The 132830-nt window shown below is 40.1% G+C and overlaps 2 protein-coding genes and 1 long non-coding RNA gene across 12 annotated transcripts in view; 2 read left to right on the top strand and 1 right to left on the bottom strand.

Annotated features, from left to right (window-relative positions):
• The window catches only part of PPM1F (protein phosphatase, Mg2+/Mn2+ dependent 1F), a 45802-nt gene extending 11365 nt beyond the window's left edge, over window positions 1-34437 (top strand). For 2 of the 9 annotated variants that reach the window (XM_034791424.1, XM_034791423.1), the window contains exons 2-7: window positions 13540-13670; window positions 20173-20372; window positions 21158-21346; window positions 23059-23202; window positions 24595-24688; window positions 25991-27520. In XM_034791424.1, the coding sequence (XP_034647315.1) occupies window positions 13540-13670; window positions 20173-20372; window positions 21158-21346; window positions 23059-23202; window positions 24595-24688; window positions 25991-26388 (1156 nt within the window). In that variant the 3' untranslated portion in view covers window positions 26389-27520. Of the gene's footprint in view, window positions 1-13539; window positions 13671-20172; window positions 20373-21157; window positions 21347-23058; window positions 23203-24594; window positions 24689-25186; window positions 25426-25990; window positions 27521-29090; window positions 29242-33384 lie in introns of those variants that run through there. The other 7 variants (XR_004648285.1, XR_004648283.1, XR_004648286.1 and 4 more) reach the window with 7 other exon arrangements.
• Window positions 34438-54872: 20435 nt separating this feature from the next.
• On the bottom strand, window positions 54873-59590 carry LOC117887997. Of its 2 annotated transcripts, none has more exons than XR_004648241.1 (3): window positions 59492-59590; window positions 58584-58755; window positions 54873-55166 (listed from the first exon to the last, which is right to left on the bottom strand). It is a non-coding gene; the product is annotated as an uncharacterized LOC117887997 (long non-coding RNA). The 2 variants fall into 2 exon arrangements; XR_004648240.1 differs by lacking the exon at window positions 54873-55166 and adding an exon at window positions 55837-56670.
• Window positions 59443-106401, top strand: MAPK1 (mitogen-activated protein kinase 1). Its single transcript, XM_034790953.1, has 9 exons — window positions 59443-59750; window positions 82164-82346; window positions 84144-84333; window positions 88602-88718; window positions 90824-90938; window positions 91903-92034; window positions 96828-96937; window positions 98430-98557; window positions 102194-106401. Exons 1-8 carry the CDS (start codon window positions 59608-59610, stop codon window positions 98544-98546), a joined length of 1107 nt encoding a protein of 368 aa, XP_034646844.1. The 5' UTR covers window positions 59443-59607; the 3' UTR covers window positions 98547-98557; window positions 102194-106401.
• The last annotated feature ends 26429 nt before the right edge of the window (window positions 106402-132830 follow it).

Raw genomic sequence — 132830 nt, 5'->3', positions numbered from 1 at the left:
GGGCCTGGGAGGGGGGAGATAGTAGAGCTGGTGGGGGGCTGGCAGGGGGCTGTCCTGTCAGCTGGGCCTGGGGGTTACAGTAGAACTGAAGAGGGCTGGGGAGGCTGTGCCTGTTAGCTGCGGCTTGGAGGGCAGTAAAGCTGGGGGAAATGGGGGTTGTGCCTGTCGGCTGGGGGGCACTGGAGGGGGCTGTGCCCATTAGCTGGGGGAGGGGGACACACAGTAGAGCTGGAGAGGCTGTGCCTGCCAACCAGGAGGCAGCTGGGGAGACTGTGCCTGTGCCCCTCAGGTGGGGATGAGAGCGGGCAGTGCCCACTCTGCGGGAGGGGGAAGAAAGGAGAGTATTGTGCCCACTGGGGATGGGGGCTGTTAGTGGGGTGGAGGGTTTAAATAACGTGGGTGTATGATTGGGTGGGTTGGTGCAGGGGAGTGAGGGGCTACACCATGTCTCATTTCTTATGCCCATGCATTGGGGCACATGTGCTGTTACCGAGTAACTGGCTCTCTGCCCTATGCACTGCTGAAAGCTGAGCTATCTGTATTGTGCTGACCCTTCCAACTTTACATGGTAGAGTTGGGAGACCCCTGTGTCTAGGGTGCCTATGCAGGCTTGACAACACTCCTTAAAGTCATCTGGGGCATGAACCAGAATGATAGTCACCCCATGATAAGCAGTGAAACTGGTACAAGGTGGCAAAGATGTGCAGATGTACATTGGTGTAACTGCAGAGAGTGAAGCTCCATGCATGCAAACAGGAGTAATGGCGAGTCTAGGATAGGAAAACATTGCTATCGCTTGTTTAGTTGCACTGGTGTTCACCACACTAGGAGCTTTAGGTGGACTGGCATATGTGATTAGACTTGCTCTGAGCCAGGTTACATGACGTAATACACCAACATCCTTTTTACACTAGGATTTCTAGTGTTGCTAATGTCCGTAGAACTTAACAGATGTGCGGTATGGTAGGAAATCTTCAGAAAACATCCCTAACCTTGACAGGGCCCTTGGTATTGTTGTTGTGCTATCTACTGCTTGAATTGGACTAAGTTTAAAGAGATGTTGTCTTGAAATCTAACTAGTATTAAAAACACAAAACAAACGTAAACACAAGGTTTTTTTTAATACACATGCTCCTCCAACCCCTGCAAACTTTTGTGATTTTACAGTCTCATTTTCTTTTAAAAATGTTTCTTTCTTTCTTTTTGCTTTGTGACAGATGCACATAAATGGGGGAAACTAAAGGTCACAATCCTCTAACTGGATTTATGCGCGTGAGCCTGGGATTTCAGAGTGGGTCTTGGTGGGTGCTGTGTTCCACCTGTGTGTAGATCCAGTTGCAGGATCAAGGCCTAAATGATTAACTCAGCATGGAACACAGCTCACTATGCACAAAGGACTGTCAAATGCACAAAATTAACTGAAAAAACACAATTTTTCAGACTTACCCAAGCTGACTTCAATTGAAGTATGATACTTCTAACTAGAATAGATACAAATATTTAAACAAAGTTGACATTGTCATTTTCAGCTTCAAGACTGCAATTCTTAACAACTTGCCATTATAAACTTATGCTGCTTTAATGATCCTACATCACAATTTCAAGGGAAATATTTTTTTTCTCTTTGATCCTAATTGGTGGAGGCTCCTTCTGATAGACTCATAGATTTTTAAGGCTTGAAGGGCCTATCATGATCATCCAGTCTGACCACCTGCACGTTGCAGGACACAGAACCTCCCCCACTCACTCATGTAGTAGGCTCCATAACCTCTGGCTTTGTTGTTGCTTTATAATTTAATCAGTAAATGATGATTCTCTACCCAGCCAGAACAACCATATTATCTTATTATGTAACCCTTTGACGTCTGATTCTCTTCCCCCATTGTCTGTCTGCCTGTTTGTTATATTTTGTCTCTGGTAAGCACTTCAGAGTAGGGACCATATTTTATATGTTCTGCAAAGCACCTACCACGGTCTGTGCTTTATAAAAGGTAATAATTACAGGGGACTTGCGGAAGAATATTGTGGATTTATGTAGATTTTCACAGGTCTTCTAAATAAAAAGATGGCTTTGTGCAGTCAAAGCAGCTAGGGATTAATGAAGTGAAGAATGAGAGGAAAATTAAGATTGCTTCCATTTAGGTACACACACACACACCCCCAACATGTGTAAACTGTGTATCCAACTTTCTGGTGTAGTGTGTGTGTGTGTGTGTGTGTGTGTGTGTCGACATTTTCAAAAATGTCCAGGTAATTTAGAAGTACCAGTCCCATTGACTTTCTTAGCAACTTGTGCTCCCAAGTCACCTAGGTGACTTTGAAATTCACATCTATTTGTTCAATGACATACCCAAGGCCATAAAAGGAATCTGATTTGGGACTAAAACTCAAGAGTTCCTGGCCCCATTGCAGTGCCCTGACCTCTAGACCACACTTAGAATCATAGGGTTGGAAGGGACCTCAGGAGGTCATCTAGTCCAACCCCCTGCTCAAAGTAGGGCCAATCCCCAACTGGTCCCCTTAAGGATTGAACTCACAACCCTGGGTTTAGCAGGTCAATGCTCAAACCACTGAGCTATCCCTCACCCTTGTCTCTTTGACAAATGCAATGATTTTATTTTCAGCACTTGAGTGCATAAAAAGCATAGCTTTGAAAGGATGTAAGTTTTCTCTGCAAAAGTCAAACATTTTAACATAATTCTTTAACTATTTAAAAAAAATGCAATTACAATATATTCCTCTAATATCAGTGGCCTAAAAACTGTGATTGTCAGGCTATTATGGCTGATGTATTAGATTAATATTCTAGACCTTTCCAACACTAGAAATGCAAATTAAGTTTCTGATTAAGGTCAGAAATGAAAAGTAGTGTAGTGATCTCAAGGCAGTCCCCATTTATGAACTGGTAACAGTTGTCTTTGATCAGAGCACTGTTTAATGGAAGTGTTGTATTTTAAGTTGGATCTGAAATAAAAGGTGTGCTCTGTGATTTCTAAAGTGTTAGGAGATTAGAATGGTTCTGGATGTGCACTTTATGGATCCCACCAATGCACGGTGGTGCATGTCTTGAACAAACACCCAGCCAACTAATCACCAAGTGAACCAAGATGATATTCCTAAAAGGAACTCTATGGAGGAAAAAGGAGATCTGTGTTTTGGTCACCTGAAAAAGAACTAACTTTTAGGAACTGGGGCTTCTGCTAGTTTATAGCTGCAAATTTAGGACTGTTCTTGTGTGAATCAGTGAAAGTGGAGAGTCCATGCTGCTTTTGCAGTGCTTTCATCCTATCTGTCACTCATGCTGTTTACACAGCAAGGAGCTTACCCTGTCAGTAGCAGAATTCTTCACATACCTGCCCTCCAGCCAGTTGTGATTACACGGCCTATGTCTGAGAGTTCCTTGAGTCCCAAAACCTCATTCTAATCTCTCTCCCTCCTCCCCCCCAAACCAGGGTTATTTTTTCTTGGTCTACTGCTAGAAAAATTCAGAGGGAGAGACAAGGCAGCTGTGTAACAAAGCAGAGTAGATAAAAATGACATAGGGACCCACAACACACTTCTTCCTTGTGGAACACTCTGAAAAATCAGAAATAACTCTTTAATGAAAGATAGTCATTTCGTATTATCCCCTGCCTTTCCGTAGAAGGCAAAAAAGTGAAGCATGGAGTCTCATGCAGCATTGCTTAGGCACAGTACAGATAAATCTAAAATGCTAGATATTGAGGTCCAACTACAAAGAAAAGTTTTGCCATTCGGTTTGTGCTCTTGGAGCTGATCTAACTCTGGAACCAGAGGTGAAAAACATAACTTATTCCCAAAAGGGCTGCCATGTGGTGGAGGTGGTCGTCCAAATATTTGCATACAAGGGCAGAGAAATGATTTTTGGAAACGACAGAAGTTTGTGAACACAGGGCTCTACCAGAGGACGACTCTGGTATTCTGGCAGCATGCAGCCTCATTTTTCATAATCTAATCAAAGACCATAACTAAAATCTCTAGACTGATGGTTTCATACAGTCTCTCTCACTCCTCCTCCCCACCATATTGAGGCTTTGCACAATAAATCATAATATAGTTTTAAAGGATAAAGAATCACAATTAGATTTTCAAACTAAAAACCAGACGAACAAATGGAGAAGACCAGGAAATGGCATGGAAGGAGAAAGAAAGGAAAGGGCTCTAAAAGCCATAATTTAAGAGAGAAAAAGCTATTCGATGCATTAGGGCTTTTGTTTAAAAGTGGTGAAGGCTGTCCATAGTCAAGGATGGGAGCAAGTTACGAAACTTAAGATCATCACAGCATAGATCCAGTCACCTGTAAGATGATTGTCAGTACAGACACTTATCAGGAATAGGCTCTAATATAGCCAGACCTACCACTGTTAGACTTCAAGAAAACAGCATGGTCAGTTTAAAGCTTGGTGGTCGTTCTTTTCTTCTAGTTTGAGCTAGAATTGTACAAGAAGGCTTTGTGTAGTTTGAAATTTTGGCACTACAATATCCAACTTCTGTGGTGAAGAAGGGTCTTCTAGGTGATCAGATTGCAGTTTGGAATGAAACTCTGCCTGTGATTATTTTAATAATCTCTGCTTTGTCAGTTATTTCATTTCCATCGTAGCCAGCATTGGTGTGCAGGTCAACTCTCGATGAGTCCGAGGGCTTGTCTACGTGGCACTGGCAAAACACACCAGAAGGGTGTGATCTGTAAAGTGCTCTAAAGTTCTGCACTCTAACTGCCTTGTGTAAACTCTGCTAGTGCATTCTAAAATATCTAGATTGTATTAACATAGGAGTACATTAATATAAACTAGGTATCCTTAGAGTGCACCAGCTGGATATGCACACAAGAGTAGAGCACTTTACAGATCACACCCTTCTGGTGTGCTTTGCTGCACCACATAGACAAGCCCAAAATTCATGGACTGACAGCATCTTTGTTTCTTGAGATTGCGTCCAGTGTTGCTGTTTGGCAATCTAATGCAAGGAAAAACACTTGTTGCCTCTGGAGCGAGCCATGTTCTGACATCCACCAGTAGGAGAAGGGTTGCTGTGGCAGGGCTTTTGAGAGGAATGAGCAGGGCTGCCTGGGGGGGGGGGGGGCAAGTGGGGCAATTTGCCCTGGACCCCACAGGGGCCCCCCATGAGAATATAGTATTCTATAGTATTGCAACTTTTTTTTTATGGAAGGGGCCCCTGAAATTGCTTTGCCCCAGGCCCCCTGAATCCTCTGGGGAACCCTGGGAGTGAGTGGAAAGCTAAATGGGATTTTGCAAAGGTCTCTGAGGACCACCAGTTTTGCAATTTATGGCGAAGAAGCAGCTAGCTAGCTCAAGCCCAATCTAACTCTTGCTCTCAATACCCTCTGTTTTCTTTATAGATGGCACTATGAATAATAGTTTTTTCTAGCTCTGTAATTATGCACAGCACTTTACAGTCACGGTCAAATACTTTCCTTGTCTGAGAGATTGTGCAGTCTGAGGCATTGATCAGGTAAAGACTTGCACATGGGCTTAACTTTATACACTGTGAGTAGTGTAATTTAAGTCAACAGGATTGTTTGCATTCTGCCAAGTTAAACACATTCCTAAGCATTTGCAGAATGAGGGCTTGTGAGAGCTTAAATAATGCTCTTATATTTTTTGTAGAATTTTTTATTTGAAATATATTTCCAGGTAAAAGTCACCTGCCATGAAGACTTACAGAAAATGGGTCAATGCGTAAGGTATCCAGAAATGCTTTCCAGTAGCTTTAAAAGTTTGAATTAATCTGAAATGTTATTAATTTACCCATACTAGAAAATAAAATGAAATGTGTCCCCTCCTAATGTAGAAATGTTCCAGATTCCCTTTTCAAAGGAGCTGAAATTTATTAGAAGATGGTGGCTACTTGGTTACATACAATATAAAACACAAGCAGGTTTCCTGTTTGAAGAGACTCTACTACAATAATTGTTGTGGGACTCCTCCTAACTTCCTGTTTTGACTCTCTCCCCTACCGCCAATGCCTTTCTGGCTGTTTTTTTTTGTTTGTTTTTGTTTTAATCTTATGTTTGCCAGTACACATTCACCATCCTGTTGATGGTTTTCAATAAATGTCAAATATTTCCGTTCTCAATAAGTGTTTGTCCTCTCTCTCTTTCCTTCAGTTAGTGTTAAATTTCTTTTCCAGGCATTCTGGTTTCAGAAAAACACTTTTTAAAAGGAAAATCTAAATTATTTTAATTTTGCCTCGAGATTAATTGGGACACCGGTTCCACTATATCGCAGTAACGCTCTGATCCAGCATTCCCATTTTTCAAAGGGTGCATTATGTGCTCTTTATCTATTATTTCACCTTTTTCCCCATTGCATCCTGATTTATTTTCCCTGACAGGGAGCCAAGCATTACTCAGAGATATGCAGATTATGTTCTATGGGAAGTATCTGAGAGGAAAAAGGGTGCAATAGTGCTGCCATACATCTGGTACAGAGTACAGTTGCATTGGGAGAGAAAATAACTGGAAGTGCCTGGAATTATCTCAGAACTGGAAATAAGTCTTAGAATGGGGGAGGAAGGAAAATTGTGCTTCTGACAAGTGAAATCTTCAGTCCTTGTGCAATGTGAGCACATTTTTCAAAAGCACCTAAGTTACACTGAGACTTAGGCTAAAAAATCACTTTAGATGCTTTTGAAAATGTTATCCTATGTGTATAAATTGAAAGTCAATAAATAGTTTTCATTAGGCTTTTAAATACAAGATGGATCCTAGTCACTCTTGTGGCTTAGTCTTGATTAACTTGTGATGTATACAGATTCCTGGAATGTATTCCAGTTACATTATTTTTAAATTAATTATATTTTAAATCTATAATAAAATCTGCTGTTTTAGGCCGGGCTGATAGAGCTGCCTATTAAAGTTGCCTGACACTTCCTGTTATAAGCAACTGAAAACAGGGTCTTATAACTTTGCCAAATCTTAACCATTCAGGTTGAAATTTTCCATGCTGGGTGTCTACCTCAGGATGGATGTTTTGGAAAACTTCAGCCAAAATGGTAGAACAGTTTCCAAAAATGAGGCTAGGGAAAAATGTTTTGTCTATGTTAATTCCAGGGACCTTTACTTTGGAAAGCTCTAGCAGCCCCATACTTGGTAGGAGGGACTTGAAATTTGGCAGGAGAGTGGCTTTTGTGTTTGGGCTTCTTGCTGTCCCCATGAAAATCTGCCCACATTTGGCCTGGTTAAAGCCTTTGAAAAATTGTATATGCTCTTTAGAGGTGACTTAGATTTTAGCAGTTAAATTCCCTAAAGAGCCAATCACAGGGAGTATACTCCGATGCAGGGCAGAGCAGGACTTTTCCTGCAGTTGCAGCTCTGGGCTGCTGAGAGCCATATTGTGCCCCAGAACTGAGAGCAAAGATATACATCCAAAGAAGTGGGCTGTAGTCCACGAAAGCTTATGCTCTAATAAATTTGTTAGTCTCTAAGGTGCCACAAGTACTCCTGTTCTTTTTGCGGATACAGACTAACACGGCTGCTACTCTGGAACCAGCAAAGATACTGTCTCTTTCTTGGTTTCTCAGGGCCAAACCCCACCCCCCAATGCTGGGCCCAGGCAATGTGGAGGAGGAATCTGCCCGATCTGAATGCAAAGAGGAGAAGAGTCAGATCTATGCAGGGGTAGCAGATTGGGACAAGGAGCTTGAAGGGGAAGGGGGCTGTGGGTGGGGGAGGGGAGGAATAACTGTGGCTGGCTGGGAAAGAAAATGGACTTGGAACCAGGGAGAGAAATAGGATCACAGTAGCACTGGGAGCCAGTAGGAAAGGGAAGGCTGAGATGCACTGACTGGGCAAGGAGACTGGAGCTGAGAAGCATTTGGACAAGTGGAAGGAGGTGATGTGGGGAGAGGTGACAGATCTGATGAGGAGCCAAGGTGCAAAGAGGGAAGATTGTGATTAGGAGCTGGAAGGTTGAGAGGGGAACTTGGGATGCCTGGGCAAGGAGAGTGGGACAGGAATTCTGGAGGAATGAGGCTAGGACTTGCTATGGTAAAAATAGTATGTTAAAAGAACATTATTCGGGTTGTAAGGCAAGCACTCAACAATTAGGAAATGTGAGAATTAAGGTTGTCAGTGTTTGCTTTTGTGTAATTATGTATATAAAGAGAAAATGATCTGTCTTGTCCCTATCCTTCCCCTGAATTCTCCTTAACAGCTCCTATTCATCTCTCCGTTTTTTGGGTGATGCTGGTAACTTTGTTTTGACATGACCTCTGCTTTCAATAGTACTGTGATCCAGTAGTTTCAATAGGGAATGGATTCACGTGACTTGGATTTATATATATATATATATAATACAGTAGTGCAAAGTATGTAGAGACATTAAAAATATCTTAATGGAATGTAGTGGGCCATACCAACATTGTTTTCACAGCAAGCCTTTAGAATAAGAGTGACTCATCCAGGAGTTACAGATTGTTGGTGATATCTCATGTGAAGCATGATTTTACAAATCATTCTTTCTGTATTTGGTGGGAACAGCTGTACTCTGTAGTAGCATGATTGAAGGAAATCATGGGATTAACAGAAATGGCTGCCTCTTTCAGAAACCCCATTGTTCACACTAATCCATGGTCTTGTTGGAATCAGAAGCATCTTTTTAGAGTCCTGCACACAAGATGAAAATGACATAAATGTTAATGTGCTGTCATTTATTAACATAGCTTGCTAAACTAACCAGTACATTTGTAGGTCTACACTACAGGGCTAAGTTGACCTAAGTTACACAACTCCAGCTACGTGAATAACGTACCTGGAGTCGATGTACCTTAGATCGAATTATTGTGGTGTCTACACCGTGCTGGGCTGACGGGAGAAACTCTCCCATCAACTTACCTTATGCTTCTCGGTCTGGTGGAGGACCGGTGACGATGGGAGAGTGATTAGCGGTCAATTTAGCGGGTCTTCCCTAGACCCAAGTGTCGATGCCCCAGTAAGTGGAGACAAGCCCTAATAGTTGTTTGTGGCCAAAGAAGCAGAATTTTGCCTTAAAATTTAATTTTCAATGAAGCTTCTTAAACATTTTAGAAACCTTATTTACTTTACATACAATAGTTTAGTTATATATTATAGACTTATAGAAAGAGACCTTCTAAAAATGTTAAAATGTATGACTGGCACGCGAAACCTTAAATTAGAGTGAATAAATGAGGATTCGGCACAACACTTCTGAAAGGTTGCCAACCCCTGTTTTAGCCAGTCCTTCAGCCACCCACTGGCTAGGTTGTCAGTGGCACTGGAGACCCGATCGGCATAGCGCACCGTAACCCAGAATCCCTGAGTGATCTGCCAGCCTCAGCCTCCCAAATAGCTGGGATTACAGGAACACGCCACTGTGCCCAATATGGTAGATAGTGCTGCTAGTAAAACCCTATAAAATATAGCTCAGAACATCTAGGTTCGTTTCAGGTTTAAAAAGGACACTGCAAAGCTATTTTTCCACATCTCACTTGGCAGTGTCCTGCTCTGCTTCCTGAAAATGCTAAGGAATCTTCAGTGAATTTCCTTTTGGGGGCTGAGTGGTAATTGGCAAGAATGGAAGGATGTGATGTGATGGTTTGTAATTCTTTCCTTCACGCGGAGGGCAGAGTCTACCAGGAATGTTGCACACTTCCTGTGATTAGAGGTCTCAGTGAGACTTGTGCATTACAGCATTTCCTGTGCTTTAAAGTTCTGTCTAGGGTCCAGCCCATACTGAGCCAAGGCTTTTGAAGGTAGAACCCTGCCTAGCCTGGAACCCAAGTATTGAACACTATTCTAATGTCCACTAGAAACCTGGTTGAGCTTTTCAATTCCATTCACAAGGCACCATCGGTAAGTCTGGAAAAGATCCTTAACTGTGGCTCTTAATGGCCATTCAAATGATTTCTCTTCCTGTTTCACCCATTTTCTTTCCTGCTGTTTTCCTCATAATATTTTCTGTTTCCATCTCTGGAGATAGAACTTATATTGACACTTAATCATGGTACAAACACTTGAACCATTTCTAGGCTAAGATAAAAGGTGTGATGCTAGACTATCTTAGGTAACATGTTCTAACTAATAGCTTGTCTACATTAGATGTTTCAAACATATCTGGCTGAATGAAAGCTCAGATGGGAGTATAGGCTTTAACTTGACCAGCCTAGCACAGGTTAATGTATATGCTACTTTGTCTACACTAGACTTTTCGAACATGTTAGCACCTTTACATCATAGGCCTTGTCTACACTACTGCCTAAGTCAATGTAAGTTATGTCACTCAGAGGTGTGAGTCTCCCCTCCCCCCCACAACGTAACTTACATCAACTTAGCATGGTGTAGACACTGCTTTATGTCCTCAGGAGACACTCTCCTGGTCACGTAGCTTTCACCTCTTGTTTACATGCAGTAATTATGTTGACGGGAGAGCGTTCTCCTGTCGATGTAATGCGTCTTCACAGACATGCTAAATCAATGCAGCGGTGCCAATTTAGTGCTGTAGTGAAGACAAGCCCTTAGTCTAGACAAGGCTTAAAGCCTGACTTCCTCATGCTATACCTTGTTCTGCAATGCAGAGACTAGCTGTGTAGCTGACAGTTGCTGAAGCTAGGGCCGGTGCTACCATTAAGGCAAACTAGGCGGTTGCCTAGGGCGCCAAGATTTGGGGGAGCCAAAAAGCGGTGCCCCCAATTTTTTTTTTTTTACAGCGTTCCTGGGCTGGGCTGCCGGCGGCACGCTGACACATGCGGCTCAGACTCCCTCTTCCAGCACAGCGGCCGTTCCATGCAATTATTGTAATTGCCGGCAGGGGTGGCATGCTCGGGGAGGGGGCGTAGCAGAGGTGAGCTGGGGTGGGGAGCCCTGCGCCAGCTTCCCCTCCCCACCCTGAGGCACCCCCTTGCCCCTGCGGTAGCTCTCCGCCCCCCCTGTTTGGTGCCGCAAGCCTGGGAGAGGAGGAGAATTAGAGCGGGGGTGACGTGCTCGGGGAGGAGGCAGAGCAGAGATGAGCTGAGGTGGGGAGCTGCGGCACAGCTCCCTGGGGGGCGGGGGAGCTGCTGTGGGGGGAACTGCTGCAGGGCTGGTGGGGGGGGAGCGCCCTGGCTGAAACGTTCTTGCGCTCATGTATTTAATTCTTCTTCCTTCATCCTCCCCCCCGCAAAGATGCAGCAGCTCAAAAAGGGGGAAATAGAACATTTTCAGCTTAATACTTGCCTACTGCTGTTGCATTTCTACGTAGGTTGACTGCGTTTCTCATTTGCAAGATGGTCTTGAATCTTCGAGTTGTCCATTTCGTCAGCGCAGTCATGCTAGCATATTCCTAGTGATTTGCTTTTGTCTGTTTGGATTGGATAGGAAAACAAAGACCTTTTCAGGCTTAACCGTGCACTAAAAGAAATGGCAAAGTAGCTTCTGGTTTTCCAGTGCTTTGAAATGAAAGGAGGACTGCAAATACGCTTCTGGGTGGTTTTGGGGTACTGAAGTCACTCTCAAACTAAAATAGGACACCCCTGCTACAGAACATTGCATAAAACAAGCTTCTATATTAGCAGCCAGCTGACCTGCATGAAGATTTCTGTTTGCTGTAGCAGGAGGCACATGTGGCCATGAATACTTGACAAAGTCTGTCTTTCTTTCAGCAAGGATTTTTTAAATACAGTAAAAGCTGTTTTCTCTGGCATGTTGGGTGAATGGGGGGTTCTGGTAGTGAAAAATGCCAGTTAAATAAAAGGAAGGAAGTTTGGGTGCAGGAGGGGGCTCGGGGCGCCGGATCAAGGGAGTGCTCACCTCTGGCAGTTCCCCGCAGGAGGCAACCTGTCCCCGTAGCTCCTAGGCAGAGGTGTGGCAGGCAGCCCTGCACACTGCCCCCACCCTGAGCGCTGGCTCTGCATCTCCCACTGGCTAGGAACCCCACAGTCAATGGGAGCTGCAGGGGTGGCGCCTGCGGGCAGAGGCAGTGCGCAGAGCTGCTTGCTGCGCCTCCACCTAGGAGCAGCCAGGACAGGTCGCCGCTTGTGGGGAGCCGCCCGAGGTGAGCACCCCCGGATATGGGACCTCGCACCCCAGGTCTCCTGCGCCTCAACTCCTTTCTGGCCCCGCGCCAACCAGACTATAAACCAGATCAAGATCAGAAATGCTGGTTTATAGACATTTCCGGTTGGTGAAGTGCTGGATAAAATAGCTTTTACTGTACATTTGAGCTCTTAACATCACTAGGAACTATAAATGTTCTTTTAAGATTTGAAAACGGGGGGTTGAATCTTTATAGAGTATTTATTACGTTAAAGCCAGCCAATTTATGCAGGCCTTTCCAAACTCTTTCCAGGAAACCCCGCTCCCACCCAAACTTGTCCTTGACCTGATCCAGATGGCTTACTGCTTTACTTCTTTGGATGCAGTGTTAATATCCTGTGGATATTCAGAGACTCTCAGAGCCATGTTTGAAGTCCTGTGTTCATGAACTTCTTCGTTCCCAGTATTCTTGTTTTTATTTCCCTGCCTCTCCTCCCAGAGATCGTCAGCTGTGAATTCTTGATGCCTGCTACACAGATATATTACATATGAAAGGATAATTTTGCAGTCACACAACTTTAAAGTTGGAACAGGCTTGCCTTGAATCTGCAAATTCATTATTTAAAGCCTTATCATGAGTCTCTTGTGTGTATCATACAAAACTCTCACTGTGCATGTACTATATCTGTTCAAAGCCTAGTCCACAGTGGACACAATGGACACTTTTTTCAGTTCCTCACTGCCCTGGTTTTGTGGATCCTCAGCTCAGGAGAACCTGGGGACTGTAATGCTAGAGGCAAAACATTCCAACCTCTCTCTGACCTTATGCTGTGCTAAGATGTTACACTTTCTCTTGGCACAAAAATTCAGTCACCTTTCCCTTCACCCATCCAAAGTGTATTGGAGCTCTGGATGCTATGTGTTTGGTGGTGTGCACATACCATATACTGGGATTCTGATATGCTTTGTAATAACACAATGGATAATTATTCACTTTTCAAGGAAGAAATTCACAAAAACCCACCAAAAGAAATGAGTATTGGGGGTGGGAAGGTGAATAACTCCTATCATATCTGTTTAAAAATAAATAAATAAATAAGACATGGCACACAGTGAGAGACGCAAAGTGCCTGAGCTCAGTCCTAACAAGGCTCTGTAAGTAACAGTTCCCATCACAAAATGCAAGAGCACAAGATTTAGTCTGTGATTGAAAGAGTAAAGATGAGGCAGAATTCAAAATCACACTTCTTGCACCTGTGTTCTCAAGGGAACTGCTGTCTTTGAGTCTAAACTGAGTTTAGAGACTTATAAAGGTCTTTATTATTACCAGTATTTGTAGTATACAAAGTGTGACACTTATTTTCAGTGGTCTCTGGAGACTGTTAAAGTTACATCCCTGACCAGGAGTCACAATTATTAGTAGCTGCTGGAGCTTTCTAACTTTTTGAGCCGAGGTTGCTGACTTCAGGAAGGCCACGGTTCAGTTTAAATTTAATCCAATATATTTCTTTTTTTTCTTTTCTTCACATCAGGGATGCACCGCCTTTTCTTGCAGCATCTTTGATCCACGCTGCAATTGATGAGGTGCTACAGACTGATCTTTCTGTTTTTAAGAAGCAGAGTGTGGAAGGGGAGGAAGAAGGAGACCAGGGGAAGTTCACCTGTAAGTATAATATCCCTCTGTGGATTTCCACAGGGTGTCTGCTGGAACACTTGTAGTTTGAAATACTTCCTGGAATACCTGGTGGGATATTTTGGCAAGCCAATAGGAGCAGAGCTTTCATCACGCTGCAGAATGTGGGATGAGGGATGGCTTTGTGGTCGAGGGGCAAGCATGGAGTGTGGAGACCTGGACCAAGACTTTCAAAACTGATTAGTGATTTGGGGTGCCCAGCAAAGGGCTGTGATTTTCAGAAAATGCCAAGCTACCTACTTCTTGAAAATCAGAGTTGAGTCACATTGGAAGGAGTAACTGCGCTCTAGCTCTGTTGCTAAATGAAGAGACTTCTGTGAAGAGTTGATTCAGTCTTTCTTGAGTTGTTAACCTTTTGTAATTTTGAAGTGCATTTGTTTCTTTACATGAGTAACCTTTTCAATGATTAGCTAGTGGTAGTCCATTAATGTGCCTTTTCAACCCACACTGGAATCAGTGGGGTCTCTACTATGCAGCTACATTAAACATTGTAAGTGCAACCCATTTAAATCTTTGAGCATCTCTGCCCACACTCAGGATCGAGGTGACAGTACCTATGGTCACGCTTGAGCCTGCAAGTGTCAAAATTCCAGGCCTTTACATTTCGTGAAACAACTACCTGAAGGGGGGTTCCAAAGAGGATGGAGTTAGGCTGTCCTCAGTGGTGGCAGATGACAGAACAAGGAGCAATGGTCTCAAGTTGTACTGGGGGAGGTTTAGGTTGGATATTAGGAAAAACTGTTTCACTGGGAGGGTGGTGAAGCACTGGAATGGATTACCTAGGGAGGTGGTGGAATCTCCATCCTTAGAGGTTTTTAAGGCCCGGTTTGACAAAGCCCTGGCTGGGATGATTTAGTTGGGGTTGGTCCTGCTTTGAGAGGGGGTTGGACTAGATGACCTCCTCAGGTCTCTTCCAACCCTAATCTTCTATGATTCTGTAAGATCATCAGTACTGTAAGGACCACGTGATGATTGGTGGAGAACTGTTCTTGGACCTTCTACCTGGTGCCTCCATTTCCTCACAACCAGTTGACATTGGGGTAGGGAACAGACAGTTGCACACTGTTTGAGCACTGTGTAACAACCAGTTCCATCACATTTATTCACTAGCATTTTTAACTTTAAGCCTTACCAAACCTCCTTTTACCATTTGATTTGGAGCTAGAGTGAGGGTCGGATGCTGCAGGAATCCGAAGCTAGAAATGGAAATAATCTCTTGGGTAATCTAGTCCATCCCAGACAATGAACGTTATTTCCTGTTACACACATTCTCCAATCTGTTTTTAAAAGCCCTACAGGATGGGGCTTCCACTTCTTACCTTGCAAGACTGATCCACTGGCCATTAGATTTCATTATCCAGAAATCTTTTCCAATATTCAGCTTAAATTTTCTTTCTTAACTTCATCCCGTAATTCTTGGCTGTATCCTTTACAGCTCCCTAAATATTTTCTCTCCCTCCTTGATGTGTACAGACTTCATGTGTTTGTAGACAGTTATCACTCCCCCTCTTTATATGCAAAGAGCTGGTTTCAATCAAATTGGCCAAGACCTAAATAGCTAGTGCTAACTCTCCTCCTCCAGAGTATAGAAAAATTATGTGGTGGTAGACTTTAATAGAGAATGTGGGAAGGGAAGTGCAGGAAATATAAACAAAATTGTTTTTAAACACAGTCTTCTCAAGACATTTAGCAGGTTTTTAGTCCCACAGATTCAGGAAACATTTTTCATTCATAGGCCAACCCAGTTCGCTTTCTCAGAATTGAGCTGATAGTAAATTGGCTCCATCTCCTGGGATACTTGAAAACTGCAGGCCCTTACGGAAAGCTGAGCTACTTAGGGCTGGTCTACACTGGGGGGGGAGTCGATCTAAGATACGCAACTTCAGCTACGCGAATAGCGTAGCTGAAGTCGAAGTATCTAAGATCGAATTACCTGGGGTCCACATGGCACAGGATCGACGGCCACAGCTCCCCCGTTGACTGCGCTACCGCCGCTCACTCTGGTGGCGTTCCGGAGTGGATGGTGAGCGTGTTCGGGGATCGATATATCGCGTCTTAACGAGACGCGATATATCGATCCCAGATAAATCGATTGCTACCTGCCGATACAGCGTGTAGTGAAGATGTACCCTTAGAACTGTGATCATCTCTCAATAGCTGCAAGCATTTCTTTATGAAATTGGCTTGTTCATTCCCGCAATATCCTAGAAGACATTGTGGATGCCTCATAAGCCTTTCATAAATTTTCAGTCTCATAGGCCTAGCTTCTGCCATTCTTACTCACTTGAGTAATACCTTTCTCTGAGAGCAGTCCCATTGATTTAAATAGAACTACTTAGAATACTCGATATGAGTAAGGATGGTAAAATAGCCCAGGATGGACAAAGCACTAATAATCATAAGTATTCACTCACTGCATATAGACTGCTGCTGTTTTCTGATTCATTGGATTTAATCCTTTTGTATTCTGACTGTGCCAACAGAAGGTTGCCTAGAGGGGGACACAGTGGTGCTAACTGCCCATGCTTCCTGTTTTTTCGGGGGAGGAGGGCACAGTTGACTGCTACAGCTCCCAAAGTAGATAAAACCAGTTAGTAAGAGTTGGGACCAGCACAATTCCCAGGCAGCCTCTGCCAGCGGGGTTCCTATAGAGCCTGGCTAGAATTTAAAGCTGCCTTCACCAGTTAGAGTCCTCAGGGCAGTATGGTCATGATACTGCTGATTACCACCCTCCAGGATAATCTACTTTCCAAAGCAACTGCCACACAGGGTTAAGGAGATGCAATTTGTGCCCTAGGTACTCAAGGTGAAAGTGTGGCTCAATATTTGTATCCCCTTGATTGGATTCTAGATGTGGGTTTCTTTCTTTTGGGGATAGGGTGTGTGGAGGTTAATGTGATTTCACCAGTGTAGTGCATGTCACTGGGTGAGAACCAGAGATCTATGTCATTGTGGCCCTATGTAGTCTAGAAAAGCAAGCTTAAATGTTTTAAACAAGGGTCATTCTTATGGCACTAAAAGAAATTCCAAAAACAGAAAGGCAAACCAACAAACCTACCTTTTTGAAGATGACCTTGCAAAAATTTTGGTAGTCTGAGCAGTGTGGTGTAAGGTAGGAAATGGAGGCACAAGTCCACTCAATTTTGCCTTTATTTATAAATAAATCACTTTCTGAAAATTTATAGTTTCTGATCATATATTTGGCAGATAATAAGTAGATAAGATGGAACAGCTGGGGGCCCAAGTTACTGAGTTCCAGGGTTCTGGGTTGCTCTTAGACACTTCATGATGATCTTCTCAGTGTCTGGTCCAGCATTCTCCTACTTGGTCCCTGGTTTGCTTGTTTTTTGTTTGTTTAATATCTTTCCACATGACCTATTCATTACCTTTCTTCCAGTCAACATTGAGTATTGAGTGTTGTGTAACCTGTGCAATACACATGTGCAAGCTTCAATTAACATAACTTTTGCTGTCTACGCTATTTTTGTCATGTCTCCTTGTCACCGTACTACTGTTTTTCCTCAACATAGGGATTTTTTTTTAGCATTACATTTTATCTTCAACACAATACATTCCATGAACAAATCACCTTTGTGCTGTCAGCTATGAGTATTATTTAAGTAAGCCTACATAAGAGAGAAATTGGCAAGACAACTCATGTCAAGCAAAAGCTAAGCTATAGACTTAATATAAGTATTACCCTGGCCTGTCTAAGCTTGTTCACTACACATAATTTAGTGTTAATAGTTTGATTAATGAAATGTAACCCTTATTTTTACCATTCAGCAATTCGTCAAGTTTCAATATCATAATTCAATAAATGTATATCATCCTACATTATTTATTAACATAACCTTTACTTTTTATTTAAGTAGAAAAGTTATGAAAAACATATCGTTAATGTCATCATATTATCTTTTCCAAACACTGGTTTCCAAGTAACCTTTTACTCAAAATTTTAGCTTGTAAATCATTTAAAAAAACCTGTCCGCTAACCATGGCATGGAGTTCACAAACCACTTAAAACTTACATAAAGAATAAAAACAAGAATGGAAAAATATAAAGCAAAACCAGAACAAAAATCACAGAAAAAAGAGAAATGAGACAAGATACAAAGGGACAGAAAAAACAGGAGTTGTGGAAAGAATATGGACAGAAAGCAAAAAGGACGCAAGAAACTATGCTAGAGTATGAGGGGATGGGGGGGAAATATAGCACTCAAAACCGTCCAGCTAAGCACATACCTGAACTATGTATATGTGTGTTTTTATTATGGTTTCCCCAGGGCCGGCTCCAGGGTTTTGGCCGCCCCAAGCAGCCACCAAAAAAAAAAAAAAAAGCCGCGATCACGATCTGCGGCGGCAATTCGACGGAAGGTCCTTCGCTCCTAGTGGGAGTAAGGGACTTGCTGCCGAATAGCTGGACCTGCCGCCCCTGTCCGGAGTGGCCGCCCCAAGCATCAGCTTGCCAAACTGGTGCCTGGAGCCGGCCCTGGGTTTCCCTTGCCCTACTTTTCAGTTGCTTATTAAACCCACTTGTCTTGCCTTAACTGTAGAGCAGGAGCCATCTTTCACTCTGTTTATACAGTGCCTAGCACAAAGGGGCCTCGCTCCTCACTGATTCCCATAAGTACTATTATAATACAAATATTAAATAACTTTGTTGATTTGCTAGGATATACTTTAATCTTTTAAAAAGATAAATTTTTGCCTTGAGATGAGACTTGCCATGATAGACTAGAATACCATTGATCTTTCATGAAAATAGACTTCAAACTAATTTTAAAAACTTGGGTTAGTGACACAATATCACCATACTGTTTAAATGCCTGGTTAAGGAAACGTGCCTCACAGGCATTATGGTGTGTAATGGCATGCATATTTAGATTATATTAACCAGCATCTGTAGACCATCTAAATTGATCTTCTCAATTTAAAAATAGCTGCATATGTGGTGAGTGCATGTCTCAGAATTAAATATCTTGCCTATTTAAAATTTCTAAAAAATAAGTAAATCAAAAGTGATTATATCACAGACCAACCACTTGCCAAAATTTGGTGCATTAAAAATCAAAGTTCTTTTCATTCTCAGGGTGCAAGAAAGTATCTGAAACTGGACATCCAGTACCATGGATAAGAGAACGTGCTTGAGAAACTGGAGTTAATGCTGAGACATTCTTAGTGCTAGCAAGAGTTGCTATAATATAGAAATTGAGAAGGTAGTTTACCCAGTAAAGAATTTCAGTGCTGTAAAGTAGGAAGATCTGTGATAGTTAATTGCTTTGGCTGTATAGATGCTCTGCTCACCCTTTAAGCAAGTTGATTTAGCATTGGGTGATAGTTTTTACTTAGACAGCAAACTTAAAATTTCAGCCTACTTGAGAGACCCTGCATTGCTAAGCTAGAAATTATCACAAATATCACAGTTTATTGCTCACCAGACTGAATGCTGGGATTAATGAAATTTGAGATGAGTCCAGGAAAGGATTTGAGTGTCTGGCTAGTACTTTTTATGTTGCTCTCTACGGGTGTTGTGATTCTGCTCTGTAATGGCAAAGCAGTAATGTGGCAGAGATGGTCTTCTGTCCCTCATGCTTTTAACATCTGATAGTTCACTCTCTGTGTGAAAATGATTAAACTGTTGTCTTCTTCAAACACTTCTGCAGTCTGATTAAGCTGGGCTACTACCCAGTTGATCCCTCAAGTGATACGTTCTGTGTGTATCCATTGTTTTAGGTGACTGTAATTCAACTGCACATAACCCGGGTCTAACCCAGACTAATATTTGTGACTTGTGTCAAGACAACAGCAGCCCTGTGCACAGTCTTAGAGTTTTCTGATCTGCATCTAATTTTCTTTATAAACGGATACACTTCCACCATTATGCACAATACATTGCACTCTCAATTCCCAGTACTGAATCTTTTATGTCCAATCTACTAAACTGACTTTGATCCTCGTTGTGACCTTAAGCGGTCTATTGCCCTGGAGAACTGTCTGCCATTTGATAGCACGATGAACTTCAGAGGTAATAACTATTTAATGAACTGGGTGACTGAAAGATCCTCTTGTCCATAATACTGTACTGTTGGGTCAGAACTTTTTGCCTGTGATTCTAAGAGGGGTTTGACTCAGAAGCATATGGACCAAGCATCATAATATATACTTGTTGCTTCTTTTTTCATAGTGTCCCAATGGAGTGACTTTCGGAGGAAGTGTTCTGTGTATCCATAGGCACTCTTGTACCAGTGGATTAAAGGGAGGGATAGAACTATGGCTCCAAGTCAGAGGCTAGTACAGGCAGAATATGTTGAGAGAATGCATGTAGACCTAGGGAAGGAAACTTGTAGGAAAAGACAAGTGAGGGGTAAGTAAGAGAGAGGATATTGGGTTTGAATATCATCATTTGTTTTCCTCCTCCTTTTCCCAAACATACAACTAAGTCACCTACTGTCTGTCTCTCTGCCATCAGTGCTGGATGGAGGCTCTTTGCAGCGCTGTTTCTTTAATAAGCTGCGAGACATCTGCTGTGAATGGCAGTTGCTTCTGCCATCCCTGAAGTCACTGAAGCGCTTCCTGCTTATTTCCAGCCATGCCATCCGCAACGTCCGCCGGAAAATGGAGGACAGACATGTTTCTCTCCCAGAATTCAATCAGCTCTTCGGCTTGTCGGTAAGTCTCTGGGGCCAGGAGAGGTCAGTTCTAGCATTCAAATACCCCTTGAAACACACTTGTGTCCTAGTATCACAAAGTGATCACTTTTGGGAGGTACTACGAAGGATTTACTGACAGCAGTCCTTTTATCAGGTCTGTACTGGAGCAGAGACCTACTGGATCTGTGTATTTGGGCTAGCTATATAGCAGTTTTTTGTGACATTGATATGCTCCCACCACAAGGGGGAGAGAGGGAAAATAATTCACTTTGGAAGTGGGGGCTGTTGCTATATTTTGTGAGAGAATTGATGATGTAAAGATGAAAAATAGCATTTTGGTTGAGGATTCAGGGATGCTTACTAAAGATATAATGGAACCACACAACCTTCCAATCTGCCTTCTCAATTCCTATTCCTTTTCAAGAATCTGGTCAGTGATCAACAAGGAGCAAAGAAAAATAACACATACCCCCATGAGATGCATATTCTATCTATTTTACACATTGGTAAACTGATGCAAATTACCCAAGGTTACACACAGTTAGTGGGAAAGCTCAGAGTAAAATACAGGCATCCTAATTCCTACTCTCCAAGTCAGTTTGCTAGATCATGCCACCTTACTTTCTTTTCCCGGGGAAGATCATGGTGTTTGTGGCTCTCAGTGTATTTGCGTAGCATTGTGTTTATGTACACGCTTGTGCTCTCTCATACCTATGTGCACACATTCTTTCACTGAAATGCTTGCATAAAATCTGGCAATTAACTTTTATTTATGAACTCTTTGTATCTCCCTCCTGCCAAAAGGATGACGTTGATCGAGCATACTTTGCTGTATTTGATGGCCATGGTGGAGTGGATGCCGCCAATTATGCAGCAACTCATTTGCACATAAATGTTGCATTACACAAGGAGATTCTTAAGAACCCAACTGAGGCCTTGAAAGGCTCTTTCCAGCAAACTGATGAAATGTTCCTTTTCAAAGCTGAAAGAGAGGTGAGTGCGTAGAGTAGGTTGCCCACCCTCCAGGACTGTCCTGGAGTCTCCAGAAATTAAAGCTTGTCATGTGATGAAACCTCCAGGAATACATCCAATCAAAATTGGCAACCCTAATGTAGAGCCAGATTCCATTGTAGTTAAGCAGTTGGAGAATTGCTTGGGTGACAGTAAAAAGGAATGGTGTTATGCAGAGAATTTTGATCTCATACAGTTAGACTTTGAATTCATTCTGATTTGTTTGCCAAGTATCCTAAGTGGAAAGTATTTCATTGGTCAAATTAAAATCTCCCTTCTCATAAGAACCAGTGCCTGCAAATTCAGGGAGATGGAAACTTTGAAGTGAGGAGTTAGTGCTATTTCAGGATCCTTAACCTCAGGGAATATACAGGCAACAAAGAGTTGCTTCCCCGTGGGGGGGAGGGGGAGGGAAAGACTAGCCCCAATTGTATCTGCATAATTTAATACAGAGGCAAATAAAATCTTTGTATTTATTTTCTTAAGGCTGGTTCCACTAGCACCATCACTGACCTTTCTCTTCCTCCTTTCCCCATATTCGGGAGAGTGAAGTCGGTGCATGGCAAGATAACTGGAGGATGAGAGATTTTAAAAATGAGTTAAACGAGGTTCTTGAGTTCGAAGTATTGTAAAGGAACTAAAAGTGGTAAAGGTCAAATGAAGGACACTCTTCCATCTTTATAGCAGCAGCATTGAAACTTGACCATTCAAAGTGCAACAAGGATGGCTTTTTATAATGGACTGTAATACAGCAGTGAAGAAATGCTCACCCTGAGAATATTTTTCACTGCCGCTGGGAAGGCAGAGATAGGGTGGCTACATCTGTTTGTATGGGGAAGAAAAGGCACGTTCAGTACTGAAAAGGTTCTTGCTGCTGAAGTTAAAATCAAACTGATGCCTCTGCTTTTCAGAAAAACCCAAATAACCAAATGGTTCTGGGCCCTTTGAAGCTAACGCTGGAGTTAGCGAAGACAAGGGGAAGAGCATAACTATAGCAGTGTCAGACACTTGAATGCTAGAATAGAGTTTCTTCTAAACCTGTGTTTTCTCTTATGTCTGCACCTTTTATTCAGTGGATTGCCATTCACAAAGGTCTAAATTGCTGCATAGTTAACGACCTTTAATTAACCCTAATTAAGGTTAAGATTTTGTCATGGTTATTTTTAGTAAAAGTCACAGACCGGTCACGGGCAATAAACAAAAATTCATGGAAGCCGTGACCGGTCTGTGACTTTTGCTGCTGCGGCTCCATGGTTTCCCCTGCCACCGTGGAGGCTGGGAGCTGTGGGGCCAGTTCCCCCTCTGCCCATGGCATCTGAGAACTGCAGAGTGACCATATTTCCCAAAGAGAAAACGGGATACCCCCAGCCTCTCTCCTGAGGCGTCCCGCTCCCCACTCGAGGCTGTCACCCATCACTGGAACCCTGACGAGAGCCCCCTCAGAGGTCTGCCACCTGTCGCTGGAACCTTGCAGGGGGCTGCCTGTTGCTGGAACCCTGCCATGGCCCTGCTGGCTGCCAGCTCCAGAGTCCCGCAGCCCCTGGGGCTGAAGCGGAGAATGTCACGGAGGTCTCTGGAAGTCATGGATTCATGAAGTCATGACCTCCATGACATAAACGTAGCCTTAACCCTAATTTACAATGTTATGATGTTAAACTGCAGTTTAACTTGCACTGCTCTGTTTCCCTTTGTAGAGGCTGCGGAGTGGTACAACAGGTGTATCTGCCTTAATTGTAGGGAACAGGTTACACATAGCCTGGGTTGGAGACTCCCAGGTAATGTTGGTGCAGCAGGGAAAAGCTGTGACCCTGATGGAACCTCACAAACCTGAAAGAGAAGTAAGCCTGTTTTCTTTGGCTCTCTCCTCTGATGGCTGTAATTAATTTACTTTTGGCTCACTGAATCTCTTTAAATGAAGACCTGGCCAACTACCAGCTGACACTGAACTGCTCTCTTTGTAGACAGTTTATAAAAAAGGTCTCTAGGTAGCTTTGGAACTATTTGGAATCTCTAGATTCCCTGGAGTGTGGCACGTATGCAAGTCTATAACTAGAATGACAAACTGAGCTGATGGTATTGGTGGCTGATCTCATCCTTGCAATGGATGAGGATACGGTCTGTTAGCAGTTGTTAAATGGTCATGAGTTACAGCTTTTAAATGTAAAGTCTCTAGCAGGACTAGATGGATCCACTTCTCAGTGATTTCATCCCTTTTAAGTTGGACAGTTATGGAGCATAGTAATGATGTGTCAGTCTTGCCTTTCTCCTGTCTAGTTGTGTGTTCTCAATGCATGTTTTTCCAAAGGAAAAAAGGATTGTGCTGAAGAACAGACTTGATCTGTACTCTCAGTTGCGAATGCCCTTAAAAAAAATAAAAAGAACCTTCTGAAAACTGTAGTACTATGGAATTTTGCATACATAGCAACCATGAAAAATCTACAACTGCGAGCCTTTTATTTAACAAAAGTAACTGATTTTTTTTTAAAGTCACCATTGAGTTAGTAAATAAATGTTTTAATTTCAGACCTGGCTTACATAATAGCATCGTTCAAAAAGCAGTAATAGTCTAGTATCATAACTGGCTTAATTAATCTTACATTTCTTTTTATTACAGTAGGTCAAATATAACTAAACTGATTTATGTACAAACTGAAAAGGCAGTCGCAAGTTTTTAGGGATGGCATTGCATGAACCTTCTTCTTTATAGTATGAACAATATAAAAGTTTTTGTAGGGCTTGAGGAATATGGATTATATTAATGAAAATGAAATTTGCCTCTAAATGCACTTTTTATTTGTACATCTAAAAACCTTAGCTTTACAATTATCCTTTTCTTCCTACTTCCATTCACAATCTTAAATATTTGCACAGTGATGGGGATATTGCTAGTTTGTTCCTATAGAAATGACCTAGACAGGGATTCTTCCCTTTTGTTTCACGAACAAGCAATGGTGCAGTCATAGGGAAGATATCTTGTCGTGTCTTGTTCATGTATACTCAACTGAACATTGCAATAAGACTGTTTTTTTGGTTTTTTTTTAATAAGCACATTTTTCTCTGAACACTATTGATTCCCATTTATTTAAAAATATAAAGCTGTTTGCATCCTACTATAAGTATACAAGTTGAAGGGATTTAAGATTTTTCTCTGCAACACTGGCTAGCAGTGAATTTAGTGAGATCTGGGATATGCTCTTAGTATAAAGAGTTGATGTGCTTCTTTCTTCTAGGATGAGAGAATGCGTATAGAAGCCCTAGGTGGCTGTGTGACCTACATGGACTGCTGGAGGGTCAATGGAACCCTTGCTGTTTCCAGGGCTATTGGTAAGTAAGGCCATCTAAGTTAGTCAAAATTGAATTATCCTTAAACACATAATCTAAAAAATCCTGGGACTGAATTAAGTAGACAACCATTCATTAATAAAGAGATTATAGTGTTTGCCCAGCTTGGGCCAAAGAGTAAATTGCTTCTATTATTGTAATTGCTTGAATAATGGAGTATTAAATTGCTTGGTCAGCACAACCCTTATCAGTTTTTGAAGGAAAAAATAAAACTAGTTCAATTCCTTCTTTGAAACATCTATAATAACATATCATGTTGCAAATGAAAGCCCAACAAGCTCGCAGAGTATATTGTACATGACACTAGAGCAAATATTGGCTTCTGATCTGATAGATGTCTGAATATCTCCATATAAGGTGGGTGAGTTAATATCTTATTGGATCAACTTCTGTTAAATAAAGAGACAAGCTTTTGACCTTAGAGGTTTTTTTATTTATCCATTTTAGTATCTACAAGTTGTTCTCTTCACTGTGTTTCAGAAGTCAAATTGTAGTGTCATCCTTCAAACTGCAAATAGCTAACATAAACATTAGCAGTGGACCATTAGCATTTAAATGCTAATATTCCCAAATGCCGTGCAAAGAACTTTCTTGGACGCTTGCCACTTAAAGTGAAATGAGAAAAGACCCTAGGCAGCAGCAGTGAATGAAGAATTGTAATGGCTGAACTGAAGCAAGTTATCATACATTTATACAGTATCTTTTTTAATTGAGAAGTGGTAAGCTTGTCTCACTTGTGTTGAAATGAATGTGTACAGGTGGAACTGTTGATTTAAGTATTTGGGCACTCTGCTGCATGAAAGGGGATGTTCTTATTCCTGTTTATCGCTAATGAAAATAAACTTCCTCCCTGGCGTTCCAAGGGTTTCACAAGATACACACTTCTCTCAAAAAAAACAAAAACAAAAAAAAACCAACCCCAAAGTATCCCAGCATTTTCTGAGGGAGGAAAATTTGAGGTTTTCCTTGGTGAGCTCCTCATATCATTCTGTTCTAGAGGAGCGGTATAATGAGCCATGGTACCATCCCCAAAACACAGTAAATGTCCTTAAATCCATATGAATCCCAGGGGATCGTCAGGAGTTGAAGTCCTTCTCCATTGGCTCTGTAGCCCCCAACCATCTCTTTCCTTCATGGGGCATTGAAAGAGCTGTGCATGGATCTCGGAGATATGATCTGGCCCTAAAAGAAACCATTGCAATGCTGGGAATCATAGAAACAATTGGCTGGTGAGGAGAAAATGGCTCATATTGAAGTCATCAGATTTGTATCTTTTCTTGTTAGGTGATATATATCAGAAGCCCTATATCTCTGGAAATGCAGATGGTAATTCATTTGAGCTGACAGGTTCTGAAGATTACTTGCTCCTGGCCTGCGATGGATTCTTTGATGCCATTAGACCATATGACGTGGTGGATCTGGTCCTAGATCACTTAAAGCAAAACAAAGGAGATGGTCTCAAGGCAGCAGAGAGACTGGTGTCTGCAGCAAAGGAAAATGGATCCAGTGATAACATCACTGTCTTGGTGGTCTTCTTAAGGGATCCCCAAGACATCTTGGCAGACTGCTTGAGAGACCCTAAAAGCCTCAGTGTTGATGAGGGTGCAGAGGATTCACCCTTTAACTTTTTCAGCTCTGAGATGAACAATCAGAGCGACAGCCACACGACGACAAAATCTTAACTCACATATGTTCCACAAAATAAATTTTCTTTCCATTGAAGAAGCCTCTAGTAGGATGGGTAAAATGTCAGGAATAAGGTGACCAAAAGTCCACAAAGAAAAATGTCAGAGCTCATCTTACTATATCCATTGTCCCCTCTTCCCCTGAAACAGCTGAGCAGGCTGGAAGACTTGTGCAGCTACTTCTTCCCTGGAAATAGTTTTAAAGTGTTTGCCAGATTGCCAGTTCATGTCCCTCTTGTCCTGGAGGTGGTAAGGAACGTATAAGCTAATGGAGGAGAATACTTATTTGTATTATGCTTATTTGGGTTCTGCTTTAATTTAAAATAGTGCTTAAAACAGAAAGCTAACATGCACATAGTTAATTGTAATGTTACCTATTTTGGGGTGGGGTGGGGAAAGCCATCATCAAAGAGAAGCTTTTTACTGCACACTATCTCTATGAACAGGTTCAGTATTCTAGAGGATTAGGTGTCCAGGAGTGGGAACTTGTGTTCTTCCTTATATATCCTCAGAGACCTCTCAACTTCATCATTTGGTACCAAAGACAACATTGTGAAAGAGGGTGATGTAATATAAACCTCATCCTTTTAAAGAGCAATTTAACTTTTTGCATTTATGGGGAAAATAAAATGAAACACTTAAGGAGGGAAACTAGGAATATCCCAAACAGAAGAAGCAATTTGTAGTTAGTTACTTTCTGGCATGGTCTGGTAATCAATTTAATTGACTGATATGGAAAGACTAACTATAGAGTAAGGGTGAATTATTTCTGTGACACAAACACCCTTTATTAGCTCTTTGGTAACCTGAAAAGAGAGGACACTTGCTGACTGTGTTTGAAAGGGGTCCATAGAAATTGTGTGTGTATATGCTCTGCCAATTCAATAGGCCCTGTACTTGCCACGTCCTTTTTTATGGTTCGCTATAAACAAAGTGAAGTATTTTATTTTTTTATTTTTTATAAAGTTTTTGAGTATTTACTGAATGTTATGATTGTGGGAACTTTTTTTGCAGTGTTACTGTATTTTGTTGTGGGGGTTTTTTTATTTAAATAATTAGGATTTTTAAAATGTACACTTTTGTTGTCTGGCTTTAAAAACTGGCCACCTTCAAGTGCCTTTAACCTTTCCCATCCTTTTCTGAAACATTTGTTTTCTATCAAATTCAGGTGACAGTGTTCTAGTTATGTTTTTAAAATTTGATTTAATTAATATAAATATTTTAATGCACTTACAGCTCTTTCATTTTTTTGTGAATGACTGAGCAGGAACTATGTTCCGAGAACATCTTGTTTTTCTGTGTTGCCAAACTTTGTGTTGATTGTGAGACTCCTGATATTTAGTGTTTTCTTAAAGGCCCCAGCTAGCTGGCCTCAGGTTATTTACCTGAGAATCTTTGATTTCGTTTAAAAAAAATTTCTAACCCTCAGTTTTGTAGAGGAAAACAAACCCTGTGTGCTCCAGTACCATTGTGCAGATGTTCAATAAAAAGAACCCCAAGTGTTTAATTTAAAAAAAAAAAAGTTGGGTCTGACTCCTGGTTGCTTGATGTTTGGCAATACTGCATTTATGATATATATTTGATACAGTAACTTTCTGAGGAGGTGAGTTGAGAACACGTGCTAGAGAACCACGTGACCGGTATATAACATGCCTGGGTGCAAGCATGCAGAATGTGTGCATATATAATTGCATTGCTTAGCAGGTAGTAGACTCATGACAGTCACGATCAGTGCTGCTGGAGCCGCTAGTCTGATTCTGTCACTGTTCCCATCACCGTGACGCTTTCTGTATTAGCAGGATCTGAGAGCTGTATTGCAAATTTATTTTATAACTTTTGTATCTGAACAGGAAAAGCAGCCCATCAGGTGGTGGGATTGTAACATCACTTTTGACTTTGGCACACTGTTGTCATATAGCAGTCCTGTTGGTTAAAATACCCTGAATATTTTAAATCGGAAATGTTTTAAGGGGAGTAAATGTCTATGGAAAATTGAGATTTGTCTTAGCTTAATCAGATAGCAGCCTTAAAATAATGAGGTGGGGCGAGGAGGCAGAGCAGCACTGATTGTGCTCATGCTATGATAAGCTGTCAGCTAACACAAGATAATTCAATTATCCAAGTGATTTATTTGTCAGGTTACCCCAAAAGATGGTACAATTCAACATGGTAACTCCCTTTGTAGGGGGTGGGGGAATATTCCACCACCTAGTAACTCTGACAATGGCTCTGTTATTGTATTATGGAAAGGCAGTAACCTCTCCATAGTTAAGGTTGAAACCCATTTTTCTGTTATAAAGAGAAATTTTGCTAACCTTCTAAACTGCTTGGGAGAAGCTTTCTCTTACTGCAAGTGAGCTAGGTAAGGTGGTAGGTCAGAGGGAATTTTTTGTGCCAAATCTGGCTGTTCAGTTTTGGAGACTTCCCTGATTATAAGAATAATTCAGTGAATCTTTGTCATATCCTACCTCTAGAATGATGCAACCCAGAAACTTCGGCTTAGGTTTGTTTTCAGGGGTTTTGGTGACCAGTAGTGCATTTTGGCATCTTGAAGAGACAGGTCCCCATATGGAGAAATAGAACTTTCTGTCTGTGTCTTATGGACCTCTCAGGTTCACTGTTACTTTTCTCAAAACCAGGATAGCTTATAGAGGTGGTGTAAGATTTGGAAGATTCATAAAGTTGCTGTTTTGTTTCAGAACTCCGCCAGCATTTCAAAGATATGGAGGGAAGCAGGCAGACTTTAAAAGCCAAGCCCTTTGTCCTACCTTTCTGTTATAAACTTCTGCCTGGTAACGCTGCCAAAATTAAACAAATCCACCTGAAACTTCTGACTGAGCTCCTTGCCAGGTGAGAATATCTTAACCAACTATCAAGTGACTAAGACATGATATTTTTCAGATATGGGAGCTAAAATGAGTACTATCCCTATTGTGCTATTAATTTTCATATTTAAACTCCCTTTAAAAATGAAACTAATTGCAGAATTTCTAGTCTGCCTCAACAAATGGCTGCAGAATCCCGGAATCTTTCTGTGGAACTTAAGTTCAGCTTCCGGGACTAAACACGCTCTTGAAATAGAAATGGGTCTATCATCCATGAGTGTACTAGAAAACTAGTATAATTGTCTGTCTGATCAAGAGAAGTACTGGACATGACACACTTTAGATACTGGTAGCAGAGTTCAAATGGGCACCATCAACTTAAAAATCACATTTGTCTGAAATTTATTTTTTTACCTTCATGTGTTAAGGTTACTATAACCTGAGCAAGACGGGGGCAGGGAAGAGAATATAGTCTTTATTTTGTCAGTCTGTTTCTGCATTTAACAGCAATTTATATACTGTTTCCTCTGTGTAGTCAGTCAGACTTCCCTGATTCTGGGGGTCTTTTACATAGCAATAGTAAAGGCGGGGAAAGTGATGTGAAACCACAAAAATTGGCTGAGGGACTCAGGGCAGATGTAGTACCTGAAACTACTTTTCATCTGACTAGATTTCAAGTTGGATTGTGTCCCTTTTAAGAAGTAGTTTAGAGTAACCAAGCACTAAAATACAGTAGTCTTTAAAAACAATGCAACACACACTTAAAAGCCTCATCTTCTGTTAGATGAAAACCTGCTTTTTTTCATGATACTTAGATATGGTACAAGTCTCCCTTGTGCTTGAACAACTCAGTTCTAATCCTTTTTACTTTTATTCTTTAGTCCTCGAAAGAAATGTAAAATAAATTAATAAATCAAATGTTCTGGGTCTAACCTAAACAAAAGGACCAGAAATTCATAACTCATGGTTGTAAACAAGGAGAGTTGTTCAAGGGAAAAGGACTCCTGTCACAGCCTGTTAATGTCTGTTTGACACGTAGATTTTTGTAGAACCTTTGAGAGCTAGAGAGAGAGATAGAGGCAGAGCAATTTTTAGAACAGTGGGGGAAGGGGAATTAAGTAAAATCTACCCTCTAACAGTGACAGAGGAATGAAAGAGAGCATGCAAGACAGGAACACATTTAAGTGTTATTAGTGCCTATTTTAAAAAGGAAGTGGGCTGGAAAATAGAGCTACAAATGTCAGTTTCTTATGGAGAAATATCAAGTTCTGGAAGAAATTAAAAACACTTTTAAAATGGCAGAACGAGAGTGATGACCTTGTCTTATAATAGTGAGGTGTGGGGTCAGGAATGGGATCAGAGTAAAAGCATCCTGGGTGATTTCTGTGACCTTGCTCAGTATTGTTGTGTCCTTAGAGGTTCATGCTGATAAGTGGAATTCTTCTAAACATATTGCATGCAAGGGAACTAGGCTGAGATTTACAGTTCTGTGTACACAGGTTATTGGCTATCACACAGTTGCTGCTGTAAGTAAATGCCATGAAGTGTTAATGAATTGATACTGCTGGTTGGATCTGATAGGATGAGTAATTGGCATGGAGTTGTTTCAGCAGAGTTGGCAGTTGAATAGTGTTAATCACAGTGATGACTTTAATAGCATTTAATAGACACTTATCTGAATTCAGATCAGATGATATATTGCTTTAAAAAAAAAAAAAAAAGCATTCCCAGTGCTATTAGCATTATATGGTAGAAAGACACTAAAATTGCCAGAAGAAAGTTGTGGGTTTTGTTTTTTGTCTTTCTTCCCCTGTTTGAGAAGTGCTTGCTTTCTGGGTTTTGGTTATAGGTCTGCTGCACTTTCCATTAGAAACCTGTGCTTTCACTTGATATTTTAATAAAAGAACAGTTTTGAGCTGAAACTTAGCAGCCACCTCCCACAAATCCTAAAAGGAACTTTCCAAAACAGAGATGCTATTAAAGACTACCAAGGCAATACAGGTGTTTTTTAAATATGTATTAGACAATAGGTCTTGGCTCCTAAGGTGTCACTAGAGATTGCTTAAATCACATACAAGTCTATGAAGGGTATATATTGAAGGATTGTTTCAGTTGAAGCTTCTTAAGATTAAAAAAGCTATGTTAAAAGGAAATTCAAGGTCTGACTTGACAGACAAAAGCTAGGAAAATTGGAGTCAAGGTTGCTACTCCATTCTTAGCACTTAAATGCCACCGTGATGGGTGTTCTACAAACGCTGAAAGATTAATGGATCACTGTGCACAGTGTGAGGTTATGTATTGCCACATGTGTTGTATTTGAGTAAAAGCAAATGCTTCTGGGGATGTGTGGGGGAAATGTCAGCCTTAACTGAATTTTTCTGATCCTTGTTAGTCTAACACTTGAAGACTGCAGATGGTTTTTATATATCTAGATCGCTGTTAGTTAAATTTGGATTAAAACTTCTGTTCATACTTACAGGTGCCTTTAGGCACTAGTGCAGTATCCTAGTCACAGTGTGCTAGGCAATCTACTAACACAGAATAACAGCCTCTTTGCAGTTGTTCATAAGTTTGGACTCGTTTCTTTTGGGTTGAAATTTCCCAGGCTTTATCTCTGCCCAAAAATTAGTGTTTGGAAAACTAATGCAAAATCATTTAAACTGTACTGAATATTTAATGGTTTTCCCCATGCATCTATTATGTGTATATCTTTTCGATTGGGTTGTGAACAGGAAGGGCAGTTGTGACCTCCCACCGCTTTCTTTCTGGTTAAGTGGAGGAGGTGATCCCAAAAATTCCTGTTGTAACAGTGTCCTGGTCTGGAGAAGGGTGAAAACTACTGCTCTGAAGCAGCCATTTGGTTGGCAGAATGCTACCATTGGAAGGTCTGTGCTACAAACCAGAACCCCATTTCTACCAAAAGGGTTATAACTTGTAGCATGGACAAGACTAGGTTAGTCCCATCCACACTATAAGCTTGAATTTTGGTTCAGTGCAGCATTTTAAAGTCACTGTTTTCATGAGACCCTCTGAAAAGAAGAAACCCATGCAAGCACCCTAAGTTGTTCTGCAGTTCTAGTTTTGTGTGGGTTTTCCAAGCTGTGCACATTCCTGCCGAGATTGTTTACTTTCCTGTGCACCAGCAACAAAAGACAGCTGTGTTGGCAGCATAGGAAATTTTGCAAAATGCAACGTTTGTCAAAAAAAAGGAGGACATAATCAATAGAGAGAAAAAATGTTTTCAAGCTTCTTGGAATACAAACAATGGAATACAAAAAATCCAAGCTAGAAAAAAGTTGGCAGCGCACTGTCTGAACATATCTTAGTTAAGGAAACAACTGTTTTAAGCTAACACATTTTGTCTGCTTTATTTTATTGACGGGTTCATGTCTTGTTGCTGATATTTCTTTATGCTAAAAAGTACATAAGACAAATATTTAACTTGCTGAGGACTGTTTCTGCATTTGTCCTAGTTAAAACATGATTTACCAGAGCTTTCTGCTTTCTCAAGTCATGAGCCATATTGCACCAAATCTCAACAACACTTTAATATCACTAGTAGTGGCTTTTTTGTGATGATAACTCATGCATTTGGCCAGCCTAGTGACACTGCTCTATATTGTCATACTGAAGACCCTAGTATCTCCTCCCCTGGTGGATTGATCTCCAAGGCCTAGCAAGATATGGGAGGTAATGCACTCAGCTCCTAGGGTTTTGTGTCATTCAGCAGTGACCTAGTTAAGGTGTGACTTTTTTTGCCAGTTGTGAAGGGAGTATTGTCCATTCCTTGGTCAAAAGGATGGTGTCCTTTAGGACTCCAAGGATAAGGGAGACATAGCTAGAAAACAAGAAGGATCTTAAGGGCTTCTGAGGGGGATCCCCCAATGCAATCCATTTGTGTAGTTGCCTCTGCATATTGTCCTTTTCTAGCTGTCTAATGTGACTCTAGTTATTGCTATGCTATTTATTAATGATGCTGTTTGCTCTAGGGTTTGAGCAATATAGTATATAAAATATGTCCTCCTTCTTTGCTAAAGATTCTCTGTGATGGGAGGAAATGTTATACTAGTATAAACAATGCATCTATTTTTACCTTTAGTTCTAGAGATCTAAGTCTGCCTCTTATCCCTTCCTCATTTTTCCTTTTCCTCCCACTTCTCCCTTGCAGCTCCTCATCTAGAAAGGAAGAATTTTCTTCCTTTGGAACCAGCATCAAAGTTTGTGTGTGACTCAGACAATAAACTCCACCTGAATTGTTGGCTCAGTGCAGATGCCCTGTATAATTTTGTCCAGTCTGATTCAAATTCCTCTGGAAAAATACAGATCTGTGGTCTGATGCTGCAAATAAGCCTATGGCATTGGAAACATAGGAAATGCCATACAGAGTATACAGGACTAGATGACCCACTGGTTTGATGTTGCTGACACTGGCCAGTACCAGATGCTTCAGAGGACGACTTTAATCTCCTATTGTGCCATAACCTGCCAATAGAGGATGCTTCATCTTAAATCCAGACAGTTAGAGCTGCTTGTGCCTGTAGTATGGGGGTTTATATTACTTAACTTCTATCCTTGTCTGGGACACGCCTTGCTATCACCCTGCCTGGAGAGGAATCACACTTGTTTCCAACCATTTTACACTGGTTTGAAAGGAGAATTATTTGCCTCCTCAGTTCTTCCTTTGTTCCCCACCCCAAGTGAACAAAAAAGAAAGACAATCTGATACCTATACTTTGTACTTTGAGTGACTGGTCAAACTTCTCATCCAAGACATTTCTCCAGTGTTAGGTATATAATATAATGTAAGCACAGTATCAGACATCTCGCAGTAATGTTAGACTTTTGTAACCATTTGTATTGATTGAAAATGCACACAATTATGATCAGTATTAAAATAGTTTTTGAGTACACAACTATTGCTTTATTCTAGCAACCTCCTCTCAGCATGTTGGCTAATGAACCTTGGATGAAAACAAGAAGGGCCGATTATTCGAAATAAGGGATCTGTTGTGTCATTTAAACATAGTCCTCGCTTATTTATCTTGACTGTTACTGTGCACTTGCAATTCTGAGCAGAGAGGCTGCGATACAGCAGGTTTTGTAAGCTGTGGCTTAAGCAGTTATCCAGTATTTTAAGACTTTCTTTCCTATTTAGGCTGACTGGTTACTTGTGCATGAGCTGTAAACCTGTTATTAAACATGCTATGCATATTGTATATTCACTTGTTCTAACAGTGCTTGTGTGTGTTGTTAGGATGCTACATTGCCTTATATATTTAAGTGTATTGCATGAAGTTTAATTGTTTTTATATTGTCACTTTTGTATTCACATAGTGCCTCAAGTATCTATTTGCTTATTGCAAGAAATGTACATTGTTTCAAAACAGTGATTGAGTAGCAAAGGGAGTAGGGGCAAGAGATTCCCTTACTGTAGGACGTGTTTTGAAGTGTTAATAAATTGCAAGGATCCAAAGACTTTGTTATTCGTTTCTTCATTTTAATCACAGAAGTGCCTTAAAAACACATGGGCCATATGACTAACTTCCAAGATCATGTTTTTCCATTTTAGGCTGGCAAATACAGCTTAGTCTTGTCAGAATTTTTCAGTAGGCTTTCTACTGGAAAAGATTGCTGGAGTTCTAGAAGGAAAGAACCCTTGCAGTACCTAGGAGGAAAGAACTTTTTCAGCACAGAACAACAGGTTTGAAGGTGAAAGTGTGGGGGGAACAAAAACCTCCCTTTAATGGGGGGCATAGGATAGGAGCAGGAGTGAGGGGGAAATACGGAGATGAGGTGGAGGGGTGCACAGTTGACTCCAGGCTGGGAAAAGGCATCCCAATAGTTGCTGCTGCTGCTGTTCCTAAGGCAGTGGCAGCTGGTGCCCTGTGGGCCTCAACCTCCCCTCAGTTACTTGTAACCTGTGCATGAATGCACCCTGTCCTGTCCCCCACACCACTTTAGCTGGCACATGTGTTCCTGCCTCTTCCCTGGGGATATCTCTGCTGGGACTTGCGGTGGCTGGTCTGGACTGGGTCAGGGAGTCCTACCTGCTCTCTGGCAGCCAGCCTGATCTTGTGTCCTTTGGCTCCTTCCCCCCCCCCATTCCTATGCATACAGGTCTGGAAATATACCCAGGTCCCACTCTTCTGCCCCCAAAATACCTTGCAGAGGTGAAACATGCATCTGCCTCCAGTATTTCCATTGCAGGAATGATAGCTCCCTCAGTTCCATCACCTGTGAATGAAAGGGGACTATTGTGAAGACCACCATAAAGTTGCCTTCAAAAATATAACTAGCAGCCCTTTGACTTGAGAATAGTGGTTTTGAAAATCTCTCTTACAATGAACATGGCTAATGGAAAAAAAAATCCAATAATTTAATATGGTGCGCTTTTAAAATATTTCGTTACTGAGGATACCCTAAAACCAAAGTGTCAAACTTTGTCTTCAGGTATATGCCATTCTATTCTAATTCATTGGCTCATTATGTGTTTCCTTTGCTTCTCTATATCCTGGAGTTAGCAACACAAACTACACGCAGGATTGAGTTGGCCCAGTGGCTAATGTTCTGCAGTGCCAGGGAAATGGGTAACTATTTGAAAACGGCTGACACTTTGTACAGCTTGGCGCATTCTAAAAGCAAAGTAATTGCTCTTCAGAAGTATCATTGAGCTAGAAGTAAGACAGCCCTGGCGGGCGATGGCTTAGCAGTATCTAGAGGGATGGGGATACATTTGCATTAACCCTTAGGAAACTGGTGAATACCCAGACCTAGATTGGAGAATCTCTGCCTTAGGATATTAGGCAGCTTGTGATCCACCAAGCCTTTGCCTGACTGTTCCTGCTTTTACAGGATCCAAGTAAATCCATAATCTAGAGCAGTGGCAGTTCATTGACAGCTGTAGAAGGGGTTGCTATTAGTAAAGAATCCATGTACAACTTGCATTCACTTTATATGTCCTGCACATCCCCATTGCTCCCTGGCAATGGGTGTCAAAAGGACCTATCTCCTCCCTAAGGACTTGAGTCCATTGCCACTGCGATCAGATACGGACTTCAAGGAGAGCTGGATTGTATCTTGGTACTGAAGTTCCATCTTGTCATTGTATTGGTTCTCCTCACTGGTACCTGGCTTCAGCTGTCCCAGAGTTTGTTGCTTTGCAGCTAGGCAGAGTGAATCACCAGCGTTTGTTCTCAAGTCATCTACTAGGGGGCCCGTGACCATCCCTTTCCACAGCTCTTCCTGGCCAAGTGTCTTCACCCAACCTCTTCCCTGTGGTACAAGGCAATGACAAAGCTAATCAGCTACACCTATGTACTGCTGGGGAACTCAAGCAAGAAGCAATGTTCAAAATAAAGTACAAGAGAATACGGTGGGTTTTGATCTAATATACATTAAGTAGGTGTAGCTGGATGTGGGTACCCATGCGGACTAGCTCCAGCAAACCAAACAAAAGTTGACCAGGGCAATGGGCTAGTGGATAGTATTACACCTTGTCATGTGTAAGATGTTCATCAATCCTAATGTTTTCCTGCTTAGGGACATTATACCTCAGCCAAGAGCCGGCCTCCCAGCCCAGTAGACGGACTTGAACTAGCAGGGCTCAAGTTAGTGCACTAAAAATAGTGTGGATGTTGCCGCTTGAGCTGCAGTTCATGCTCTCAAGCCCATCTGACCAACTCAAGTTGTTCCATCCACACTAGTTTTCGTGCACTAGCTCAAGCCCCACTAGCCCAAGTCTGTCTATCCAGGCCAGGAGGCACTCTCCCAGCTGCAGTGTAGACATTCCCTTGAAGAAGTGATTTTCAATCTTTCTTCATTTGCAGACCACTACAAAATTTCAAATGGAGGCATGGACCCCTTTGGAAGTCTTAGATAAAAGTCTGCAGACCTCCGGGGGTCCACAGACCACCGGTTGAAAACCACTGTTCTAATAAGTCAGCGTGCTGAGCAGATGGGAGAGAGTTTAATTATCCATTAGAATGGGCAGAATGTTTAAAATGGGGCAGCAGCTATTTAAACATCAAATGAGAGAGCACTCATAAATGTTCTAAATATGCCTGGGAAAACATCAACTTGCTCATGTTATACAAGCATTTATGGTACGTTTTTCCCCTTGAGGAGAGTCTTTCATTCTGAATAAGCCAGAAAGCAATTATTCTAACTCCACTGTTTGTAATGGAGCAGATTAGCTACAATATTTGAGTATGAAGTTTTGAGATTCTATTTTCCTGATCCTAAAATAGATTCTACTGTCATGTAAAAGGATGTACTTTCCAAATCACGCTCTGGGCAGCATAGCAAATACCTCCAGGAAACTGTTACATAAGGTAACCTACACTCCTGTCACTTTCTGGCATTCAATATGATTTTTCTCTCTTGCTTTTTCCAAAAATTTATTATCTATCTATCTATATGAAAAAGCTCTGAGTTTCTACTTCCCACTTAATGGAGTCAGATTTTTAATATCTGCCCTCTTGTTCTCTAGCAATCTTTTTAGTGGAGTAACAACAACAAATGCTGGCTCATAGTAAAATGCACTTTACAAGCATCAATGACTTAGGCTTCTGAATGCTGGCTATGAATGGCAAAACTCCCTTTGACTTCAACAGAGCCAGGATTTTACTGGGGGGTGGGGAGGGACTAAAGCTATAAAATGATTTATTTGGTATTTTTTCAACATTGACTGGGCTGTTTAGGTGACGTTTATTCTTAATGCCTGGTTTTCTTGACTTAATTACTTCTGTGTTCCTAATTGCAGCTGAAGAACGATCATCATTAAAATCAAAAGGCTGAAGGCAATGGAATAAATCAATAGTTTCCAGGGGCCTTGCAGAAGTCAATGGCAGACATTCGTATCCTGAGGAACAAGGCCTCTGATATGCAGGAGAGACAGATGCTGCAGGCATCTGTGCGTTCCTTTCCTTTAGGTTTATGTTTGTTTCCTGCCTGTAGAGGGCTCTCTGTTACCTTTTGGCAAAAGAGTTCTGAAAAAGGTTTTTGGTGGTGCCCGCTGGCACTATTAACAAACAAGCAGCCAATGTTGCATTCCTGCTTTTTTTTGCCTTGTCTCTGGAAGCTTGAAATGTGAAATGTTTTCATAGTACATTAATACCTGTCATTAATGCCTGTGTGGTTTATTGTGCTAAGTATACTTGTGAGTGCAGTAAGCCTGCCACTGACACGATTAAAAAAAAAAAAAAAGCATAGAAAGGCACAATCTAGTAGTTTGGACCCTACCTTTAAATTAGGTTCTGTAGAGCCTTAAAACCCCAGGGCCATCCAGTCCTGTTTCCATCAGTGGCCAATACCAGTTGCTTCAGAAAAGTGGACAAAAAAACCTGCATTTGGAAGGGAGGGGATAACCTGTCCCAGGGAAAGTTTTTTCCTAATTCCCATTAATTAAAGGTTGGTTTAAGCCCTGAAGCACAAGGGTTATATCCCTCTGAAAATTCTTTTGTTGGTGTTTTGTGCTTTTCCTGTAAACAGGCGTGTCCAGCGTTGATAGTAATATCGCATCTATATTTGGATCCTGCAGAGATACTTGTGTGAGCAAGTGTTAGACTAGGCCCTTCTTTATTACAGAGGTGCTGGTTGCAGGTAAGGCTGAGCTTCATTTTGCAATGAAAGGGATTCAGTCTTTGTTTTGTATGAAAAATACAGCCTAGTGTCCCCCAACTTTCCACACTTACTCTTTGCGTGCAGAATATATTTTCCGACCATTCATCATTAATTACTTTATGAACTGAAAAGTGGGTTCTTTAGGAAACTTAGCATCCTGTCAGCTTTTTGCTTTCCCCAGTTATCTTACCAATGGAATAACTGACACTTCAATATAATGAAAATTTAGTTGAAATCTTGAGCAGCACCTGCAAGTGAAGAAATTAGGTTGTAACTAAGCTAAATTAATGATTGTATCTAATTGTTTTGACTGTACAGGTTATAGCCAGGCTCAGGTAACTTATGTGGCGCCATTGTGACAAGGAAATTCAACCAATCACCACCTTTTCTCTACAGGTATTTTGCAAGCAATTCTATTAGTTGCAATGACTCAGTGATCTAAGGGAGGCTGGACACTTGTCAAGAGTTTTCATAGGTAGATTAACAGGCCCAACTGTGTCTGCTATTTAGAGGCTCACTGGCTGCATACTAGCTCTGGCATCAGTGTTTGGAAAGATTCCCATGACACTGCAGCTTCAGCTTTACTGCTCATTGGAACAGCGCTACTGGCAGAACTGAGGCAGCAGTGTTGGGAAAGCCTGTAAAGTACAGACACTAGCATTTGGCTCTCCCTACCTTCCTGCATATAGTGCCAGTCTTACTAACACAGCCCTCTAAACCAATAAGTCAACTGCAAATTTCAAGGGCCAAATTCACACCAAAGCAGCCAGTGTATGGTAGCATTCTCTTTAGGTTTCTTGTTTAGTGTTCAGGTCTGATACTTTTAAAAATTAAGGAAATTCCAAGACACCAAACTGTTAAAATGGAATTAAGGTTGAGGCGTAGTGGTCCACAGACTCGTACAAATGCTTTCATCGTAACTCTTCCCTGTAATAACACTATATGTTTAAGGTACTTTGCGTGCCTTAATTCTGTATTTCTTTAATGTGTTTTTGATTTCTTGTAATGCTGGCTTTTGGGATAGTTACAGCATCCTTTTAATGGTTTTTATTGAAATGACTGATTACCGGTACATATTCCCAACCTTAACGCTGCCTTAACATAGTTTTCTTTATTGTTGTTTTTGTTTTATCTGGCAATAATAGAAAGGAAAGTGGCTATTAGATCAGAGGGTGCTGCTGAAGAAGCAGCTAGCTTCTGAGGAGAGGGCAGCAGGGGGAGAGAGAAGGGATTCAAGCAGTGTTTAAGTAGTCTAGGAAAAGGTTTAAAAATAAATATTCAGAATATTAGTGAAAAGTTGTTCAGAAGTTCCCCCTGGTATTTTCTCCAATGCTACCAAAAGCTACTCTTTATACTGCAGCTGCACTGCAGAAAATTGTTGTCTAACATCTTGTTTTTAATGAAATTTAAAATCAATGGGCTTTTCTCAGATAGCAGCAATAAGCCACGCCAGGAGGCTCATTAGTAGGCTAGTGGTGAGGGTCCTGCATGGCTGAGGGCCCCGTGTCTCTCAGCAACTTGCTAGGAGCACTGAAGCTAGATCTGCCAAAGCACTCTAGTCCTCCCATAGGGAGACTACTCCACCAGCTAATAGGTTTCATGGTCAGGAAGCCTTTCTTGTTATTCCGCCTTAGTTTTGCCGTTCTTCATTTCATCCCACTACAAATAGCCGTAGCCCCTTGGAGCGCTCTGAACACGTATGTTTCATATTAGGGAGGGGATCAAACTGCTTTTTTTTTTTTTTACTCTTCGTTAAATACCTAGTAGTGACTCAATTTTCAGTGAATATTCAACAAGATTATTTGATGTCCTCTACAGCTCCCAGAGCTGCTCTCGGGCAGTGAGATCTGGAGTGGGCTAGTTGTATCCATCTACCAATAGGTAAGACTGCTGGAGCTTGGAATCCATCAGTGATCCATGCAAGCATCTGTGACATGCACAAATGCCAGCAGCTAATGAAATGAAGCAGAGATTTCATGGGCTCACAGGGGCTGTGCAGATACACAAAGTCTTAGTTGAGATGTCCTGGGAAGACAAGGACTCGGGGTGAGTAAGAGACCACCCGGGATGCTCCCGGCACTGAAATGGCTCTAGAATGGGGCAGCATAAAAACAGCTTGTGATGGTAATGGCTGCTATGAACTGTTAAACTCCCAGCAGCAGCAGAGAGGCAGGTGCATGGGAAGTAGCCACTGTGTGTGTTTCACAAGGACTTGTTTGATCTCATCTGTTCCTGGCTTAAGACTACTGAAGGGGGGGTTGGCCATTGGCCTTTGCTTTCAGATGTTTTGCCTGATCTAATCTCAGTCTTCGACAGATACAAATACTTTAATAAAGGCAGAAGTTTGGGGCAACTCAAAGATTCCTCCCATCTCTACTTCAATTTGTAGGCTTGCAATCTCTCATTGTTCTGCCCTACTCATTCCTAGGACCTTCTGCCCTACTCATTGCTTTGCTATGCTTGCTATACATATTAAGTCAACTTCTTCATTTTGCTAATATTTGTAAGTGTATTCAACCCACTTTAAATTGCCCTGAAGCTTCAATTGGCTGCATATTTCACGTCCTGTACCTGACCTGCTGTGTAGTATTGCTATATGCTTCTAAAGCCACTGCAATGTTTTATCCAAGATGTACAGTGGCAGTAGTTAGAGAGGTTGTGTGGTCTAGTGGGTAAACCAGGGAACTGGGCATCAGGACCCCTGGTTCTACCTCCCTGGGTGATCCCGGCTAAAGCCCTTTGCCTTTCTGTGCCTTAATTTGCCTATCTATTTAGGTTTCAAATGCACTAATCCCTGTGGTATCCTAGAATCCAATCAGAAGAACAGTATTCTTCTACCTTTTGAAAGACACTGAATAAATGCCAAGTATTGCTTATTTCAGTGATAAGGTTTGTCAATCTGTAATGCACTCGAAGGCTTGTATATTAAGGGTTACATAAATCAATAAATAATATAACATGCGAATAATAGCTGCGGAGACACCATGGTAATGAGTGCATGTACAAACGTAGATAGCTAGATGCTATTTAACGATCAGTTCCTAATTGTACAGTATACGTTTGCTTTAGGTTTTTTTTTGTTTTTTTTTTCAGTCTATATGAGCTGCTTGGAGCTCTTTTATCAATGCAAATTATTTACTACTCATTTGTATGCAATATGCTCCTGCTTTAAAAGTGCTTTATAGATTTCAAGCTAAACTCATCCCTGCAACTCCACTAAAATCAATGTTAACGTTTATGCAAGAGCTGTTGGTTCCTTCTATTTTAATTAGTTTGATGGGTTGCTTTTCTTTAGGGGAATGTGCAGCATTTCCCAAACATTATTGATCCATGTTACCTGTGCCACCTTCTTAAACTGATGTTTGAAGAACCACGTGCAAATTTCTCCTTTATGTGCACATTTATTTTAGGTCACAATAGCTTAATTTACTACAAGTCTGTAAATACTTGATTTAATTGTGGAGTGTATCTGATGGAGATCTGCCTGGGGGAAATTAGATGTGAAGGGAGTTAGGCTGGGGAGTCAAAGTGGCAGGGTTAGAAGCCATGAGGTTTAGAGCTGGCTGGGAATTTTTCAGTGAAACTGTTCGCAGTTGGAAAATGCTGATTTGTAGAAACGTATGTTTTCCAGGAACCCACCGGTTTTTACAGAACTTTCATTGGGACAGTTTCTCACGTGTAGGATAGAATTTCTAGTCAAAACGAGAGAGCAGGACACCTCAGAACAGCCTGGGGGCAGGACACTCACCTGGGATGCGCAGACCAGGTTCATAGTCCCTACTTGGTTTGATTCAGATGAGTGCCCTGACCACCCGGCTATTGGCTATTCTAGGATGGGTTGGTGGGGCTCTGTCTCTCTCTCTGGTTTTTCATGGCTATCTTTGAAAGGTCTCAGTTGTTTGTCCTGACGCAGAGTGGGATCATTTTTTAAATAATGAAAAGTTTCACAAAACAGGAAAACTCATTTTCCCACTCAGGTCTAACAAGGATTCTGGCTGAAGTGTGGGGAAGGCTTAGGAGAGGAAGGGCAGAAAGGGCTCTGATGGGGTATGTATAAAACCAGGGTGGGGGTAGAGAGCTGGGGGAGTTTTGTTTGGAAGTGTGGGACTTCACCCGGCTGTTTCAGCTCCAATTCACCCTTTTTTTCAAAGCTTCATGTTCCCAGTTCCCTCTAAGCCAGGAAGCTGCAGCCCCTGACCGTTCTGGATTCTTTCCCTCGCATCTCCTCCTGTCCTGGTCTCATTGGTCCTCCCTGGTTAAGGGATTTCACAGCCCTCCTGCACGGGGTTGTGAAGTGACCCAAACAGGCTTCCCCAGCCCACCAGTATTGAGGTTCCAGCCCCATTCCATGAGGCCTCCCTTGGTCCTGGGACTCACGTTTGCCCTCTGGATCCCAGGGCCCTCCAGCCGCCCGCCTCGATACTGGGCCATGATTCAGGAAGGCTTCCCCATCCCGCCCCTCTCCCTCCTGGTTCTGATTCTCATTCCAGGGAGTTTCTCTCTCCTCACTTGATGCTTCCTGCAATTCTGCTCTCCAGGCTGTTAGCCCTTTCCTTTTTAATCATCCTAGAAGGCATCTAACAGCTGTATTTTATCATGTTAAGGAGGTAGCTCCCTCCCTCTGCTAGTCTGCTGCTCCCTTGAATACCTTTTTCCTTCAAGAAGCCATGTCATGGAATGGGGTTGGCTAGCCACAGGCCCCACTACCCCTTAAAGGAGACAGAGAACCCTATTACAGCGCACCTCTATCAACAAGCTCACATACCACTGTTTTTGGCAACCTATGCTCTAGTGTTTATAAACCCTTCTGCTCCTATTCGCCCGACTCCGGTCCTTGTCTCTCTCCTTCCCCTCTTCTTTTCTTCTCCCCCACTGTACAACTCCTGCTCTCCTCCCCCCAGCTCCTATCCTCTTCCTTGGAACTGTCACCTTCCTGTCACCCTGGGAAAAAATATCCATTGATGAATGGGGAAAACTCACAGAAGAGTTCCGTGGCCTCCACCAAACTTTCTATTTCTATAGAATCCCTCCAAAGATGGAGCCTTATCTAGCTTGTTTTGTGTTCTTCGGCACTGGAAGAACACAACACTGGAAGCAGCAGCAGTGGTAAATTGGCAAACGGGCCACGGAGCACTTCGAATGTGGCCGGCAGTCTAACCACCCCCCTTATATTGCAATGTAAAAAGCAGATGCCAGACTTTCCAGCTATGAATGTTGTGGCCCAATGCATTCTGTGCCTATGACGTACTGTTGAGGTGGTACATGTGCATGCATAATAGTATTTGCTCTTTGAGAAATGTCTTTCCAAGTAGCTCTCTGCTTCAGCACTCTTGGGATGGCTCTTACTAAGGCCTGGTCTACCCATAAAACTTGGGTCGACCTAGCTACATCATGCAGGGCTGTGGAAAAAATTTACACCCTGAGCACCATAGTTAGGTCGAACTATCCCCCAGTATAGATGTGGCTAGGTCAAGAGAAGGATTCTTCCATTGATTTAGCACCTACCTATTGGAGAGCTGGCCTACTTACACTGAGGAGAAAAACCCCTTCTGTCACTGTAGGAAGCATCTACACTACAGCAGCCCAGCTGAAGCACCGTAGCTGCGCTGCTGTAGCATAGACTTAATCTAACTCACTAACTGCCTGTGGTCTACTTAAGATTTAAAATCAGAATGAGTAGAGCATAGGAAATTGGGAAGATAAAACCTCACACAACATCTGGGAAAGCTTCACTTTTAATCATCACAAATAGTGAGATCTGTTCAGATCATTTATACAGGGGCTGGGTCTGTTTTACATAACGTGGTGTCTAGCCTGTGGTATATAAAGTCGGATGCTGTCTTGCACAAAAACTGTGGTGATGGGCACCCTTACAAGAACTTAGATCTTTAGAGTAGATGTTTCAACATGCACACAAACATATACATTACAGATGGAGAGATGATAGCTGTGTGATGAGTTGCAAAGCCACGTGATAAATAGTCAAAGATGCATAAGTCTATCTCACCTACTTTCTGTCCATGAGCCTCTCTCTCTATTTTAACATCCTCTTCAAGTAGCTCATTAGGTCCCCTTTTCAACAAGTGCAAGGGCCAGAGCAGGGTAAAGGGTCCTGAAAGCGTGTAACTGACTAGGGGGGAAACTTCCTGGTGCAGACGCAGCCATAAAGCTGTCTTCTATGGACCACATTGCAAGATCTGGCATAAGAGGTTTGTCCACAGGATGCACCATTAGGGAGATCCCGGGCAGGTCTGTGGGCTGATAGGGCAGCCCCAGGAGGTTGCCCTAACTTAGACAGGTCCCTGGGTTTGTCTTCTAAATTACACCAGGGGACTCCCCAGCCCCCAGAGCTGCCCAGGAGCAGGATGGCACAAAGGTGGCTTAAAGCCACCTTAGTTCCCCCTCCATTACCCCTTGGTATGTAAAAATGTCATCACTTTAAAGTCATTGTATGTCCATTGGGTTAGAAATAGGAGCTTTATTCCATTGGGAAGGAAGATTCCTGGCTTCCCAGGGGGAACCAGCACTTGCTTCTAGCACTGCAAGGATTTGGGACATTGAAGTGTTTACGGGAGGATCCTTACCGCTCTGACATGGATGTGGAGCAGCCTTGAAGCAGTGGGGGAAGAAATCACAGTAGGCTGGGGCATTCTGGTTGTCCTTTGTAACACAAGCTCATGCGAACCATATTGAAGCTGAACAAAAACCCTATTAGAGCAGAAACCAAAGTTCTTTTAATTAAGATCTTACTTACACTAAGCCTTGGCCATCTGTTCCACCCCCTCAGTGCGAATGCCACGCTCATTGTTGATTACATAATTAAAAATGAAAATATATTTTGGTAGACCGCAGCATAGGCATCTGTGGTGATTTTTCTCCTAGTCCTGACCCATCCCGCCCCTAATAAAAAAAAAAAAAAAAAAATCAGAGGGAAACTGCTTCACACTGAGTTTTCTTGGGATGTGTCTAAACTACTTATTATATTCTATGTTGACATTGTTTTAAACCAGCCCGCTACAAGTTTTTACTCTCGTCCAATTGCTGCCAGATTAGTTCATGTCTAAGATTTGTTTTTATTGTTGCAGTAACAAAAGGGAAAGGGAAGAAGGCATTTGAATCCCACTTTGTTAGAACTACAGCTCCATGTGAGAGAACTTGAAACCTCTCCACTCTTAAGCTAATCAGAAATCTGTTGGTAGCAGGAAGCTGCCGCCTAATCTCAAGGCTCTTTAAAGCCCCAAGAAGGGGTTAACTTGAATACAGAACAAGAAAGTTTAGTGAACAGAAGAGGAATGATATAATGACCGCTGAGATCAGCTGGGCTGCTCATGTTACAAACATGGGCCTAAGTCTTTCTGAGGCTGGGGGAGGAGGGGAGGGCAGCTTTCCTGTAACTGGGCTAGAGCAGTTATTCAGGTCTTTTACAACAAATGAAGTCACCAGCGTGAGTCACATTCCCTTTTGCTCCTCTCTGCCAAGTTCTAAGCACCAAGGGTGAGTGGGGGGAGCCAGGGGGGGGATTCAAAAAGCAACAGAGCAGGAAAGTTGGACTGAGACAGCCCTCCATCTAGATATTCTTTGACGTTTTAGGACTGATGGTGGGTAGAGATAAAAGGTCTATAAATATCCTGTCTGTGAATTTCACAACAATATCACCTGTCAACCCCTCAGCTGAACAAATAAGTTAAATTCTTCAATTAATACACTGCATCATTACAGATTACATTCTTGTGCCATATGGAATGAAGGACCGATCACTGCAAAAGACATTAACCTTTTCTGTTCAATTGAGAGATGCTCTAGCCTTGGGAAGGTAAATGGCATATGCAGCTGCTGCTGCTGAATCATTCTAGTTCCAAGACAGGACTGAGCAAAACACCAAGATGGTTATCTGACGCTAACCCGATCAGACAGCGGTATCTTTCAACACTTTCTGAAGCTCTGTCAGTGTTCAGCTCTATTTAATAAATTACCAAGGAGCTTTTTCTCCTTTGCTCCAGGGCTCATAATGAAGTTCTGAGATTCTCAGTATTGTCAATTACCTGGCATCTTTCTTTCTTTCTTTCTTTATTACAAATAGGAACATCAGTTTACAGAGTGTTTTTTAGAATGTTTGAAGCTTGGAGGTAAAAGTGTCGCAGGAATGTTTTTTTGGTTTTGTTTTTGCATCAGACTTTTTAGCACACATCCTACCTGCTCTGCTCTGTCTCGTTAGTTCTCTTCTGTGCAAATCAGCCAAAACCAGAGTAACTTTGTTTTTCTTACAAAATTCTGATTCAGATCAATAGGACACAGTGTGATTTTTGTAAAGAAAAAAAATGCTAGACAAACATGAATGTTTCTACAATTCCTATATAAGGATATGGTATGTTTGTGGGGGGGAGGAGGGGTTGGTGGGTTTTTTTGTAGATTTTATAGATTTGATAGATTAAGGCCAGAAGGAGTTACCAAAGTGATCATCTAGTCTGACCTCCTGCATAACACAGGCCATAGAACCCCCCCCTCCCCAAATAATTCCTGTTGTAGCTAGACCATATCTTTTAGGAAAAAATCCAATAATGATTTAAAAATTGCCCATGATAGAGAATCCTCTATGACCCTTGATCAATTCCAATGATTAATTAACCTCACTGTTAGAAAAAAAATTATTTCCAGTTTGAATGTGTTTAGTTTCAGCTTTCAGTCACTGGATCTTTGTGTCTTGTGTTTCAAGACTTGTAGGACAATATCACACTTAACCATATATCAGCAAGAGAAAAGCAAAGAATCGCAGTTAGCAATGGATTTCTCTTGGCAGGTTTAAATATGATATTATTTATATAATGCTCTAAATGTTCATGGTGCTTTAAAAACAAACAGAAGACAATATCCCTGTCTTTAAAAGCTTATGGTCAAAGGGCCAAATTCTGATCACTATTACACGTATACTAACAAATCCACAGTCGCTCCACTCAGCGACTTTGGATTTGTACAGGTGTCAGTCATCAGAATCTGTCTCTAAGACATTGATATGATGGAGGGAAACAAGCATTGAAAGGCAGGATTACAGAAATAAGATACACGTGATTGTTTTGGTGAGTGCCTTCTTTTGCAGGTTATGTATAGTTTTTTTGGTTGTGCTTTTTGGATACAAGTATTAGAAGGTAAAACTAGTGTTTGTCTGCCTCAGTGCAGCAGTGGGTTTTTAAGGGAGAGATCTGAAGAAGCTAAAGCACAGTGGGCTGGGTCAGGAAAGGTTTCCAGACATGGGTAACTGCATGGAATCAGACATGACAAGGAAAGCAGGGGAAGGCAACAAAAGAGTTGTTAGTTGTGTGGCTTAGGCACCGCTATGGGACTAAAGGTGTGGGAGAGAGAAGGAGGTTGGAGTAACCATTAAAGTACTCTGCACGGTAGATGAATTTTAGTACTGCATTATGGCTAGATTGGAGAAGAGCAATGCAAGAGACAGAGAGATGTAGATAGCAGTAGCAGAGATCATAGATGCAACCACCAGGAAGAGTATCAGGGATATGTTTCCCCCCCCCCCACCCACACACACACACACTTTTTATAATTTGAGTGTAAGTGAAGATTTGGCACTTATTGCACTCCCACTCCTTGCCCTCCTCAACATAGATTCATAGATTCTAGGACTGGAAGGGACCTCGAGAGGTCATCGAGTCCAGTCCCCTGCCCGCATGGCAGGACCAAATACCATCTAGACCATCCCTGATAGACATTTATCTAACCTACTCTTAAATATCTCCAGAGATGGAGATTCCACAACCTCCCTAGGCAATTTATTCCAGTGTTTAACCACCCTGACAGTTAGGAACTTTTTCCTAATGTCCAACCTAGACCTCCCTTGCTGCAGTTTAAACCCATTGCTTCTGGTTCTATCCTTAGAGGCTAAGGTGAACAAATTTTCTCCCTCCTCCTTATGACACCCTTTTAAATACCTGAAAACTGCTATCATGTCCCCTCTGTCTTCTCTTTTCCAAACTAAACAAACCCAATTCTTTCAGCCTTCCTTCATAGGTCATGTTCTCAAGACCTTTAATCATTCTTGTTGCTCTTCTCTGGACCCTTTCCAATTTCTCCACATCTTTTTTAAAATGCGGTGCCCAGAACTGGATACAATACTCCAGCTGAGGCCTAACCAGAGCAGAGTAGAGCAGAAGAATGACTTCTCATGTCTTGCTCACAACACACCTGTTAATACATCCCAGAATCATGTTTGCTTTTTTTGCAACAGAATCACACTGTTGACTCATATTTAGCTTGTGGTCCACTATAACCCCTAGATTCCTTTCTGCCGTACTCCTTCCTAGACAGTCTCTTCCCATTCTGTATGTGTGAAACTGATTTTTCCTTCCTAAGTGGAGCACTTTGCATTTGTCTTTGTTAAACTTCATCCTGTTTACCTCAGCCCATTTCTCCAATTTGTCCAGATCATTTTGAATTATGACCCTGTCCTCCAAAGCAGTTGCAATCCCTTCCAGTTTGGTATCATCCGCAAACTTAATAAGCGTACTTTCTATGCCAATATCTAAGTCGTTGATGAAGATATTGTCAGTCCTCAGAGTGGAGAAGGGTTAAAAAATTACACGTGGGTTGTGGTCCAGTGGGACAGGGAGGATAGTAGTCTTGGCAACAGTAAGAGGAGGAAGGGAAGAAAGATGACTTCAGATGAACAGGCTGCTGCTAAGTGCACTTGAGTTGAACAGAGAAGCACTCCGTATACAAGGATAATAGCTAGATTAGATAGATTGGGCTATCTAAGACTTTTTATTATTAATAATCTATTATTGATTTTCATAAAGAAACAAACAATGAAAAGTACAAAAAGATAAATGACTTACAGGTGGTATATATTTCCAAATACGGCATGCTTCATGATATCGCCAATAGAATTATGCAATTTTACAACTTGCCAAAGTTACAAGACCAGACAATATTACATAGACAGAACATGCTAGAGTGGAAGTAACTGATTAAAATAGGAGAAGACCTATATGACTAAGGAGAGAAGAGAAGGAGGGTATTGGGGGTGGTGGGGGAACAAGAGACGGGATTAGGTGGAATGGAACTCTAGCATTCTTTCAGCCATCTGAACACTTTTATCCAAATGTATCTAGAAACATGGTCCAAATTTCTTCAGATCCATTTCATTGCTTTCTCTGGATAAACTATTCTTTCTTTGGCTGTTAATTCAGACACGTCCTAATACCACTGCTCTATTCTGGGCATAAGCCTACTTTTTAATTTGTGTACAATCATGTGCTTGGTGATCATTGGTTCTTGGGGTCTGCAAAGTCTTTGTGATGGACTAAACCCAGTTGAGCAGGTAAACAACCTAGGATATAATTTTCAACTGAGATTTGGCTGCTTAAAGTGACCATGGCTTTAACTGTTGTGTCCACCTCTTTCCACAGCTGCCTGACTGTTGGACAGCCTCACAGTATATGCATCGGGGTTTTTTTTGTTCCAGCGCAAACAAACATCAGTAGATAAGGCCCTTATCTTGGACAGCTTTGATGGTGGCCAATACATTTTGAATAAAACCTTTTATTGTATCCAACAGCCTGAGATCCACAGAAGTATTTTTAACGTTCTGTAAAATGCTCTGCCATTGGCGTTCTTTTAAGGTCCCTGATAAATCTCCTCCTTGTGCTTTCACAAAGAACTCCTCCTAGATATTACCATGATGGATTCATTAGGAGTTCAGTTTACCCCCATGAGGGGAAATCCCTAAGCTTGGGATTTCATTAACAGGACGACTGCTGTATTTTTATTATCTGAGATAAGTTGCAGTAAAGGTTGTTCAGAATCTGTTGGGAATTTATTAGCATATTGGCATTTATCCAGCTGCACTTCATGAAAGTGATGGGAAATGGTGATGGTACACTGCCCTTGTATAAAGTGTTTGATATGAAAATGGAGTACTTTGGAGATCTGTAGGAGGGCTGAGGGTACTCACCTTACTAATACTCATTTCTCATGGCACTCTTTCCGAGTCATCTGTCCAAACAATTTGTAATTGATTAACTATTTGTATATGTTTACATCATAGGGTCTACTAGTTATGGCACAGGCCTGAGCATCAGGCCATCTGCCTCCTGCTCTCCTACACTTGCTATGTGATTTGAGACAAGACTGTCTGTGTAAAATGGGGGTGATTACAAACTGCCTGTCAGGTAGGAGTTATCTTCTCAAAGAACGGCTGCCTTTATCGTAATAATAGAAAATACTTCTTGCTGCTCTAGTCCAAGGATTTCAAAGCTCTTTATGAATGAGTAAGCTGCATGGCACCCCCGTAAGGCAACCACTAGAATTATTTCCCCCCCATTTTATTGATCAGGAAACTGATGCACAGAGAGGCTACCTTGTTTGCACAAAGTTGCACAAGTCAGTAATAGAACTGAGAATAGAACTCCTGATTCCTGGTCTGTTGTTCTAAACACTAGACCATGATCCATCCCATGGGGAGGAGGAGGAAGAGGGAGATGTAGTGTGTATGAATATATCTACATTAAGTATAGTGTAGTTATATTTTCCGTTTATCACATGCACCTATCATCCTCTATGTATATCTGAAATTAAAAAAAAAAATACTAATGCAACCAGAGTAACTCTCCCACTGTTAGGTCTTCCAAAAGCCAACAAGCCATATGTCTTTTTAATTAACTACAATGATGTTAACTAGATCAGAAGAACAAGAAGAATAAAGTACTAACAAAAATGAATGGAGCTGGCAGAATGGGTGGATCCTTATTGACAAGATACATCCGCTCATTCCATTCTGGAATTCAGGCTCCAAACCATTCCAGCTGGCAAGATTTTTAATTCTAGTACACAGAATGTTAGTCCTTTAAAGGAGCAGTAATTATACTGAGTCAACCTCAGGTCTTAAAGTTCCATCCACCACACTTACCAAACAATCCGGTTCAAACACTCCACTGAATGAAGTCTGGAGAAACAGATAAGTCTTGTAGTCTGCACTGAGGTCAACAAACCTACTTAGATGGGAAGCTCTTTGAGGCAGGGACCATTTTTTTATTGTATTTTACGTTACCAAGGCCAATGCTAATTTCTTAGCTTCCTCTGTAGTAATTATGACTTGACCACCAGCACAGAGACCATCTTGGACCAGTTTCAAGATTTCAGCCTCATTTATTTCCCTGCCAAATATTTATTATCTGCCACCAGGGTAAGTTGCACTTTAAATTCAGTCTGTACAGCTGTAGAATTTGCACCTCTGTTTCTTACAAATCTACTGGTCCGGGCTTGTGTTAATGTAGCAAGAATAATTAACTGAGAAAACAAAGCTGTTGAGTGAGAGATACCACACAGCAAGTACGCATAATTCTGTGTGTCTGTACATACTGTGTGTTTGATTAGCTATTTTGACTGTTATGGATTGTTGTTAGAAACAAATCTTAATTAAATCTAAATGTTACTTGTGCCATTTCTAGATACTTTATCCTGTAATTATGCTGATTTTCATTCTCTGCATACAAATGTTGTATAAAACCCCACAAACATTAATTAAAAAAAAAAAAAACATTCACTCACTCAGACGTCTTCCAACTCACATCTAGAAACAAAGGCATGGGCCAGAGGTTTAATTCTGCTCCCACTGAAATCAATGGGAGATTGGACATTGCCTTCAGGGGGAGCGGAATTGGCTCCCATTCAGGGCTTACTTTGTGCCAGGGCTGAGCCCCCAGCACCACTTGGCTTGGCAGTTCATACCCCGGGCTCCTGGCCAGCAGCTGCTGCTCTCTGGCCGCCCAGCTCCGAAGGCAGCACCGCCACCAGCAGCAGTGCAGAAGTAAGGGTGGCAATACACCATACCATGCCACCTTTACTTCTGTGCCGCTGCTGGCAGCAGTGCTGCCTTCAGAGCTGGGTATCAGGCCAGAAGCCGCTGCTCTCTGGCCACCCACCCGGCACCTTTTTCATTACAAATGAAGCCTGGCTTCCATTCTATTCTTGTCTGCCTTGCACAAGTACCGGTAGTCTCTTTGATTCGTGGCAGGAAAATCTCATTTTGTTGATAAATACCACGGATACCACAGGCCATTTTGTGTTTGGATATTATTTTTCTTGTGCAACATTTACTAACAAATGCTTGAAGTTTTTATAGTGTGGTCAACATTGTATCTCCTCACAATAAACAGGAAGCCTTAGAATGTACTTCATTACCAGTCTAGCACCACACAAATTCCAAAAGATAACGGCTCAAACTTTTTTTTTTTTTCTTCAAAACAGTGTATCATCACTTCCTCTAGGAAACCCATGTAACTTCTGCCAAGCTCCTCTCTGCTAAGCCTGTGCAAAATTGCAAGTTGTTAGTTTGAAAATGAACAGTGCGTTATCAACTTTATAGATGTCAGTTTCTACACTCTAATGTATGTAATATTTATATATAATACGCTTACATACACTCTGAGGTAGCCGCATAGTGGGTGTGAATTTAGTCCTGGTGCAAAGTGCAGGATTGCCAGTAGAAGAGACTGATATTTTCTATTTATCCACCGAACTAGTGCAGCATGGAGAGCAGCAATATGCATCTCCCTGCAAGGACCTGCCAATATCTTATGTTCAGAACATACACACAAAGATGTTAGATAAAAACATAAGTAGTTATGCTGAAAGGTTGAAACACATCACAACTTTATTTCTTAGAATTCTGGTGCCAACAAGGAAACTGGTTGTGATGGTGGTTTTTGTGATGTGGAAGCTTGTCTTCAAAGAACTGGTCTAAGCCCACCTACTCATTTCACATAGGTTACCAACCAGCTGTCAAGTGGCAGCTTTTGTCACTATATCACCTGAATGTGAACCCCAATAACTTTTATGGGAAAAGCTGTGAATGTCATTACTGCAATATATCAGGGGGTAGCCATGTTAGTCTGTATCCACAAAAACAACGAGGAGTCTGGTGGCACCTTAAAGACTAACAGATTTATTTGGGTATAAGCTTTCGTGGGTAAAAAAACCCACACTTGTGCAACATGTGCTATCTCATCCTGCTGTGTATGTTTCTGACCAGGGAGTGCCTATCACTTTAGCCAGATATAACTGCAATAGACAAGCACCCTGCACATCTCTGGCACTGTAGAGACAATAAAGTAACATTACTGATTGATGAGCGGCTCCATTAATGGTGATAGCACCCTCTTTATCTTACTTGACATCAAGTTCCAGTAAGTTTTTTAAAAGTTTTGGCCTTGAGACCCTGATCTTGCAATTGGCTCCATGTAGATGGACTTGTGTGCACAGGCAAAGTGCTGCTGACTTCAACAGGGCTTCACCCATACAGAGCCCGATGCAGGATTGGGGCCTTCGATGTCCCAGTGACTGATGCCTTACAATACACCATTAGTAACCATCTGGCAGCAGCCATGAAGAAACCAGTCAGTAAATGGGAGCAGCAGCAACAAAAGCAGCCCCCCTCAACAAGTGCTGAATATCCACCAAACCAGCAGCTTTCTAATGCGACCAGCTTCAATGCTTCTCTTCTCTCTTCCAGTATCATATTTGCTAATCTGTCATTGAGGTTAACATCCTGGTGCTCCCCCCCCCCCCCAAACCACCACATCTCTGCTACTACCCTACCTGACTCTCGCCTGTCCCCCATTCAGCTTATCCCCACCTCAGCCTCTTCTCCCTCCACCCTCCTGTTTATTAACTCAGTCCCTCATTTTCCCCCCTTCAAGCCCAACAGCTATAAACAAGAAATATTTGTAAATGGAATCATTGCAATGCATAGACAATCTGAAAAACCCAACGTTCTTGTTGCAATCCTTGCCCTGTACTCCCCCACCTTTGCTTGTGATCATCACTTGTCATGTCTACATCTTGACTGACAACTGTTCAGGGGATAAACTACATCTTTTACTATATGTCGGTAAAGTCCCAGACCCTCGGTAGCATTGAGGAAATGAACAACAATAATTAATAATACAGACCTAGAGTTTTTCCTCATTTTTTTGTATTATATTGTTTGCTTAACAATGTTACAAGAAATTAAACAGGGTGCGAGGCTGATTTTATACATTATATTATTTTAATGGAGACTTTTTTCCTTTAAAATCTTGCTGCCTTCAAACGTATAACTCCAGTGCAGGAAAACTACATACACATACAAGGTGCTTGGTTACATCAAGAGCCTCTATAGCATTTTACATACATATTGTTATGTTGTTTTTTCTTTGGTCCTGTGTAATTATTTTTATCTGGGATGTTTCAATTCCTTTATCAGTTTCAGCTTGTTTACTGAATTTTCAATCTCTAGATGAAGAAGTCTCATAAGGAGTCAGTTTCCAGAAGTTAGAAGATCTAGATAACATTAAAGACAAGCAAAACCTTCAACGATATTGAAATTACTCAGATGGTGATTGCAGCTGACTGAGACACTGTGTGCTTTGAGGCTGGGAAATTTCCATTACTGAAGTACAGGACAATGCCTGAATGCTGTTGCTGCGACTGTTGTAAAATAAAAGCAGCTTAATTTCATACAGATGGCAGCACAATATCAGCATATTAATTGCAAGGGTGAGACTTATGCAATAAGCTTTTAAGACTGCATTAAAATGGATCTTTTTAATATTTAAAATATAATTGTAAACCACTCACACACAATTAGGAAATGTATCATTGACTTGCTAATGCAACCAAGCTTCCAAGCTGCAGTTTGATGGCTTATTTGTGAGCAGTGAGTCTGACAAAAATATGACTGTACAAGCTTGCTCCTAGAACAAGGAACGAAAGAATGATATACAGAATTCTATTAGGTAATTAAGAGAAGGTGGCTATTGACCATATAGTCCGAGGATTGGTAATCTTTGATGTTTTCCAACTTCTGTTTAGTCATTCAGTGAAAATAAAAAGAATCCAGAGTTTAGATACACTGCATTAACGTTCAGCTATGATGAATTTAAATATTTACCAAATTAGGTCCTGATCCTGCCTTCCTTGTACAGCCTAAACCTCCATTGAAGTCAATGGGCATTTTGGGTGGGCAAGGAAGACAAAGGAAAAAAAAAAAGGGGTATAATTAAATGCTGGGAAAACAGTGTTTGATTTTTGTTTTCAGTTGGCTAGACTGAGTCAAGTTGCACATTGATATTCACTGAATTACTGTATGAGAAGACAGGCTAGCTATGGGGATTGGCTATATAGAGGACCTGAGTCTCATCTACACTTAGGCCATTTTACACTGTCCTCGTGGTGTAAAGTGGCCTTAGTGTAAACGGAAGTCAGACCCCGGGGTTTCAGCTCTAGATTACCAGTTTAAAGCAAGCCTAGTTGAGTAGTCTCTAGAAGTTGTTAGCATCTGATGCTCTTTAAGAGTCTAAGGATAGGTCCCAGTGGACCAGTGTTCACATCTAATGTATTTAAGATTTAGATCACATTCATCACCATGGTATCTGAGTGCCTTACAAGTTAAAATATATCTTTTTGAAATACTTCGCATTTCTCTCCCTCCACACCCACACACAGATTTGGGGCTTTTTAAAATTACCAGGGAAAGGCGATGTGAAATGTACGATATTTGCATTTCGTTCTGAAGGTGTGGAGGTTCCTGCTCATTCTGCTGTGCTCCCGAAGTACCACACTCTTAGACAAACTCTGTCCCATTGGCTCCCATGGAACTAAAACCTCCTTCACAGTGATGGCAGGCTTAGGAGAGATGGCTACGGTTCTGAATGAGCACAGAGATTAAACTACCTTTCCGTGCTTCCAGGCACATATGCATGTTGCTGTTCAAGCTGCACCTGTTCTGTGGCTAAGCAGACAATTTCAATCTCCAGGGCTCACAGGTACTTTCAATAGTACTGCACTTAACACAAAGGGAGCTGTTAAAATGCACGTATCACACAGGACAAAGTTAAGGCTTTCCAGACCCAGCTTCTAGGATAAACTCATCCATATGAGCTGTGACATGGATATGGGGGAAAAGTTAGTCCAAACCATAGCATGTTTAACTTCACCATTATAATTATTAACCTTTTCCTAGTGTCTTTTTAAAAAAATACAGCATCTTTGTATGGCTTTACGGTTCTTAATGGTACTTTTGCAGCATATTATTGCATCTGTTCAGGGAGGTATTTTTCCTACTTCCACACACCAATGGAGATTTTGCCATAAGTACCCCCTTTAAACATCTGAGCCCACAAAGATTTAGGCATGTACTTAACTTAAAGCACATGAATAGGCCCATTGACTTCATGGGACTATCCATGTGCTTAAAGCACATATGTAAGTCTTTGCAGGGTCATGGCCTTCATGAAAGGAAAGACCCAATATGAACTACTAGGTAATGAAAATAAATATACACATGAAATGCTAATTATCCCATTTATATATATTGGCCTAGACATGCATTTGGACACATATCCAGGCTGACCATAGTTGCACCCTGTCAGGGGGCGTGGCTGTCTTTCCACAACTTATTGCTCTGCCTTATTGGCATCGTTTTTGATCTGACATATCCTAGGGAAGGGGGAAATATATCAGATATACACTAGTTTTTAATCAAATTTTGCATTAAAACTGCAATTACTGGTTGTGTGTTAGATTTTTCCATAAGCATTTGTTTTACACTTGCCGATGACAGATTTATTTATGTATATATTCAGAACTGTAAGCATAATTTTGTTTTTTAAAGCTGTTAAGGGAACATTTTAAATCTTATTTTTATTTACTGAAACATTCACATTTACAGATGTCTAACATTTCTGAGAAAAGTAATGCTGGGTTTCTGAAGGGAAAAAATAGTGTGAAAAACAAAGAGTTTTAGAGATAAGGAAAAAATAACTCATACAAAGCAATGTTAACTGTTCCACTTAAATACACATACAATAAACCATATGGCTGAATGAGTATTAAACACAGGCTTTTCATCATTAGATTATTCCAGTCACACAAAATGTTTCTCACTGTACTAAGCTGACTGGAGGATTGTATTGCATCTGAAACCAGGACACCTGCTGTGCATTCTGGCATGGAAGGCGATCCACTAGATTGCTGCTGGGGTAGCAGAGTACGTACAGTTGCAACAGGGATATTCTTTTCCTCTTGACTGCTATTCAAACAGGGAGCTGAATGTTTTGCTTTACGATGAAGTGGCATGGCACGTTAGAATCCAAAGGTTCCGCAGCAGTTGAGAGAGGCTGTGGCCGCTGAGAATAACTGTTGGTTTGGGGGAGCTGATACTGGCTAGTCGGAATGAAAGTTGGTTTGGGGCAATTGGTGACAGGAGAAGGGTTGGACTTGGTATATGCAATGGCAAAACGATTTAGGCAGTGGTGGGAGAGAGACAGAATTATAAAACAAGTGCAGTGGCAGAAGCAGGGAGTCCCTTGAGGTGGAGAGGAGAGAGACAGCAATAGACAGGGCAAGAATGCCAATAGGAAGCCAGGCAAAGTGGGTCAGAAACACTATCTCAAAGACTATGTAACCAGCTGAGTCTGTGGTAAAGATGAGACTCCAACTCGCCCATGTGCTGGCAAGCCCTGGCTGAAGGGACGCAGGGGTGGGGAGCGGGTCTGGGCATCAATTATTTGGTTTTCAGGTTTGTATTAAAATATATGGAAAATAGGGAAGATGTATTGTGGAGCTGAAGTCGGAGGGCCCATGCTCCCTGAAGGGACTGTTAATAATAGGACACCAGGTTACATGGGTGGAGTTGGGCTGGAAGCAACTCAGCCACTTGGACAGAGCAGTGCACAGAGTTCCATGTGTTCAGCTTACCCTGCATTCAGCTTCACTCTTTGCAAATGAAACCTGGTGGCAGCACTGAAGCTGTGAGTTCTCCGAAGTGCCGCAGCTGGCTGCGTGAGCCAAGGAACTCGATCTGAAGTTCCCCAGAAACCTGGATTTTGCAGACACACGGGTAGCCCAGTGGTACTCCTGGTGGACAGACCTGGCCATGCAGGAGGATAACAACAACAGTCAAGTATAACTATTATCATACCTTACTGGGGAATTGGGTCCTCTGATGGTATCTGATGGTGAGGACCCAACCACATCAGCCACACCATCAAGGGCTCATTCACCTGCATATCCACTAATGTGATATATGCCATCATGTGCCAGCAATGCCCCTCTGCCATGTACATTGGCCAAACCAGACAGTCCCTCCGCAAAAGAATAAATGGACACAAATCGGCCATCAGGAATGGTAACATACAAGAAGCATGTCAAGGATTGGCCAACGGAAGGCCCTGTGTGAGATGCACCATCCTGGACACCGTACTCCCTGACAAGGGACCCCAATTTGCCTCAGAAGAATTCAAGGCCCCAATGCGCTGGGGCGCCCCCTCTGGAGACGCAGCCCAGGGGCACGGAGAAGGCGCGCTGAAGGTGGCGCCCCAGAGCCGCGCAGGCACCGGCCCATTGGCAGGCTGTCCTCGGTCACCTGACGCCTAATGGTGCTCTGCAGTAGCGCTTTCCAAGCGCAGCAGGCACACCGGCCACGTGACCTGTCCGGCCCCGCCCCTCTGTGCTGCTGCGGCTCTGAAGTTACCGCAGTCCCCTTAGCCCCGCCCCTCCTGTCCTTCTCGCGCCTGGTTTCCTCGCTCCTCCTCCTGCTGTGTGCGCGAGCCCTCCTCCCCCTCCCGTCTATGCGCGCGCGCCCCCCTCAGCCTCTGTCTTCTCACAGCAGCGGCGAGCGGGCCTGGGACCGGGCGGCAGCGGGTCCCTCTGAGCGCAGCGGCCGCGCGGGCACCGGAGGCGACCACATCCCCCTTCCATAGCGGTTCCCGGCACGGAGAACATGGCGGCGGTCTCGGGGGCCGGGGCTGCGGGCGGCTCGGCCAACGCCGGGGGTCCGGAGATGGTGCGGGGCCAGGTGTTCGATGTGGGGCCCCGCTACATCAACCTCTCCTACATCGGGGAGGGGGCCTACGGCATGGTCTGGTGAGTACCGGCCGGGGAGCCGAGCCGCGCCGAGCCGGGGCAGTGCCCTACCCCGCCCGCCGAGCCTGGCCCGCAGTAGCCTCTCCCGGGGGCTGGGGAACAGCCCGCGGCCCCAGCCTCCTGGCCCTCCCGCGGCGGCCAGGGCTTAAGCATCTCTGCCTCCGGCTCCCCTTCCCTGCCTGCTGCTGCCTCTTCGCTCCTGCTGCTTCCCCTGCCCTCCTCTGCCGCCTAGCCCCAGTCGCTGCCCCTTCCTTCTCCAGTCCTGATTCAAGGCTTGGCTATTCTTTCCCGTTTACTGTCTGTTGGGTTGGTTTAACTTTTTTTTTTTCTCTCATTCTTGGTGGTGTGTGATAGGTGTTTAAAATGGAAAAGGTAACCAAAATCATGACTCTGACTGATTATAAGCGCTAGGGCTCACCTTGTATGCCCCAAGACCACACTGGGTAAACAAAAAAAGAGAGACTGTATGTAGGAATTATTACCCCCAATTCTCTCTTCTTTGGTTGTGATTGCCACCCCACCCCTCCAGTAATGGCAAGTCACTTTGTCTAGCCTAGTAAATCTCTCATATTGGTGAAATTTTTCTTTGTTGAAACTGTTTTGTATCACAGAGACTTCCAGTGAAACCCATTAAAACACAAACATGTATGCAATGTGAATGTGTGCGCTCAACTATTTGACATTGTCTGTCTTAATCAGGCTATAAGAATGATGGGAAATGCACAGATGTATCTGAGCAAGTTAAGGTGTTTATCTCCTACTAGTGTAGTGAGATTGGGATGAGCTGATGCATATATGTGGGTGGCAGCATGGTTCAGGGGCTAGGATACAAGAGTGTATCTACTTGCTCTGTGACCTTGCTTAAATCATTTATCCTATTTGTCTGTCTTTCCATCTGTAAAATGGATTAAAGAAATTTACCCCCTGAATTGATTTCAAGTCTGCAAATGAAACAGGATAACTTTCCTCCAAACCCTATGCTGATTTTCCTTCGGAATGCACTTTGTCTTTCTATGACATTTCATTTTTAAAAGACAAGGTATGTTTTGAAATAAATTTGGTTTATCACTTTTAGTTATATATTTGTTCAAAACATTTTTTTTTACAGCTATAACCTTTAATTCAGGGTTGAATTATGCTGACTTTTGATGGCTCCATGAGAGGCAGTCAGCTTGTACTCCAGAATTTAAGCTTTCATTTAGGCCTGGATTCACCAAGGAGCTAATCATATGCTTAAGTGCTTTTACTGGATTGTGACATTAGCCCTTTTAGATGTGGTGATAACTCTCAAAATGTGATTTGAGGTCCTGTTTATACTTGTACCAATTTTTTGTACAAATTATTTGTACCAATGCAGCTACACTGATGTAAATCATCAAGGTGGATGCACTGTACAGATTTTTAATGAGGTTTGTGTTAGTGCAGTTTACCTCAGAAACCAGAATAAGCCTCACCAGTGCAAGCCTAGTTATACACCTCTTCAGCACATCTACACTGAGGGGTTTGCACCAGTGTAGCTGCACTAGTACAAATACCCTTGGTGTAGATAGACTTGACATATGTCTGAGGTTGAAGATAGCCTGAAATAGTACTTCTAAAAGGCGTATACTGCCCCATTTATCTAAGTGGGAATGGTGACATTTAATTTAGCTTCAAATTTATCTATTTCACTACTGATCAAAGGCTGGAAGAAATGTTACAAAGGGTACGCAGTCTACTGGTAATAATGTCCTATTTTGGCTTCACAGGTGAATGGGGGTGTGGTTTGTGGACAGGACTAGGGAGCATATCACTATTTTCCCCCCTCAACTTGGTCTCTGGTTAGTGGCTTGAGATAAAACTATAAGTTTTCCATTTCACCTCAAACAATGTCTGTATAAGGTAGCCTTTTTATCTTAAAACTCAACACATTAATAATTTTATCTACAATTAATGACAGGTGTTTTTGGACTAAAATAAAAATGTTAAACCCTACTGATCCAAAGGCACTATGGTTTGTTGAGCTGCTGTATTCCCCTTATGGAGTTAAGAAGTTAAAGCATTCACTGTATCAGGTATTAATTTCTTAATTGCTGTTGTTCAATACAGTCTCAAGTGTGAAAGGACACGAAACAAACATAAATTTGTATTGCATATTTGATAAGGAAAGTGTTGGATTGCATGTGTCCTAGTGAGATGTCATAGCAACTAATGTTTGTTAGCATGTAGGACACAAACTACTATGATTACATAAGATTACTTACAAGCAACTAGAAGTATATTCATTATGCAGATTGACACTTGATGTTTCATGCTTTGCTTGGCAAGCTGTGTGTGCAATTGTTACAGTGTGGAGGCATTTTCATGGGGGTAGGGAGAAGATGTCTTTTGCAAGCTTCAGAAGTAGATTTACTAATTTTAGCTCATTGAAAAAATTATAAAGCTATGGTACTAAAGTTTTGTGACTCTAGACTAAGTTAATATATAACATTTGAGAGATCATATACATCAGTATATAGTGTCATGGCTTCATAATGCGGAAATGTAAAGGACTGGAGAGTTGTGAAAGCTACCTGGTGTGTTTTTCATAACCTCTCTTATTATATTTGTAAATTATCCAAGCTGTGAGTTCAATTAAACCAGCACTCTCTCATGGCCCACGTTAGTCTCTTATTTGATCCTGTAGCAAAGTTAAATTGAAGCAACAGTCACTTTAACCTTCCATGACAAGACAGTGATATTGTAAACAGATGACTATGACTTCACAGCTGGGTCAAGCAGAGAGTTGAGTATGTTCGGAAGCAAAGCCTTAATCAATAAAAATCTGAAACAATAGTTAAGGAAAGAAAGGAAAATACTGGTCAAGTAAGTTGCTTGTATAAATGTTCTCACGTTCAAACTTTCTCTACTATGAAAAACTCTAGAGATAATAGTTAAATTCTTTCCTTTAACTCAGTCATCCATAGCCAGGTCAGGATTTTGAGTAAAAACAGAGTTATTAGAGCTATATGTCAAATAATATTTTATTGAAAAAGCACACCTATATTTTAGAGAGTAAAGGAGGATAAATTATGTATTGATTTGAGGGGTAATTTTAGAGGAACCTGTGTCTTAATCTTATGCCCCTAAATTTAAACTCTGTAATTTTCAAAGGTTATATTTTTGCCAACATAACACATTCTGTTCCAGTTGTCTCCAAGGGCTAGATTCTGTCCTTTTGCCTGTTTGATTCATGTTCAGATTGTGCTATCGGAGAACAGGACCGGAGCTTGATTGGCTCAGCCTGAGCATAGGGGAAATGTTTACCAAAGGATGGTTCTCCTTCCCAACAGTCAACCAGGGAAGTCAAGAGGGGAAGAAAGCTGAAAACTAGTCCAGTTACAGCTCCCTGATTCTCTGCCCTGATCCTGGCACAGGTTACAGGAGACTAGGGGCTGCCTCACTCATGCCTGCTGGCTGTGGTCCCTGAGGGGCTGACTATAAACTACTTGGAGATAACTAGAAACACTCCCACCGCTCCCCCACTGTGGCTCCATGGGGTTTGCTCTCCTTCCTCTGCGTAGTCCTCCATGCTGAGGGAATACTCAGCAGGAAAACTTGCAGGAGTTTTCTGTTCCCTTTGTGCCACCTACGTAGCACACAGGATAGAAGGTGTATCCTAAACAATTGATTGTGGCCCCTTGACTGTTCTGAGATTAGTTTGACCCTCTGGCTGAACAGGATGGACATCATCTGTCACTCTACAGACACTGTCTTATGTCTAAGGCTATGTCTTACAGCAGCACAGCTGCGCTGCTGTAAGGTCTTCTGTGTAGCCACTCTGTGCCGGTGGGAGAGAGCTCTCCCGCCAGCATAATTAAACCACCTCCAATGAATGGCGGTGGCTATGTCAGGTGGGAGACAGAAGCACAAAAGTGCTAGTGTAGACAGAGCCTAAGTTGACTTAAAGCTTCACTCAGTCATAAAAGGAAAAATATACTAGTATCAATCCATTTTCATCTTTTTAGAGAAAATACTTCTAATATAAATCTTAGAAAGTGGGCTCTCTCTAATCTTAAATCCCTTTATGAATCAACTTCTTCAAGAAAGAGGATAGATGTTTTAATTTAAATGTATAACAATTCTTCACATAAAATTTCCCAGTGGGTCAATTCTAGTGGGATTAATAGGAAACATTTGTTCTAAACTGAGATTGTTGATAATAAATACTTCTCAACTAGAATAGCTATGTTTTAAACATTCAACTTAATAGTTGTTCCAACAGTTTATATGGTACTTAGACTATATGGTATCTGCGACTCAAAGATATACATAGCAGTTGCAATCACAACATGCTGTTCCCAAGCTATTTGAACCAACAGATATGGGATTTGGTCATTCTTTTAAATATTTATCTTTTATTCTCAATTACAAATATTTATATTTTAACTGACATAAAATATTTGTGGTTGTGGCAATACTTCATGCACACAGATGCTGGGGTAAATTTTGATGAGATGTAGAGGGCTTCCAAAAAACAAAACACACAACCCTACACGCATTGCCACTAAACATTCCTTTCCAAAAATTAAAAAAAAGTTAAACATTCAGTTAAATGATTATCTTGTCAGTTCCCATTGACAAAGTGGATAATGTGTAGTTCATATTCAGAAATTAAAAAAAGATACATTACAGTGATCTGTCTTCACCAGAGTGTCTAGGTGCTTGCAGAATCAGGGCCTATGTGGGTAACAGTGAAACATTATAAATTTGACAATCATTTGTATAAACTAGGAAAGATTTTCAGTAAAACTTTCATTTTCAGTAAACTTAGGTAAAAAGAGTCAGACAAAAGTGTGACTTACATTGACAGTGTCCCTTTATTAAAATTTAAAAGGACTATTAACTGGGGTTGTTTTTTGTTTAAGATGAAGGGCATGTATGGCAATGAGGGAAAAATGGACATAAAACACTTCCATGTATGTTAATTGAACTAATTAATGGTAACAATCATGAGTATGTATGACTAATATACTCAAGGTTGTTTGAGAGTTACAGTCCTGAGAATTTATTGTATAGAATTTTAGTTAATTGTTGCACTTTGGTGATTTGCACACCGTATTCGTTTGCAATATTATCTTTGATTTTGGACCTTTTAGATATGAAACAGCAAAAAACAAATCAAACAAGAAAATTGAAGTGGTACTCTGTTCTTACAGACCATTTCAAGAGCAGTAGAGTATAACATTTACCAGTATGTGCCATTCTAGAAATATGAGGACAAATTCTGTTGTCCCTGGAGTTCCCTCAGCTTGGCAGGGAAGCAGGCAAAGTTTCTACGAGAACTACTGTCCTCTCTCTCTTGTGTTGCAGCAGATGGACAGTGGGGAGCTGCTAAGGTAGGTGTAGCAGGGAAGGGACAGTAGCTATCTTTATCCACCCCAGTACTCTCTATCCATATCAGTGCTGCCCCCTAATACTGCAGGAGAGGTGGTGGAAAGTAGCACCCCCTTCCACCTGTCCACAGTAAGAGAACAGTTCAAGCTCTTGAGTTTAAAAGTCAGGAGTGCAGCTCAGGGAATATGTTCTTGTTTCATAATCAAATATACATTTTCTGAATACACTTGCCCATGAGGGCCACAGGCTATCCTGCTGCTGTAGACAATTGTGCCTTTTTTCAAGGTGAGGAAGTGAAGCTTGTATAGAAAGAATTCATACCTCCTACTTATTTGAGTAGGAGTATAATTTTAATGTCAATTGGAAAATAGCGTCTTATCAATTTAGCACATAATGACACTTGTATACTGGTGCGCGGTCTCGGATTCTTCGACTGTGCTTTGTTGCAACTAGAATTCATTGATTATTTTCATAAAATTATTTGTCACTACATCTTGCGGGTCGGCATTAAAGTTGGATGTTGCAGTCTTTAATTAGAAAATACTTGTTATTGAATATTGTCATTGAAAGGTGTCTTTATATCAAACATATTTGAATGGAGGGTATCTAAAATAACTTATCTAAAAAGATTGTGCTAGTAAATGGTTATAGTGCTATTTATAGCAGCATTGTTCCTTCTAAGCTACTCAGTTAAAGAAAATGGAGAAACAAGATTTTTGTTAGAGAATAAAACGTTTTTTTTTTAAACTCACATCAACTCAAACTTGAACTATACCTGAAATGTAGTAGATGGCCGTCACAGTCCCAGGCAATTTCAACTTAGAATTTATATGAAAGCCACCAGTGAGTAGTAGTAGTCTATTGTTTTATTTGTCAAGAATGGAAGTTTATTATTTGTTTTACCACAATCATTATTGGTGTTTCATTGCTCTCAGTGCTGTATAAATACAGAGTGAAAAGTAAACCCTCTTCCGAAGAGGTTGCCATCTAAATAGACCAGATTCCACCCCAAAGAGAGTAACTGATAGTCAAACAAAACTTAGGTAACATATAACGGATACAGAACTTGTTGGTTATATTTCACACACCCTTTTCTTCTGTAGCTTATTTTGAAGGAGAAATTGAAACTTTTATTGTGAATTCCATTTTTACTCTTCCACTGTGGCCCTTCTATTTGTTGTCCTCCTGTACCATTATTACCTCTGTCTTCCTCTTATAGCTGGCAATGCACTAATTACCTTTGCCCAAGTGAGCATTGTGTAGTATTTTTTTATATCAGTGAGCTGCCTTATGGGTCAGCCAACAAAGAGCACTTTGCAAGATGTGGCCCACACACCCTTGTTCCCAATTCCTGACTTTTCTTAAGCAAAGACATGCTGTCATTTGTTTCTCCAGTATCACAGCAAGCCAAAGATGTTGAATCAAATGCTTTTTGGTTTCTGCAGTTCTGTGATATTTATTTTTCTGGTTATTTTAAAAATCAATTTCAGTGCAAGTTTTTTTGTTAACTATTGATAGGTAACTTTCTCAGTATATACTTGATCTTTTTTACATTCCATGGTCCAATTTGCAAGCATTTTGTCTTTTTGCTTATCAAGTCATACAGCAAGTCATACACATTAACATATGTACTTAATGGATATTGCTGATGTTAGTATAACTAAAATTGGAAGATGTTTGCTGGTGCAGGTTGTATTTTAAAGACAGAATCCAACATGTATGTTGTAGACAGCTTTGTAAAAACCTAGCAGTTGTGTAGTTTGGGTATTAGTATTTGCTATTTCTGAAATACCATTATAGTTCTGGGCACAGCTTGAGTTTTAGATTTAAAAAATAAAAAACCTCCCAAAAGACTATGTCAGGTATGCTATCTTGCATTCCCATATAATCTACAGTAAGCTTGGGAAAACCTAGCCAGTAGGTCAAATGGGAGGAGAGTGCAGAAACTACACCTGGTGGAAAAATTAGATGCATGTATCTATCACCTTCTTCTAAATGAGGTCAAGTTCAGGCTCAGGTGTATCTTTTACTGGACTGAATCCCAGGGTCAAGTGCTTTCTATTGAGAATTACCTGCCTCCAGATCTTGTTTGATAGAGCAACAGAGGGTCCTGTGGCACCTTTGAGACTAACAGAAGTTAGTCTCTGTTAGTCTCAAAGGTGCCACAGGACCCTCTGTTGCTTTTTACAGATTCAGACTAACATGGCTACCCCTCTGATGTTTGATAGAGGTGAAACTTACAACTAAAGTGGTGTAGTCATTGTGGCTAGATATAGGAAAGATTAAGGTTTGTAGATGTTGTTGTAGAAGATGGTAATGTGCTCTGTTAGCTGAAACTTCTGAGTGATAGTCAAGATTATCTCTGGGTTCATTGCAGTATTCTGGCCTAAAGATAATGGGCGTGAAAGAATGTGTGAATACAACATCTGACAGTAGAGTATGTTTTGGGGGTTTGGGCTGATATTTAGTGTGTTTTAGTCACTGCATATGTTTACAGTCTAGTAGCAGCCAGGAATCTCTCTCTAAGATACAGCTACTCTCAGTAGTAGGTAGGGCCGTATTTAAGAGAATAGTCATGGACCCTTAAATTCTCAAAATGCTTCCTCTTCTGCTCAGCTTCACTTCTATTATCCAAGGTGAGCATAAGCCAACTGTCTTTCATTCAGGTTTCTATCTCTGACATCCAAAGATCAAGGGAACCGCTTAGTGTGGTTGAGGTGAAAAGAAGATATAGAGCTGAGCCATCAGCATATTGATCCTCTTACATCTCTCAAGCTCTAGTTATATACAGGTTTCAGAGTAGCAGCCGTAGTCTCTAAGGTGTCACAAGTACTCCTGTTCTTTTTCTTAGTTATATACAAGCATTGTAGAAAGGAGGTTTCAAGACTGATTCTTGAGGTACATCATAACTTTCAGCCTTCAGGCAGGAAGGCCAGTTTTCCGCTCAGCAGTCGCTGGTATGAATGGAACAACTTTTAAAGCTGTTCTGTCCTTTGTCTCCTCCCCCCGTACACCTCCCCCTCCCCCCCCCGACGGTCTCATGGTCGTCAGTGAATCTCATGTTCAATGATAAAGGTAGGCTTGGCAGAATTTGTGAGGTTGATTTTGTTGTTGTTTTGTTGTTTTTTTGGGGGGGTGTTTTTTGTAATTTCAATGGTTGATATCAATGTTTGTTTGTTTATATCAATTCAAATTTTTACAGTTGAAGGAAATTATGGTAGACACTGAGATTCAAAAAATTAAAGCATTAAAACACACATTAACGTCACATGTTAAAATACACAAACTCCTAAATTCTCAAGCAGCATTTTTCTTACTTCACCAAGCTGTAAATTTCTATTATCATCGATGGAAATATTTTTTTCATCAGTTTGTTTTTGTATGGTGAAATCAACATTTACCAATAAAAATCTAATCCTTCCAAATGTCTAAGTGACATAGGTGAGTAAGTCTCATTGTAAGTCAGCATGACTTGTGTTTCTGCATCACTTAGGCCCTTTTGAAAATCCCATCAATAAAAAGCAGCTGAAAGATCTAGTAGGATGTGTAAAGAAGCCTGTTGTTTGCCACTAAAACTGATGCTGTTTCTGTGCTGTAGCCAGATCTAAAGCCTGTCTAGGATCCAAAAGCTTGGAAGATTAAGATCTGTTGGATTTGGTCTGCCATCGCTTTTTCAGTGACCACTTCCAGAAAGAATAGGTCAGATCTTTGGTGATAATTGGTAAGAACATTAATATCAAAGAATAGTTCTTTGAGTACATGCCAGATGAAAGCATGTTTATTCACTGGAAACTTTATCTCCCCTAGGGAGACCATAATTATCCCCCACAATAATAAGTTCAAACGTTCTTCACTGGCTTTCTCTGGCCTAGCAGGCTATATCTCTAACTCAAATGTCTGGGTGGACTTTAGTGCCTCCACAATTTCAAAGTTGGATGATAGTACGGGATGGAAAGTGGTTTGTTTTTGTTTCCCTTTCCTTTGACATCGTTTCCCAGCTGTGGAGAGACTGTCCTTAAACAAATTGTTCTTGTTTCTGAAATATATATAAAGCCCCTTGCTGTGAGATACTTTCAACTTGGACCTGGTGAAGACAATTGGAGTTAATCAGACTAATCACATGGAATAGTTTCTTTTGACAAGAATTTGTGGATGCTGTAATGGAGAAGCAAGACATCTTGTTCCTTGCAGCTCTGGCATAAGAATGTTCTGTTTCAGTTATTCATATTCCATGTGTGTACATCTGTCTACAACATTCCAGCATCCTCCCCTCTTATTTCTGTCTCAAGCTGCTGGTTAATAATGGTGGCCTGTGAGGCAGATGCGGAGAGAGGAGGTGCCTAAAGAATAAGAGCATGGATGGTTTTGTGCAATAGATGCTTGTAGTGCTCTACTATGCTGTTCCTACTGATCTAGAGACAGTGTCATAAAACAGTTGCTGGTTCCTCCTTAGAGCTTGCTGCACTTCAATGGCAGACAAAATTATTTGTGTGTGTAGGTATAGCTTGTAATAGGACATTACTAGAACTTTCTTTTAGCAGATTTCAGATAGCTTAAGATTATCTTCTTGTTCATTTGGAAACAAATAAAAAACTTACTCAGGTTTCTAAACTCAGCTGTTCAGTAGTACCTAAATCATATACAAATAATGCTTTTTCTAGAATTTGTTAAATTCAGTCGACTTATTTTGATATTTTTCACAAAATATTGAAATTTACTTTGTTGCTGGTAAAGTAAATAGAATTGAGTTAGAATCTCTGCTGCATGGTAAAGTAATTCATCTGGGGTTTTTTTGTGGGTATATTTTAAGTACTGGCAACTTGTAATTAGATTTGCAGTGTATAATATGTAATTAGTTCATCTCCCAGTTTTCCCTTTTCTCTAAATTAGCAGCTGTCATTGCAGCACCTTGCTTCCTGCTTAGTTGGAGGGTAAATAGCTCCCTTTATGGCAGATACTGATGTAGTATCCTGAATTAAGCGCCATGAAGTAGATTGGGCATGCTGATTTGCAGTACTCAGTCTTCTCTGGAATTTAACAGCCCTGAATGTACCATATGACACAGTAAAACATTTCTTAAATATTGTATTTTGAATGTCTCTGCATATATGACTGCTTTGAAACGGTGAAATATATAGTAAAAGGAAATAAGTTTTCTGCCAAAGATGAATGCTGAGATACATTTTAAATACTGAAGACATTCTTGATTTTTGCAGGTGGAAGATTAGTGGCAGTTATTTCACAGTTAATTCAGTAATACACGGTTTTCTTGTCAGTGTGAATATGGCAGACTCATTCTTAGGCTGCACTCACTGATGTCTGGCCTCTTACTCTGCAATAATGATAATGGGGTGAGGGGAAAGCCCAAGTACTCTTGTAAATTAAATTACTGAATGGAATTTTTTCATTATTCACGCAACACATATACTTGTGCTATTATGTCATTTTGTACTGAATTGCTGTGAATATTTTTACACATAAATGTAAAAAGATTGTGTAATTATATAATTTTAAAAATTGCTATAGTAAGACTTTCTTGGATTTTAAATAGCACAATTCAGTTACGAGACCTAAATAAAATAGAATATACAAATTAATTTTGTCCCCTTTTTCTTTTGGAAGCTCCAAAATGCTACCCCAAGGAGATGTTACAGTTGAAAAGTTTAGTAGACATATCAGCTGAAGAACTTTGCCTGCTAGCTGAAGGTAGATAGAAAAGATGATGGGGATTGTGCAAGAGGTGAAGAGCTCTACTACTCTAACCCTTTTGAAGTGTGTGGTCATCCTTCAAGTAACTCCAGTGCCTGCTGTTGATTCTGCTCGCAGCTTTCCTATGCAGCTTTTCCAAGAGTATGGAATCACTGTTATGAAACTGATCAGTGTCTTGATATCACTTTGCTGCTATTTGGCCGATCTAAGAAAAGCAGCAGAGGACTGGAACAATCTTTCTGCAGACTGAGGAAGTCAGTACTGCATTTCACATTTGGAAGGTTGTCTTCACAACCGTAATGGTTAGAAACTTAATTTCATTTGTTTTAAATGGAAGCTTAATTTCTGCAGAAACTGATCAGCTTTCATTGAGGGATGAAATATAGTATGGTTATGTTTAACTTCATAAAGGGGACTTAAAAAAGAGGAAGCTAGGCAAAAGGCCCTAAAATCGAATGTAAAGAAGTTGAAATCCTTAGGTTTGGCATAGATACTACTCTAAGGAAACAGTAATAGTGTCAGAAGGCATGTAAACCTCTAAACAAGAAAGGGAATCAGAAAGCAGTAAGTAAATCAGTATGACTAAATAGAAAGGTTCAGAAAGTTAAAGCCAGATATCCTTCAGAAAATGGAAAGCCTAATGAAGTCAATTAAAAGGAGTATAAGCTACAGCAGGCAAAAAGTAAGAAGGAACTTGGGAGAGTAAAGATGGAATTTTAATAGCAAATAGCTAAAGGTATAGAAACAAATAAGAAATTATTTATGTATGATGCTGGAAGTTTGCATGAGAATTTGATAGGTCTCCTGGAGAAAGGAGATCAACTAAGAAAGGCAAACATTCTAGAGAAGCTAACTGATTTCTTTGCATCAGTCTTCATAACAGAATGGTGAGGTGATGTAACTCTTTTCTGGTAGCACTGATAAGGCACATTCAGAGATTGAGATCAAAAAAGGAGTTTCTGGAACAAATAAACTGAAAGCAACGAGTCACCTGGTCCCAACCACCCAATGTTAAGAAGGAAATTAAGAAGTAAATGCTTGAGCTACTAGTAAAAATGACTTCTCATTGAAATGAACTGCTATCTCGGATGGTAGCCAGTATTGCACTTCTATTTTTAAAAAGTGCTAGGGGCAGTCTGAGGAATTAGACCAGTATGCTTTTCTTCTGTACTTGATAAATTGGTTAAAATAATCATAAATAGAATTATAACAGCTAGAAGAGCCAGCTCTGATGGAGCCCAACAAGCACAGCGTCTGTAAAGGAAAACCTTGTCTCCTGAATTTAGAATTCTTAGACTTCTTTGAACAGGACAATAAAATAGTGGATAAAAGACAACTTACTGACCCAACTTATATGGACTTTCAAAGGGGTTTTAATAAAATCCCTCACAAGAGGGTAAAGCAACTAAGTAGACATGGTGTGAAAGACAATATACAATAACGAATCAGAAACTGCCTAAGAGATCGAAAACGGAGTAAGGATAATTGGTCAATTTTATCATGAGAAAATGTCAGCAGAAGGGTGTCAGAAGTTTCTGTACTAGAATTGGTGTTTAATGATCTGGAAAAAGGGATGACCAATGAGGTGGCAAAATTTGCAGATTATTTAGGTTAGTCCAGACTGAGAGAATACTGTGGAACTTCAGAAGGACCTAACAGAGCTAGATGAATGATCAGCATAATGGCAGATGATATTCAAAGTTGAGAAATTCAGGGTAATGCCCATTGGGGGGAAACTATATTTGAACTGCTCACCTTAGTGGATTCTGAATTATGTGCATCAGCTCGGAGGAAAAACAGGAATCATGCATCATCAGTAATCAATAAAATGAACAAAATGTTAGAATGTATAAGGAATGGGACTAAGAATAATACAAAAATATTATAATGCTGTTCTACAATTCAGGGGTAAATCACCTGGAATACTGTGTTCAGTTCTGGTCACCCCACCTCAAAAAGGATGTTTCAGAAATTGAGGGGTTTTAGAGATGAACAACAAAAAGAATTAGAGGTATGGGAAAACTCATGTGAAGAGAGTAAAAAATATTGGTACTGTTCTTGAGGAGACAAGAGGGGACATGCTAAAAGGATACAAAATAATGAATGGTATAGAGAAGGTTTATCTGGGAACTTCTGTTTACCCTTTCTCCCTGTATAGGAACAGGTGGGCATCAATGAAATTAGAAAGTGGCAAATTCAAAACTGATAAAAGGAAATACTGTTGCACATAATGCACAATCAGACTGGAATTCCTTGCTTCAAGAAATCATTGAGGCCAAGAGCTTAGCGGGATTTCTTTTTAAAGGATTAGACATTTTTATAGATAATTCTAGTTATTGCTGTTGTAAGAGTAAATATTAAAGAGAGATCTTTGGAAGGGATATAAGCCCTCAAGCTTTGGGGAGTAACCCAATCTCTAATTATCGGCAATAACTCTCCCTGGGGGCAGGTTATCACATAACAGCCTGCTTCAGAGTTTCTTCCTCTGAAGAAGTTGATACTGGTCACTGTTGGAGATAAAATATTTGAATACATAGGCCACTTGTCTGATCCAGCATGGTAACTCCTACGCTCTCCATTTGCCAGGGAAAGCTTCACATTCACCACTGGCAAGTATCTTACAGTAGGTGACAACTGGATGCCATAAGTGGATGAAAGAAACTGAGGGGAGGACAGGTGAGGGGCAAGGTAACAGTAAAACAACCATATCTTAGCACAGCGAACATCAGTTATGGCTTGCCACCTACCTAGCCATTGTCAGCTAGTACTGTTTTGTCCAGACAAATCCAGGGTAGAAGACACCTTTTCCTCAAAGGCGCCTAAGTTGTCTTTGGCAAAGACCTTGCCTACTCTGGAGGTAGGAGAGGAATCTTCTACTGAGTCATATATTTCTTCTTTCTCTTAATTTTGTAGGGATGCCTTATGGCAAAAGACTGCACCAACTTTCAGATCTGAGCTGTCTCTGGGGAAAGCAGAGAGGCATGCCCAGAATTTGACAGCTGAGACCAACTACCCTAATGCCTCAAGAGGCAGGTCTCTTCCTATTCAGTCTGACTGTGACACCTGGTGCAGAGGTTATGGGGGATGCTTGACAAACACTGCTGTGGGAGTAGTAGGTCCCACTACCTGCCTAAAATCACAGTAGTTTTGGAGCTTGGAAGAGGGGTGAGAAGGGCCTGGTCACTCTCTCCTAAACTCCAGGTCAGAATTCAGCAACTGAGTCAGGGTTAAGTCAGGCGCAAAGTGTGACTATACCTCTACCCCGTTATAATGCGACCTGATATAACACGAATTTGGATATAACGTGGTAAAGCAGTGCTCCGGGCGGGGGAGAGGGGGCTGCACACTCCGGTGGATCAAAGCAAGTTCAATATAATGTGGTTTCACCTATAACACTGTAAGATTTTTTTTTGGCTCCCAAGGACAGCGTTATATCGAGGTAGAGGTGTACTTGTTTCTCCACTCCTCCCTCCCCAAATCTGAGGATACTCTCTTCTTGATCACTTTGCTCAGCCTCTGGTGGTACTTTGTAGGATAGGCTGCTTGTCTGGGGAGAAGGGCTTTTCTTCTGGGCATGTTCCATGACTTTTGAGGCCTGAAAGTTATACGGGACAAGTGGGGCCAGATCTGCTTTGCAGTTATTTTGAAGGTCTGTGTGCTACGGATTTCCTTTGCTGCCATCATTGCAGCCAAAGTTCCTGTTTCACCCTGAGATAGCAGAAGATGAGTGGACCGCTGAATACCCAAAGACTAGAAATCTTCTCTGGGGTAGAGCTACCAGTGTAGTGAGAAACATTGGCCCTAGTTGGACTCCTTGTAGGATGAAAGAGTTAAAATAAATCCTTGGCCCTTATCTTATTAAAATGTAAATAGTTATTGTATTACTTCAAGTAGTGCATGTTAATTTGTATTTGTAGTAATGCAAAATTGCACAAAGACAAATATTTGAATTAATATGCTCAGGAGGGCCCGTGGAATGTGCATTCATGTTTGTGCTGGCTCAGTATTGAAAACTTTACTGCTGCAGGGCAGAAAATCTTACATACTTCATGATTGTGTGATTAAAAGCGAACTTTTTCTTCTCCTCAAACACTCTTTCATTTTAGATATTCAAAAAATATAATCACTCCTGTTAAAAAAAATACGGGGTTTGAACGTAGTCTGAATTTTAAGTACTCTCATGTTTCTAGTGTTTTTTTCCTCCAGTAAGTGCTAGTAAATGTTAAGTATACATTTTTCACTGTAATTACAAAATCCAGTTTATATACTATTGGCTTTCAGTAACCTATGCGGAAGATGGTGGAAGGAGGAGCTGCAATAATTACACACATCAATAGATGATTAAAATATGCTGAATTCTAATTCTTTTGATTTTTGTATCCTCTGGGGGAAAAGTAAAGTTATGTGAGATGTGTGTTCCTATGGCTATGTAATATGTATATGTAATTGGAATAACAACTGGAGCCTCAAGCCTCAGACTTTTTTAGAAGCTAGTACTCTTCAACAGCTCTGTTTTCAGAGTTATTGATACACCTATTAGTATTTCCACGTGGCATGCATAGATCTCAGTTTCAAAGAGAGGAAAAAGCAGAACTGTATCAAATAACCAGTGCTCCAGTTCTAGAATATTTTTGTTTTTATACTTTCATATTTGCAATAAAAACATCAGCTTTGATGGTGCTCTGTTGTTCTGGAGAAGTGACTGGTGCTAATACTAAATATACTGTATTAAAAGTTGCTATTTAATACTAGACTGCTAATGTTTTTATCTTTAGTCCGTTTTATTTTTGCTCTGTAGTTACACAATTAGATCCTGTTTCACAGGTGCTGAGCACCTGTTGCTTTTCTTGAAGCTAATGAACTGTGAGTGCTTGGCACCTTTGAAAATTATGCTCCAGATATATTTATGAAATAGTCTTGAAAGTTTTTGCATTATTCTGGAAACAAATGTAAATATCTAAAGGTGAACTTTAAACTTTCTTCTCTAAATATGAATTTGCCAACTTTTCTGTGCTGCTGTCTGTTCCTCTCTTCCCTGTCCTTTCCCAACAGCTTTATATAAGGGATGGGTAAAAAAATATTTTTTATTATGAATACACTTAATGTCTCACAGCAACAATTCCTTTTACTTTTTAAAGGTAAAATCTAAACAGGATAGATTAATGTTAACTATATAATTTAGCATTAGTTAGTCAATTTCTTTCTGAATGCAAAACTACAGTATTTAATTTCAAAGTTCACAAACAAGCGTAAAGGACTGCTTAATAGCTATCTCTAAAAATAGCCTATTAAGTTCGCATTTTAAAAACTTCAAGTGAACACTGTGGTTTATGTCTTATAAACTGAATTCCATTTAAATTATACAAATTTATCTTAAATACAAACATTTTCAGACATTCCTTTCTTCTAAAGCAGGCACTGATTCTACAAAGCAATGCTTATAAAATGGTTTAAGTAGTATAATCCTTCATATCAACTTTGAAGATAAAACTTCAACGTGAACAGGTGGGAAATTAACATTAGACATTTAGGGTTGTGGACAAAAAAGCACATTCAGTGATATAACAAAACTTTATTCAATTTTAGATAGAAAGTTTGCAAAGACTTTTTCAGAAGTGTGAAATATTTTTTTCCATGACACTTGTCATCTTCCATTTATTACTCTTTGAGGAGAAAATATGTATGCAGACAAATAATAAAAACTAGCTCCTTTTATGCAATGAAACCAACTAATACTAGAAAATAAAATATTTTGAATAAGTGTAAAATGGCTGACAAATCTAATTAAAAATTGAGTAACTTTTGTAGCAAATCCATGAAACAACTCTGTGTGGTACAATGGGTAGAATGCAGTATTTTTTTCTTACAAGCAAAGTCTTAAGTTTAATCTTTTTACAGTGAAAGTTGGCCTAAATGTCAGTGTTGCAGAGATACCTAGGATTGAGTTAAATGCAGACTGAATCAAAAGGATAAATGTATTTGTTAAAGATCAATTTCCATTTTTTTCTGAGATTGGCTTGACCAGCTGGAATTATTTTCTGTTTTCCTATCATAGTTATTAACAGTGTCATTCTATATTTCAGTAAGTTTCTTATCACTGGACATGCCCTTGGAGTCTTGTTGTCAAGGTAACACTAGGTTACAGATAAAACAAATCTTGCTCTAAACTCCCAATCAGTCGTTTATTTAGTTTTCTATATACTTATTTAAATAAATGACAGGCTGATTGGGAGTTTAGAACAGTGAGTGTCACCTGTAGTTTTGTAGATTGTGTATGTATATAACTTCTTAACTGTCAGGCTGCAAAACTCCCTGTGGGGGGTGAATATTCTTCCCACACCATCTTCCCTAAGGATCCATGCTGGCCTGGGCGGCAAGGTGAGGTGAAGAAGAAGCTGGGGAAGGAGGACTGAGGGTGCTGACAGACTAGGCAGTTTCTCTGGTTGTGTGAGGAAACAGCCTTCTCTATGGGTGAGACCACTGCCAGGAATTGGCTTCCTTCCCAGTGGCAGCTGCAACATGCTCTCACTTGTTCCAGTTCTGCTCCATAAGAAACACGTGAGGAGTAGAAATGGGTGGGTGAACATGCTGCCGCTGCTGGTGGTAGAAGGAGCTAAGTTTTAGTAGTAGGACCATCCTGTACAGAGGAAGACTTTTCCTTCTTGAGCAGGAGTTAATGAGGAACGGGGTACCCGTCAGAGGCCCAGCTTAGTAGTGAGGATGCATTCTGTTGGCTCCGCATGTGTATGCTTTTGCTCAGTACATTGTCAGAAGGGTGCCCTAGGGCTAGGCTTTTAAACAAGAAGTGAAAGTAAAGGTTGTAAAAGGGAGAGAGTCTGTTTTTAAAAATTGCGTTATAAAACTTCTTGGGTTATAAATATTACTTGTCTAACTGAAACTTACTTGCTCAACTGAGATCAATATAGATTAGATATTTGCAAAATATTTAATAGCTCAACTCTTTAAAAAAATTTAAATATTAAGGAATGTAATGTTAAATATATAAAGGTGTTCAATCCAAAACAAATCTCTGTTTAATATAATCACCAGAGCTTGAAATTGGAATAACCTTATGTATAAAATTAGGAACTTTGTTCAGTAGTTGCAAAATATCTGCATTTAAAATTATCATGGTACAATTAAAGAGCACTCACAGCCATATGCTTGCATCAACTTGTAAAGCTGAACATTAACGGGGAAAAAAGGTTTATCTGTCCTCTTTGAATGTGCTTAAAGTATTAGTAACTAGGTTCATTGCAACTATGAATAATACATACAAACCATTACAGGAAGGGAGTTTGCACTACATGTAATGAAGATGAACTGTATGCCAGTTTACTAACAGAATAAGCTATTTTAAGAACTCAAGGGTATGGACTAGCAGTTTCCGCCTGAGAATCCCAAAAGAACTTTGAACACTGATTATTGCTCACAGAACCCTTGTGAGAATTGGTATGCTAAATATTGCCCCCATTTTGCAGGTAGGCATCCTAATTTTTCCTGTGATGGAAAGCTAGTGGTGGTCAACAAGTTCTCTTCTTCAGAAGGCAGTCGCAGTAAATCTAGTCTGGAGAAAATGTAAACAGTTGATGATGATGGTGCTTTCTCACTGAAGAAGTGAGCTGCTCTATGGAATTTTTTGTCAATTTAATTAATGCTTGTAGACTGTCATTTCTGGAGATGAAGATCATTATCCACTGAAATAGACAGCATGGGTATCATCAGCATAAGTTTCTTCACCAGTTTATGCCTCAGCAATGATCTGAGAAAGGAATGAGGTAGTTGTGGTGAGGGGTAGAGACCATCTGAAGGACTGAAGAGATGTTTCATCCTTGGCCTATTTTCTGAGACTCCTAACAAGAATTCCAACTATGATAATTTTGTAATGTTTATGCTAGTCCACTATGTAGTGGACTGAGACCATCTTTTTTCGCATTAAGAATCCATTTCTACTTGAGCCAACCCAGGCTGTGTTTGAATCAGTTTAGAGGTGAAAGTGGCCAGGTGTTCATTCTAATGCCCCAAGATAGAACTTTGTTTACTAGTATTAAGTTAATAACTTAAGTTGCAAGCTTCTTAAGGTAGGGACACTGTCTTCTGTTGTATATGCTGACAAATATGCTGTTGGTGACAACATTAAGGGACTGGAAAATCCATCTATTTATTTCAACAATTTTAATATTAAAGTCCTTCAGTGTCTTAGAATACATGTCTAGTAAAGAGGTGCTGGTATGTTCCTATGTCAGGGCTGGTCTACACTTAGTCCGGACTTCGGACTAAGGTACGCAAATTCAGCTACGTTAATAACGTAGCTGAATTCGAAGTACCTTACTCCGGACTTACCGCGGTCCAGACGCGGCCGGAAGTCTCCCCCCGTCGACGCCGCGTACTCCTCTCGGCGAGCTGGAGTACCGGCGTCGATTGTGAGCACTTCCGGGATCGATTTATCGCGTCTTAACCAGACGCGATAAATCGATCCCAGAACATCGATGGCGTGCCTCCGGACCAGCCGGTAAGTGAAGACTAGGCCTAAGTTCTGTGACTCTTTTGCAATAATCACTCAAAGGGGCCACATTTCTGTGTAAGAGACGTGGTATTAACTTGGTATTCAACAGATTCTCTGTGTAGCTACATTATTCACATTACTACCAATATGCTGCAGAGGCAAATGTGCACCCACTCATACAACTAGAGTAGTGTTATCCTCGGGTTGCCAATGTAAGAAAAAAAAAAAAACAAATAAAAAAATCCTCTATTACACTTAATTGCACAGGGATGAAACAAAGTTTGAGAAAATATAACTGATCACATCAGTTTCCTTTATTGCTAGCTTCCATTTCATTTGTGCTTTTGTGAGCTTACACAGGCTGTGTGGCAATAACAGAAATGCATACATAGTAATTACATTAGTGTGATGAGATCCTTTGATATGAAAAGAGAAAAGTGACTATGTGCAAGATGTACACTAAAGAGGAAACTGATTACATCTTTACCACATGTACCCTGCTTTTTCCACCCTGCCTTCATACAGTACATGGTAGTACTGTCTAAAAGGGAGAATTGTGTTTTTACGGTTTTGTTTTTGAATCTAATCTAAACCTTTTGCCCAACTTGCTAGGAAAATGTTTCAAGAAATGTAAATGAAATTCTTGAACTACAGCATATCAAAATTTGATATTTTGAATTGATAAAAATTAGTGATTCTGTGAAAGGAAAGAAGGAATTTCTGCTTTCCGGGAGAATAAATACTGTTATCCCACAAATAACTGACTTTGTGTTCATTTGAAAAAGCAAAGACATCAGTATTGTTTATTAAAACTTGAGAATAAAATGTGTTTCATAAATAGAAAATGTTGTTATATATTTAAGCAACATCAGTTGCCTAATACTGGTCATGAAATATTCCTATAACAATTTGCTTCCTCTTTCTCTGTCATATATCTGCCATCCATGTGCTATGAAATAAGTGTAGGCTCTTTATTGTGAGAGAACAAATACAGAGGGGGAAGTAGGTGGTCTGTGTACAGTGGTCTGTGTACAGTGATGAAATGAACCAGGCTAAGATTTCTTCTGTTCATTCCTAAATAGGCTCATTCAGTCTTCAAAATTTCTGGTTCAGTCTGATGTATACACACAAGAGGGCTGAATGAAGGTTATAGTGGTAACCTAAATTGAGTATCTTGTAAGTGCTTGATTTTTGCAAACATAATGTTCATTTCATTTAGTGTTTTATATGCAGTAGTACTGTAGTGTCTGAAATGTGCCCTCCACCCTTCCAAGTAATCTCTCTTAGGGTAGGAGAGTGGTTCAAATAGACAGCCATTTTCTTGAATTCCTTTTGAGGTCCTTTCTCCTGAGCATCTCTTCTATGTAGCTCTACTCCACCTGATCAGAAGATATTCAGGCCTCTCAGCAGAGTGGGCCTACTGATGAGAACCTCAAGGAACTTTTTGATTGTTTATGAAAAATTGTTGGGCCTGTTGAATGCGTGGCCTAAATTTTTAGTAGCTCTATCTGATTTAACACAACTTTTTAAACCCCTAATTGTTTTAATTGGAATTAAAAACAAAACAAAAAACCCTATTGTGGAACCATTTCTGTTTTGTCTTAGGGTTTTCAGAGGTTTTTACAAAATTAATTTTTGACCAAATTATGAATTAACTGTCCCCCTTGATTCACATTTTCTTCACACAAAAATAACAATGTAATGAGACACTTCTGTTCTTTGTCATTTTTAATAATAGGAGCATAGAAAGCATCCTGAAGTTCGTAAATTTATATCTTTTTGCAACATAATATAAAACTGGTTTTTAGAAAATCATTAAAGTTTCATTGAGACTTCTTGTTTGCCATCTCAATACATAAAACATAATTTGACATTAGGCACTTTAAAAAGGAATACGGACACTGCTTTATAGATACATCTCAGAATGAAGCTATGTGCTCTCAAAAGCTCAGGGTGGTGTATTTACATCACTGAACTTGCTTAGAAATATAGGTCACTGAACACATTACCTGGGTTCTGTGCTCCATGCTCTGGCTTTCTGTTGAATGAAGTCCAATTCAAGATCTTCTTCCTCATAATCAGAGCCTTGTTTGGGATTGTATCTTTCTGTGTGTGAAAACATCTCTCTCCTACAATCAAGACCTTTCATGATAGCTTTCAGAGTAACAGCCGTGTTAGTCTGTATCCGCAAAAAGAACAGGAGTACTTGTGGCACCTTAGAGACTAACAAATTTATTAGAGCATAAGCTTTCGTGGACTGTAAAGCTTATGCTCTAATAAATTTGTTAGTCTCTAAGGTGCCACAAGTACTCCTGTTCTTCTTTTTTCATGATAGCTGTATTTCACTGGAACACTGAAAATTTTGATCAATGAAGGAGGCTTGTGGGTTTGGGAGACTTTTAGAAGTTGGACCTATGCTGTGAAACTCGTAACTGCTTCAAAAGAGAATTACCATAGGCCTTTCCATGTTCAGAACTCAATGCAAAGCTCAACTCTTTTACAAACCTTTCTTTCAATAATGTTCACAAAGTAAAATAACCCTAAACCTACTTTTCTTACAGGCTGATAAGAAAGAAAGATACTTCCTGGTGTTGAGTATAATTTTAAATACATGGGAATAACTCAGATACTCTGGTCAGAGAACCCAGATTTATCTAATAGTTGCTGCAATACAACCAAGTATTTGTTGAAAAATTAAAATGCATGTCATATTGACCATCATACACTTCATGAACGTAAAAGGGATGTGCAGACCCTAGATTATGCAGAATTCTCATTCTTGCTTTGTGGACTAAGTGGATTTAATATTCTGTACAATCTGATATTGTGAATTCCTCTTCCAGTTCTGCCTATGATAACGTCAACAAAGTTCGAGTAGCTATAAAGAAAATCAGCCCTTTTGAGCACCAGACGTATTGCCAGAGAACTCTGAGAGAGATCAAAATCCTCCTGCGCTTCAGACATGAGAATATTATCGGAATCAATGACATTATCAGAGCTCCGACTATTGAGCAAATGAAAGATGTGTATCCTTTTAAAGGTGTAAGATGGTATAGATTGCACTTTTTTCTCTTTGATAGTTCTAGTTCTCTGCTTTACATGTTGAGGCAGCTACACTTTATTTTTCATTCATCCTTCATCTTGCTAGTAAACTGTGATAAAAATTTACCTGCTGTGCTCTGGTAAACTGAAAGGAAAGCTTCGTAACATTAGTAAAACTTGAGTTCTGTTTGCAATCGGTAATGACTATCTTATCTAGATCTTATCTGTCACCCTACAACCAATATAAAAGTAATTAAATACCTTCTGCTAGTTGACCTATTTATTCCAGTCTGTAATGTTAGTGTGCCTCTGCCAGCTTAGATTGTTTCAGAAAATGTCAAAATATCCAGCATTGCATTTTATATTTAATACTACGCAGTAAGAAGTCTTCAAATAGTCTCTGGTTTGATTCCTGAGGTGAACACCAGCTTTTACAAGAACAGGCCCAAAAATACTGTTCCTATGTTTTTCCTCTAAATCCTAGATCAAGAGATTCTGGCATTGCCTAGATGTCTTTAGTTTATCTAGCGACTTTATCCTAAAACTAAATTGAATGGTTCAACCCTTATTGATCCTAAAATAAAGCATAGTACTCTGGAACAGTAATGGCAGAGTAGCTGTCCACTTTGGGGTTGGGGAGATATAACTGCCCTGAGTCCCCTGGCTTAAATGATCTAGACTGTTTCAAAGGTGAGCTGAAAGGATAAATCTGCAAAAATCCAGGTGTACTTGATGTATACGGAAAATTCTGCATCTGTTCACAGGCAATTAAACATGCCTGATATGTGCAACTGGATTTTGTTTATACCCAGTTTGCCTTCCACTGGAAAATTTGGCTTAATAATGTGTTTAGCGTGAGGTGAAGCCTCAGTTGAAAGACTTACACATTAGTACAAAGTGTCTTCAGTTCTTCTCTAAGCAGTATAGAATGACAGTACTTTGAGTGCAGGTTGTGTTCCATCTGGGTCTGAGAGTTCAAAGGGACATGTTGATTTAGGGAGGGAAAATTAATTACAAGGGGTTATTGCTATTTGATTTCTACCGTGACTAACATTTGTTGTGTAACAGAAGCCAGTTTTTTGCACTGGGATTTTGTGGCTCTGATCTACAAATCCAAATATTTTTCTCTAAGAGGTACCTTACGGGGGGATGAACTGGGAGCAGGTGAGATGCAATTCAGGTTGGGATGGAAGAATCTGCTTTGAAAATGCAGGCAAGGGTTTGACCAGTACTAGGTGTAAAAGATGTGGTGTTGATTGATTGGTCCAGCATGACAAATATACAATAGAAGAGGGAACTTGGTTTCTGGACATGAGAAGCCTAGGTCAGAAATTGGTATCTTCTAAGCTTTATTTCTTTCACATTTATTTAATACTGAATACAAACGTGGTTTTTTTCCTCATAGTTTTATCTGTTAAACTAGAGTATTCACTTTTTGGCAGAGAGAAGAATCCTCTGAAGACAGTTTCTCATGTTCAGAGCCAAATAAAATAAACTTCTTATATGAAAGGGTTTTATTATGATTAGCTGACACATTACGTACCAGTCTCTTAATCCTGTAACAACTGAATCATTGAACAGATTGATCTGAACCAAATCTTAAAATCAAAAATATCCAAATAGTTTTGTGATTGTTAAAATGAAAATGAAACAAAATTTGTGGCTTGGCAGTAATTTTAAATTCTGAAATTTAAAAATGGGTAGTTCATATTAGCACATTATGTGGATATCTAAAATGAGGTTATGGATTTGTTTGCTGCCTTACATCCAGTGGCTTACAGATACATTGTGCAAGATCTCATGGAAACAGATCTTTACAAGCTCTTAAAGACTCAACACCTCAGCAACGACCACATTTGTTATTTCCTTTATCAGATCCTGAGAGGGTTAAAATATATTCATTCAGCCAATGTGTTGCATCGTGACCTCAAACCCTCCAACTTGCTGCTTAACACCACTTGTGATCTCAAGGTTAGTTGGAGCCTTCTTGCAAATTAGTCATTTTTCAGCTAAATTAAACTCCCTTGTACAATGACTCAATACAGTGGTTCTCAACGAGGAGTCTGAGGCCCCTGGAATGCTGCGAGCAGGTTTCAGGGGGGTCTGCCAATATGTCCAACATAAGACTCTTTAGGGACCAGGGTAGAAAGCTGAAGTCCTCCTGCACAGGACTGCACCCTGGGGCCCCAAGCTCCACCACATGGGGCTAAAGCCGAAGCCTCAGCAACTTAGCTTTGTGGTGCTATCTGAGGTGTGGGGCCCCAAGCAGTTGCCCTGCTTGTTACCCCCTAATGCTGGCCCTGGCTTCTATATGCAGAAAAAGAGTTGTGGCACAGTTGTGTTTTTTATTGCATGTTGGGGGGGCCTCAGAAAGAGAGGCTGAGAGCTCTCCTGACTTAATAAACTACTTGCCGTAATCATGAAACCAATTTTTGTTGTGAATGTGAGCTTTTCTTGATAACATTGCTAAACTAGCTTTTGTTAATGAACAGTCTCTATAAACTAGTGCTAGACTTGATTTTTGCATAATAGATCGTAACTTTCTCACCTGTGAATCGACTGTCCTTTCCATAAACACATTCATTTTACTTTCAAGTAACCCCTATCAATTAGTGTAATCTTGAATGTATCCTGCAGTATATAGACAGAGATGCACTGATTTTTTTTTCTCACCTCCCCTTAAAATTATCGAATGAAAACTGTGACAGCCACTTTCAGTGAACCAAAGCATAGGATAATATAGAACCACAAGTAATGACTATATAGTTAAGGCCAAAAAACTGTTTCCACCTTGAGGCTGATTTTTGACTCTCCCACTAACTTCCTAAGAAACTCTTGTTTTGGCACCTGAAACTCCTTATGAGTAATCTATGCCTAGAATATAACTTCGTGGAAAGAGTTGAATTTAAAATGCCCTTTCCATCAAGAATTATGGGAGTAGAGAAAAAATTAAGCCTCTATTTTGATGTTAAACTGTCGGTCTAATGTTACAAGCTCTGCTCCACCTAATTAAGCTTTCTTTTAAAAAATGTCTCTAGTTGTCTTCTTATAAAGGCAATCTTCAAAATGTAAGCCCAATAGCTAGGCTTGTAAGTTTGTCACTAGTTTTAAGAAAAATCATTCTGCCATTCAGCTGTGTACTTGCTCATCCCAAACACTGATTTCTGGAGTACTTACCTTGAGTTCTTGGTTTTGTTAGCCGCCCCCAGTCCCATAATGCATGGGAGGCAAGTGATAGTGGAATATTGGTCATATGCCAGTGTCTTCTGACCCCCTGCTCTGGGGTTTCAGCAGCCTTTGGAGGCACCTTCTCATTTAAGGAAGGAAACAGGCATTGGTAAAAATCTTCAGCCTCCTATAAGCAAGAGGCTGGCAGCAGTAGAATTTCAGAAGAATCTGTGTGTATGTGTATACTCTCGAGGGATAACAGGTGCCATTTTGACCCTAGACAGAAAGTCACAAAAAAGAAAGTCAAGAGGCATGAGGCAAGAGAAATACATGGAATGTGAATTTTGTGAGCACTAATCCTCTTTATTCCCAGTGTTAGTTCAGGCACTACAGGACTATTTAAGTATGTTATATGCTCTCCAAACACAAAAGACAGTCCCAGTTCCAAAGAGCATGCTTCTGAACTAGAAAGGGTGCTTTGATATTTACAGTTACTACGTGTATGGTTGAACAACAGGACTGTGAAAGAAAACAGCTATTTGGCAGCAGACTAGCAATGTTCCTAGATCCTAGCACAAGTGGCATGATTATGGGCATACTGTTCGATAGTTTGGTCCTTGGCCTATTTGTGTCTTTATATCTAAATATCTGTAAAATGATAGCTATAGATGGATTTAAATCATGGCTAAAATGAAATTAAATAATTTTGCCTTTAAAAAAAAATCAAACCTTTTTAGAGGAACAGTTCCCTCTAGGGTGGAGGTACAAGGCATATAAGATATCACCTTTGCAGATAGCAGTGTTTGGATATTTTTTAATAGCGAAAGGAGGGAGAGGCATCTTTAGTGGTTTCTCTTGGGAACCCGAGTTCTAACAATGTGAAATGAAACTGTTAGAGCAGCTACCATTTCTTCAGGTTATGCCGGAAAAATAACTTCATTGAGGCCTTAAATATGGTTTAGCTCATGCCATTGAACTGAACGGGGACTTTTTTCTCTTGGAGATCATCCTATTGGTTTATACTGTTTGCTCAAGTGTCTTACCAAAGGCCCTCTAATCAATGAAAGTGAGACTTTCAATTGCTGCAGCCATTTCTTTTTTCCTGACTAGTAACTTTTTTACTTGAAAAACTCCTTTCTATTTTTACTGCTGAGAACTTAGGGTCTGTATTGTGGTGCCACAATGCGTACTTTAATTTTCTTTTTGTAACTGACCATATGTGATTCTCCTGACATACTTCATTATTTACTTCCAAATGTCACCAGCCTATTTCAAACATTTGATTTAATACTAAAAGGAAAATTTTGGAGGTGATTAGATTAAGAATTACATTTAAAAAAACCTAAATTGTCAAAAATCCGCCTCCAGCAGAAAATGGAAAAGCAGAATAAAGGATAGAAGAAATACTCTTAGGATTATTGTTGATACTTTGCATCTGATGAGGGAAATGTTTCTCCTTGGTGAGGCCTCTTGAGTTTCTATGTGATACTACATAATTTATTTTTGACTACAGGATATATGAAGTAAGGAATTGTCATTTCCTTTTCTTGAATTCACAATTAAGTATACAGCATCATTATCCGTTTATAACAATTCTAGGGAAAAATCCCACTTCGTTGTCTATATTTATCTGTGTTTCATTATCCTACACATTCTGTATCTTGGTAGTTTCTCTGGAAGGAAATATTCTACCCATAGCCATAGTGGTTTTCTGATGGAGAGAAAGTTTCTCTGTGATAAACTTCTTGTGTAGACTGTTCCATATTGTAAACTGTTCCTCATGAAGGAGAAGTGAAAGCTTTCTCATGTGGCTTAATCTCAAGTCACTCAATGAGCCAGCCACTTGCCCAGTGAGATAATAGACATGAGCAGTTGGCCGGTTTCCCAGAGAACTGTCTCTAAATTTTCCATTCTCTCTTACAAAAACAAAAAGTGGCCTGTTCACCATTTTTTTTTCTTCTCCTCCCCTGCCTTGGAAAAGGGAAAGTCTGTAGCAAGCACCATCCTTTTCAAAATGTGCCTAGCTTGACCTCCCTCATTCCTAAGGCTTGCCAGTCCCTCCATCAGTTAGAGTTCAACTTTCTACAGTCTCTTCACCAGAGGATAAACAAAAGCGATTTCCTACTTTCTGCTGAATTTGCCAGTGTGGATAAGAGCTGCTTCTCATGGTTGTGATCTAGGTGTGTCTAATACTTAATATGTCATGAAAGAGGTGCCAGGGCTCAAGCAATTTTTTTTTCTTTCATAACTGATGTGGCAAGCCCAAAGGTGCTGGGGCTATGAAATGCCAAGTCTAGAGGTACTGGGGCTCAACCCTGGCAAGCCCTGGCACAAATTAAGCCCTGGTGTGTCTGTCCAAAGGGTTGATAAGCTTTTTGCAGCTCTTCTCTCCCTCATCAGTGTACATTCTCCCCAGTCTACTGTTATCTCATGGCTCAGTAGTATGCCTCTGTTGCATTGACTGCATTGTGGTGGCAATAGCTTCTTAAAATAGAAGTACTGAACTGTGCAGAGGAGGTAGTAGCAGTGTGAAGTAGATAGATCATAGAAAACCATTAATGAGCAAGAAGTGGTTCTGCTGATATTCAACTATTTTCTCTCTCTCTCCCCACCCAGCTACAAGATAATAATAGACCTGCACCTACAATTCAGGAATTAATCAATTTCTGTTCTATTTATGGCTTTTCCAAAGACTCATTGTGTGACTTGAGCAAGTAGTAATGAACTTTTGTGCCTTGGTTTCCTCATCTGGGGAATACTTGCCTATCTCGTACAAAAGTTATGAAGCGTAACTCATTCTTTATAAATCACTTTGAAATCTTTGAATGACAGGCAGCATGTGAATGCAAAATATTCATAATTTCTTTGTTTAGATTAGTTAAATTAGGTTTTTAATCTACCATATATATTTTTTTAGATATGGAGAAAACAAATTTACATGTTAAAATTACCCGATCATTGCATGGCTTACAGCCTTACAATGGCTTGAGGGAAGATAGTTTGGGTAGTAACTAAGGTGAATTATAACACTAAAATTGGTATTTCTAATACTATTTTTAATTTAAAACCAGATTTGCGACTTTGGATTGGCTCGTGTTGCAGATCCAGATCATGATCACACAGGGTTCCTGACAGAATATGTAGCCACACGTTGGTACAGAGCACCTGAAATTATGTTGAATTCTAAGGTAAGGACTGTAGATGGACCAGCAAGAAAAATATGCTACAGAGATATTCTAGATTTGTATTACAGTAGAGTTCCATTTAAATCATATTGTTCATGTCATTGCTGGCTACTGAGCAACTTAAATGGTGGTTAAGATGTCTTCACCAAGAAGGCTGCCAGAAGCAATAGAAGGTTTTAAATTTAAGGGGTTTGACTTGGTTGTTTGTGCAGGCTAGCAAAAGCCTACATTAATGTATACAGTACTGCTTTATATATAAAGCGCTTATATCATATGTAGTCTAGTACAATTTTTTTCTAGTTTTCCAAGAGAGGAGGTGGGAGTTTGTTAGAATTTTAGTATATCAGCAGCAAGACAGTAAGACTTCAGTTCCTTTTTGTTTTAAGTTTGAAAACCAAATATTTCAAATCATCACTTACTCCTTTTACTCGTTTTACTGCTAGTAGAGGTTTCCCAGAATTATGTTAGCATGTGTCAGAGAGAACTTCGATTTAACAGCAGGAGGATTACCAGATTCCAATTTAAATATGTGTATAGCACTTTTTCTTGGACCTATCACGTTCCTCATGGAATTTAATTGCTTAGCACATTAGTTCCTTTACACTGTAGACAGAACCATGTTAAGTGTAACCAGGCTTTGATATGTTTATCTGACAAGGTTACAGCTAACATGATTCAATATGTCTGTGCAGGAGGACTTTTCCTGGCACAACTATGTATTAACTATGGTGTACTGCCCACACCTCCTATGCTGCATAGCCATGTAACAGTGTAATCTGGGTAAATCTGGGCTATCTCTTGTTGTCCCAGCTGCTTGTGCCAGAGGCAGAGGGTTGTTGGCGGTCTTTCACATTTTGTGGTGTCCTCCTAAGCAGGCACCTGAGTTAGATTTAACGAACCTGGTTACGTCCTATATACACAGCAAAAGAAACATAACGCAAGCTGGCAGGAGCCTGGAAATCTGTCCGGATCACTAACAAAGTAAACAAATGGTACTCTTCCCTCGTGACTCACAGCAGAAGTGAAGTAGGGATGTGTGAGTGGAACCTGTTCGGTGCCTTTCCCCCATGAGCTGGGGAGACCATGTCCCATATTACCTCTCCCGCACCAGTACTAGCAGCCATCAAGGGCTGGTATTTCAAAACCCAAAATTCTCCAAGTGGCTCATAGAAGCAAGTAGTTCAACTGTAGCAACTTCAGAGTATCTGGACCCTTGCTGCTCACCCTTCTGATATCAGCACCTCACAGGATACTTCAAGGCAGAACAGCTGTGTCTGATTATCTGTTGCCATATCCTCCCAATTTCCTCTTGCCTCTCATGCCTCACCCTCCCAAAAGCCTGCTAATTAATTTTTAAATTGTGTAAGATATCGCACATGATTTCTTTACAAAATTCTATATACCCAAAACATTTATACATGTTTCTTTGTATATATGTAAATATACTATGGCACTTATCCAGATATATGCTCTAAAGTAACCAGGTAAACTTATTCTTGTAACTTTTGTCCTTCCTTATTCTTTTTACCAACTCACATCCCAAAGACTTGTTACTCTGACTATTTTGTGGCCTAATACTTAGATTGTAGAAGCTTTGGGGAAAGGACCATGTGTGTATTTATTTGAAGTGTGTAACACGCTTCTGGGCACTATGGGTCTTACATTTCGATATGTAATGGATTAACTTGCTTACAATTTTGGTAAAATCAAACTTGGTACAATCTACTGATACAAGGTGTTCTATAACAGCTAAATGTTATTAAAATCTATTATGTAGACAGGCCCTGAAATCAGAGAATTCACAAAAATGCATTCACAGCTCTCGACCTGATTTGGCAACAGCTACTTGGATTAAGAAATATTGTGCATTTCTTCTCCAAGTAAAGCATTACTTTCACTCATATTTTTGAGACACAATGCTTGATTATTCCTCGCTGTGCAAGAATGATTATATAACAGTATGATGTCTTAAGCATGACTCATCTAAATCACTAAATTACACTAGTGCCCTATCTTTCAAAACCACAGTACCTTAGCACATATAACCTGTTACTGTGTTAATTATACAATGAAATATCAAAAGGGCTTCTTTTCTCCTCCTCCCCCAGGGTTATACCAAGTCTATTGATATCTGGTCTGTAGGATGTATTCTGGCAGAGATGCTCTCCAACAGACCCATCTTTCCAGGAAAACATTACCTTGATCAGCTGAACCATATCCTTGGTAAGCTTTTTATAAAAAGTAGTTTCTGTTTCCACAGTTGTCTATTACCTCACTGGTGGATCCCTACCAACACCACCAGGCTTGGCCACCCATTTATCCACCTCTCCAACAGCTGTCTCCATGCTTTCTTCCACTGTATTATATGTATGGAATACTCTTCCAGAAGTGTTCTGCAAGACCACTACACTCTCCATCTACATACTTCTGTTGTGATGCCTACTAGAAATGACCACCCTAGTTTGAGGGGCAGTTGAGGATAGCTAAATCTTACTTATATCGGAAAACACTTTTAACTGGTTTAGAACCATAAAGTTCTGCATGTTATAAGCCTATGTGAATGTGGGATATTTTTATTGTTATCCTTGTTCCCTCTCTCCCTTCCCTCCCATTATTTGTTATAATCACATTGTGTATCTAGAGTAATGGGCCTTTAGCCTGATTGAATCCCCTCGATGCTATCACATATATAAATTAGTAATAATAATAAAGAAGGATTCATACAGTATCACTTTACTAAGTGAACAGTCCAAGCCATTTCTTTAAGTCAAATAACTTTTCTGGAGAATGAAGAGATGATCTCTTCTTTATTGTATGGATGATGATATTAAATTGAATATTACAAAATAAAAATTGAGATTAATTTTTAGTTTACTTGTTGAGAATCAAATGTAGTTCATTTCATATTTGGTAGTACCTATTTTTCTATAAGCTGATCAAAAATCAATTTTTCCATCAGACTGATACAAGTCTAATATAAAAATATGTCTGTGGGTGAAGATGAAACCTGGTCAGAATTTTGTGAAAGCTATTTATATCAAATTACTTCATCTATAACTTTTTCTTAAAATTAATCTGAGCAGTAATAACAGAGTAAAAGTAGAAATCTTTGAGTCTTATCAAAAGCTTGTAATGTGGCTGTTTCAATGTACTTTCCATATGAATGAAATTATTTTGTATTTTTTAGGTATACTTGGATCTCCTTCTCAAGAAGACTTGAATTGTATAATCAATGTAAAGGCCAGAAACTACTTGCTTTCTCTGCCACACAAAAATAAGGTACCATGGAACAGGCTGTTTCCAAATGCAGACCCCAAAGGTATTTTATATTTTTGCTCTGTTACACTTGTCTTGATTTTTAAAGATGGAAAACAACACAAAAAGCAACCAATGGTGGGATTTTCAGAACTGCTTAGGGATTTGTACACCAGTTCCTAGTAAAGTTAATGAGCATTTGGCATACAGATTGCTTAAACTGCTTTAAAAAAATCTCATTTTAAAATTATAGATAAACATGACACTTAGTTTTTTTTATCAACTTTTACCTCCTTTTTAATCCTGGATTAGCAGCATCTATCCTGGCCCCTCTATTTACATCAGTCTGGGAAAGGGAAAAAGTGCCAGATGAGTGGACCAATGAGGTTATAGTGAAGATACCAAATAAAGGAACTCTCAGTGATTGTAACAACTGGTGTGGTATAACACTTTTATCTGTGCCAAGCAAAGTATTGTGTAAGATCATAGTCCAGTGTATATCAGAGGCAGTTGATAGCGTTCTCAGAAAAGAGCAATCTGGTTTTCGGAAAGGGCATTGGATGCACAGACCAGATCTTCACTCTACGAAACATAATAGAACAGAGCTTAGAATGGCAACGGCAACTCTACATAAATTTCATAGACTTTGAGAAGGCTTTTGATAGCATTCACAGGACCAGCCTATGGCACATTCTGCGGGCATATGGAATTCCTTTCCATGTAATCAACATAATCAAAAGCTTCTATTTCAACTTTACATGCATTGTTGATCACAGTGAGCTCAGTTTTGAAGTCAAAACAGGAGTAGGTCAGGGGTGTGTCATGTCTGCAGTCCTCTTCAACATTGCCATCAATTGGGTAATGTGGCGTATAACAGAAGACATGCCTAGAGGCATTAAATGGACACTCTTCTCCTTCCTTGAAGACCTGGACTTCGCAGATGATGTCACTCTCCTATCACATACCCAATACCATATACAAGAAAAAACAACTTGACACAACATATTCAGCCAGCAAACTGGACTGAAAATCAACCACAATAAGACAGATATCATGACCTTAACCTCACCATCACCAGTACGGATAGAGGATTATGTTCTCACCAATGTAGAAACATTCACATACTTGGGCAGCACCATCAGCCAGGACGGTGGAACAAAATTAATAAAGCCAGGAACACCTTCAGGAGCTTAAATACAGTCTGGAAATCATCAAAATACGACACCAAAACCAAACTCAAGATTTATCAGACCTGCGTACTTTCAACACTACTTTATAGTGTAGAATACTGGGGAATGAGAAAGTATGACATGTCCAAATGAGAAAGTATGACATGTCCAAACTGTCTTCATTCCATACAACCTGCCTCAGAAAAATCCTCCCTATCTTTTGGCCCAGAACAATATCAAATCAAGATCTATTGACACAGTGCAGCCAAGAGGATCTGAGCACCATCATTCCCAGGAGGCATTGGAGATGGATAGGTCATGTGCTTTGGATGGAAACTGATTCCATCACCTGAATAGCAATAAGATGGACACCTGAAGACAAGCGAAAACAAGGCCACCTGAAAACAACATGGCGAAGAGCTGTGGAAGCCGAGCTGAAAAACCTGGGGCACAGCTGGGGAACCATTGAAAGATTTGCCAGAAACAGACAGGAGTGGAGGAGTTTCGTCGCTGCCCTAAACGCCAGAGGCGTAATAGGAACATGATGATGATGATGCCCTTTTTAAACTCATTGGCTGTAGCAGTCCATATTTCTCAAAATTGGTTTCAATGAATTTGACTTCAGTATATAAAATGGAAATCCCAATTTTCCATCATCGAGGAGTTAATATGTTAAAAATTGTTAGTTGTCTTAAGTGTTGGAATTGAATTTGAACCCAGAGACCCCAGTTCAATTTTGAACTTACTGGAGGTCACAAATGAAAAGTAATCTCATCTCTGTTCCTGTTGGATGTTTTTGTATATCACAAAATCATTGTACAGTTGGATAAGATTGGCAGATTTTGTCTGACCTAGAACTGCTTAGTTACCAAAGTGATAGGCATCTTAAAAATACCTCAAATATTGTTTTGTGTTTCAAGATAGAGATGCATTGACAGAATGAAGTTTTCTTCTTAGAGTACTTGCTCATGTCCATTCCATATTAGGTGTGTGTGCTCGCCACATGCACCGATGCCGGAAGTTTTTCCCTCAGCATCCGTTGGTGTTTCTTCACTTGAAAAAAACGCATTGGTTCATTTTGACCTTTAGGATCCATCTTAAGAGCATCTGGAAATAGCTGCTTCACTGCCAGTACACTCCTCTTCAGACTGGCCATCAGAGCAGCAGATTATGCAGTTTCTACTCCCAAATCTCAGTGAAGGAAACTGTAACAATGGGTGCTAACCTTGCACACAGTTCAAGAGATGTGAAGCCATCACAAGAACAGTAGAATTAGAAACAGGATGGAGCTACTGGCAGCAAGGCTGTATCATGATTTCAGGCATACCTGACAACTTCAGGTATACAAGTAAACAGACAAGAAGAAGAAGTCAGTTTCTAATGCAAGAAGCAGAAGAAACACTGTGTCCTAAAAGGCAGATTAAACTACAGAGCAGATTAGTAGAGCAGGTAATCCACAAATCAAGGGGACTAGGACCTGAATGAGACCTTACAAAGGATAATATCCATTCTAGAGGACCCCAATTTATTCTCATTTTGCATCATCCCAAAACAGCAAAGCAAATAAATATTTACTTTAAATGAGGGAACACAGGCTCGGGCAGATCTTGGCATAGCAACTGCTATCTAAGTCTCCACCAGTTTAAGAAGTCTTAAAATGAAGAGATGTTACACTCATCCAACAGTGACCAGGCAGAGTAGGTTCTGCTCCAAAAAAAGTGTTTAATGGTAAACAACTTGATAGTTGTATTTACCACTGCTGAGACCAATTTGCCATCCAGACTCATTCTACATAAGTTTAGCAGTCCAGCTACTTTAAAGGTAATATTGGAAAGTCAAGGATTTTTGTTTAGGCAGATAACTGACATGATTCTAAAATTTGGAGGGCAAAGTAGGAAATCATCAGTTGCATCCTTGTGGATGTAGCTTAGATTCAGCATAAGTTCACAGAGTGCAGAATGAATCTCCGAACCCTCCAGACCACAGATTTAAATTTCTGTGGGATAGTGTCAGCAGACTGGAAACCGAGTTACTGTGGGTTATGGTTAACAGCTCTGAATACAATAATCAGATGGTACAGGAAAGAGCGTTTTGCAGGCATCTGTGTAGGGCTAGGATCCTAAAATGGAACACAGCGCAATAGCTAGTTGAGGTTGTGTCCATTTTAGAATTTAAGTCTGGGTTTACAAAGTACGCGCTAATCCCCTATTTTAACTATAAAGGTGGATTCTAGCTCCCCTAACTTTTGCCAGAAGGGTGTCTGAGTTAAATATTCTTAGTAGTGGATCAGGTATATTTCACAAGGACAATTATGCACAAAGGAACTCTATAAATGTTCTAGCCCAGTGTCCTAGTACAGGTCAGGTGTCTATACGTTGGTCCTGTTAATCACATCCTCCAAAATTTTGGTAACCCGGTGTAGTATGGGCAATTGAACTTCAGTCTATCCAATTCACTCAGTGTAAAGGAAAGAAAGTAGCTAATGACAAAGTGACCAGTTGAACTACAAACTGTATGTATATGAGAGACATTCAATCAACAAGGAACTATCCTTCTCTAGAGCTCAAAGCATTCTTCATAAGATTGCTGACATGCACTAATTATGGAAATAAGCAAAACTGCTACATATTTCAATCCATATGTTTACCAAATATTAAGCTTGCCTTATCTGACTCATTTGGTAAAAGCCCTAAAATGAGTTTTGTAGAAAGAGTACTTGATCCTTTCCCTCCCTATTGTGGAATCCTGCTAGTTACATCCCACATATACATAATTGCCAGAGCAATTAGGAGAAAAATTTGGTCATTACATGTACATTTTTCATTGAACTAATGTTAGTCAATTCCTGGTTCACCCTCAGATCAGGACTCAGAACCATAGTTTTGAGAAGAGAACTGGTTAAGTGGAAAGCACGCTGGGTCTGTGTTACCAAAGGACTAGTATTTAGATTATTAACCAGTTTTTATAGTTTCACCGGCTATTTAAATTAGTCTGAAATACAGTTGGTAGGAATTTCTAATGTTGCCTGCCATATAATTCAGTTCTAATTGCCTTAACATTCCTTCAGGGATAGGACCCACTCGCATACAGAATTCAGATGTACTTTTTTACAGAAGAAATTTATAGTTAAAACCCAGGTTTTTTTATCCCTTTGTTTTGCATGTCCCCCACAGTGGTTGTTCTGTGTTCGTTGACTTTGCACTCACTTTGAGTGGTACAGAATGTGCTGGGTTTGTAAAGTCCATAAAACTGTTGATCTACGCTTCTAAGACATTGGTGGGCGGAGAGGGTAAGACTTCAAGAATTCAGTGTTGAATAAAGTTGACTTCCTGAATCCCTAGAGACGCATTCCTTATTCTAGTACTGGTCTGTGGTATTATGAATATTGTAAACCTAATATATTCTGAGACCTCTCAATATGAACAGGAAATCAATGATCAGAGAATAGGAACTTGAGGATATGGAATGGGTAATAAAATAAAAATTTTGGCATTCCTGTTAACTACATTTGGCTAGTCTTCTGCTCCTATTATGGGTAAGCTGAAACATTTTCACATTACAATTAGCATTTAAAACAAAGGGCAATATTTGTGTTAGACCTCAAATACCAGTGATTGTATTATTTTTAATATAATAGAACTTGCAGCATATGTTGACTTTTTGTTTAAAAAATTATTTCTCCTCTTAGCACTTGATTTGTTGGATAAAATGTTGACCTTTAATCCTCACAAGAGAATTGAAGTGGAGCAAGCTTTGGCCCATCCATACCTGGAGCAGTATTATGATCCAAGTGATGAGGTAAAGGATTTTTTTTAACATAAATATTGTAGATGATTGTACAAGAAATCAGAGAAGCCCTTTTAAGGATACAGTTTATATAGTTGGATCTTGAAAAATTGCCAATAGTTAAATTATATAAATCAGTTCTATATTAAAAATTGTTATAATTGTGTGTGTACACTGTATCTAAAAAAATCACAATGCTTATACCAGGAAATATTTGAATTGCAGTTCCCTTTGGGACTTTAGAACAACCATATTTGGTTGCAGATAAATGGCGAGTAATGTAGTTAAGCTAAAATTTTACAATGTGGGTACTTTAAATTGAGTATTTGTTTAGGGATTTTAGTATGGATTTAGTAGATTAATTCTGGGAACCTAAATTTGAAAGTTTGTCAGAAATCTTTAAATACTATGTGAGTCTGGTCACACTTAGGCATGACTTTATTAAATAATGGAAAAACACTGTCTGACGAATCAAACCCTAAACTTAAAATTATATTGGGCTTGTGTTAAAGTATAGTTACAGAAACAGAGCCATAAATGACACTTAACTAAATCCCTTGCTATTTCATTGTTTAGTTGAGTACTTGCAAATTGAGTTTAAAGTTTCCCCTTCAAGGTAGTGTCTGTATTTCTTTCTATCAAAACAAAACAAAAAATTTAAAAGCAACAAAAGGACTGTTAGATTTTTGTTGTTTTCACTCATTTTACTATGAAAGTCTTATTGGATGGTGCCTTGGCAGTGAGCACATTTCATAGTGTTTGTAGTATATTTGCAGGTTTAATCTTGCTATAATGAAAGCAAATTTGCTTGTATTTAGAGAAATGTATTACTAACTTTTCATTATGGAAGATCTACTTAACTTCAATCCTAATTTAGAATTTATATTTAATGCTTGGAAAAAGTTGGATTAACTCTCTCATTTCTGCTATGACTTTCCCACTTTCATTTATTTTAGATTTTTTTCAGTTGTGTTGTCATGTTCTCTAGATGTAATATGAAAAACATATTGGGTAGACAATAGGAAAAAAGACCTAAGACCCCTACTATGAACTATTATCCCATAATGAACTACCATGCCTCCAAGGCGTGGGGGTGGGAAACAAGGTAGCTGAGATTTGCCTTAGACTTTCCAGAAAAAAATCTACCTTGGCATAAGATCTTGCCAGTGAAATTTCAGAAAGATTAGTTTAGTTTTGGTGATGTAGGGGAGAGTGGAAGTCAAAATTAGGTTTATAATGGAAGGTTAAGTGTCTCTCTGTAATTTGTCTTCAGGTAGCTACTCAGCTACAAGCTTTCACTTACTCAGATATTTGTGTGGTTTAAGTTTTGAATAGCTGTTCACTAAGAAATTTATTTAAATCTTGGTAGAATCTGATATAAAAAATTAATCATGAGACGCTTGTGCTACCAACTTCAGACTATTTGCTGTCTTAACATTTTCTTGACAATTTTTTGTTTTTAAAAAAATACTAATGTCTGTTTTTTGCTTTTTTTGCTTTAAAGCCTGTAGCTGAAGCACCCTTCAAGTTTGACATGGAATTGGATGACTTGCCGAAGGAAAAACTGAAAGAACTAATTTTTGAGGAAACTGCTAGATTCCAGCCAGGATATCGATCTTAAATTGTGCATAGGTACATAATGAACCATGTAAAAGAGATAGAGGAATGATAGAACTCCACGTAGTTATTAACGCAAAACTCATAGCTTGTCATTTCATTACTATTGTAAAGCAACCCCTTAACATCTAGTCATTGCTTTTAGAGTACTGATTTGACCTCAGTCATACTGTTTTAAAGAAATGGGTTTAATTTTCTCTGCAATGTTAAAATGCCTACTGGGAATTCAAGCAATTTCTGACATGCTTTTTATTTAATTTGTAGATTACATTAGAAGAGTGAAATTGAAATGGTGCTTGCTTTAACAAAAGCTGTGGCAACACTGATATTCAAATGTTATTCAAAAGATCTCTTAAAACATATCAGTGTAAACTTAAAATATTTCAAAATCTTGTTCTAGGTTGTTTCTATTTTAAAATAAACATATTACAATAATGGAAACATTAAATAACATAGAGGCGAAATATTGACCTAAACACAACAAGAATGTTTTATTGATAGTCATCCCAGTTTGTTTGAAAATACCTCCAAAATATTTGAGTATGTAATTCACAGAGTCATCTAAAAGATTTTATATTTTCATTTTGATTAAATTAAGACGGTATAAATCATTAAGATTAAAGTCCAAAGTACTTTTGTGCTGATTGCTATTCACTCTCTCCACTGGCAATTTTTAATAACACATTAACCCCCGCAAAAACAAACACAACTGAAATTTGCAGGAACAATCCACCTCATGTATAACTTGCTTATAAAGTCTTGCCCACTCTCCTTTATCTACATCTTTCCTCGCCTGGACTTATTTTGTAATGATCCTCCTTTTTTTTTTAAATAGGTTTAAAGTATATTAATGTAAAACTTTCTTTTGATACCGTGAAATTTACAAGTCTCAACTTCCTGCAGAATTATTCAGATTTACTCAGAGAATCCTTGACTAAAACTTTTCTGTGATGCTGATAATTTAAAGTACTTTTAAATAGGCCATTGAATGAAGATTTGGATTGTTTCATGGAAGTGGAAATTAAACAAACTTTTACCTCTGGATCAAACATGAATACAGCTCAAATTGTCTGTTCTGTGCTCCTATGTAAAATTGAGTGTATTGATCTGAATCCAGTTCAACAGCTGTCCACCACAACTGGCATTCTTGTTGGTAGCCTCAAAAGAAAGGCCAAGGATTTATTGAGCCTGAGCATTATCCTTATCCATAGAGGGAGTTCCTGCTGGTCAGGATTCAGGCAATGTGTCAGGGAAGCCTCTGTGCCACAACCAGTGCTTTACCTGCACTGAAAATAGGATTTCAGTTTCCAGCATGGTTGATCCAGATCATTTTCATGAACACTGACTCTGTGTGTGTGTGTGTGTGTGTGTGTGTGTGTGTGTGTGTGTGTGTGTGTGTGTGTGTGTGAATTTAGTGACGAAACTTGTGGAAATGTCGACTGTTATACCACGGTCACTAGCTTGAATAGGCAATTATTTGTGTACATTTGTACAACAGAATTTATTTTGAAATTTGTTCTTTTAATGGCTTCTAGTTTTTGTTTACTATATTAACATAGCTAGCATTTATACCTTTAAAATGGTTAAAATAGCCTTATTTAAACCTAGATTTATGTATCTTCAGATTAACTTATCCTCAATGGGTTGCAGCTCTTATGAAAAGTCAGGCTTCACCACCAATAAAACTAAAGACTTGTGGCTCCAAGACCTTAATGATGCCAGTCTCCCTTCCACATTCCACAACGTTAGTTCTTCCTGAGAGGTAGTCACAATACAGGTCCCTGCTTCTATGGAAAAAGTTTAATTAAAACATCTTCATAGGAAAAATTTAAGAAAAATATTATTGAGCTTTACTGCAGCCTAATACTGCTGGGCCATTCTGTTTATATGGGCAGAAGAGTCAGGCCAACTAATTAGGCTGTCACTGAGAAGCGTACTGAAATAGAGCCTCTTTCAGAGTGTTTTACGGAGGAGAGAGTGCTTTAGTGGTAAATTGGGTAATCTAAACATTGAACCATTGATGCTATGAAAAGTAACTCAGAGGAATGTGGTCTCTTGTTCAACCAGTGTCCTGAAACTTCAGATAATGAGGGTTGTCTTTGCTTCCAGGAAATAGCAAGTAGCAAAAACAGCCCTTGTGTAATTCCTATGATAGGAATTGATTTCTATCAGCAAGTTGGGGGAAGGAGGAACAGTGGGGGTTTGGTCACCAAGAGTGCCCACTGTTGGGAGGAATGCAACTTGATACTTCCGTGGACCAGAAGCACCTATTGGTGCTGAGGACTTGTCACTTAGTAGAGAAGGAGAATCACCTAAGGCTTGTCTTCACTAAAAAATGTTACTGTTTGAATAGCGTTGTGAAGAATGGAGTTGGTTGACATGATGATGAACATCAGCTAGTTTAGTAATATAATCACAATAAGCTTATATAGTGCTGACTGATCACTCAGACCAGTCAGTCATGATCAGCATTGTCAGCAGGTCCAACTCTTCACCATTCTTTTAACGCAAGTTTCTAGTGAAGCTCACCCCCTAGCAGTTGGTTTAAACTTTACGATGATACGCCATTCCCTTGGATGTCTCTTTCCTGTCTTCTCTGCTCTGTCAACCAGATGGATTTCTCCCATTTTTAGAGTTTTTACATCCAACCTTAGCACTAAACTACATATTTTGCAGCAAGTATCTGTGGCAGTGGCAATGAGAGAGGCATCTTTCCCTTACAGTTGTTTCTGTGCATCTGTTGCCAAGTAGTAAGGATGATTCAGAAAGACAAATCCAGTCCCATTGCTGTAATGTATGTGGTCTTGATGAATCTAAATTTCTGTCAAGCCTACAGTACTTTCAGAGATTCAAAATCTACTGTCTTGAGCCTGGTCTCTGGCATTGACAGCCTATATAAAAGTAGCTGATATTCTTCAGTCCACAAAAGAATGTACATAGTTAGTTACCTGAAAAAAGCTTCTTCCTGGGTAGTAGTCATTGTCAACTGTTTTCTCTACTATACATACTAGACTTCCTTGAGGAAGATTTACTCAGGTGACTGTCCTGCAAATGTTAGGACATGCCACCAAGGCAATGGCTTGTTGAAAGAACTCCTCAGAACTATAGTTTCCCCATATTTGCCTTTTAACTGAGTACTGCAAGCTGGATAGCTTTGCCTTCAGTTAGGTGATACATTTTAAGAATGTTGGTTCCTGTTGAACTTCCTCCCTGTTCTGTTTTTAGTACTGATAGTAAGATTCCATCAGTTTGGATTGGTGGATCTGAGGGTACGGAAATATGATTCTCTTAATCTTTCATTATTCGTAAATATTTTTGCATGTCAGTTACAGCAATCTAGAACATCCTCCTGGTAGTTTAGTATGTTTCCTGTGGGTAATCAATTAATATTAGGAGTTCTGAAAATTTTCTCTTTTAGACAGTTTGTCTGAATACCAGGAAATCTTCTATAGAACACGGCCAAAAATGGGTGGGATTTGAAAATCTTATGACTATATTGGTACTGCTGCCTTTGACTTTTGTAATTAGCTGCAACTTATCAGTCCGAATTCATGTATGTGAGATACAAAAACACTGATAATTTTTCTTATCTTTAAATTACAATTTCCTGTTCAGATCTCCTTCATTAAAACATGTTTTGTTTTTTTGTAGGACAAGGACTTAAAGGACTGGGCATGCTCAAACGTTGCTGTTCCTCTTCCCAGTTCTTGTATCCTTGGTCATATCTTATGGCCTATCTCAGCTTATCCACTAACTCCTTTGAGCCATTCAGGAGGGCAGTTACTGGTAGTTTTGGCTTTTTATGCTTTCAATTAATTCTTTAAGTCTGAAGAATTGTTATTGACAGTCCTATCCGTAATGCCCATTGTTGACCTGTTGCAGTACTGTACTATAAGTACACCCACTGCTGACCATACTTTAACTGCTTGCTTTCTGGTTTGAAAGATGCAGTAGTTCCTTTCACTCCTGTATCATTAACCAAGCAGATAACTCATTAACCCATAGAAGTTTGCACCATGAACTGTGTTTTTCTGATTTTACTGAAGTCACTGCCATTTTTTAGGGAAAGCTACTATTCAGGGCACTTTAAGTCAGTGACATCCCAATTTTTTTGCACTTCGCCTTTATACAGTAACCATTTACTCACAATGGGAACTCATTCGTATATACGCCATTACAGATTACAGCATAGGCCACATTTGCATTAATCTTGCTTATGCACTTGTTTAGGTTTCTTATTCTGTACATAAAAAATTCTACAAAGCATATTAGTGAATATCTAGGAATCCAACTTAGTTAACAGAATTCATCTACCCATCTAGAACATTTTTTCCTATGTAGTGAAAAAAATCCTACATTTCCTCTGCCTTTTCTAAAAAGATAGTGGATACTTGTACCATTCTGGAGGTATAGTACTTCCAAAGTTCATGCTATATGTAGTGTTTACGAGATTTATGCAAAAAGAATGAAAGTGGCAGCTCACTAATATATTTATTCACTGTGTGTTGAAAGATTAATAAAGAACACAATGGTATATTTACCTAATTATGAATGTTTTCCTTAGTAGAAGGCATCCATATGCATTAGTAAGCAGAGAAACCAAAATGTGCTGTTACTAAACTGTCTACTTACTATATATACCAATGAAACACTTCATATGAGGGTGATTAGTTTATATAACATTTGAATTTAATGAATAACATTCAGGGTTCTTCCTGAGAGAAACACTGCATCTTTAAATGAGAAAGTTTGAATTTACTTTTGCTACTACTGCACGTCAGCATCTCAAGTTAATTTCTTGCAACCTACGTTATAATGATTTGTAATCAAGCCTCCGTGAGCTCGTGACGTGAAGTACTGTTCTCTTGTCAAGTACTATCAAACTTTTCTGATAATGCTGAGTTAGGACAGCCAAACAAAGCTAGCACTAAATCATGTTTAAAACTGTATACCTTTTAATGATATTTTCAAGTATTTGTTACTGAAATTGTATAATGTGGAGTTTCCTAGATGTTCTGTTCCAGTGCAGTGCCTCCTTTTCTTTCCCCACTGCTCTCTGTGGTGAGAAACTTGCCTTGTTTAAAATAATTACTGTGCCCTCGCATGACTGTTAAAGCTTTCTGTGCAAAGATGATTGTCTAAGTGCCACATGCCTATGATTGAAAAAAAATCTATTGTTACCTCTGAATTGTGTTCAGCTGAAATGCTATTCAACAAATAACTTAGGAAAACTAGTTTTATTTTTAGCTTTTCATTTCTCTGCTGTCTTTTCTCATTTTATTTTGGCAGCAGTGAAGAACGGATTGTATAAAGACTGCCTGCTAATATGAACAAAATGCACTTGTAATTCATGGAAATAAATTTAAATCTTATATCTTCACATTAATATTAAGAATTAGTTTTTGGTTTCCTTTTGGATAATGTGTTTGAATGGAAATCAGGTTCCGTTTGTTACTGTAGTGTGTATATAAGGATGCTTGCTGGTATGTTATCCCAGGCTTCCTCATAGCACTTCTCTGTCTGCTTTTCAAGATAATTTAGAAAGCCATTAACTTAGATTCTCAGTTTATAAGGGTGCTTACCAGATATAAAATTCTGAATTTTCATTTGTTGTAGGTGTTAGTCTGCCAAAACTAATTTTTAATAAACAAGGATTCCTCTTCAAAGGGCATTTTCTGCTAGAAAAATCCTGTGGTCCATGAATATCTTTGTTGCATACAATATATATTAAGAGCATTATCAGAACACTGCAAAGTTGATCATTTAATTGCTGGTATAGAGCCTATGCTAACAACTTTTCTACAATACTGCACTTGACTGTTGATACTAGTGTAAAAATCTCTTTTGACGTTTCTACGCATTATATCTTTACCAAAATACTTTCCTTGCTCGGTTTCTAAAAGCTAAACTATATCTAGGTGCCTGGACACTTGCATGATCATGGTCACTACAGGAGTTGATTTGGAAAAATATGGAAAGAAGACTGTTATTGAAACATTTAGTTTGTAACAACTCAACTTTAATTTATTAAGGAAGAGCTTTGGCAGCTTATTTCATGCACCCCTTTTCCCATTCATCTTTTAACCTTTTTCTTTTAAATATTAGATTTTTTAGTATTACGAATTTACTGTCAAGTTGCATCTCTAAAAAAGAGAAGCCATGGGTTTGATTTACTAACATCTGGTGCTTTGGCGCTTTCTTCCTTAGCTATTATTGCTGAATCAGATTGGCGTGAAACCACTAACTGCTTTCATCAAAGTGTCATTGGATGATGTTGAGTTGAACTCATTGTCTCAACTGCAAAAGCATGATTTTGTCAGGTTGGAGAATATTTTAAAAGAAGGTGCCTATAATAACAACACTGTTTTGTGAATTATTTCATCACTTCATGCTTGATTTTCCTTGCCTATTCTGTGTATTTGTAGATTATATTTCTGGAAATTCCCATAGACTAGCAGAGAACCGAAAGGCATATTGTTATTGATGTGACACATATGATATGCCTATTAATAGTAAAGACATTTTTCATATAAGGAATGTAAACGGAACTATCAAAAACATTCCAACCTTTATAGATAAAGAAATGCAAATACATAAACATGTAATACAAGGAAATTCTGTTTTGGTGGCTCTGGTGATAAGCTTTTTGAGCTCTGCTTTCATGACTTTGGCATCAAAATTCCTCATATCAATATTTTAGATCGTATATAAAATTTGGAGTGTGCAATCCACAATACAGGGTGAACAGTGTAATGCACTATTTGCTTTCAGGAATTGGGTATGATTACATGGCCAAATGAAACCGTAGATGAGTTAAGCATGGTTATCCTTAATGAACAAATGAGAGGAAAACCTGTTATTGCTGCCACTGTAATGTGCTACAATATATTTATACCATGTCACACACAATCTGCTGAATAACTATACCGTAGATATAAACTTTTATTAATATATTTGCTTATGTTAGTGCAGTTTATGTAGCCCCCTGATTATTGATAAACTTATTGATTGATTTTACAGCCAGTGATATGGTATAAATATATGTCCCTGCAGACATACAGATACGCACATGATTTGGGTCCCTTGCATAGTACTTTTATATTTGTACAGCAATGTCTTCAAGCAATCCCAAATTTTAGGGGAAATATTTTTGTAAATGCAGTGGCTTAAAAACGGCACTGAACAGTCCTTTTGCGTAAGTTTTGAACACATTGGTCTTTCAAATGGTTTAGTTGGTGATGATTGAAATACATCACACTAAGTGTACATTTAGTAAAATGAAGCTTACAATGATACTTGTAGCATGTGCTGGATCAAAACTATGTGATGCATTGGAAGACATTTAAAAGTTGGAATATCTTTGTAAATCCAGAACAAATTTGTAAAGGTTCGAGGGGATTTACTTATATTGTTGCCTTTTCTTGTGTTGTATCAGTGTGTAGAACACTCTTTAAAAAAAAAAAAAAAAAAAAAAATACTCGAACTGCTTTGTATTTGCGTTGTACTGTTGGTGCCTTCTTAGTCATGTACCCCAAAAGTCCTGCATAGCTAACTTAGTTACAATGGTAGGTTTAAAAGACAAAACAAAGGAAAATTTTATAAAAATCATTTTCTGTATGTTCTTATTCATTATATTGTAACAATTAAACATTTATATTGTGACAGAGTTGTGATTTGGTTAATCTGTATAGAACAATTGTAAGTAGCAAAGGTTTATATTTTGTCTTGATTCTTTTGATGTTGTAAAGGTACATAATTTTTTTTCAAAATCAGTTAACTGAATGTTCTGTTTGTTTCTGGCATCTGACTCTTGTAAAAACAAATGCAAAGAAAATCATTAAATTGCGTTCCTGTATTACCAGTGTAGCATAGTATTGTGCATATATAGAATGACTGGAATTTCACTTTTTAATACTAATTGCAACCTTTTTACAAATCACCAATACATATTAGCTTATTACAATTTTATTTAAAAATTGACTTTATCAGTTTAACCTTTTAATTGGTGACTATAACATACATTAATCAAAATATTCTTTAAAAATATACAGGAAACTGATGTTTGGGGTTTTGGGGTCCTCCCTCCCTTCTCCCCCTCTCCCCATACATAAGTACTGTATACCTGGTTGAAATGAGAACTTGTGGTCATCCAAAAGTTGATAGGATAAATTCCCCACCAGTAGGCAGACCTTTGTTTAATGTTTGCAGCAATAAGGTTAAAAAGGCATCAGGGGCTTTCAAGTAAATGCTGAATACATTGTAGTGCAAATAAATTCCAATGTATGAGGATTCTTTAGTCCTTTTGATACTTGATATTAATACATTATTTACACTTGTATAAGAAACTCTGTTGAGGAATTTGTTGTTACATTCAACAACTAGCATTTTGGGGTGCTAGTTATTCAAACTAACTTTAGTTACAAGAAAAACAGATGCAAGTTACTTTTGCATCCCACTCTTTGGCTTCCTTGTGGAATTAGAGTCAGGCTTGTAATTCTGCTTGTGATCATGGACATGTTGCAAAGGAGTTGTAATTACATTCCTATTCCATTTGCCTTCGGATCTCTTATCTTTAGCCTTTTTTGGTTAACCTAATGCCTACTGCTTTATTTTTTAATCTTTCTTTGTTAATCATACTGTTTAACTTTATTAACATTAAAAAATATCAAGGTTTTGCCTGTGTAAAAGGGAGTTGAGTCAGGGTTATGGTTTGAAATTGGTGAGGGCAGTGTGAACTTAGCTGCTTTTCGTCGACATAACTCTGTAGTGCAGACCTGACCTGCTGTAATGGCACAGTGTATTTTGTGATTACATAGCAAAAGAATCTGCATGGAAGCTGCTCCTGGATCCCAGCTTTCACTTGAACAGTTTCTTGTTTTTTAGTTTGTGCAAATAACTTAGAAAACATGAGTATAAATATGCAGTGGTGCCTGTCAGCAGAGAGCCTGAAACAAGACAATCTCCGTAAGTAGTAGTTAGCAGAATTACCGTGCATTCTCCCTGTGCTGTTCCGTGGAGCCAGGGAGCGAGAAGTAAAGTCCCATTTGCAGTCAGGCAATGGGAAGAATTAGAAGTGTAGGCTGGTGAAATAGGCAGTGTATTAATTACATCAAATCTTAATGTATTGCTCTTTTCTGTATTAGCAAGATAATTAGATGGAAGACCCAAAGAAGTGTTTAAGATTCAGAGGTGCTGTATCTTTTCCGTAAATCTGATGTCTCTAATCAGCACTTCAGATGGTTGAAATACCTAGAAGGGATTTCCTTCAGGACTGTTCAGCTTGCACAGGTTTTACTCATCAGGCATGCAGTAAGTGAGCTAACAAGCTCAGTTATCCTCTGAGGAAGCTTCATTGATTACTTTTTGATATTAGTAGGATCAGGGTCTTCAGTACAGTCGGATTCTGAACTGAAATCAAAGTATTTGAATTTGGTTATTTCCATTAAACCTCAAATTTTCTCTATGGTTGTCCTCTTTATTAAAAATAGTATTTTGAAGTCTTTAGGCCATTTGATGGAGCATTCATTATCCTGATCCATACATACAGAATCTCTTCATTATATGAAAAGGATTATAGACTCATCCTGACACACCCTAATGCGCAGACAAACCCCTCAATGGGAAAGTTTGATGCAAAGAGCCTCCCTGAATTCCAAGTAATTCAGATCCACAGGTCAGTATTGGCATACGTATTGACCCAATAAGTTCAGGTAGGTCACTTGGATCCAAAATCCATCTCTGTTCTGATAGAGAAGCCAACTCAACAGATGAAGGTGATGTTTTGTAGGAATATTATGGAATCTTCTAACATTTCTTGAATTCGGAGCAGTTCTTGTATTCAGCACTCCTATTCACTGGGGGATTCCCCCACTGCTCTTGGGAACTTTAGCCTCTGAGGAACTAGTCTCTGGATCAGATTCTGAAAAGGCCTTCTACTTCAAATGCTCCCCTTCTAGGTATTTAAAATCTTTGTCGCCTGTGTGTAATGGACAACTATGTAAATGGTTACGGCTGCTCACTTCCTAACCACTTCCCTGCATTTTCAAGACCCATCTTATCCCCCTTGCTTTTCCCCCTTCCGTGTGAGGTACTGGTATGACAAGTCAATTTACATGCAGTCATTGTAGCTTTGCAAACAGTCCTTGTAGCTTCACATGCCAACATGTGCAGAATTAGTTCGTGGTCACAAGAAGGTTGTATTTCCTTTTGGGGAAGAGTGTTCTCCCCCCACCCCAAATAAGGTGCCAGTAGCACCTAACAATCATAGTGACTGACATTACATGCATATCTTCATAGCTAAAGCTGTGCTAATAAAAATTAACATATTTATTGGGGCATTTTTACAGCTGCCACCTTACCTACCAAAGGCAGGACTTTTAGATCATTCCAGAACAGGGTGAGCTTTCCCACTGGCATCCATCCGGAGCAAGAACTTCAGTACTGTCATGACAAAGGACAAATCTACTAATTAGGATTTGTGAACATGGCCTTTGTGTCACCTTGGACTAAAGAGGGGAGGATATTTAACTAGTCATCTGGAAAGCCTTAGCATCTTCAGAAGGAAAAGACCATGAAGACCATGTGTAAGAAACTTTTGCTTATGTTCTTCTCACTCAAGCTCTTTCAGATGAAAAAAATTCTGAAGAGCTCTCAGCCACCTTTCTGGAGGGGGCTTCGGGTTGGGGGAGAACTCCCTTCCCCAAAAGGATTTGGCAGGAGGCTCTTTTACATTTCTCTTAATGTTGGAGCCAGATTGGGGGCATATTTTGGAAGGGTAGTCCTGTTTCTATCCAGTTAAACTCACCAGCTCTTCTTCAAAGGATTTTGAGAGTTTACCAGTCTTCTACAGCAGAGGTCAGTAGAGATAATTATATGGAAAAGAAAAGGTTACTTTGCATAACTAGTTCTGAGTTCTCCGCAATGAGTTTTGTGAAGGTTCTCTGCAGAGCCACACTGACCTATCTACTGACCTCCACGCGCTTTCAGCATTTTAAGATTAAGGGTGAAAACCTGTCCTCACTAAAGTAGATGGAAAGACTCTGTCTTCAGTGGGACTAGAATTTCACCCTAGACATCAAACAGACAAAGAGAAACTGAGGATGTTTGGGGCCACAGGCTATTATTGCCTCAGAATACTATGATCTGCAGTTAGGACCCACAAGTGTATTGAATGATTCCAAGACTTGAGAGATGGCACTCAATTCCTACAGTGGGGATCTGCAGAGATTTCGCATTCAGAGAACTCTAGCTCGACTGTTGGTAAGTAGTTTTCCTTTCTCTTAAGTGCCAGAATAGCCTTCGCTGTAACACTTATAACCCCTGAATAGGGGTGAATTGTTTTCCACTGTTTGTCTATTAAAGATATTTTGATGGATTCCCACTTCTGTTAAAGGGGGAATTTGTTATTTGATGGTTTTGGGACTCATTTTGGTAAAGATGGTGGCTAAAGCTTTTACAAAATAGCTTTTCAGATTCCTCCTACATCAAACACTATGTAGCTGAAGATCATAGTTAAAAACAGCATAACGTTCCTCAAGGTGTTGCAAAGCTCTGAAATGGAGGCTTTGGGAAGCAAAGAATGCTTTGTGATCCATCAATAATGTGAAGAGACACAGCAGCTTGCATGCTGAGTGACATTTGGGAACTTTCTATGTTTGAAATTCTTCACGTGGTTAACATTCAAACTCTTAACTTGCCCCACCATGCAAAAAGATACAATTGGCCCCAAGATCACTATTGTGTGTGTTTGTATGTATACAAATACATTTTTAAAAATGTCTCTCCTACACTATTAGTCTGTTTTGATCACTCTTGAGAAATCACAACACTAGCATGGTCCAGGCTGTCTCAGACACACAAAGTAAATTGTTTATCTTGTTTGTATAAATAGTAGATCCTTTGACCACCACACTTGGTGAAGCTAGTCCTGGCAGATGTCAACTGTAGGCTGGGCTGTCAAAGGGCAACTTTTAGTAGATGTGACGCCACTGCAGACCGTGCAATCACAGCTGCTTTAACTGGCACGGTTGTAAAATTATTGTGCAGGTGAAAGTGAATAGCAATAGAAACTTAAACAGCTTAAAGCTACTGCACTGAAAACTTGTCCCAGATAGAGGCAGTTTGATCTAGTGGACAGATCATAGAGATGGGAACATAGAATTTTGATTCTAGCTCTGCTCATAGAACTTGATGAGCAACTCACCTGCCCTCTGTTCCTCATCTCTAAAATGGAAATAAATATTACTAGTTCCAAGTATTACTGACAGTTATTTCCACTGTACTTCTGGTAGGTTGCCCTTTCTTTTGATGGTAGGTAGCTTAGTCTCTGTCTCAGATGGCAGGGGATTCCTTTAGCATAGACATCTAATTGTATCTTATTTACTTGGTAGGGAATATGAACTGCAGTTATCATTAATTTTAGCAGAGCTAATGCTAGACTTGAATACAAGTCTGAGAGAAGAAAGGTCAGAGCATTTCCTATCTAGCCACAGTGCTTGTTATAGAACCTTTGAAAACTATACTTCTGCGGTAAAAAGGGAATATAAAAGCATCCAAAATATGTTAAAACTTGAATTTATGATCACTTAAAGATTTGGCATATGCCTTTTTTGGTTCGTTGTGATGTCTTAAGTCCTGAAAGACTTTTTTTCCTACCTTTTTAAAAAAAAAAAAAAAATTAGAAAGTCACTCTGTCTAGGCTGGAGTATACTGACTTGAGAACTAGTGAAATAGACGCATCACAAAAATGAGTTGAACAATCAGGTGAAGGATTTTTAGTCGCTGTTTTTAAAACTTTTTTTTTTCTGACTCTTGTTTCACTTCAGTGACTGACACGTTTGGTAAAGGAAGTGTTGGTTAAAGCTCTAACTTATTTGCCTCTTCAGTTGAAAGTATTAAAACTAACAAACATCTCTGAGACCTCTTGGGTGTTCACCAGCAAAACAAAGGAAGACCAAACTTGACACTCCTAATGTTTCTAGGGTTTTTTAAGCAAAAACTTCAGCCTTTTTATTAAAACATAAAAGCCTTTCAGGCCTTCTTTAAATAAAGAAATAACTCATAAGCCAATTTTTTTAAAATCCTTTGTAGGCCACTTTTTAAGCTTAAATATTCGGATGAGTTTTGCTAAATTCTGCTAGTATAAGTGGTATAGCTTTCTGTTTTTACTTCAAGAAACTTGGCTATACGTAGGTTGTTATGGAAAACATTATGAAGCTAAACATGAGGTCACAAGATGCTCCATATGGGGAAAGGGGAACTGTGGTCAAATGTGGGGGAATAGAGTCAGGTCATAACTTAAATTAAAGTTCAGCTGTAAAAGAGAGGGGGTTTTTTCTGTCATTGAAAATAGTAGCTTGGGGAAGGTGGTATTTTAGGAGAACTGTATTAGACTATTTACAGTTAAATTGCTGACATGTTTCACTGCACATTCCTTCAAGCATAATGTAGTGTTCTAGTGTTCCAAAGGTCTGCATGATTCAAGTGTGATAAACTTAATCACTGGTTTTCTCCTTGTGACAATAAGTGGTATGGTACCAAAAGCAAAAGCACAAAGATATTCTGTATGCAGTTAGTAGTGGAAATAATAATTACTGTGCAAATTCTGTTTTTAAAAGTTGCCTTCCCATTGTTTTGTTGGTTGTCACCAGAGCAGACTATGTTGGTTTGACAGTCTCTCCAGGCTATTACAGCTGTGGGGGAGAGTGTCCTGACTGTCATTTTTTGTTTGGTTTTAGGGAGCTGCTACTACCATTTAATAGCGTTTACAGCACACAATGGTGGCTTCTGGTGCTATTTTAAATTTGTTTCTTCTGGTATAACTGTCTTAAGGTAGCTACCAAACTTTATTAATGGGTCTGTAGAGTTTCTCCAGACCTGTACCTACCCATCTTTCCTCTGCAAGAAGGCCAGGCCCAGCACTGGTGGGCCTTGGATTTACCTTAAGAGGGGGGGAATCTGCTCTTCTTTGGTTTGGGATTCCACTTGCATTAAACCTAGACTCCAAACTTATAGGTAGTGGGGCTGTAAAAGGTCATGGGACATTGTAACAAGCTGGCAAACAAGCTCAGTTGGACTGATAGTGGAGGAGAATGCACAGGCAATATGGAGTGCCTAGGAATTATCTCATGTTCTGAGAGCCTAGAATTACCCAAAGGAATAATTGTACACAGTAGTTGAGTATTTATTTCAGTGATTAATGCCTGCACTTCTTTGTTTGAACCAATAAATAGCCCCTCGCACAAACAGCTTGAGCATCTGGTTTCCTGCTAATATGGAACATGACTCTCCATCACAGAGGTGATGTTCTTTCAGCCAGGTAACTATTTGATTGTGTTTGTGAATTCTCTGTTGCTATATAATTCCACCCCTTTGTTTCCAGTTATTCCTGACTTGCTTCTGGCCATGTAGCAAGGCAGTCCTGTGTAATTTTACTACGTGATGGGTGTTTTTGTTTTCACTTTATGTCCTGCTCTAAAGGGAGAAGGAAAGAGATTGTATCTTCTCCCCACTTCCTACATCTTGTAATTCTGCTGTTTCTATCAAAGGGTCAGTTCATGATAATTTCTTTGCTGTAGCAGTTCCTAGGGTGTGGAAATTGCTCCCCCTAGACACCTGCCTCCGCACATCCTTCCTCACTACTTTTAAATGCATCTGAAAACTATTTTTCTAGAGAAATTTTTAGTTTTAACCTGTTAGCTTCCATAGAATCCACCCTGAGCCTACCTCCCTCCCTCCCTCTTTCCACCCCCACTTTTTTCATATTTGCTGCTAATAGCATTTTAAATAGTGTAGTATTCCAAGTGCCTTGGAGTAGAGTTGTAAACCAAATTACCATGTACTTATCTGGCCAAGTTATCGGTACTGTCAGTGAGACAATAAAGTCTGCAACAAAGAGTGTTTTTTGGGGACCCTGTTCCTATCTGTCATTGCTGGGACACTCCTAGCTCTACACCACACTGTACCCTCTTGTTTGGGACGTGTACCTTGCTCTAAGAGATTTATATGAAGCATGAGGTCTGTGCTCTTACCAAAAAAAATCTTTCTATGACTGCTGCCTATACAGCAGTCCAGTGCCAGTAATAGATTCCAGGCAGTCATCACACTGAAAACAATCACTCCTGTAGCCAGTAATTTTGTAACGTAATTTGCTAGATGACGATGAAACACATCAACACTAATGTCAAACTGGCCATCGATGTAGCAATTGTACTTCTTTATTATTTATCTCCAGCTTTCTGTATAGAATGAGAATATACTTCAACGTAATTTATGGATGGAGGCTGGGGTTAGAAATCTGTTGCTGTGGTAGCATTTTGTCCTTGGAACCTGGCAGCTGCAGCAGGGTATTGTTAGTTTTCTACACAGTTGAGGGATCAGCAGAAAAGAGAGAGGGGATGACCTGTGTAAAGAATTCAGAAAAATAAAACACTCCATTTTAGTTCAAATATAGCAGTACTATTTTCCTTGTATCCTCTTCAGGGCTGCTATTGTGTACCCACAAGGGGACCCAGCCAGTGGAAGGTCTGGCTGCTGCTGGAGATACGGTAGCAGGAAAAAAGTTGGAACGTGCAGAGAGGTGTCTAAGGTCAAGATCACCTCTAACTCCCGAAAAAAAAAAAAATGCATTAAGTAGCATAAGCCTAAACAAGATTTTAGTCTCTTTGGGGCAGAGACTGCCTTCTGCATGTTTGCATAAGGCCTACTACAATAGCGGCCTTTCAGCACTACCACAATACTAATCATTAATAATTCTAAGTTTCTGAGGCTGGTGCTTTGATGAGGCAGGATTGCCTTGAGGAAGCTATGGAATAGCTTAAATATGGTATTAGGCTAGGCTGAATTGGCTGTAGATTATCCACAGTGATGGGGGAAGGATAAACTGCATCCCATCCAAAGCTACCTGGATCTGGGATCTCCATGTGTGCATATATAGGGAGTACACTGACCCTCTGAACAGAAGCAGGTTCTCTTCACCATGGATTCGTGAGACCAGGGTGGGGAGGCTGTACTATTCAAAATATGCAGTCCTTAAAACCTGACATAGACACTTGCTAGGGTGGCTTGATAGTCTTCGCCTCCATGCCAATGCCACTACTTCCCATTGGTTTTTGTTTTGATGGGGAAAATTGCATCCTGTTTGACCAGAAGCAATCCCAATCAAAGTGAGATTTTTCTTAAGTCTTGACCCACTACCCACAAATTCCCTTGGAGGTAGCTCCTCCTCCCACTGTAGTTTTCAATTTAGGCTAGACTGGATAGAGGACTATGCAGCGGCAATGAAGTTTGTGACGCTTGTATAAATATATCTGCAAATTGTCATACTCTTCCTTGAAGAAAGATAGCAGCAATTAACGAATGGTGTCCATTTCAGCCTCTAAGGTGCTTTACTCAAAACATGCCAGTATTGCCTTGGTATTCACTTCCTCTGAAGTTGGATTCATGACGACATTTTTCTGTTAACTGAAATTTTGAATGTATGTACTTTTTTACTTAAACCTATGAATCTAGGGTTACCATCCGTCCGTATTTCCCCGGACATGTCCGGCTTTTGCATCTCTAAATAGCCATCCAGGAGGAATTGGTAACAAGATTGAAATGTCGGGGGGGGGTTTTCTCCCTCGCCTCCCTTCCATGCAGAGTGCGGCTGCTGATTGGGCGGGTTGGCCGATTAAGCTGCTCCCATTGGCCTCCAGCAGCCAGAGCCCTCCCCTGCTCCCCCCTCCCTCTGTCTGCAGCCCTGTGTAACACACAAACCAACCCACCAGGCAGCGTGTTTTGCAAACACGTGGAGCCAGAATGGTAAAGGGAGTCTGGTGGGGGGGCAGTCAGGGAGTGTTGGATGGGTCCTTGGCCTCCACCTGCCACCCCCCCTCCGTGCATCCTCTCCCCCCCGTGGGTCCCCCCCCCCCGTCTGCCTCTCCCTTGTCTGCTGCCCCTGGGTCCTAGTGTCCCCCATCTACTAATGGGAAGACAGGCTGCCCTTACTCTGCCCTTCCGCCCTAGCCCTGAGCCTCTCCAACGCCCCAAACCCCTCAGCCCCAGCCCTCATCCTCCCATACCCTAATCCTCTGCTCCATCCCTGAGCCCCCTCCTGCATCATGAACCCCTCATCCTCAAACCCACAGTCCTCACCCCTGCATCCCCTCCTGCCCTCAAACTCCCTCCCGAAGCCTGCAACCTCTCCCTTTGCACCGCCTCCCACCCCCAAACTCCATCCCAGAGCCTGCACCCCTCACCCGCTCCTGCACACCCACACCCTGCCCCAGCCCGGAGCCTGCACCCAGCACCCAACTCTATCCCAGAACCTGCACCCTAATCCCCAGCCCAGGACCTGCACCCCAGACCTCCTCCCCCCACCCAACCCCCCTCCCAGAGCCTTAGGCAGGTGTGTGTGGGGGGGAGGGGGTCTGGACACCACCAAAATTTCTATAACCCTGACACCCATGTGAGTGGATAAGGGTTGGGGCAGTCAGGGGGTGGGAAGTGGGAGGGAGTGGATGGGGGCAGGGCGGGACTAGGGTGGGGCCCCCCCCCCCCCCCCGGTGTTCTCTTTTTTGATTGTGGAAATATGGTAACCCTAATGAATCACTCGAATAGCTAGTACTTTTCACAGAGAAAAGGAGCATGACTTGGTTTTGGTGAAAGTACTTTGCACCTACTTGCCACCTCTACTTGCACTCTAGAGAAATAGTGTTTAATTACATTGATTTGCTCATGTTTGCGCTTCTTTTTTCTTTTTTTTTTAAGTTCCCCCTCCAGTGTTCTGGGCACATGTCTTAAGAACAATAGATCTGTCAAATAAACTATTAACAAATGATATTCTCCCCTCCCCAATAGCTTATCAGGTGTAATAAATATCTCTCACCCCTTGAACCCACGTATGCTCTCCATACCCCTTTCCTGTCTCAAAAGCCTGGGAAAATAAGTCTTGCAGTGTGCCTCTAAGGACAACAGTCTTGGTCTCTGTGCTGGACCAAGGAAGGAAGCAGGTTTCAAAATGGAAGAACCTTTCTTGAAAACATCCTGAGAGCCTATTGCAGCTAAACCAAGGGCCTCTCAGCTTGTGTGTTTAAGATGATATCAACAGTAGTATTGCTACATCAAGAGAGAAGCAGTCCTTCATTTTAGCAAGAAGAAGATGAAGATCCTTGATTCCAATTTGCTTCTCCACCTCCCACAGGTCTTCTTCAGAGGCCTGAAGCAAAAGGAGCTTGTATGGGAACTGGAGTTTCCTCAAAAACAAGGCAACTGAAAGTCTCAGAAGGTTGGTAATAGGATCTATTATAGACCCTTTCACTTCACTTCAAGAAAGCCTAGAGCTGCAGTGAGCAAAATTTGTTTCTATATGGTAGCTAATCAGTGGCCGAGGTAGAGTGAATATGGTGGGTTCATTTTAGTTCACATGGACAAATGACCATATAAAAGTAGGCTAGGAAGGATTAGATTTTTGAGTGTCAATAAACATTGATTTTGTCAGACACCCACAAACCAATGAAAAAATATTTCCATCAATGATAAAAAATTAGAGATAGGCAAAATGAGAAAAATGCTGTTTGAATGTTTCATAAAGGTTATCATTAAATAATTGTCTGGCACCCCTATAATACCCTGCAACTATTAAAATATAATAATAATATTAAAATGGGGGGAAATGCATAACACCCAAAATTTCATGCAACTGTGGAAAATGTACATTGATAAAAATAAAAAATGCTTAAAAATAAACTTTAAAAAAAATCCAATTCTGCTAATCCTACATCAAAATCATCATTGCTCATTGGCACTCTGGTTAACAGTCTTGGCAGAGGGCCAGGGCCTGGATGGGCTGGGAGCCTGAACTATTTTCTCCCTTTGTTTTGATCCCTGAACATATTTTCTTCCCTTCTGATTGGTTGTTTTCTCCCACCCTTCCTCACACTTTCTTTGCTGCAACTTCATTCTTGCAGTCCTCCACCCATTCCATCTATCTTGTCATCCCTTCCAACTCTACGTTGCCCTTCTTTTTTCTGTGCCCATTGTTCTATTAACTCATCTCCCCTCTTTTCCCCCTCTGCATCTGATCTCCCACTACGTAATCACATTTTTTCTTTTTAATGTGGAACTAACATGATAGTTGCCACCCATCATGCTGATCATTCTGATTACATGTTGTCCTCCCCCCTTCTCTCTCACACCCCCATTCTTTTGTCTGTGCATATTGTAAGCTTTTGGGGACAAGACTGTATTTTATTGTATGTACAGTGTCTAGAGACAATGGGCCCTGGTCCCAATGTGAGGCATTTGGGTACAAGTGAAATACAAATACTATATGGTACGTACTCCCATCTGTATAGGTAGTCCCTCAAGGAGTCAAGAATACAGTGGAGAAGCTGACACTGCCCCTGCTTATACTGTAGCTGCTCTGTGGCTAAGAGGATTTTCATTCTTCCAAGACTGTCCATCTACCACCTTTCACAAGCACTAAATTTCACATGCACTATAAAAAGAAACCAAGAAAATATATAAAGACTGAGAGGTGCTTCATGTAGCATTTGCTGTTAGTTAATTTTGCCTGTAGGTGATATTTTTCATCAACCAATTCATGCAGCCCTCCAAGGGCAAAAGAACCCAGATTGGACCAGCTAAGCATATAATGAAGCCTTTTATTTAACCTCCCCCCCAAAATCTGAATAAACCTGTCAAAGGAAGGAAAATACTGTGGCCTACAGCTGTGATCAACAAATCTCTGGTGTATTTCAGTGATGTCAGAACTATTAGGAGAATTCATCTTAGTGTAGGTTGTAGCCTGTTACTATGCCATCTGCTGGTGAAAAGTTATAATTCATGTAATTTATTTACACAATAAAATGGCTGAATTAAGCTAATTAACAAAAATCACTTACATTTTTATAGCACATTTCATGGAAATATCTCCCAAAGGGTTTTTCAAAATGTTCTACAAACTAGGGCTCATCACTGAAATGCCACCACAACAATTTAGTGCAGGAAGTGAAGGATGACATATTGAAACTTCAGGAAAAAGATTTGTTTACATTATTGTACTGAGTTTAGGAAGCAGACTAAATGCGCTTTGCACGTATGAAGTAGGAGTAGCCAAGCTAGAAAGAAATAAGAATTGTCCCCAACTTAAGTCTTTGTTAGGTTTGGATTAGTTTCACTATGTGCCCCTTTTCCTTGCCCCAATCACCGTTGCTGAGATCTTAAATGGGTCTTGACAATTCTAATAGTCCCTGAGTACAGCACCCCACATGTTCTTCAAACCTTGCAAATTCACACCGTGTAATAGCATCAGGGGCTACTCTGTGGCAGAGCATGAGATCTGGCACATAGCCAAATTTAACTGCAGAGCTAAATGATCCTATTCTCACCATACCCCTAAATGTATGTGGATCAAAGAGGCTAAATTCAGGACTGAAGAGACTATTTGAACTAGGGGAAAGGAATTAAGTTTCGGGGTGGGGGCAAAGAGAGAGTTGGAGATCAGAGGGAAGAAACATTACTATATCTAACAGCAATGTGAAAGTTGGGGCAAATATTTAAAGAACTCGTAGAAAGTGAATAAAGATGCAGAGCTAACTTTAAATCTCGGAATCTCCCACAGGCAAGTGCATTGACAAAATGAGGAGGTGAAGAAAACAGAGGAGTGAGATAGCAGTCCTAGATGTATAAATATTCTACCACCTACTGTATTCGGGAGAGAACATGATTAGAGCTGGGGAATGTCAGGTAGGAGACCTGGGTTCTGTTCCTGGCTCTACCCCTGACTAGTGGGTTGTTGAGCAAGTTCAGGGCATCAGCTTCCTCATCTGTAAAACAAGGCAGTGCTTTGAGATTGTTGGGTGGAAGTAGTATCGAAGTGTAAAGTATTATGTTCTATACATTCAGACATTTTTGCTTTAACTTTAGCAATATTTAATCATATGACTACTTTCATTTAAAAAAACTGCAAAAATGTATATGCACAGTGGCTGTGTTATGCTCCAAATGTGGACCCATATCTATGGGGAAATATGTATAGGCCTGCCTGAGCCAGCCTGTCATAGAATCCAGGATATGGGCTCTCTTGTGTGATTTCTGCAAATTTGCAGTGACTTCTTCCTTTCCAGGCTGAGATCATGTTTTGGTTTGTGGAGCTTTGGAATAGGAAGGCTGGTGATGGTACTTCTCAGAGTATGTCGGGGGGGGGGGGAGTTCTACAGCTGAAAGGGTTTTCTTTTTATTCTGTGAAGCTTGATACTTTTCAGCATGATTTATACCTGTTCTATAACTTCCCAGAATTTTGTTTTTAGAGAAACAAATAAGCATTACCAAAATCAACCCTAGATCACTGTTCAGATTTGACAATGTGTGACAATTTTCTTGATGTTAAAGCAGATGCCTTAGGCTCAATTCATTGGTGATATCAAGCCCCAAATTGGAACACTGGGCTTTTTGCAGGTTGGGATTTAGATACATTGACAGATCTGCCTTTGACTGCTTCCCTACACTATGCTCATCTTAGCTTGTTCAGCAATGACGGGGGTGTGATGTGACTGAGGTAAAATTGGTAGTGGTGTGTGGGTGATTTGCACTAGGTTTGTCTTTAGCCAGTGTTGTCATCCCTTATTTACCAATAAAAATTCATGCAATTTTTTTTAAAAGCAAGGAATTTTATTTATTTAATATTACTAATGTCTATAGTGACTATAATAAGAATGTAAGGATCAGATCTAGTACTGAAAAGAGATTACAGATTAAGCCACAAGATGGAGCCAGAATAATGTTGGACACACCTTGCTAGAGGTGTTTCATTGACAAAGCATTTTACTATTGCATTTCTTTCTCTCTCTCTCTGGCATCCCCAAAAGGGATAGGGGTTTTGTGCTGATCACTTGTTTCTCCCTATTTACTAGGTCACATTCCCAAACCTACCTGAGACGAAGTATAGGCTAAAGCACCAAGGACAAAGAAATACAGAGGAAATATACTCTTACATTTGGAAATCCATTTTTCCTACAACTTCTGTATATAAATCACACTATCCTACAAATGAAAACCTCTCAGATAATCTGATTGCAAAGCTACTGTCCAGAGATGGTTCTTTCATAGCCTAGTATGTTTAGCTGGGTTGTTGGCTCTGCCCTGCTCACCAAGTTAAAAGTAGGCTGAGTGGTCAAATTTGGAAGCAGAAGGGAAAGAGGAGGAGAGAAAAGAAAAGGGCTAATAATTAGGAAGGTTTGATCAGTCTTAGACTCAAGTGGATCAGTATAAATGGGAGAGAACAGTAAAGAATTTGGTAGCAGTCTCAGAGGACAAAGTCAACAGAAATTATTGCCAGTGTCAAAGTCAAAGAGGAATCTCTCAGGGCACCGGTACAGAGAGGAGTTGCTGTGGTCCCTTCAGATGACAAAATGAAATTTTAAAAACCTGCCATTTGTGGGCTGCCTGAGTATCAAGTCACATTTCTACCATTCAGTGTCTAGACTGCTACAGATTGCTTATGTGTGTTTTCCTGTTGTGCTTTCCCATCTAGAAGTTGGCTTAAGTCATACTTAACTCGGAGTAATTGCACAAAGATCTTATTTCTGCCTGTTCCTGCCAAAAGAAGGATCGGGAATGAGGAACTGGCAGAACATTCCACTTGCTAGCACCTTCTCTGGCCATGCCACACCAAGGTGGGAAATGATTATCATTACTATTATTATTTTTAACATAATCCTAGCACAGACAGGGCACATTGTAGTTTTACCTTGATGTAACTGGTCAAGATGAACCCATCAAAGTAAAACTACAATGTGCCTTGTCTGCACTAGTGAATACATTGTAAAATCCTATTCTGTTAGCTATCTCTTTGTAAAACTACCTCTCATCTCTTTTTCCTGGTATAGAAGTTGTCTACAGCTTTGCTAAGGAAACACATGCATAAGCTAGCTCCAGTAAATAAACTACCTTCCTGAAAAGAAAACCACATGACCTGTTGGACATTCATGGAGGCTTGTCACTCATCGACTGGTTTGAAAAGCCAAAGCTGCTTTTGATGCCTACAGATGGTGGATGAGCTTTTGACTGGTGTATTACGCCAGGGGTAGGCATATCTAGTAAGAGAGACATTTTTTGATGGCCAGCCAAATATCTGTTTTTTTTTTCTTTTCCCTTTATCAAATTCTCAGTAGCAGTAGCCAGCATGAAAGTATTGGTGAATTTAGGAACAGACCAATCACAGCATGTACACTTTTCACTGAGCTGGGAATGTATTCATTCCCTTTTTACATGTAATCTTACTGCATAACTGGTAACACTCAGGAAAAAGAATCGCTAAACCGCTTCTCTGAGGGTGGTTATATCTTTCCAATACAGTTTGTTCCTAATATTATTCCATTAGAAACCATGTAAACACATTTTATTTAAAATAAATACTGCCTGTGGGGTAAGTAGACTAAAGGAAAATAAATTTACTTAAACATTAGTGTCCTTCCAAATCTAACCTTTAATGTTTATGCAGCCAAAGAGAACCTTGTGCATGTTTCATACATGACATCAATAGAGACAGCATAACAATTCTTTAAAAACCTAGCATGGCTTCTCTGACTTAAAAGATATGCTTGAGCCAGGGGAGGCAACTCAGTCTCTCCAAGATTTCATTTTCATCTCCATTAACTTCTTCACAATGCGCTCTCTCGTCTCTCCAATCCTTTAACTTTGGAGGTCTATTTGCTCAGATATAAAGGCAGGGAGATGAAAATATTCAACTCTTACAATATGAGTCTCATGTAAAATACTTCAATGTTTCCTCCTGGCCAGGACAGAATGTAGGGAAAGTGTTTTGTTCTAGGTTTTAAAATGACCAAGAAACACCCCTCTTTCTGAATAACTATTGCACACAGCTTGACTCCCCTACCTTTAGCCTGTTGCTGTTTGTACCAGATATCTACCTGTACACATATACTTAAGGCATGTTTATACAAGACACATGTCAACAGAAAATGAATACCAGATTTGTTCCATGTCTCTCAAACCACAGGCCTAATACTTTTAGCAAGCAATGGCAGGCTAACAATAGCCAGGGTCTGACTAAAGCTGGAGAAAGAGAAGAGGAAGTGTAATATTGATTATATAATGTGCATGTGTCTATTGCGTTTTTTCTCTTCATTGAGTTTTTTCCTTCGAAGTGCTTTGTTTCTGCTTTATTATTACTAAATACATTGTTAGTTTTGATACAGTGCATGCTATAATCTACTTTCATGCATTAAATATCATGGTCCTGCTAAGGCCCAATTAGTGTGCATGTGTTGTTGCTCTAGTTAATTGCATGTTATCACTCAGTTGACACACTACAGTGAGGTCCAAATGCTCTTCTATACGGTGAAATCACACTCTCTATAAGGGAATAATTGGAAAACTGGTGAGATTTTTGTCCATTCTTGTCACGGTGAAGGAAGTCCTGATCCTTGCAGTGCCAGGGTTAGCTCATCATGGGGTTACAGAAAAAAAAATCTCCTTCTTCATTCTGAAGTTACACAGCCGCTCTCAAGGCTTCAAAGCAACACTGCAGCTGGGAACATCATCCTCAAGTTCTGTATGAAGTCAGCTACTCCTCCAGGCGTGAGGGCACACAACCAGTGCAAGCGAAATTCCCTGAATTGCATGACATGGTCTCTAGCTCTGACAGATTAACCAAATCTGCACCTTTCAGTTAGTCCGACTCCTTTCTTTAGGAGAGAGGAACTCCATTTTAAGCACAAATTTGCTCCAATTCCAATATTGTACTAACCCATTTTCACAATCAAAATATTTAGTTCCAAATGCTGAATTCTGAAATTAAGACCACAGAAAATGTGTTAAAAGTGCTTAGCACTTACATGATGCTGTCCATCTTTAATGTACTTTTAAAAAAAAAATCTAATTCATCTTCACAACAATCCTGTAGTTGGTAGATAAATATTTTTATTATTTTATGGAAGGGGAAACCTAGGCAGAGAATGTGAGTGATTTGCCCAAGGATAGTCAGGATTAGAACTCCGGAGTTCCTGACTCCCAGTCCTATGTTCAGACTAGATCTCATGCTAACTCTATAATGCCAATTAAGATTGAAAAGATTGTCAACTCTTAATGATTGCTTTGACAACTATTTTTGTTTCTGTACCTTATTTGCTAGCATTCTGAAGTGTATTAGAACATTTAAACTTGTTGCACTACAATAACTTTAGGCCTTTACCTTTATTATGACTTACATTTTTATCCTAGCTTTTTGTCGTCTATGAAAGTGAATCCTATAGTACACGTGGGTTTTAATCATACAAGGTTATGGGATACATTTGAGACAAGCTGAGTCCCTTCATAGCTTCTCTTCTAGGAAAACAATTGCTGATAGCTTTCTTTTGTAAGTAATGTCTGAATTATTCCTGTGTCCCTTGAAAGAATATCTGGAGTGCCAATGCCAACCAACAGGGAGGGCAGAAAAATGATCAGCTACAGGGCTTCCCCACTTCTTCTGCTCAGCCAGCCAGCTGCTTGTGGCTTCTGCAGCTGTCCCTGATTTTGAGGACAATTAGATCTTTATATATCCATACTTTCCAAAGATCAGATACTAAAAGAGGCAAGTGCCCACACCTCACAGATGAACTCTAGGAACTAAGGCTGTCACCTGTCCTAATGCTAGTACCCTCTCATTAACGTATTTAGATCAAAAAGACACATGGAGACTATTATTGCTGATATAAAGGTTTGTTTGTTTGCTTAAAGAAAGGCAACTACAGTATGTGTCACAGTTCAGGGTAACTGCACCTGGATTCCTCCTCTGTGATTCTTCAAGGGTACCCACTCTTGATTCCTGGCTCTTTAGCCATTACTGCTTTTGGGCAGAGACCACTGTCTCTCTCCCTCTTCACTAGAGGTCTTCCAGGCTGCACAGTTCCTTACTTACACAGTGATATCCTCAGCCAAACCACCTAAAAGGCAGGCACCTGCACTTTGCTTTCTCTCCAGAGGCTATAAATAGCATAAATATCCCATAGTTAAAAGTTAGCACCTAGTTCTTAATAAGCAAGCACATTTATTCTTAAGGTGAAAGCATTATAGAGAAAACATATTAAAAACATTAGAAAAACCTGTGTGCATGTTAAAAATCTTACCAGAGGTCACTCCACCTCCAACCCTGGGCTCTGGTAGATGTCAGTCCTTCAAAACCTACAAATGGATTTTTACCAAGTTCACAACTATCTCATATTTAGAACCAGAACAAACATGAATAGTTCAGTCTTTCCTTTATACAGCTTGGATCTTTGATCTTAGCCTTGTGATCAGCAGACAAAAGCCCATTCCTCAGGGTGTAACTTCAAAAAGCTAGGTTTTCATTCATCACCCCCTAGATATATTTCCCACAAAAGCCACTTAACACTTTTTGGGCTCATCTACACTACCACACGCGGTCAATCTAAGATATGCAACTTCAGCTACATGAATAGCATAGCTGAAGTCAAGGTACTTAGATTTACTTACTGCAGTGTCTTCAGTGCGGTAAATTGACGGCTGACAGTCTCCCGATGACTTCGCTTGCGCTCCTCGTTCTGGTGGAGTACCGGAGTTGATGGGAGAGCACTCAGCGGTTGATTTATCACATCTATATTAGATGCAATAAATTGACCCCTGCTGGATCGATCGCTGCCTGTCGATCTGGTCGGTAGTGCAGACAAGCCCTTAGTTCCAAAAGTCCATTCTTAGCTGCTATGTTGTTCAATATAGTCCTTTAAACCCCCAGGTCTCACATCTGTCACATCTTCCACCCTTGGAGGTTACATACAATACCAGCCCACAATAATATATAAACCATTCATTTAATACAATGGACCCCAAAGATACTTAAATTTAATTCACTAAGGTCTCACAAAGATATTGCAGGAAGCTGTCATTTCCCATTGTATATAACAAACATTCAGCTCTAATAAGTTGTTACCGTTATCAGTCAGTGCAATGTCTAGATTTTTCTAGTTAAACTAGACATTTGATAAGTGCTACAAAAACAAATCCAAGAGCCAAATTAGTTGATGTACGAAAAAAAAATATAGCTAATAATCCTTTAAGCTGTCAACACATCTCTTTATACAGGGCTGGTTAACTCTGGTGAACTTCTTTGCTTTAGGTGGGACGTTTTCTTTTGCCAAAATTATTTTACGTGTGCATGTATTTGTCAATTTGAATATCAAGAAAATACAGTTTAAAATATGTTCTTGGTACTTTCATAGCCTCAGACAGAGATTAAAAGTAAAGTTACCAAATAGTCACTTCATTGCAATGAAAAGCAAAACATTCAGTCAACATTCAGCAGCATTTTAGTATACATAGTGTGCGTGTAAGGGCAGATGTGTATGTGTGCCCATTTAAAAGTCACCTTACAACATTCATTTGCTAGTTTTATAGCCAGCAAATGGATTTCTCTGCAAATATCTCACTACTCCATTTCAGGATAGCTGTGAGAACCCATCATATTTTCAGGACAAATTAGAATGACATTTAATTTTGCATTATGTTCTAAAAACCCTTGCCCTTTTTCTGGTCGTATTCCCGATATGTAATTGCACCATTGTGTGTGTTGGGGTATGTAAAGTCTTTATTCAGTATTATACAGTGCATTTTAAGATTTCTTCCTGATACACCAAGCTGAGGAAGGACTTGTTAAAAAATCATTGCTATCTAACATGCTAAAATGTTGATCTACTGCATCACCCTTAACATTACTTTACACACATTTCCAACTGCATAAAATGTGAGAGATGCTATTTCAATTCATTTTATCATTTATCCGCTTCAAGGGAGAATAAACAGCTTTACAATGAATGTACAAAGCCATTTTTTCTTTGGGACGTAATAAACAGTTTGATAACTCATTAGCTTCCTTCCCTACATGACCATTACCACTGTGAAGAACCAATTGGTTTTGTTCCCCTTTGTTTTGCACACTCACTTTAGAAACAAACACTATGCACGTGGCTTGTTGTGCACTGACTCCCCTCATATTGCTTCTCAAGGGGAGTGTATACTCTGTTTTTGTTGAAGTACTCCATGAACACTATGAACTAATGAGATTATGGCATCATAAATCTGAGCAAGTGAGCATGGGATTTTTTAGGCAGATGCTTTGTTTTTGTGTAAGACTAATTATTGACTAATATTTGGAGAAAAGTTTTTTGTTACAAATTCAAACAAACTCTCCCTTCTTTTTCAACAGTGGGCTAAAAAGCTCTTACTCCAATTCTTTGGTCCTCCAAAGAGTTCTCTACTCAAAACAGGGTAGACAAAATTTTATATTTGTAAAGTTAAAAAAAAATAGTAGAACTTTTAAAAATCCCAATATTTCTGAGCCTTTTTCATATATCATAAAGAAGCAACAGAGGGTACAAGCCCAATTCTCTTCCCCTTGTAGGCCACCTTTAAAGTTCCTTTGCATCCCTCCTCCTCACCACACTTTTTTTATTAGCATTCTTGTTTATAGAAGGGCTTTTTATGCTTTTGGCTATAAATCACAAATCAGTGCTATTTCTAAAGCGTTATCAGCACTGCAGTGTAATGACTGCATGGCATCTCTCCAAGTCCTGCACCCACTGAATTCCAAGGCTGTAAACCACACCCTACTGTTCTGATTAGAGTCCTGTAAAAATAAGAGACCCTCCTTCTCTAAACTCACCTTTAATAAGTTCTCTCACAATGCAGAGTCCATAATAAATATAGAGGCAGGAGCTGCCGCACTCTAGAAATCAACATTTGTAATTAAAACACTGAATATTATAATAGCAAAGATAAAAGGTGGCTGTGGTATAACTGGAGCATTACCAGGGGAGTTTATTGTTTGTTTTTTGACAGTAGCACCTACTGTCTCCACTCAAGATCAGGGTCCCATTGTGCTAGGCACTGTACAAAAACCTAATAAGAGACAGACCTTGCCCTAAAACACTCAGTCTAACTAGTATAGAAATGAATACTTCTTAGTTTGGTCTCTTCCCTGTTTTCCATTTATTCAGACTCCTGTCCATCGCCAAAGTCTCATTAGAAAATCCACAGTATTTTCAACCAAGTAATGTATCGGTACAGAAATGCAGGTCCATTCGGATAAGCCTTAACCTACCATTGAAGGGGAAAACTGAGTGCATCCTTGACCTGTCCACATCTTAAAACAAAGGGGAATGGATAGCTATCCACCAGGGAAGCATGTCTATATGTTACGAGGGAAACAAACAGCAAAAATAAAGGAACCCCCTGTGTCCTTGTCATTTAGATTTTTTTCAACTGGAAACAGGGCCTGTGTTAAAATAATGAAGACATTGTTCTGCCTTCAGGACTGTGTGCTGTCCTCACTGGATGACAGACATATGTTTCTCCCCATCATGTTGTCACTCATAAGGAGAGCCACCCAGGTATATATTCAGAGAACCATTAATATTTTCTAATCCTTGAGCAGTGTGCAACACACCCATCTTCTAATGAACTCCAACCACCTCAAGCTGTGGTCATGGCAAATGTCTCATATTAAGCAGGGTCGAAGCTAGTAAGTATTTTTGGACACCCATAAAGAAGAGTTGGACTTAAACTGAATCATGGTGGGGAGTAAGGATACAAAGAAACTTTAAAGGTGACCTGCAAAGGGAAGAAATTGGGCTTGTGCCCTCTTTTGCTTCTTTATGCTATATAAAAAGGGCTCAGGAGTTGGTGGTGATTCAGTAGGTGTTATTCTTCCCTGTGAGTCAGTATTGGAAACATGCATCAGCTGGATGTTAGGAAGGGAGAAGTTGTAATGTTGCAGATGTCATATTTCAAATGAGATGCAAAATGGGGACACTATGTACTTGTTGTCAATGAAAGGTACTAAGTGCAAGATTATCGTTCTAACTCAAGTATGTGTGAAATATTGTGCCTTTTCCTTAAATTATGGCCCGTGATCCTGGACTGCCAAAGTCAATGGGAGCTTGGCTGCTCCTTTCAATGAGCATAGGATGAAGCCCTGTGTGAACTAGTTGTTCTCCCATCCAGATCATAACAATTACATGTAGAGATGGAGACAGAAGAGAGAGAGATTGGTATTTTTTCTGGGGGAAGTGTCTTCCACCTCCTGATGGAACTCTACAAACAAACCCTCAATACCTAGCATCAGAACCATATTTTCCAAGATGAGGGCTGGATGGGACTTGCTTCAGAACTAGTGATCAGTGTTGTACTTACTTGCTGCGTAATCTTGGACAAGTCACTTGATGTCTCTGCCTTGGTTTCCCCAATCTGCAAAATTCTTATCTCACAGAGAAGTGTTTAAAGGATTAATAACACAAGACTGGCACAGTGCTTTGAATAGGTAAAGCACCACATAAGTGTTAAGTAGTATTAATAGGCAGAGAGGTCACTGCTGAGTAATGTGCATGTATGGAGTACAGATGGAGGGATATTTTTTCACTCAACAGGATGTTTTGGGCAAATGTTGGAATATAAGCTTTCCATGGCAGTTGGTTTTGGGTAGTTCAGAGTGGCAGTTGAGTTCGAGTGGATGAAACATAGATCAGCCATACTCTATCACAGCAGTGGTCCATCTCATCCAGTATCCTGCAGTTACTAGGACAACCAGAAAATCTATGAAATCTCTCTGGCTCACAGTGGCCGGTATCAGATATATCAGAATAAAGCACAAGAAACACGACATGGACCATTTACAATAACCATCCCATGGGAGGAAATTTCTTTCTACTGTTTCAGTTAGACCTGAAGCATGAGGATTTATTCCTTATGATTTTTATTCTCCATATTCTCCATTTTAAAAAAAAAATCCTGCTACATTCTGGCTAATGGTATCTAGAGGCAATGAATTCTCTGGGTTAATTATGCATTATGTAAAAAAGTATTTCCTTTTATCTCTTAAGTTTTCTGCCTTTAAGTTAATCAGCTGTCCTCTTGTTCTTATTAAAGAGCCACCCTGAAATTACCATCTTTGTCCCATTCATTATTTTATATACCTCTACTTTATCCCCTTTTTTTGTTGTGATTCTCCTCTCTTATTTGATTCCTGTGACAACTGGATTAGGGTGCTTGGTCTGGGGGGCTGTGGCAGACGATAGACATCAAGATGCTTAAATAAAAAGTAGCCATCTGTGCCCTGTCAGCACTAGCACTTACACCATTGCTACCCATGATGGAGCTGAAATTACTGTATCAAGAGTGGGAAATGTTTGGCAAAAAAAATCTACTGTAGAGGCCCCATAAATGTTTAGAAAGGGCTGTTTCCTAGTGTTTTTCTCATTCCATTAACTTTTTATCATGGAAATTTGATTTTTCCTTGTACTTGCAACTAGCTGAGAATAACACTTAAATCAGCACTGAGGAGGTGGAAATATACAACAGGAAAATGCACACTGTAGTTTTCTGGATATTTAAATGTAGAACTATGACTAACCACAACTCACACATGAGTTATTGATTACAACCAATCATCTCAAGTGCAACTATAAAGTTAATACTATTATTCTAATTAGTAAACTCTGCTGCCCCCTTTATCTCCCACTGAAGTCAGTAAGAATTAAAGATGTGCAGTAGGAGATCCTAAGAAACAAATGAGTCAGTATTGGTTAGGAATAAATGAGGTGAGGGGGCAAATACTATTGTGAAGTATTTATGTAACACAGACTGGGACTCAGGGTTAAAGCCATAAATGGCAGAATGAGGGATTCTGGTCAGTCTTAGCTTGTTATGGTCTGAGTACACTCCTGCTGGCCTGAGGAGTTTATTAGAGAATATTTAAAAAATAAACGATACAGAAAATTTGAAGCGTCAGTTATTGGTCATTGGGGGTAACATACAGAGTAGAGGGGTATGTTGGTGTTTTGGGGTTGGGCAGCACACATAGTATATACAGACTGCAATGTCCCCAATGAGGGGTGGGTAACCGGTGGGTGGGATCAGGAAACAGTCGATAAGCGGTGAGGGTCTATCACCCATACTGGAAGTAGAGACAGTCATGGGTATAAAAGCGGGCTGGGTAATGGGGATGGGGTGACCCTCGCGTGGCGGGATTCAGTTAGGTTTGGTGGGTTCAGGGCTCAGGGGATAGAGTCCAGCAGGGGGGGATGTGGGTGCACGAGGTCTCCCCGGCTCACTCTCGGTATTGGCGGTGGCCGGTGATGTGCTCAGTGCAGAACCAAAGCAAACCAGCCTTGGTATTTATTTTATCTCTTGAAAAAGATCAAAGGCAAAATTAAATAATGATAAAAATCATACCTAACTCTTTTAGAGCACTTTCCAGCTTTAGATGTCAAAGCAATTTACAAAGAGGAAGAACATCACCATTCCCATTTTTAGATGGAGATACTAGGGCACAGAGAAGCAAAGCGATCTGCCCAGGATCAGGGATCAGGTCAGTGGTAGAGCCAGGAAAATAGAACCTAGGTCTCCTGAAGTTCCAGTTCACTACCCTGTCCGCTAGACCCGGCTGCTCTAGAAGTTAATAGACTCTGGACACCTCAGATTTACATAATCTTTATTTTTAACTGGGTAATGAATGATTGCTTTTCAGAAATAAAACTGTCATTGACATAGTCAACCACAGTCACTTGTTCACTCGCAATGAACTACAGCTAAAAATAATTTTCCAGAAAATATCAGTTTGACCCATTCTACTTTTCTTGGATCTTTTGCAAGACGCTTCCTAAGGAAGAATTTCTCTACAGTACTAAACAGCTATATGTTTCTCTCTCCCAGTAATCTACCTCATCTCTTCATAGACAATGGATGAGGAAAATAAGAACCCCCAAAGAGCAGAGAAATAAGAAAAGAAGGATGTAGCAACTTTATATAGTTTATCACACAGCAATAGGTTTAAACTTTCAAAATAGTATAAGGAATTTTAGACAAATCTTCCATTAAAATTAATGGAAGATGTGTATCTAAATCCCTCAGACTCCTTTGGAAAAAAAATCAACCATAAGTCATTGCGGCTTTTTCTTTCCTATGTCATATCTAAACTTCTGTGTTCTCACCCATTTTTCTCAATGTAAAATGTTTTAATTAGCATCATAATTATTGTGGCCATTTTAGAATTAGGACTACTGGTTACCTTGCCTTTTTCTTATCTCTATATGTCTATTGAAATGTAATCGTTTTCCTTTGTCTCCTTTGAACAATAGTGTGTGCTAATCAGAAACAAAAACAGACAGAAAAAGGAAAGATCCTGCCTGTGAGAAACTGTGCAGGGTGTTAGCTGGAGTGAGGTGGAGCTGCCCCCAGAAATGATGATTTAGGGGTCAGGCCACGGCAGGCATCAAGGGAGATGAGAAATGAAGGGGGCTAAAATCCCTTTTTCTTTGCACTAGTGGTGGCAGAATGCTACTGTCCCCAAAGGACTCAAGGGGCCCCCGATTTAGTCTTATCCCCAATCTATCCCTCATTTTATTGAATCTGGACGTTTTAACAAGTGTTAAAGGGGGAGGGGCAGGGGGAGGGTGACCTCATGTCCCGATTTTTAGGGACAGTCCCACTATTTGGGGCTTTTTTTAATATAGGCTCCTATTACCTCCCACTCCCTGTCCCGATTTTTCACACTTGCTATCTGGTCAGCCTAGGCGGGGGAGTAATTTGGGGGGTTGTGAAAATAATTAGTATTGATGGATCATGGGAGCCGTCGAGAGGCTCCCAATGGACGAGTCTCTGCTTGGCAGGGGGCCCTGTTGTGCAGCTCTTGTGTCCTCCCTCTTTCATTGCTCCCCCTTCTCCCTCGTGCCCCGGAGAGCACGGATTTCACTGTCGGGCTCTCCTGCGCGCTCCGCTGCTTGGGGCTACGGTCATTGGTCCCAGTCGCCGTCGTCCCTCTGGCGAGCCGCGCCTGATCCCACTGGGGAGGTCTCCCTGTGCAGACGGGGGTTTGTGGCTGTTACGTTCTCCTTGAGCCCGTGCCAACCCGCGCTCCGTGGCGATGGCCCGGGGCCCTAGGCTCTGTCTGCCCCGAGTCCCAGCCTGGCCCCGGCAGGCCGCGCTTGCGGCTGCAGCGTGGCTCTGCGCGTACCTCCAACCCCGCCGCCGCTCTATGAATGAAGTGGCTCAGGGCGCAGATGCCAGCCGCACAGCGACGCCAGCTGGGGTAGAAACAATGTAGCGAGGCGGGGTCACCGTGCAGGGCTCGCGATCGCCAGAGAACACCGCACGCGCCGCCTATTATTTATAATCCCTGTCTCCCGAGCCAGACCTCGCGCAAGCAGCAGCCTCGCTTTGGCGCGAGGCCTCAATTCCCATTGGACACCCACAACGTTCCACTTCTAAGCACGCAGGGAACTAAGGACGCAAACGA

The sequence above is a fragment of the Trachemys scripta genome, chromosome 15, assembly GCF_013100865.1.
Source record: "Trachemys scripta elegans isolate TJP31775 chromosome 15, CAS_Tse_1.0, whole genome shotgun sequence".
Lineage (NCBI taxonomy): Eukaryota > Metazoa > Chordata > Testudines > Emydidae > Trachemys > Trachemys scripta.
The sequence above is the reverse complement of the archived record's forward strand: the minus strand, read 5'-3'. Positions and strand labels throughout refer to the sequence as shown.

What these genes read in the sequence shown, in the direction of transcription:
- MAPK1 (XM_034790953.1), top strand. Translation starts at nt 59,608, where the DNA reads ATGGCGGCGGTCTCGGGGGCCGGGGCTGCGGGCGGCTCGGCCAACGCC. An exon ending in AAATTATGTTGAATTCTAAG is followed by an intron (nt 88,719 to 90,823) that starts GTAAGGACTGTA and finishes CTCCTCCCCCAG; the next exon opens with GGTTATACCAAGTCTATTGA. An exon ending in TCCAAATGCAGACCCCAAAG is followed by an intron (nt 92,035 to 96,827) that starts GTATTTTATATT and finishes TTCTCCTCTTAG; the next exon opens with CACTTGATTTGTTGGATAAA.